The sequence below is a fragment of the Carassius carassius genome, chromosome 3 (genome assembly GCF_963082965.1).
Source record: "Carassius carassius chromosome 3, fCarCar2.1, whole genome shotgun sequence".
Classification (NCBI taxonomy): Eukaryota; Metazoa; Chordata; class Actinopteri; order Cypriniformes; family Cyprinidae; genus Carassius; species Carassius carassius.
In genome coordinates, this window is record NC_081757.1 from 23379488 (window position 1) to 23481955 (window position 102468).

A 102468-nucleotide genomic window follows, 5' to 3' on the forward strand; every position below is an offset into this window, starting at 1 on the left:
TATAAGTTTTTATAATAGGCTAATAGTAATAAGTTGCAATTACATAGCCTAATAATATTTCTACTACAATCTGTTTTTGTTTAAATATAAACTTTTAAATGGTGGCTGTCGTAAAAATTTGACGGATTTATTCAAACATAAATTACTGAAGAACAGCAAAAATGATAAAATGCTCCTCTTAGAGTTCATCTCTCTAGCTGACTAACCAGTTTATGGTCACCATCTGAATATGTTTTTTTTTTTTTTTGTTTGTTTTTCTGAGGTAAATGTGACAATACAAGATGTTTTATTGACATTTTTACGTGGTTGAAACACTGATTGAGCAATTACATGAGGCAGGGTAGGAAACGAATTTCGGTAAGTTGTAGGCTACTCTTTCTTTTCACATATCTACAGATGTTTATTCTTGTTTATTTCTTGCTGAAGCTGCTAAAGTGGAGGAGTTGATCAGTTCACGTGTGCTACGCATTGTGCTTCTCTTGAACTGAGGTGCTACAGCTTTCTGTCACTCCACATTAAACAGCGCCAAAATTACATTTATTTTTTAATACTGTAATAAAATGGTAAGAATTTGAAAGCAACTAAGCCTATTGTGATTGAAGGGAGGTGCGCTGCAATGTTCCGTTCATTAACTGAAAACAGGCTACATTAATCGATTTTTGGGATTTAAGAATCGATTGCTTCGTAAAAATTATAATTTATTAAAATCGAGAAATCAGTTTTTTTTTTTTTTACCCAGCCCTACTAATCTTATAATACCAGCACTCACTAGAAATGATTCAAAGCCGTCTGCTCATCTCTTCATTAGACAGACAGTGACATCTTACTTTTAAACCCACTGATTATATCATATATGAATCCCTCTCCCCTACACATTTAAAAATGGTTGCATGTAGGCTACACGCCATACGCACAGATAGAAAATACTGTTTATTTCTGTAATTCTGTGGCTGTTGAATTCACTCAGGCTGACCCATCGATGGGAAGAACAAAGTGGCCACCATGTCTGCTTTCTGTCAGTTGAAAAGCTGCCCTCTTGAACATGCCATCACATTAACCTTTTTTATCCAAAGAACAACACTGAGATGTGTCAGAGTGGTCAGTCTCCCACTGCACGGGTCACTTGTCTATTACACTGTGCTCACATTCTCAACCACTAATTAAACATGTTTAGATGTTCCAAAGGTCACTAAGAAGTTCAGCTTATGTGTGAAATATATAATAGGTTCCTGCAGATCAAACAGTACAGCAACACTAAGGCCATGGGTTCAGTTCTCAGGGAAGATGTGAATTGATAAAATATATACAAAATGTACCTAAGTCATTTTGAAAGTGTCTTCCAATCTACTTATAACAAAATATTGCTATTAATTAAGTAGTTATTATTTTATTATTAATTAATTCAGTAGTTAAATAAATCCATAGGGTATTGTTTCACCTTATGTTTTTGATTGGTTTAATGTAATAATTCATTTGAATAATTTTTTGTAAAACGTTAAACATTTACTTACATTTAAACATTTAATATATATATATATATATATATATATATATATATATATATATATATATATATATATTGTTAAAACAATAATAATTCATTTAATTAAATGACTGGACAGGTCTTTAAATAATTAGTAGTTAATATAGTTGAAAATGTTTAATATATTGTATTTATTTATTTTTATTCTGCTTTTTTTTATTAAGTAAAAGGGGCCATAATTGAACTTTTATTATTAATTACTAACTACTAAGCATATTTGATGATATTTTGGCTATTGAGCCAATAAGCCTACAAAAAGGCAATAAAATACTAGGTGCACTATTATAGGTAATAAAAACTAAACAAAAATATTTCAGCAAATCGCCAAGGATTTTTCATTTAACTTGATGTACAAAGTTAAAACTAATAATGATAAAAAAGCGATAAAAACTACAGGCATATTTAAAAGAAACAAATAAATTAAAAAAGAAAAAAAAAAGTTTACTTAAGAAAATTTGCCTTACAAGGGTAAAAGCTATTCTGTACAACCTAAGATCTGTACCTTTAAAAAGAAGTTGTTTTTCCCCCATGAAGGGGAAATGAATCTCATGCTTGTCACTGTCATATTGTCATCTTACTTGACTGCGAGGTTTTCCTTGAGGAACTCCTCCACAGGAATCCATGACTGCAATAACATTTCATCCTGGATGGTGTCAGTCACTCTGCACCGAGCACTATCTCCCAAAACCCCAGCCACACTCAGGCCATGGGGGTCAGTCATGCATCCATCAGAAGTTTCCATCAGAAGACCAGTTAGTCAAAAAATAGACCCCTCTGCCTTTTATAAATCAAAGCATCCCTATAAAAAGCATAGCTGCTTGGTGGCAATGGCGGTGAGGCCCTATCTTTAGCTTTATTTATGCACTGGTGTTGACAGTAGCACTTGCATGCTTTCCAGTCACCATTCAATAGGTCACATGTCCGCCAGGGCTTTGTTGCTGGAAAGCACCACCTTGCGAGAATAGCCTTTGCACATGTGATTCGCCACCAGTCTTAACCGTAACTGCACCAATTTTAACTTGGCGACAAATCAGCTGCTCAGTTCTTTCCATTCAAATACTGCTTCAAATACAAAGTACTTATTTACACAAGATTTAGATGATGGCAAGTACTAGAAGTGGGGAATTATCCACTCTGATGTGGTTTCTTTAGAGTCATACATGTAAATAAAAATACATGTCTTAAAAATGTATTTTAATTGACAGGACAGAATGAGAGATATCCAAGGAAACCCATAGATTAACTGATTAAAATGAAATATAAACAATTCTAATGATTTAAAAAATGAAATGAAATAATAAAACACTAATCATAAATGCCATCTATTGTTGTTCTGAGCCTAAAAAACAAAGAGACACTAGGCTGTCTGCAATCTAAATCTGGATTCTGGCTGATCTCCGTCCAGCTCTCTTGTCATTTGTGTCTTTATCTGTGCAGTCAATGCAATCAATTTTTTCAAGTTTCCAGAGAACGTGCTTGGCAAAATTGCCACCGTCTTATCACCTGCTAACACGATACAGGAGTACACGGCAATTTTCACATCTGAAATCAAGGGGTGCGAGTAGGGTTACTCCTGGCTCTTATTCTGTTTTTCAACTCCAGTGTTTCCTTGGTAACAGCTGAAATAACAGGTGACCTAAAACCTCTTATGTCTTATGCATGGGATGCAGGACCAGCCAGTCCAAGGTATTGTACATAATTATTTGAGAAACAGCTGATCTCACTGAAAACAGACACAGCTAGGTTAAGGAACAGTTTACCATTCAGTATAATGGTTCAGAATAATATAATGCGTCAGTGGGAGCCTATTTGTGCAACTCATTGACGAAACTCAATTGAGAAACTGTTGAAAGCACTGATTGAGGATTTGATAAATCAATCAAACAATAAATTATGAATGTGGAATCACCTTCATGCTATTCCAATATTGTTATTTCTTCTGTGGAAAATAAATAAGCTTTTCCCTACAACAAGAGTTCAACAACACTAATGCTCCAAAAAGGACTAAAGGATCATTGTAATCCTTTCGTTTTATCTTCTTCTTCATTATAATTTCTAACATCATACTAACAACATTACAGGTGTTTTATGTCTATAGCTAGATGAAATGCCTTTTGCCGATTTATTGTCTAGTGAATTTGTGGAATTAACTTCTTTAAAATGAAAGTTGATGGATTCATCATTTAGCTTTATAATTTGAGTCCCTGTAGTTCTTATATAGACATTTTCACCACTGTGCATGTGGATGAGCAGCCACCATACAGATGAGAGCAGGACAGCAGCAGGGAGGCAAAGGCAGGGTCCGGCAGGCTTTACAGGAGATGTTAGCTGAGCAGCTGTCCAACTGGTTTGTCTAAACTTTTAACGCAGCCATATCTGGGCTGTTGTTCCTGAAAGAGCACAGCAAGATTAAAACCACTGATAGTTCCCTCACAGTGGGAGACCAAATGAAACTCTCCAGTTGAGCTCTAAGCCTGTCTGCTCGTAAATGAAAAGGTCAGAGGTCAACTGTTTAAAGGGAGGGTCTGAGCAAATGGAAAAACTGAGCTGAAGTCCTCTACTTGTCACATTTAGGAGCCATAAGGCTCAAGGCCTCTCATGGGGGAAAGAGAGATGATCGGTACGAAGGCTGAAATCTGTTGCGAACCAGTGTTCTTTTAGTTTATTTTTATGCTGCTCGTTTAATTTTACCTTATGTTTGACTAATTTTGTAGTATTTATTTTAGCAGCTTTTTTTACTTTTGTTGTTTTATAGCTTAGATTTCAAATTAGCATTAATGTTTTTACTGATTTATTATAATTTTTTTTTTACTTTTAGTAATTTTAATACTTCATCTTACTAAACTTATTTTATTAGTCACCAAAGAAACAAGTTTTACAAGTTTTTGATCTATATATTTTTATTTTGTTTCACGTTTTTCAATTAATGAAAATTATTTTAAAATATTTAGTTTTTAGTTTTACTTAAAGGTATAGTTTACCCAAAAATTACAATTCTCGTAGCTTCATAAAATTATGGTTGAACCACTGATGTCAAATGAAATATTTTAACAATGTCCTTACTACCTTTCTGGGCCTTGAATGTGGTAATATCCTTTCTGTCTATGCAGGGTCAGAAAGCTCTCAGATTTCATCAAAATTATCTTAATTTGTTTTCTGAAGATAAATAAAGATCTAATAGGTTTGGAATGACATGAGGGTGAGTAATTAATGACAGAATATACATTTTGGGGAGAACTGTCTTTATCAACAGCAACCAACAAGAAGATGTTATATTATATAATTAGAGCAAAATTTCATACAAAATCGAAAATTCCATCATCCTTTATGCATCCATGTTGTTTTAACATGTATGACTTGATTTTTTTTTTCTGCAAATACCAAACGCAGCTATTCTGAGCTGTTTTTGTCCATAAAAACGTGAACACTATCACTTGTTTACCCGAACGTCACAGCGATATAAAAAAGTCAATGGGCACCAATGTTGTTTTAGGCCTAATAGAATTTTAGGGGTAACACAAGGGTGAATAAATGGCACAGTTTTCATTTTGGGGTGAACTATCCCATTATTGTTTCTATAAAATATTCATGCAGTATGACATAATTAACTATAAATGGGCAGCTTTATACTTCTGCTCCATCTTGAATCATTGAGAAAGCCAAATCGCACAGAATAAGAAATAATGAATCAGTGCGTTATATGCGCGTAATAACCAGTATGGAAAATGTCACAGTGATAATGCTCTTGGCCCACATGCGTTCAGAGTAGTGGATGTAATCCCACACATAGCAGCTATATGTCTGCTCGTGATGGCCCGCGTTCACACTAGCAAAGACTCAGACAGTGGGCGGCTCGTGTGGGTGACTGGGCATATGACTGTAGTAAGACTGAGCCCAGAGATCTGCACTATCAACAGCAAGACAGAGCGGCCAGTGTGTGTAGGTGGCTATACTGTTGCTTTCTACAATCTGGCTCACTCAGGAAAGAGTGATGAGAAAGAGCTATGAAGTGAAAAATACACATATTGGTCTGAGGACAGATCTGTATTTGTCCTGGGCACTTCAGCCTTGTTCTGTGTCACATGGTGCACATAATAATTGAGCTGTAGCTCTTCATGTCTGGCAGACAGTCTGGAATGAAGCTTTTCATTTTGAAGAAGGACACTTTTTGAGCGCACTGTCAAAAGGTGTGGATAAATGCAGTTATTTAAGTGCTAGTTTTGCTCAGCAGGATATCTTCAGCACAAAAGAGAGTGACATACAAAATAGTGTGTTGTTCAAAAGGGAAAAGAAAGAGAATCAATCTGAATTAAAGCCCTGGAGTTGTTTCTATGACAACCGAGACAATGCAGCTGATGTGCCCACAGAAAAACCAAACGTCCTATTCAAAGTACAGTAGAATAGGATAATTTAGCTATTTTTTTAACATTAAGATTGAGTAGGGGTATTCACTATGCAGCATTGCCTATAAAAAGGTTTAAACAAAACTAATGTCTGCCTACTAATGTGGAATACAACAAGTAATGAGGCTATTATGTTTGGGTAGTGTTGTGCTCTCACATAGGTTATATCTTTGATTCGCTGCTTTCAGCCAGGCTATGAATCACGCCAAACTATTTCTCCAGCCGTGTTATCATGCCTTTATTTTAGAATCAAGCCAATCACAACAGCCACACTGCGTTTGGTGCTTATGTCATCAGTCTCTATAGAAAGAGAATAAACGGTATGCTTATAACTAAAGCTGAATGTTACTAAATTAGATGGAAAAACTAATAAAAAGAATGTGAATGACTTTCAATTTTGATTACACTTTAAAGAATAAAACTCTGACATACTTTGATAATACACAGAGAAGAGACTCTTTAGTGCCATACCAGCCTAGTATTGGCCACAAAGTTAAATGGATAATTCTGGCAAAAATTCTGTCATTAATTACTCACCTTCATGTCGTTCCAAAGACCTTCGATTATCTTCTGAACACAAATTAAGTTATTTTTGATGAAATCCAAGAGCTCTCTGACCCTCCATTGACAGCAATGGAACTTCCACATTCAAGGCCAGAAACTTAGTTAAGAAAGACAAACATAAAATAGTCAGTTTGTCATCAGTGGTTCAACGGTGTTATGAAGTTACCAGAATACTTTTTGTGCAGAAAAAAAGCAAAAATTATTTTATTTAAACGATTTCTTCTCTTCCACTGAATAAAGAAAGTATTTTTGTTTTCTTAGAAAAGTATTCTCGTAGCTTCAGAACATTTAGGTTCTACCACTGATGTCCAGTAGACTATTTTAACAATGTCCTTTGTTTGAATGAAAGAAAACCTTAATAATAACATCACTGTTAGGACCTAGGACCTTAACAGTTCTAACTTTTTTTCCCCTCACAATTCTGAGTTTATAGAGTATCTCACAATTTTTGTCTTCTCATAATTGCAAGATACAATATCGGAGACTCTTTTATTTTAACAGAACTGCAAGTTTAAGTCTGAGTCTGAAATATACACTCACAATTGTGAGGAAAATGTCAGAATAAAAAGTCAGCATATGTCATGGACAACAGTGAATATTAGGAAATATAGGACTGCTCTGTGCCAAAACTGACCAAAGAAAATCAAGTATTTCAAAGAGCTGTAATAAACGTAAACAGCAGCTATCAAAGATTGCATGAACGTTATGAAATAGGTACTGTTACTGCATAGGCGGTACTGTTGTACAGTCAACCCTTCTGTCCAACATGCTGGCATTTAGAGATCTTGACAAAGACAGACCATCTGATATGTGTGTTGCATTCTCCACAGTGTAAACTCACTTTAATGCAGTTAGCATGGCCAGGCAACATTTTCACTGAGCAGCAACTAGCTGACATCGTAATGCAATAACAGAAAGGTCTATTCTATTAGCCCCAAGTCTGTAGCTTTCTTTGAGCGATAACTAGGGCCATTAGCTGGCAGGCACTTTTAACCCTCTGGAGTCTAAGGGTATTTTTGGGGCCTGGAGAAGTTTTGTCATGCCTTGACATTTGTGCTTTTTTCAGTTTCTTATAAATATCTAAATGGGTAAAGACTAATCTCACTGTAATCAGCACAAACTGGGCTGTAATAATATGTGAAATGCATGTATGTACATGATTGTGTTTTTGAGAAAAAAAATATTATGCGTGGTTAGTGAAAAACTAAAAATGTTAAAACGCTTGAATAAGGCAATAAAACACAAAGAACAATGGTTCCCGGGATTTTTGAGAACTGGAGCTTGTAGCCTAGAATTTTTCTTTCTAAATGATGTGAAAATCATCTTGTTTACTCACTCACAGAAAACAATATATTGATTTCAATTTTCTAAGACACTTTTTGTTGGTAAAAGTCATATGCGAGTAGGCGTCAACTATCATGAATATCATTGTGATTTACACTTGAGAAGACAAAGGCCCGCATAATGAGCTGCATAATGAGCCATTCAGTCATCTGTGCCACTGTGAGTGAGGAGTTACAAGAGAGAATGTGAGAACAAAATAAATCTATATAATTTTATGTTTGTAGTTTATTAAGAATATATTTAATTATCCCACAACATAATTTAATATCCACTTGGGGGAGCAGTTAAACAGTTTATTAGAAACAATCAAAGCTAACTTTCAAACAAATTGTTTGGCATCCTTACTCCAGTCACACAATCCTTCAGAATCCTTTTAACAATCTTATTTTTTACAAAAAAAAAAAAAAAACGTTTGTTGTTATTATTATCATCATTATTATTAATGTTGAAAAGAGCTGAGAATATTTTTCTGGGTTTTTAGGGGGAATAAATGGAAAGAAAAGCATTGTTTTTACATTTGTTACAGTTATCTATTTGTTACATTTATATTATTTACATCAAGCTTTCGAAGGGTATAGTGTTGTATATTGTTATTGAAACTTCATAATGTTTCACTTGATTATACATTTAGTCAGGAATTATAATTTGGAAAAAGTCTAACTAGTAAAACGTTTACACGTTATGTGAAAACTAGTACAAGTATATAAATAAATAAAAAGAGACTTACTCATGTTTATGATCTCTGCTGAATAAAGTGCTTCATTCTTTTTTTCTGAGGAAATCCATTTCTCAAATCCTCAACCACATCACATCTTTTTGGGGTGAATTATGTGTTATTCCTCTCATCTGTACGATTAAAACTGAAAGTGTAATTTAAGTTCTTTTCGGGGTTATCAGGAGAAAATGACTCAAAACGCGTATATGCGTTAATCGACTCCAAAGGGTTAAGCAACAGGACCTTTTTCTGAAAATAGCAAATGACAAGGCCACCTAAATCACAGTAAATGTCATCTACAATCTCATCATTTTAACTATAAAGTCTGCAGTGTCTTTATGACACAAATAATAATAAGGGTCCAAATAATGAGCATCAGCCCGAAAAGACAAGAAAATGTTTCTTTATTTAAAAAATAGTTAAATACAAACCACTGCAGAGGTTCACAGTCATGGCTTTTGGCTTATAATGTCACTGTCACTCCAACCCTCAGTCTATTCTAGCACTTGCACGTGTAGCCTAACAAATAATGGTTGAAGTGGCTCTGAAGTGAGTCTTTTTAACTGTAGTACATTAATAGCCGCTAGTAAGGACCTCTATTATAGTCAACACCCCATAGCTGCAGTATTAATCTGCCTGACAAAGTACATGTATGCAGAAAAGTTCACCATAATTTATAAATATCTAAAATATATTGTTGAGTGCTTTAGCGATCACTGTACATGCACAGGATTTAACATTCTACTTTTATAGTGTCTCCTCTGACACTGTATACTCTGATACTTTGCTTTAATATCATAGTAGGTGGCTGTTTGCCAAATTAAAGGCTCTCGCTCTTTTAAAACACTTTAAACAGCTTTGAGTGTGGGAATGAGCTTTGGCAAAAAACAGCACTGAAGCAATATCACACAGGCAATCACAGCTACGTATACTGAAGGACAAAAGCATTATTGTTTTATAAACATTTATATAGTTTAATAAACAAGATGTAGATAAACTTACCATTTAGATTCAACTGAGAGTTCCTTTGTGCATTTTTGTTTCTGCAGACAGTTCTAAGTGGATACATTACACTATAGTAGTATATGTTCTTGAATGAATCTTTTTTATTGAAACAGTTAAGTAAATTATTCAATGACCCCTCATTAGGAAAGTTATTTGTTCTGTTCCTGAGGCATATTTCTTACTATATGAGTAGCATAATCCATTCCTGGAATGGTCGCAGCTTCAGGACAGTATTTAGAGAACCCTAGGTTTTTTTTTGTTTTTTTGTAGGTATGTCGTTTACAATTTTTTCTATTTTTGTGAAATTTGTGGAAATTTGTGAATGTCACTGAAGCGAAGCAACTGAAGCTGTTAGGTCACGTGACAGTAATGGCCAATGTAGGAGATGGTCCTCACTGCAGGACACAAGATCCAGGGGGCGTGGTTTGATCCAGATCCAACTCCTCCCCCCTACATAAACCTAAACCTACCCATCTCCACTCCTGATTCCTAAACCTACCCATCTCCCAGAGCTCCACCCCTGAACCTACTAATCTCCACCCCCAAGAGGTGGATGCAACCACGCCCCATTTATTTATGTTAAAAACATCACAGATTCACAAAATAATTAAATGAACTAAGGTTGATATCATAAATACTGTACTCTATTAACTAGAATTAATGACTTGGCATTTGTTTGTATTATGACCTCTCGGGACTCGATGTGAGATGCACAAATCAAGAGAGATTCCTGAAACTCAGACAAATGTAATTAATGGAGAATATCTTGTGATCTGCTTCTATAGGACCCAGTACAAACCCTGCAGTGCGCCAGTGCCAGTAAGCACTTCTTCTGTTATCAGTGCTGGCCAGTGGTTAAATTTAGATCTGGCATTCACGTAGTTGCAAAGTCTAACAGTACGAAACTCAAAAATACATGCCTCACAGCATGTCGTAGAGTAAATATCTAATTTGCCTGACTGGTGCTAACTGTGCAAAACAGAGGATGTGATTCTGTTCACACACTATGTTAAATGTAGGCTACCATCAGAAAAACAGAAAAGAGAAAATCTGAAATTTTTGCTCATACAAGGTATACAAAAAAAAGAAAAAAATTCACAAATGTAGGTGCCTAAGATCAGTGAGGCCTATGACCAGTCAGTTCCAATAAGAAAATCAGGGCTAATTAAAAAACAAAAACAACAACAACAACAAAAAAAACTGATTTGGTAATAATATAGCATGCTGACCATAACACTGATTTAGATACAATTTTAAAAGATGGGCCATTTTTTACGGGGAACACCAAATTAGGAAAATGATAACTAGTGTAACTAATACTAAGTCAAAAAAGGATATATATTCAGAGCTGGGTAGATTACTTATGAATTGTAATCAGTTACTGATTACAGATTACATGACAAAATTTGTAGTCTGTAATATAATCTCTTAGATTACACATTTTTTGGCAACGTAATCTGATTACTTTTGGATTACATTTAGATTACATTTGTGCTAAACCTTATTTTGATACATATATTGAATTAGCCTAATCCTGTACTATTTTGACATATACAAAGAAAAAATATATTCCACAAAATATATTTAATTCACCAACAAGAGCCACAATTGCTTCTTTTTCAAGTGCAATGTGTGGACAGTTAATACTTACAAAATACTAACATTAATTTGCGTTGCTGTTAGTGTTTGCTAGTAACACTGAATAAAAGTTATAATTAATTACTTATAATTAAGTAAATTTGGAAAACACCTACACTACAAAAAAAAAACAATATTGAAAAACATGAAATTCACAGCAATATCACTGCCAGGTTAAATATTTAATATAATAAAACACTAGAAGTGCATATGAATGTATCAATAAAAAAAAAAAAGCAAAATAGCTACATTGCAAACATGAATTTTGAAAAAGACTAAAAAAGGAAGAAATAAAAGGAAATTTAGGAGAATCAATGAATTGTGAACAACTTATTACCATTGTGTAAATAAAATGTAATCACCTAATCCATACAAAAGTAACTGTAGTCTGATTACGAGTATTTTAAAAAGTAGTTTACTCTAATTACAAGTACTTTAGTTTTGGAATCTGATTACGAAATCCAGATTACATGTAATCCGTTACTACCCAGCTCTGTATATATATATATATATATATATATATATATATATATATATATATATATATATATATATATATATATATATATATATATAATTTTTTTTATGCATTTATCCTTTAATAATTCTTATCCTTTAATTTTTAATATTTGGCATGTTTTTGTGCTGCTGTGTGTCCCTGTGTTTAATAAGCAGCGTGTACGCGTGTTGCAGACCTTCCTATATTAACACGCTCTTTAAATAACAAAGAAAAAACATTGCGCCAGACTTGCCGCAAATGAATCTGCTAATTAAATGACATGGCGCTGGACGGGAATATGCGAACGGCGTCGGACTGAAACTAGCAAACACACTTGTGCTGCGCCATGTGTCGCATTGTGCCGGGTGTATGATAGGACCCTTGGTCTCAAATACAACCCGAATTCCGGAAAAGTTGGGACGTTTTTTAAATTTGAATAAAATGAAAACTAAAAGACTTTCAAATCACATGAGCCAATATTTTATTCACAATAGAACATAGATAACATAGCAAATGTTTAAACTGAGAAAGTTTACAATTTTATGCACAAAATGAGCTCATTTCAATTTTGATTTCTGCTACAGGTCTCAAAATAGTTGGGACGGGGCATGTTTACCATGGTGTAGCATCTCCTTTTCTTTTCAAAACAGTTTGAAGACGTCTGGGCATTGAGGCTATGAGTTGCAGGAGTTTTGCTGTTGGAATTTGGTCCCATTCTTGCCTTATATAGATTTCCAGCTGCTGAAGAGTTCGTGGTCGTCTTTGACGTATTTTTCGTTTAATGATGCGCCAAATGTTCTCTATAGGTGAAAGATCTGGACTGAAGGCAGGCCAGGTTAGCACCCGGACTCTTCTACGACAAAGCCATGCTGTTGTTATAGCTGCAGTATGTGGTTTTGCATTGTCCTGCTGAAATAAACAAGGCCTTCCCTGAAATAGACGTTGTTTGGAGGGAAGCATATGTTGCTCTAAAACCTTTATATACCTTTCAGCATTCACAGAGCCTTCCAAAACATGCAAGCTGCCCATACCGTATGCACTTATGCACCCCCATACCATCAGAGATGCTGGCTTTTGAACTGAACGCTGATAACATGCTGGAAGGTCTCCCTCCTCTTTAGCCCGGAGGACACGGCGTCCGTGATTTCCAACAAGAGTGTCAAATTTGGACTCGTCTGACCATAAAACACTATTCCACTTTGAAATAGTCCATTTTAAATGAGCCTTGGCCCACAGGACACGACGGCGCTTCTTGACCATGGTCACATATGGCTTCCTTTTTGCATGATAGAGCTTTAGTTGGCATCTGCTGATGGCACGGCGGATTGTGTTTACCGACAGTGGTTTCTGAAAGTATTCCTGGGCCCATTTAGTAATGTCATTGACACAATCATGCCGATGAGTGATGCAGTGTCGTCTGAGAGCCCGAAGACCACGGGCATCCAATAAAGGTCTCCGGCCTTGTCCCTTACGCACAGAGATTTCTCCAGTTTCTCTGAATCTTTTGATGATGTTATGCACTGTAGATGATGAGATTTGCAAAGCCTTTGCAATTTGACGTTGAGGAACATTGTTTTTAAAGTTTTCCACAATTTTTTTACGCAGTCTTTCACAGATTGGAGAGCCTCTGCCCATCTTTACTTCTGAGAGACTCTGCTTCTCTAAGACAAAGCTTTTATAGCTAATCATGTTACAGACCTGATATCAATTAACTTAATTAATCACTAGATGTTCTCCCAGCTGAATCTTTTCAAAACTGCTTGCTTTTTTAGCCATTTGTTGCCCCCGTGTCAACTTTTTTGAGACCTGTAGCAGGCATTAAATTTTAAATGAGCTAATTAAGTGGATAAAAGTGTAAAATTTCTCAGTTTAAACATTTGCTACGTTATCTATGTTCTATTGTGAATAAAATATTGACTCATGTGATTTGAAATTCCTTTAGTTTTCATTTTATTAAAATTTAAAAAACGTCCCAAGTTTTCCGGAATTCGGGTTGTATGTAAACACACTATTATTGTGTAATGAAAATGTTAATGCTGAAGAGGACAACTGGATGAATATGCCACATGAGGTTGAGCCGCAGTGTGCAATAGGGCAATCTGAATCTGAATCACTGACTAAATTGGATTTCATGCTTGTACCTCTTCACAAAGCTCCACTGGAGATTGCATCACTCAGTGTGGCAAGATTAAATATGCATCAGATCAAAACAATTACAGGTTTTTCTGGTTGAAGGAGGCCTCTCCAATTTAGACGGCTAACCTTCACTCGCCTTTTCCAATCTCAGCTGCGGTAAACAAGATGGGTGAACAGGAAAAAGTGGAGAGAGGCTAAGTGGCCGAGGCCCTATTAAATTAATCAGGCAGGCTCACACTTGGCTCATTTTGGATAGATTAAAAAGGATTATAAATAGAAAGATGCAGTGCACTGCTGATGTTGAATCCTGCCCAAGTGTGAGCACATGGCCTGTGTGTTGCTGAAACTGGAAGGAGTAAGAATGGCCAATCTTCATGCTGACCTGCTCGCTGTGGCATCGCTTACAGGTCACCAGTCTCAGCCTCTCCATGTGAAAACAGTAAACGATAAGAGCAGCTGATTGAACTCTCTGGAAAAGTGGTGAGAAATGGAAGAAAGGGGACACTTTCCAGCTCTGTAAATGAAAAATATTTTCCACAGTCATTTTCCACAGACCAACGGCATCATGGGTACTTCATCACCCTGAAATGTGTTTATATGTCTCATGTAGACATCACAGCTACACTCTTCCTAGCCAAGAATAGAAGCAGGACTTTTGGCAAATCACTACAGGACTCATGCAGAAAGATTTTCTTTTTCAGCTTCATTGGAAAAAACGTGCCTGTGGACATTTCTGCAAAATGATAGTATGCTGCTTCTTGCACGTTTAGTGACACCATTAAAGTGGAAAATGTCCAGTGAGTGGCGTTAAAAGCAATTTGGAAATGAAATGACTGTTGTGTGGTGCTAAAAGGTTAATGCTTTATTGTATCTGAAAAGAATGTTCCACCTAAACCCTACAGATAGTCTTAATAAAAGTAATCATAAGATCAATAGGCATTTCCTGAAACATCCATGTCAGTTTAGCTTGCTTCTACAAAGCCTAAGCATTTTTCTTTTATTGTGATCCATGTCATGTTTCATGGGACTCGTACCCAAGCATTAAAAAATTACAAGTGCAATGCTGTACCAGGTGAGCTACTAAGCAAGCTTGTCAAAAAAGTCATACATATGGAGTTGTGCCAAAATATGTTAGTATACAATTTGACCGTTGCAGGGAATTAGTTTGAAAGGCAATGTGACCAATCATGAAGCTAAATCTGCCATTTTTGTCCAACGAACAAATCAGTCAGAAGACAAGATTACTGTCGGTGGGCTCAACTTGAAAAATGTTGTGTGTATTCTGAAACAGAATACCTTCTGATGTTTATTAGAAAATTTGCTTGAACTAAGGCATTTCAACAATCTGTCACAACACATTAAAAAGTCACAAAATGCTATTTTTTTAATATATATATTGGTATGTTTTATATATTGTTCAACTACTGAACCAAACAAAAATACATCTTTATTAATGTTTTGCCCTATTATCAAAATTTCTCATAAACAGGAATTTTTTGGGGGGTGTTTTACTGCTGCTAGTATTAATTTCAGCTGGAAACTGCTGTGATCTATATGTATACGTTCGTTTTTGGAGTTTTACAAAACTCTTTTTTTCAGTCTGTATTTCCTCTCTTCAGAAGCACAATAAACATACATTTTGACAGAAGTTAAAAAGCTAAAGCTGACCGTTTCAGCTGGTTTATAGTTTAATCTGGCCTGTTAGCCAGCTGTAGAGATCTGATCCTAAGAGAACTAAAACAAGGCCAGGATCTAAATATAGACCCAGTATTATTAGGCTTGACCTACGAATGACTGGGTCTTTTTGTAAACATTCTTTTGAGCTGCTGCCCTTCAAAAACACACAACCATAACCATTTATAACCCTCATGGGGTTGTTCGTAGCAAAGTAATGTGTTGACAGTTCCAAAAGCAATTCATATTATTTGCGTACATGTTGTATTTTTAAGATAACATTTAGGGAACATCCTGAAATCGTCTGTATTGGGAACTGTGCTTGAAGGTAAATAATCAGCATGTTGTTTTTGGATGTTACAAGTCTTTCCTTACGCCCCCACGGAATGAGCAACCCTGGATGTGATGCTTTAATAGCAGAATATTCATGAAAGAGATCCTGAGAGATTACAGGAATGATGTCCTCATGGCAAGATTTAGCAGAAACATGACAGGAAGAGCATGAAGTAATGTGACACGCTTACTGATATTTTAAAAGAGCACCTGAGCAGAACGTAATAGTACTGCTATACATTCGATGCCAAAGGCTTCGTTTGCACTCGTAGTGGGAAGGCTGCTGTTTGGCGTGACTCAGTGGCATAGCTATTTTCGGCGCACTGAATGTCTATATATAGCATACTTGTAAGGTCATCTGGGTCACGTTTGCCAGTGTCATCTCAACATAAACAGGAGATGGCTGGCTAAAAGACATTGTGGGTAATCTTTCCTGTCTAACTAAATGTGAAACTGTTTCAGCTTGGTTATTATTTCCGGGGGGATGGGATTATTATTCTCCATCTCTAAAACAGCTTGGCCTGAAAAAAAACATGAATGAGGTTAAGCTCTCTCTTGCTTTCTCAATCTATTTTCTTCTCTAATTGATATCAGTGACCAAACAGAGCTTGTTTGTTACTTTTGAACTAAATCAATCATAGGGAAAATATGTAATTATCATTCAAAAAGTTTGAATTGCCACTACTGTATTGTAACTCTACTGTTATAATACAGTACAGACCAAAAGTTTGGACACACCTTCTCATTCAAAGAGTTTTCTTTATTTTCATGACTATGAAAATTGTAGAGTCACACTGAAGGCATCAAGAGCTATTTGACCAAGAAGGAGAGTGATGGGGTGCTGCGCCAGATGACCTGGCCTCCACAGTCACCGGACCTGAACCCAATCGAGATGGTTTAGGGGTGAGCTGGATCGCAGACAGAAGGCAAAAGGGCCAACAAGTGCTAAGCATCTCTCGGGGAACTCCTTCAAGACCATTTCCAGACCAGAACCTAGAATATGACATATTTTCAGTTGTTTCACACTTTTTTGTTATGTATATAATTCCATATATAATTCCACATGTGTTAATTCATAGTTTTGATGCCTTCAGTGTGAATCTACAATTTTCAAGGTCATGAAAATAAAGAAAACTCTTTGAATGAGAAGGTGTGTCCAAACTTTTGGTCTGTACTGTATATTGTACTGTAATGACACTGTACTGTGTCTATCTACTTGATTGTAAACAAGACATTCTAATTACAGTAGATTGAATTCGAATAAATAACAGAAAATTAATTAACTTTGTTTACCTCAGTTTATGTCAGTGATCAAACAGAGATTGTTTTCTGATTTATTTCTTTATTTCAATTCATTGATCACACAAGTCAAAGAGGAAAGAAAATTAATTAACTGATTTATTTATTGATCCCACATTTTTAAATCACCACTAATTATAAGATAAAGATAAAAACAAAAAAGAAATATCACATTTAGAGAGAAGTTTTGAATTCTTTACAGTGATACTAATCGATATATATTACAGTGATACTAATCGATATATATATATATATATATATATATATATATATATATATATATATATATATATATATATATATATATATATATATATATATATATATTACTGCTCACTACAAGCAAAATCATATGGTCTCGAAAGTTAACTAGACTTTAAACAGAGAAATCCCTCAAAACTGTAGCGACCAAATGACCGAATGATCCAAAAACTCTCCGAAGTTAGAGAGAGACTTTAAGTGGCACTCTTTCCTGGCAGCATTGGTTTGGTGGTGTTGAATTCTGGTAGGACAGTCTCACAAATATAACTATCAGTATGATGCCTGTAAACAAGAACGTAAAATGTGATTGCAGGAACTGCAAATTTTGTTATCCTCTTCCGTTTCCAATCATTTCAGGATGTTCTGAATGAGCTGTGTACATGTCTCACCTATAACTCCCAGAGTTCCGAGCAGGATGCCCACTGTTGACTGAATAGTGGGCATGCCCTGAAGCTGTTTTGGTGCTGTTCTACAGTTCCCCCTCACATTGCATGGGCAAACCGTCACTGTGAGAGAAACAACGACCATTGAGTTAATTAAATGCATTAGAGGGGCAAGGAAAATAGCATATATCTATGGAGCACTAGGTGAGGGTAACAATATCGGTGAGGTCTCATGGGAAACTAGCAAGAGAGTCAGACAAGATAAGACCGTGACAAGGAAAGAGAGAGGAGCCATGCACCTGTGGCCATGCCATGCATCACTGGAGACTGTGTGAACAGGATGTTTCAAGAGAGAATCTATTAAACTAATGAATGTGAATGTGTGACCAAGCAGATACAAAAACACACAGAACTGGTTCTCAACCTTTTTGACTCAAAGGCCCTCATATTTGCTAAAACACTGCTTGTTTTATAAACCTTTTTTATTAACTGCCAGTGTTGATATATTAAATTAAACATGATTCACTATAAATATGATTTTAGATTATATCTTGTTTTTTTTAGCATTTTTATTTTATTTTTCTATTATTAATTATTAATTAATAATAAATACATTTTAAATCATCCTGTGGCCTCCTTGAGAACCCCTTGTTGTCAGATAATGTACTTACTATTCACATACAGTATGCTCAACATCAAAATTATCTGTTTTGTATAGAATTCAAAAGTTTTATTTAATATGAATGAATCATATTTAAATGTTCTTTTCACGTAATAAGACCAATATTTTTTAAGTAACCGGTATGCATGTTTTATTTATTTTTAAATGAACTTCAACTGCATTAATCCACTTTTTACAATGTTCCTTCCAGAGAATATGCAAAAGAAGGGAAAATCTAAATAAACATGGATTTAACATAAAAAAACCCTCACCTATTCTCTCAACCTCACATCAGTAAGCTTTATGAGAAAGCAAGGCTCCACCATTACAAATACTGACTACATTAGTGCTAAATTGTTTCTCAAATATCCTCTGACTGAGCAGTCATTAAGCTTATTTGTACATTTTTAATAATGTGAATGACGTGACTCTGCTTGCTTTATGATGGAAATGTGGCTTAATTTGGTTCTTTATGTGTTGGGGGAACATTGTGAGAGATCTAAATTTAAAAATGTCATTTGTGACCTCCAGTGAGTCCATTTAGCGTTGCGTTCAGACAGCTAATGCAATGTATCAGTGTAATGAAATGACGTCCATGGTTTTGTTCTTTACGTAAACATGCTCTCTTTTCATTCATTCAGTTCTATGTTAGTCCGTGTATGTTACCTGGCAGATTGATGAACGTGCTTCTGGGTGGAGAGCTGCTGTCTGAGATGGTAAAGGGTACAATGTAAACCTCTGGAGGCAGGTATGGGACATTTAAAGACAGGTTGGTGTGAGTGTCTGTGGGGGAAAAAAATGAAATCCCAGCTTAAATTTCCATGAAAGTTCATAAAAACAATGTTGCTGATCTGTTGCCTTGACAATGTAAATATTAGCAATGCACTAAAATATGCTAGAATCAAGTTAGTATCCCTGGCTACATGCTAATAATGTGCTAATACTGGTTAGCAACATGTTCATATGCCAGCAATGTGCTAAAAGTACACATCTAGTAATGTGTTAAAATCTGTTAGTAACATATGAAGACAATACTAGCAGCATGCTAAATCTTGCATTCAATTCCAGCTAGGAAGCTGTCTAACATCTATATAACCATCAAACTTTAAACTTTATTTTAAAAATTAGTCTCTGCTCACTCTTATCAGTGCTCCAGGAAGCCCCACAGTTCTTTAATGTACTAGTCAACAGGGTACTAAAGGGGTCACCTGTACTAAACTAGTACAGTATTATCCCTCACAGGTATCTTTCTTGTCAGAGGTGACCAATATGTTGTCCATGGCCTCCACATCAAAAGCATTTCTGGTGGAAGCACTTAAAGAAATTTATTCTACACAAAATAGACAGTACACTACATTTATCTATTGGGCCTATTCATAGTTTTCATTCACGTGACTGGCATGGAGGCTGGGAAAACTGCAGCACAAGCCTGTCAATTTTCCATCTCCGTTTCAAGCCCTGAATATTAAGATCACCTCTCGAACGAAGAAAAACAAACATTGTGATCAGACTTCATATTTTGGCCATGTGTAATCCATATACAGCACCTGCCAGTAAGACACGTATTCAGGGTGAAATATAAATTGAGACTGACAGACGCCAGACTACATCATCCCTCACCATCATTCTCGACACGCTTTCATGATGGAGCATGTAAAGCTGGATAAGTAAAAATGGATGAGGGGGGTGAGTGTGAAAAAAAAGAAACTCACTGTTGGATGTCTAAAGATCAATTAGATGAAAAGTCAATGAAAGTACACTTTTAGACTCTTCACCAACTGGCCCCAGCTGTGAGATCATATAAATTAAAGGCAACATAATTACCCCATGTCACTAGACTTTTTATCTATTAACAACAGGAAAAAAAGAAAAACGTAGACACAGACAGAGAAGAAAAAAAATAGTGCAAAAGAAAAGCAGTGAAAAACAGAATCAAAATGTATTGGATTCTGATCTGTGACTCAGACGCTGCAACTAAGTCAACCTGCTCACCGGCATGAGCTTGGCACATTAATGACGCCTGAAGCTATCAGGAAGAAATCCATTACGCTTATTACATCCAACACAGATTCGTCTGAAGACACTAGACATGGATGGCAATTTCCTTTTTTGTCAGTACGCTCTTTTCCCCAGACCTGCACTGTGTGTGTGATTCAGCAGGTGGAAAGCATTACACCCAGTTCTGATGACGTCTCAGTTTGACTGAACGGATGTTACAGCCACAGAACAGCAGTTTTTTTTTTCTTTTCAAATCTCTAATTTTATCCACATTGACGTCATTGCTAGAGGAGGTCAACGTAACCGGGCATGTCAGTGCTATTGTGATTATAGAAGGTTTGGGCAAATTAGGATCTTCTGACATATATTTTGAAATGACTGACAGACGAGATCTTTAAAGATGGGTCACGTAGTTCTTGGGCGACAGGGGAGATTTGTCAATACATAGAAGGGCTGGAAGTGGGTAAAGAAAAAGGCAAACCATTGATGGGAGTGAGCTTCCAGTTGCTGCGGACAGTGGCGTCACTGCGGAGGGAGAAGTTGAGTCTTCCTCCATGCTGGGGCCCATCGCTGTCCCGAGAGGCTAGAACCAGAGCCTGATCCTCCCAGCGAGGTGTGCACAGGTATTTCCAGGAGTAATCGCCCACCAGAACTGGGCTGTTGTCATTAACATCTAGAATGTGCACTGTCACCAGCGTGGAGGCCGACAAAGATGAATTACCTGAAAGTGAGAAGAGGTGGCTGAACATATTAATCATTTTCATCTTGAGCTGTACTTAGTGTGCATTTCGTGTATTTCAGTTTGTTGCTGTTTGGAAATGGTTGCTGTTCTTACATGGTTAGCTCACTTAAATTTTTTTAAGAATGTTGGTAACCAAACCGTTTTGGTGACCACTGACCTTCACCATTTGCACAACAAAAGACTGAGACATTTTTCTTAATATCTTCTGTTTTAGATGAAGAAAGACATTCAAGTTTGGACTGCCATAAGGGTGAGTAAATGATGACAAAATGTCAATTTTTACTATCCTTTTAAGAGTATTAACTACACAGAATCCACACCATATGCCATGCCTCAGAAGCTTTATTATACTGTGCTCAGGAGATCAAGCAATGAATTATTAAAGTACTGTTCATAAAAAATATGCAACTTCAGCCATTGTTCAGCAGATTTAAAATGTTGTTAGAATTAGCTGCTGCTGCTTGTTTCTTTGCTCTCTTCACTGCAGGAGATGTTTTAAAACAGACATTAACCTGACGCTAAATACTAATCGATAGCTGTATCAAAGGCTGTGCAGATTGAGATTAGTGTTACAAAGCTCAATGGCATCAGTCTGCGTTTAACCAAGAGAGAGAGCTACAGTATTATAAAACAATGAAAAACTGATTTGAAAAGGAATATCTTTACACATCTTGCAAAAAACAGACAGAATCACAACACCTACAAGCGAGCCCCTAAGAAAAAGGATAAATAAAACGGCAACTGATTTCAGGGTTGAAATTAAATGCATGTTTGCATTTTAAGCCTGTCCTGCAAAAACATGGATATTTTCATACTTTTATGTATTAACATAATTTGTTATGACACATATATAGCAAAGACATTAAAGGGGTCATATGATGTGATTTCAGTTTTTCCTTTCTCTTTGGAGTGTTACAAGCTCTTGGTGCATAAAGAAGATCTGTAAAGATGCAAAGACTAAAGTCTCAAATCCAAATAAATATTCTTGATAAAAGTTAAGAGTCAACCACGCCTACCTAAAACAGCTTGTCTAACACGCCTCCACATGTCTACGTCACTGTGAGGGAAGAATTGCATAACACCACCCAAATGTTCACGCAAAGAAAGAAGGCATAACTTTTTTTCTCGCTGTTGCCTCTGCCGCCATGTTGTGGAGATGCTGTGTTTCGCTGTGAAAGTGTAACTACTTTGTCTGGAATATTTTCTCAAAGATCAATCAAAAAAGATTTACAAAACAGAAATGTTCAAGATCTCCAAAGCAGGTTTAATTATGCACTCAATAATTGGTTGGGGCTCCTTTTGCATGAATTACTTCAATGCGGCGTGGCATGGAGGCGATCAGACTGTGGCACTGGCATAGTTTGTCAGATGTTACTTCTCTTCCTCTTCATAATACCCCATCTGCTTGTTAAGTCTGACATCATGTGTCACCACTTTTGTGTCCAAACGCTCTATCAGATACCACAAGAAAACAACAAAAGGTGCTAATATACACTCACAATGTGATATAATACTACCAAAAAAGTTTAAAAAGTCCTAACTTTTAACTCCATACCAAAGTCCCAGATAGCCAGACAATGAAAATATAAATAAATAAATATAAAATTATTTGTGTTTTGAGACAAGTGATTCTCAAGTGAAGTGAGTTGAGGCTTGGACCCAGAATGCTTCTTACATTATCACTTAACAACCAAAAAGATTCTCTGTGAGGTTCAGGTCAGGTGAGTTGGCTGGCCAATCAAGCACAGTAATATCATGGTCAGCAAACCACTTGGAAGTGGTTTTGGCACTGTCGGCAGAATGAAACAGCTTAAAGCTTGTCAGTAGATGGAAGAATAAAGTGCTCCGAAATATCCTGGTAGATGTCTGTATTGACTTTGGACTTGATAAAACAGAATGGACCAACACCAGCAGACGTCATGGCTCCCCAAATCATCACTGACTTCACACTGGACCTCAAGCAACTTGGATTCTGTGCCTCTCCAATCTTCCTCCAGACTCCAGACTTTGATTCCAAATGAAATGCTAAATTTACTTTCATCTGAAAAGAGGACCACTGAGCAACAGTCCAGTTCTTTATCTCCTTACCCCAGATTAAATGCTTCTGATGTTTTTTCTGGTTCAGAAGTGGCTTGGTTCTAGGAATGTAACAGCTGTAGCCCTTTTCCTGAAGACGTCTGAGTGTGGTGACTCTTGATACAATGTCTCTGGCTTCAGTCCACTCTTTGTGAAGCTCTCCCAAGTTCTTGAATCTGCTTTTCCTGACAATCCTAAGGCAGCGGTCATCCCTGCTGCTTGTGCACCTTTTCCTACCACACTTTTTCCTTCCAGTCAACTTTCTATGAATATATATTGATACAGCATTCTGTGAACAGCCAGCCCTTTCAACAATGACCTTCTGTGGCTTACCCTCCTTGTGGAGGCTGTTGATGATTGTCTTCTGGACAACTGTCAAGTCAGTAGTCTTTCCCATAATTGTGGTTGCAGGTTCTAAACTGGCTCAAAAGGTACCCAGTATTTATACTTAAAATTAATCAAAATAATCAACCTCAAAATGGAATATTCCAATTTTTTGAGATACTGATTTTTTTATTTTCCTAAGCTATAAGTCGTAACCATCAGTATTAAAACAAAACAAAAAACTTGTGAAATATTTCAGTTTGTTTTCCATGATATTTAACCTTTTCCATGATATTTAATTTTTTTAGATGCACCTCTACAACCCCTCTGTGGCACAAATGCTGTTTCTAAGTGGAGCAATGCCAACTTTGCCATCAAAGTCTGGCGCTTCTCACTCACAGCCTGTAAATATATATTTTTTTATTTAAATAATTTGCCACTGATGATTCAAATGCGAGTTTTGAGCAGTGTAGAGTAGTGCTTGTTGTTTGTAGTTTCTCCGATCACAAATGCAGACATGGTTTTGTTTACGCAGCACAATACGCAATGCAATGCGTAAAAAGACAGTATAGGTCATTATAAACAGTAATTATGTGCCCACTGAATACAAAAAAATGCCTAGTTTGTAATGGGTATTATTGATTTTGTCTCATCGTGCTGGAAGACGGCATCAAAGTATGTTAAGGCCGTAACATTTCCATCACACGCTTGAGGCATTCAGCCAATCACAATGCACTGAAAAGCTGGCCAATCAGCATATACCTCACTTTTCAGAATGATGAGCTTTGTAAAAATTGATGCGTTCCAGAAAGGCGGGGAATAGAGGAGCAACAATAATGTACATTATGTGGAAAATACGTTTTTTTGTTTGTTTTTACCTTAAACCGCATAAACACATTGGATTACATCAAATACACAACATAATGTTCTTTTTATCAACGTCATATGTCCCCTTTAAAATATTGACCTGCATTTTAGCCTCTTAACTATAGAATTGCTTAAAGTTAACTTAAAATTTTATTCTCAAAATAGTTTGAGATAAACAATAAGTGGCAGACCACCTGTGGTAACGCCAAGTACATCCTGAGTCATAACTAATAAACGACACATAAACATTTGGCAGTGCTTTTAAAGATGTAGGAATTAAATGCAATGTTTGGGTTTCAATCAAGATGAAGCTTTTTCTTGACAAGTAAACTAAATTAAAGATTTGCCACATGTTTACTATCAATCCCCAGATTAAATAATATTGTAAGCATACGAATAATCATTAATTTATTTTTGTAATTACACTAGGTGACATGAGTAATTCAGAAACGGCATTCTTCACCTTTAACTATAGTTTCTGACAATACTCAATCAAACATCACACTGAGGAATTTCTGTTTAAATATATATATATAAAATATTCATACTTAAAAATATCTGTAAAGCATTTGACATAATTTCCTTCTTACAGCTTTGTAACCCTTACTGTCTATTTTTATGCATCTCTTTCTGCAGTCCAGTAAAATACAATGGAGGTCAGAAGCTCTCAGGTATGTGTATTATTTTTGTCAATCATCTATAGTTTCTTTTTTTCTCCCTTCTCATATACCCTCCCTCTCATTTTTGACCCTGCTTCCACACTCAAGACCACGCAAGACAGGGAGTTGTGAGTCATATCTCTCGTTGTCATCTCTCTCCCTTTGTGTACTCCTAAACATTTGTGACTGAGCCTTCAGGACTGGATTGATTTCTCGTCTGAGCACACTGATGGGAGCAGAAGGTAATTGGAGGGTGAACAGTGTGACCTTCACACCTCAAATCTTTGATCTGCGCCCTACTATACGTTCAGATGCGGAGGAAGGATGTGGAATTCTATACCACACACACATCGTTCACACACCACAACATATCAGCTGGTGACTCATTCACTGCTAGTTACATTGCCTGAGATTTCTCTCACTGCATGTGGATGTGGCCCAGAATTTTTACATGAGATCTGATATTGAATAGAGCCTGTCACAGTGTTTTGAAATGTCAAGTGTCTCGGCAGCACTGATGATTTTGAAAGAGAGAAAGCCGAGGGATGTTGATTTTCCCCAGATGTCTCGCATTGATAGCATCTTCTTCTTGTACATGCTCTGTGTAATAACTTCAGTTTGATGGACATGTTTATTCAAACAAACAACATAAATTGACAGCCCTCCGCAGTGAATGCACAGCAAAAGGAGGGAGTAAAATATCTCTTACGCCCATCTTCAGCAACCACTTCCATGGTGTAGGTGCTGTTCTCCTCTCTGTCCAAAGCCTGGACCGTCTTGAGCTCTCCTGAGTACTTCCCAATAGAGAAATATTTCTTAGTGTCTCCTCTCAGTGAATACCTGATGAAATAACAGTGAGTTTGAATTATCATCCTCTTTCCTAATCAAGCAATTATAAAATTATGGCTTAGTTATAATCCAACAACAAAACAAGATGAATTTGGTAAAATAGCGTTCCAGAAATTCAGATGCTCATCTACAAAGAGAATAATAGGTTTTCAGAATGATTTCTGAAGGATTGGATTAATGGCTGCGGAAAATTCAGCTTTGCCAACACAGGAATACATTACATTTTAAAATATATCGCAAAAGATTTTAAATTGTAATAATATTTTACAATATTAATGTTTTTTTGTGTATTTTAGGTCAAGATCAAGATTCTTTTTCACCTTCCAATGGAAAATGTATGATTGAAATCTATTTAAACAAGTAACTATTCTTGAGGCAGTCCTTACAAATCACACCAGATGCCTTTTATGCACTACTTCCCCTGCTGTTTAGCCAAGCATCCAGAATCAGTCATGTCAGGTACATGAAATGATGTGGCAACATCTGAACGGCAGGATAACAGCTGTTTGTACATTGTGTACAATCCACAACCTGAACAGACCACCGTAATTGACAAGGACAGTGCTTCTGCATGCTTATATTTTGGTGTACACTTCTGGATTAAGAGTATTTTAAGAGTTTTAGTTTTTAAGCAAATACTGAACTTCCTCTGTGTGGTTTAGATTTGGAGAATGTGGTATTTGTGTAAATTGAGATGTTAATCTGGGGTATCTCCTCTAGTTTACAAATGTAAGGGACAGCTGGAAAATATTGCAGAGTGGGAGTCGATGTATAGATACAATTGGTATTGTGATAGGTAGTTGTACTAATTTAAATGAGTGAAAAATCACCTTACCTGATTGGATGAGAGTCAGGGTCATAACCTCTGATTGTGGCAATAACACGTCCTGGCTCCTCCCCTTCTCTGACAGTGACTTCATAATGGCTTTGAGACAAAACGGGCCCTTCATTGATGTCATCGATAAAAATGGTGACAGTTGCTGTGGATGCTGGTCCATATCTGCCTCGGACCAGAGCAACTGGGTTCTGAGCGCTCAGCACCAGTATGTACTCATTCTCCCGCTCAAAGTCCAGCACCTGCACACAAATGAACATACTGTTAGTATAGTTACTACTTTTTTTCATGCATGGAGGATGGCTTTAAGAGAAAATAAAGTTGAAAAATAAGTAATTATGAACATTAAAATTGCTCTGATTTTTCTCTTCATAATCTGTATCAGCACAATGTAGATCAGGACAAAATCGCACAATCTGAGATTGTCTCACTAGTCATCACAATGTGTCAACCTGCATCTCTGAATGTAAAATGTGTTCAAATCAGGTTCTGAATGACCCATTGTATGCTCTGATGTCATTCATCAAACTGAAGGTCAGATATTTCTGTGGATGCGCACAACCTGCTGACATCACTCTGACTGTATGTCCTACAATGGGCTGTCTTCCAGGAAAACAGGGCTGTAATACAAAAGGTAACAGAATGACAGAATGCAGATAAATGTCGATCTGATAGTGGGTTTGTCCATACCTGTAACTGTCATCTTTACATTTCTCATTTAACGTAAAAATCAGCAAAAATCATCTTGACTATAATTGTTAACAAATGATGATGTCAGTGATGGTGCAAATGTTGAATCTGTATTAAAGTTTCCCAGAAATGAGAAAATGAGAAAAACAGAGTCAGAGAGAAAAAGACTAATGCTATTGACTGGAAGTGATCAACATTACCATTTTCCCCACTAGTAATATTACATCCAAACTTTACTTAATTTAATTCATTAAGTCACTTAATTCACTTTTATTTGAAAGAGCAGACAGCATTCTGACCAGACCCTGATGTTCTGCCATTCTTTGACCTTATTCCAGATGTTATCACATTCAAGCACAACAAACAGTGTCCTGTACAACTAGGATCTTCAAATCAAATGGTGCCCAGAAACCTGGTATTAGTGTCTGATGACCAGTTAAGACTTCATTGGCCACTTCTTCACAACCAGACAACCTTGCAGGTTCAACTTTATGACATCAGGAAAATGAGACCATAATTGTTGTTACTTTGACCTCTATTTTTTTCTAATTCAGTTTAAGAAGCTCTTTTTTTTTTTTCCAACAATGCATTTCTAATAATGTTACAGAAAGCTCTATACTTTGGCTCCACTCAGAACACATGTGTATGTTCTGCACACTTGTCACCATGGACAAGAAATGAGCTGTTCTCAAATCCTCAGCCAATCCCTGGGTAAAAACAAAAAAACACCACAAACTGTGCATACTAGCTCCTGACAACTGTAAAAACAGTGCTCTAACAGGCTTCAAGGCAACAGCAAATTCAATTTATTACTGTTGTTTACCCAAAAACAGTTCTTCTACTGAGAAACAAAATATATGTGGTCTCCAGAATCGATTGCCCATGCTGCAAACGTGACATACTGTAATTAGCATTTGCTAATTAAGAATACAATACATCTACTTAATTACTGGGCCACAGAACAACAACAGAGAGAGTTGTGCAGAGTAAACGAGAACACAGATGAACAAAAGTAAAACAAATGGCTCAGTTGCTTAACATATGCAAATATAAGGATTTATAAACACCCTGTTGAAATGTCATCAACTCCCAGCTTACAATCTGACGAAACATGAATAAAAGATGTCAGGAATGGATCAAACTTGTTGTATATTACATATGGGGTGGAGAGAATCCATGATCAAGGGAACCAGTGACACTAATCAGTGGAACAACTGCATCACCTGAAGGGAATGTGGGTCACAGTGTGGGTCAGGTCTTGGACCCTGGATGAATGGTCTGCTAAATAATGATTTAACTGTTTGTTTTCATACAATGACCTCAGAAAGTGTTTAAGAACCTAAAGCCCTTGTTTAAATGTAACTGTGTTTGATCAAACCAATTGGCACTTGAAAACAAATGATACTAGACATTTTCTGGTAATTTATTAACATTTTTTACGACATTTTTAGTTCACACCAATATATAAACTCTTTATGTGAAATACTTAGTTTGTAAAGTAGTGTTTAACTCTTGAGGGCTGAGTGGTGAACAACTTAACACTTAAGCCTCATCATGCACATAATGTTACTTATAAAAATACCAGCTACTATAAATGAAACTGTTCAATGAAGGTAAACACAGAGATAATTATAGTAACTCATGAGCATGAACAATCATACATTTTGACGATTTGACGATGAGTATCTGCAGTCTCAGTCCCATTCTGTAAGCACTTCACAAAACTGCATGTGGCTCACTTGGATGTGTTTAGAAGTTTCCAACAGAACATCAATTCCAGATCACAGATTAAACGTTGTATAAACAAAGAACAATTACATTATGTCAGGGTGATAATTCAAGATTTTTTTTCCTAATTGGGTGAAAAAGAACAGACCACTGTGAGTTCTTTTTTTAAATCCTCAGTTTTTCCCAACCCCTTCACTGAATGTATGCTTGTGCTTTATTAAAAGCACATTCTTTAAAACAAGTGCAGCTTGGTTTGATGTTTGTGTGTATGACTGGCAGTAGTGCAGGCAGAGACGACACCTTATCAAGGATGAGGGCAGCTTCATTGGTCCGTCTGTCAGTCACTAGAGTGAAAGCCTCCTCCTCATTCCCAGATTCAAGTCTGTAGTCCACCTGCCAGCTGTCTCCACCCCACTCATCCGCGTCCCATGCTGACACTACAGTGACTGTGGTGCCCACTGAGGAGTCCTCAGCCAGGTGGAAGGGTCCGTACTACAGAGACAGAAATTAATTAAATTAATTAAAGATTTTGGTAACACTTTATTTTAAGAAACAATTGTTGCTATTAGGTTGCTTGTTAACATCCATTTTACTAGCAATGGTTGTTTAGGTAATACTTTATTTTAGTGGCCAATTTTCACTAGCTGCTTATAAGCATGTCTATTATTAATAATGACATGCTAATATCATTGTTGTTTATTAGTACTTATAAAGCACTTCATATTCTACATTCCTAATTCTACCCCAAAACTTAACTTAACAACTATCTTACTAACTATTAATAAGCAGCAAATTGGGAGTTTATTGAGACAAAATCATAGTTAATGGTTTGTTAATAGCGAGAATTGGACCTTAAAATAAAGTGTGACCATTGTTTATTAGTACTTTAAATCATATATTAATGCCTTATTCTGCCATATTTTAGACTCCTTTCTACCCAATACCTAAACTTAAAGGGTTAGTTCACCCAGATAGCAAAATTATGTAATTAATAACTTACCCTCATGTTGTTTCAAACCCGTAAGACCTCCGTGTATCTTTGGAACACAGTTTAAGATATTTTAGATTTAGTCCGAGAGCTCTCAGTCCCTCCATTGAAACTGTGTGTACGGTATACTGTCCATGTCCAGAAAGGTAAGAAAAACATCATCAAAATAGTCCATGTGACATCAGAGGGTCGGTTAGAATTTTTTGAAGCGTCGAAAATACATTTTGGTCCAAAAATAGCAAAAACGACGACTTTATTCAGCATTGTCTTCTCTTCCGTGTCTGTTGTGTGAGAGAGTTCAAAACAAAGCAGTCTGGATATCCGGTTTGCGAACGAATCATTCAGTTCACCAAATCGAACTGAATTGTTTTAAACGGTTCACATCTCTAATACGCATTAATCCACAAATGACTTAAGCTGTTAACTTTTTTAATGTGGCTGTTTGAAGAAAACGGTTCACCGGTTCTTTTGCGCTCGACGTAATGGCGTCATTTGCGATGATTGCCCTTGATTCAAGCCTTCGGTTTACCCGCGCTCATAACATTAGCACAGAATCAGTTCAGAATCAATCACCAAAAGAATCAGTTCGGTTCATACGCTCTGTGTGTCAGTCTGCTTCACGCTGAATCACACATGCGCAGTATCATCAGCTCTTTGGTTCTTCTTATCTGACTTGGCTCAGTGTTCATCTTCAGTTCTCTCTTCACAGCAGTTCAGTCAGTGTACTGTTTGAGTGCATGAATTACTCCGGGATATTGGTTTGTTTGAACTCAGAGGGAGTGTTAGCCACATTAAAAAAACAGCTTAAGTCATTTGTGGATTAATGCGTATTAGAGATGCGAACCGTTTAAAACGAATCAGTTCGATTTGGTGAACTGAATGATTCGTTCGCGAACCGGATATCCAGACTGCTTTGTTTTGAACTCTCTCACACAACAGACATGGAAGAGAAGACAATGCTGAATAAAGTCGTCGTTTTTGCTATTTTTGGACCAAAATGTATTTCCGATGCTTCAAAAAATTCTAACTGACCCTCTGATGTCACATGGACTACTTTGATGATGTTTTTCTTACCTTTCTGGACATGGACAGTATACCGTACACACAGCTTCAATGGAGGGACTGAGAGCTCTTGGACTAAATCTAAAATATCTTTAACTGTGTTCCGAAGATAAACGTAGGTCTTACGGGTTTGAAACAACATGAGGGGAAGTTATTAATTACATAATTTTGCTATCTGGGTGAACTAACCCTTTAACAATTTCCTTACTAACTATTAATAAGCAACAAATTAGGAGTTTTTGAGGGAAAACTCTTAGATAGTAGTGAATATGTGTTCCCTAATATAAAGTGTTACCAAGATTTCTAAGATACTGTGTAATTATGATAAAAATGGAGAATAAAGAAATCATTAAAATGTGTGTGATTAGAAAACAAATGTTTATGGTCCGATCCTGTAAATTATATTTAGGTTTCTAACGCAAACACAATGAACATACGTCTGCATTAAATTAATAGTGTTTTCCAGTTTAGGGAACCAGAACATGTAATGTAGTGACATATTAGCTGTTCAAAATTTAGGGGTCAGTAAGATTTTCTTGTTCTTTTCTTTTTCTTTCTTTCTTTTGTTTTTTTTAGAAATTAATAAATTTATTTAGTAATAAAAATAAATAAATAAATCTGTCCCCATTTACTCTCAAGTTGTTCCAACTAACAAATATCTTTTTTTTTGCACAACAAATGAAAGAAATTCATTCAGATTTGGAAAAAATTTGGAGTAAATGATGACAGAATTTTCATTTTTGGGTAAAACAATCCATTTACATTGATCAAAACTTCAAAAGTAACAGAAAATACATTTATATAGTTACAATAATAATAATAATAAAAAGAAAAAGAAAAAAATCCTGAAAGAAATATTAAGAGGCACAGCTATTTTCAACTGTAATAATAATACAAAATGTTGTGGGCCCCCAATAGCTCTGGGCCTCCTTTGCTCAGTCCCACTTTTTCCCTGAATAGCAGTGGAGAAAGATGCTTTCTTAATTCAGAGGTGTACTTGCAACATCTACCAGCAGGAGCTAACCACACCTAACCAGACAACCTTATCCACTTGCTATAGTGTTGCTGACACTGAGAACTTCATAGTCTTAGAAGAGCTGTATTCTGATGCTTGTTACTCTTTCACTGGTCTGCCCAACCGAGGACTGTCAACACACCTCCAGCACTTCCCAGATATACTCCTGACACACAGACATGACCTTCTAAAAATAATATTACTTTAAGAGAGAGTCAAATATAAAAAAGAAAACTAAAATAAGGAAAGTGTCTCACAGGAGAGTAGAAAATGTGTGTTTGGTGTGTCCTGTATGTCTGCAAACAGTGCTGTTCATTAGTGTAAGTTCAGCACCATTCATCAAAACATAATTTCTCTAAGAAGTTTTGGCTGCCTCATAGTGCCTCAAATTCATTGTCAACTTAATTAGGGGATACATAATGAAAATGAAAGGCACAAAGTCAGTGAGGAGCGCTTTATGGATGTTTCCAGAATGCAGAACAGGGCATGTCTTCCTCTTCTTTCAAAGCGGCTCTAAATGTACCTGCTGAATTCATGCCAGCGCTGCTTTTTTACCCCTCCATCTTCACACCAGCACTGTGTCTGCACCCACGTACATCTCCTGTATTATTCACAACACGTAGGCGTAAACACACAGGGTATTTTCCAGAAATCAGGGACCACTGCCTGCCTCCATCCTGCGTTTGTTCTCTATCTCTCCATTTGCTCATCTCTTCCCGTTACTGTAGTCAGTGAGCATCTCACTGTTTATTATTCAATGATGACATAAGAAAGGCACTTAAGGCTGTTCTGCATATGCGCTCATGTACCATAAATAGATAGTGCTACAAATTAGTAAGTGGTCATATTTAGAACATGACCTCAGGATAATAAATTTTTCCAAAAATAGGAGAATCAGTTCTGCAAACATTTATATTTCATTTGTTTACTCAATGCAATTGAGTACTGACTTTAACATTCAAAGTCAGTATAAGTGAAATTGTTTTATTGTTCTGATTGATAATAATAACAAAAAAAATCTATAATTTATACTAATAACTTTTCTATAAATTAAAACTGTTATTAAATGGCAACTATAATGCCCCTTTCCACAAAATGTAATATTGGTCTTGGGTGTCCCCAGAATGTGTCTGTGAAGTTTTTGCCCAGAATACCAATGGGGTGTCTAAAAAAAGAGCCGTTTTGAAGTGTATCGCTTTAAATGCAAATGAGCTGCATATTCCCGCCCTGTCTCCAGAAGAGGGTGTTGCCTATACATCTCTCTGTGTTGCATATCTACAGCAACAGCCGGTAGAAGCAACATGACTGAGAGTGTTTAGCCATACATATTGGACGCCAAATGCACTAAAAGTGGGATGAAACAATGCAATGCTACAGAGCTCACGCCATGCTGACCTGTATTGCAGGAACTTGAGCTCTTAAAGCTCCACCCTCTTCCTCGGAGCAACAGCTCATTTGCATTTAAAGGGAAAGACATGAAAATGGCACATTTTAAATCATACCATAAAAGTGGCAATTTTAATTTTAAGTCAAAAAGAAATATCTGTAAGGTATTTTGAGTTGCAACTTCACATACACACTTATTTTCAGAGACTTATTTTACATCTTGTGAAAAGGAGAAAAATAGGTCTCCTTTAATGTGTAACTTTGCACATTGTGTTTATATTCTGGGCTTATATGCTTGCCTGTAAAAAAATATACATAATCAGTAAGTTGTTTACTGAATTTCTGTGTTTTATTACATTATTAATGCAATCTGCATAAAAATAACTGGCGGTCAATGGAGCAAAGCTTAGTTTTGCCCGCCAGGTGGATGTTCCTATGAGTGTATGACTTCATGTGATAACTATCAATTGACCGACGGCACTACCGAACTAATCTTGCACTACGAACGCTGCAAACTAATCTCATAAGTGTCGCCCTGATCAGTTAAAAAATACTTAAATGTACCCACACAAATATGGTTAAAATGCTCAGCACTATAATGACACGACATTCACAATGGAGTCTGGAGTAATACATGTATTTAGGTAGATTTTGAGGAACATTACCAAAAATGAAAACAATCCACAGCATCCTCAGCAGCTCAGATGTTGGGAGAAAATAAAGACTCTTATGTTCAGTCTTACAAACAAACACAGAGCATCGGGATTGCTTGCAAAACATTGTTGATGTTAAAGCTGCTTGAGTGCAGAGAAAATGAAGGACAGCGAACAACTGCTGAGGGCAGAAACCATAGCAATGCAGGCTGTCAATCAACCCCCGTGGCCCCGCCCTATACAGTGACATCAGGCTTAGTGGGTGAATTTTTATTATTGTAGGGTGGTTGTGTTCACACACTGCCAAAACACATTTATGTCCAAACTCCATGTAAAAGTGGATTTTGGATAAAAGGTGACCTTTAAATTCTGCACTATTTTGTCTAAAAAAACTTTTCTTTAAACTCTACAAGTGAGTTTTTTTTTCTTTTTTACAACATTAGATAAGTACAATTAAAAATAATAATAAGAATAATTTTGAGATTTGCAAAAAATTATGGTTTAATGGTAAATTTGAAGGTTAACTATTAAATTAATCGATTTATAAATGTATAAACATAAAGGCTTTACCTTCACCATCGTACATTCACTCAAAAATAAAAATTATTTCATGATTTACTCACCCTCATGTCATTCCATATCCATTTTATTTTTCTTATGTGGAATATAAAAGAAGATATTCTGAAGTATTATAGAAGACAGAATAATGACCTAAACAGTACTGTAAATACAATAGAAGTTAACGGGAACGTAAACTGTTAACAACATTCTTCAAAATATTTTCTTTTGTGTTCCGCAGAAGAAAGAAATGCAGGTTGAAATGAGGGGGAGTAAATCATGACAGAGTTTTCAGTTTTGGGTGAACTATCCCTTTAACCTAAATATAAAAATCGAGAAAGTATATCCAATATCAACCGATACAAATAAATTAAAAATACATAATTTAAAGTTGCCTGATAATTTATATGGTATTATTGGTATTCATTCTTAAATGTCATACCTTTTCAGGTAGGGATCTGGTAGCTTGAATATAACCATTTAGAAAATAACAAAATAAATGCATTACTCTATGTGTAGTACTATAGAAAAAATACTCTGGTTTTCAACAGTGCTAGATAAATAGTAATAAATGGCTTGTAGGCAAGCAATCAAAGATCTGAGATCCTTACTGGTAAAATGCAGAATTCATCCGGATAAACTTAACTGGTGTCATCCTATTATAGTTGTGAACATTGTCCATTTGTAGTGCTCAAAACTAAAAAAAAAAAACACTCCCAGTTAAATTATTACATGTCCACAAGCCTGAGATTAAAGCATGGATCCCCCCTGAAAGCTCTTTATCTCATCTGTCTCTGTAAATCACATTTTCTAGAACACAGGTCTTGTACAAACACACACACTAACAGATAAAGAGAAATAAAGAGGAAAGCTGAGGTGACAGCAAAAACATCAAAAGTGTCTAAAGGGAATTGAGCTTAACCACAAAACTGAAAATACTATATACTGTAACAGAGACACGACAGTACCCATAGTGCACAGTCCATACCTCATGATGGGAGAAGATTGGTGGGTTGTTGTTTTCATCCAGAACTTTCACTATGACTGTGCAGGAGCTGTTTAGTCCTGAGAAACAAGTCAGAGAAAATATTGATTATCTATTAATAACAATATTGCTAGTTCTATTGACTGCCATTAATATCAAGTGACATTAAAAGTCTTGCAAGATCTCATGTTACAGTGTGACAGCATATCAGATTCTACATGGCATGTTATTTATATCAGCTGACACAATAGTCACACTTTGTGTGTGGAAAGAAGTGACTTTTTGAGAGCCATTAGTTGGGTCTATAAAATTACAAAGGTCAATTATATCAGCTCCATCTTGCTGCACAACTACAATAACTACCTCAAGTGTTATATGAAATGAAGTTTGAGCATCACAATGTGAAATATGAAAAAAGTCATACTGTATGTAATCACACAAACCAATCAGAGAAACTGGCACAAAATGACACCGGTTAATTGCGTGGTGTCATTCTACTAGACTAATTTAGCATTGGGTGGTGTTGGGGATGTGATGACCTTTAGCGTCCTCTGCCGTGATGGTGAGTGTGTACTGTGGAGCGGTGCCCTCCATGCTGTCCGCCTGCACTGTGATCACTCCCGAGTCCCGGTCGACACGGAACAAATTCCGGGGAGTCTCAGGCATCTGGCTCACCAGCCGATAAAATATCCGCACGTTATCGGTTTTCGGATCGTCGTTGTCAGCTGCTTGGACTGTGAGAATCTCTGTTCCTGTGAACAGAACATCATGCCACTCACTAAACCTGCTTTGCTTTAGTATTTGAACAGCATTTATATAGTGTGTGTGTTTGTGTGTTTAACCTTTAGTCGCAAGCTCCTTGACCACAGTGTGGTACTGCATTTGTGGGAATGTGGGCCTATTGTCATTGGCGTCCCCCACCATCACTCGCAGCTCCACGGGCTTAGCAATCTCTCGCCCATCTGGCCTCTCTACCACTATGTCAATATGAAACTAAAAGGGAAAAGGGATTCTTGTGAATTCTCATTCGCAAAGAAATCAGTATGTCATCTGCTGATGTATTCTAGTCATCTGTGGCCAGGAGTACATGATGAAAAGAAATCATGCTCGCTGAAATCCCAATTGTACTTCACATTGAATAGAACAATTGTTAAAAACAAAATAAGAATGTATGGAAAATATGTTTGTTTCTCTGTGTCTAAAACACCTGTTGGGTACATCCTAAGGCTTAGTCATAAATCTGAAGATGTGAAAAAGTAACTAGTTATCTGACGGCGAGGAACCTTCAGTTAGAAGACATATTTACAGTGGAACATTATAAAACATTTAGGCTACATTCACACTTGTCAATGTTTCGGATTGATAGCTGCATTTATTAGAAGTGTGAGTCTTGAAGTGTTCTGTTCAAGATAGAGGCTGGAATACTGTCTGCATGAATGCGCAAATGAAGTCAACCTTGTATTATTGTTGTTAATATCACCTAGTGACAGTGACTAAAGTAAATCAAAGATGGCGACATCCAATACTGCGAAATCTTTTCAACTGAGGCATTCCATGTTAATTAATCAACAGAAGGGTTATACCTCAGTAATTTTGAGTCAAGAGCAGACCAAATAGATCTGGTAAAGGATGGTGACTAGCTTTAAACCTTCAGATGACACAAAGCTCATATAGCTGCATCTCTGAACATTACCAAAACCATTCATGAAAAGTCACAACATGCCGCAGAGGGGCTCTCTCGCACTGTATAATGTAACAGACAACTGGTTATGAGTCCTGTAAACTGGTTATAGAATGGAGATGCCACTATCATTAATAACTGAAATTTGTGAGAATGCAATCGTATTAATTACACAAACACAGCATTGGCAACTGTATTCTTCTGCGGTGTGAATGTGGCAGTTACATAGATGGAGGAGAGAAGTCATGTAACGACACTGTGTGATTAACAACAAACAACTGGCACTTAGAATGGTATATTTAGGCACAATATTTATTTACTAGTTCATTTAGTTCTCAAGCATGACACAGGATGTGCTATCAAAAGCATGCTTGAGTGCAGGACGGACAAAAATTTACATATTTAAAAAAAAAAAAACGGGGTTGAGCACTGTTCACTTATTTAAATATTTAAAAACAGAACAACAAAATTACATAAAAGCTTACCTATTGCACATTAGATTTTCTATTTTCATAACATTTAGACAGTGTTTAGCATATTTAGTACTATTAAAGTATGATAGAAGTTTATATCTTTTACCTGGTCCTGCGTTTCTCTGTCCAGAGGAGCATTTAGGTAAATGATTCCTTCTCTGTTGATAGTGAAGAGCATTTCTGGAAACTCTCCCTCAAGACTATACTCAACTGGACTGCCACTCCACTTCACCTGCAAACCCACACACACACAACCAATCAAGACCACTGTAGTTAACTTGAATGAACGTTTACTTGTTATATACAGTATATACTATGTATATTCCTAATCTTTTTTTTATTATATCCATTTGTTTTTCTTTTTATTTATTCTACAATTAACAAAAGCAAAAAAGGCCTCTAATACTCGCTTGCTCTATCTTTTTTCATTTATTATATGATAAAAAGAAAAACCCTTGCTACGTGTACTGCGTTAAGCTAACTGAGACTTGTTATAGCACTTGCGTTTCATTGCACTTTTTTTGGTTTTGATGCTTTCCATTGTCTTCATTTGTAAGTTTCTCTGCTAAATGACTACATGTAAATGTATACCTAAAGGCTGATGGTAAAATAAAGATATCTTTCCTTATACAATGAGAGGGCACCATCTAAATGGCTTAGACATCAGATTTAAACAATGATGAGATACAACGTTTGAGGAAAACCCTGCATGTTTAGGCAATCCTGATAAGTGCAGTGAGTCCGGCACCAAAACAAACCAGCTGCCCTCACGATGGAGGGATTTTCCACTGCGCTGCGACAAATGATGAAAACAGTACTGGAAAGGGTGTGGAAACGCACCGAAGAAGGAGAGGACCCTGAAGAGAGGAGACATGTGTATCTCCTCAGTACCTCGCCCTCCAACTGTTTGTTATGGAGATGGCTTTCCAAACTCAAGCACTTTGTATACATCAGCGGGCCTCTCTAAAGATGACCTGCCCACACTGTTATGAACCGTCAAGAGCAGAGCTTTGAAGAGATGAATGTGTGTCGTCCTGCTGTTCTAAAAATGGCGAGCACCAGCTAAGGTGATGTCATATATTTAGTTGCCAAGGCCTGTTTTTGACAGAAGTGATAGAATCCTCTTAGGATGAGTCAGTTCATGCCTTTGATGTGCAGTGCTGCAAGAGAGAGTGTTAACAGTTGGATGTTGAAAATATATTCTTGTGATAAGGAGTCCATCCATGCACATTGAGGAGCCCTAGGAGGCCATTATTATTTTTGTTCTCTTTTGTTTTCCTACGATCACAAGAAAAAAACACATCGGTCTAATATCATTCTATAATCATGCAGGTGTCCCAGACACTCAATCTGGCTAACAATTAGATTGATCACATCTTCTTAGTCGCTATTGTGTCTAAGATGATAGCTGTAGCCTCCTGCTACTCCTCGTCAAGTGTTGCTGATTTGGAAAGGCTCCATCACTGAGTCATAGGAGTGTATCTCTGATCAAAGTGTAAAAAATAAAATAAAATAAAGTACACTCAGAAATAAAGGTACAACAGCTGTCACTGGAGCGGTGCCTTTTCAAAAGGTACATATTTGTACCTAAAGGGTCCATTTTGGTACATATTAGTACTAAAGGTGTATATATTAGAACATAATAGTGACAAAAGTAAACCTTTTTAAAAAGGTACCGCCCCAGTGACAGGTGTTGTAGCTTTATTTCTGAGAGTGAAAAAAAAGCTCATCCATGATGCAGCTATATATTATGTTTATATATATATATATATATATATATATATATATATATATATATATATATATATATATAAATATATATATATAAAAGACAGAAGAGAGAAAAGAAAACAGAAAATAAAAAATAAAGTCAATCAACATTTGTTGTGTTGAACACCAAGGATGATATAACCTATCATTTCTGAAGGAAAAATAAAAAGTCAAATTGCAAGATACAGTATAAGCTCAAATGTATTTTTTCATTGCAATTTTGTGTTTACAACTTGCAATGCGGTTTAAAAGAAATAAATAAAAAGTTTATATCTCACAATTTTGAGTTTGTATTAGAATTGGAAAGTGTGAGATATAAACTCGGAATTGTGATATATAAAGTCACAACTACCTACTTTAATTTATTCTATTTAATTTAATTAAATTTTTATCTTATCTTATCTTATCTTGTGTAAAGGACAGAATGATCAGGCTTCTCCTGAACTTCATTAAAATGCAGCAAAGTGAAATCCCAGCACCCTGAAGAGTGTTTAAGCAAGACATTTTTCAAGCACAGCATCTTGCAAAATAATCTACAGAGTATCACGGATCAGTTTTATTGGAACAATGCCTTTTTTTAAGCCTTGTCATGGTTGGTAAACCGTGATCTCAGGGTTTTTTTCACTATGTGGGTGAAGTCTGTGTGTTTTACGCGTCAGCACTGATTGGTTTTGTGGCAAATTGTCATCAGCAACAGCTGTCACTCATTACTCATCCCTATATATTGGCCTGTCTAGCGTCTTGTGTTCGTGAGAGCGTTGTTTCATGTACTTCTTCTGATGTTTGCTTTCTTGTGTGTTTCTGCGTTGGATGTCCGTGTCTCCCCGGAACCCCGTCCACTCTTCGCACATCACCAACAGCTAGGGATGGGTATCGTTAAGGTTTTAACGGTATTACTACTCTTACCGATACTGCTTAACGGTCCGGTACTTTAACGGTATTCTTATCGGTACTTTGTGTTGTGTTAGGCAGTCGAAAACTTTGCATTACTCTGTCTGCACATAATGCACTTTTGAAAGATGCTTTGACAGATTGCTTGTGTTTCCGCCCTTACATGCAAAAATGTTGTTGCACTTATGACAACCAGCGTTGTCTGCATCAACTCTAGTGAAGTATAACCACACTTTGGAACGTTTTGCTGTCTCCGCCATCGTCACTCTTTGTATTAAGTGGGAGTTTTCGTACTGTGTGGGGCCGTTCACATATCGCGTCTAAAAACGCGTGGAAAACGCTAGGCACGCCGCTTTCTGATTTTTTTTTTCCCCCAAAGCCTTCGAGCACTTGCGCTCCTGAGGAGTCTGCCGTTGCTAAGCAACCATGACCTGCTCTCTCCATGAAGACGAGGAAATTTCAGCAATGGATAAATGGATTTGCAGCACTAAAAACTGCTTGCAGTAGCACTGCTACTAAATTAATAAAAAAATCCACATACAGCTATCAGCTGTTCCTTCATCTTGGCTGAGCTTTCAACGTTGTTATGGAAAAGGTGAGGAAGTTACATGACCTGCGGTGCGCTTGCGGCATTCTGAAATAGTGCTGCAACGATGCGTCACACTGTTTACATCTCGCGTAATGGCATACTGGGAATGGAGAAAGTTGCATTCTATCACAAAAACAGAGACCACTGTTATCAAAAGTATGGGAATACTTTAAACAGAGGCCAAATCTCGATTCTCGATTTACCGGTCAATCTACGTTCCTACTCTCACCTATGGTCATGAGCTTTGGGTCATGACCGAAAGGACAAGATCCCGGATACAGGCAGCCGAAATGTGCTTTCTCCGCAGGGTGGCTGGGCGATCCCTTAGAGATAGGGTGAGAAGCTCAGTCACCCGGGAGGAGCTCAGAGTAGAGCCGCTGCTCCTCCACATCGAGAGGGGTCAGCTGAGGTGGCTCGGGCATCTGTTCCGGATGCCTCCTGGACGCCTTCCCGGGAAGGTGTTCCGGGCACATCCCACTGGGAGGAGACCCCGGGGGAGACCTAGGACACGCTGGAGAGACTATGTCTCCCGGCTGGCCTGGGAACGCCTCGGTGTCCCCCCAGAAGAGCTGGAGGAAGTGTCTAGGGAGAGGGAAGTCTGGGGTTCTCTGCTTAGACTGCTGCCCCCGCGACCCGGCCCCGGATAAGCGGTAGAAGATGGATGGATGGATGGAGAGGCCAAATAAAATGGCCTTTGCAAAACCGATATGGTGTACCACGGCAGCACAAATGCGATGCATGAGCACCTCAGAGGAAAACATCCTGGCGCTCTCCATGTTACGGTTTAACTGGTTACCGTGTGATCTGGTGACCAACTTCCTGATTCAGGTCTCTGCTGCAGATGTGAAGGAACGACCGCAGCAGATTCGGTGATTCTAAAAGCACAAACTGATGTAATATTATTAAGTGTCTAATAAACGCAGACTTGCTCATTGCATGATTCTGATATTCTTGTAAAGATTACAAGTTATTGGTATGATCACCCATACCGGCTGAAGTAAGGATAAAATAAAAAATAAAGTCTGTGTTGGTGCGGGTTTCGAACACGCGTTAGGGGCGTTCACATATCGTGCCTAAAAACGTGTGGAAAACGTGTGGAAAACGCTTGTCGTGACGCTTTTTCTCCTTCTTTCCAAAGCGATCGGGCAGTTGCGCCCCTGGGGCGTCTGCCATTGCTAAGCGACCATGACGCGCTCTCTCCATGAAGACGCGGAAATTTCAGCAAAGGATAAATGGATAAATGGATTTGCAGCACTAAAAATCGCTTGCAGTAGCTCTGCTACTAAATTTTTCAAAATGGCAATCCATATACAGTACAGCTATGATCAGCTGTTCCCTCATTTTAGCTGAGCTTTCAACGTTGTTACGGGAAAGGATGAAGCTGATTGGTTAGTTCTTGTCACATGACCCGCGGTGCGCTTGCGGCATTCTGAAAAGTTGAGATGTTTTTAACTCGATGCAGTCGTGACGCGCATGTTTTCGCGTGCGCGTCACGACCGCGTCGCTTCCATTATGAGCGCGCATACCGTGCGCCTACATTGGAAATAACGAACTTGTGAATATGTGAACGGCCCCTTAAAAGACAGCGCGCCGCGAGACAACAGTCACAAACAACCGAGCTACCCCAAATCAGCTCCAGATCTCTGGAAACCATGCTAAACCATAGCAGAACCCTGACTACATTTTATGGTTTGTGATGCTAAAGAACATTTAATGACGTCTCAGACAACTGTAAATTTGTGTCTACTGTGGTTTAATTATAAACGCTATCGTAAAATCATATTTACCATAGTAAAATCATTTTCTTTGTCTCTTTATTTTTGTATACTGTAAAAACTTCATCCACATTGGTTGAAAATGAATAAAGGTTGAAATATTATATTAGAAGTTGTACTTATATTTTTTTGTAAAGTTATCCAAAGGATTCATTAGCTAATCAAAAAAAGAACATTAGATGAATTATTTATTGTAATAAAAATAATCGTTAGAGTAGTCGACTAATCGAAAAAATAATCATTAGATTAGTCGACAGAAAAAATAATCTTTAGTTGCAGCTCTATTCTGAACTATTCTAACTCGATGCGGTGCGGACACGCCTGGAAAAAACGAGCTCGTCGCACCGCGTGCGCGTCGCTTCTAGTGATGTCCGATTCGTGAACGAATCGTTCAATTTAACCGGTTCTTCTTAGTGAACCGGTTGAGCCAGTTCACCAAATCGAACTGAATCGTTTGAAACGGTTCACGTCTCCAATAAGCATTAATCCACAAATTACTTAGACTGCTAACTTTTTTAACATGACTGACACTCCCTCTGAGTCAGAATAAACCAATATCCCAGAGTAATTCATTTACTCAAACAGTACACTGACTGAACTGCTGTGAAGACCGAAGTGAATATGAACAATGAGCCGAGCCAGATGACGAACGAACAGGCCCACTGCTGGAGCAGTTCTCGTTCTCGAGTCAAGAACCGGTTGCATCGGTTTTCGGATCACCAGTACACTGAACCGAGAATCGTTTCTGTCGGACACGTCGGATTTGAGAACCGATGAGCTGATTCTCGTTCTCGAGTCAAGAACCGGTTGCATTGGTTTTCGGATCACCAGTACACTGAACCGAAAACCGTTTCTTTCGGACGCGTCCGATTCGAGAGATGAGAGGCTGATGATACTGCGCATGTGTGATTCAGCGTGAAGCAGACCGACACACAGAGCGTCTGAACCGAACTGATTCTTTTGGTGATTGATTCTGAACTGATTCTGTGCTAATGTTATGAGCGCGGGTAAACCGAGGGCTTGGATGAAGGGCAATCTGGCGAAACGAAGGTCCATTTAATAAAAAATACATCGCAATGGATTATGTATAGTAAGTGGATCATGGTTTCTGCGCTGATGACACCTAATTTATTTACTTTATATCTTCAAGACTTAAATCCTTGTATGCACATTATTGCTGTTGCTGTATTTGGGTGCGTTGTTGCAAAACTCAAATGTAAACTTTTCATGATTATGAGGTTTTTAACTGACTAAAGTTATGATTACTGACTTATATATATATATATATATATATATATATATATATACAGTGTTGGGAAGGTTACTTTGGAAATGTAATAGGTTACAGATTACAAGTTACCTTGTTTAAAATGTAATAGTAGTGTAACTTTTTCAATTACTTTATTAAAGTAATGTAACTAATTACTTTTGAGTACTTTTTGATTACTTTTATAAATTTGTGAAAATTAAAGAAAAATAAATAAAAGCATATACATCAACTTAAATACAGTTATCTAATAAGCATGTGACATATTCTGTGTAATAAACTCCTGAAACATTGGTGTTTTTTTTAAACTGCTGTCTCTTTGTATATGATGATAGTTTTCTCAAAATAAGTAAAATGCACATTAAGTGACACAAAGCAGTTCTAGAAATTATGTTTATGTGCTCGTGTACTCCTATATTGAGGCGGCAGAGGTTGAAAACACTGCGAGCTTCAGTAGGCTTATGTGTAGTAAATGAAACCATGTCTTTGCCATTAATTTACAGGAGGGGCGGACTGGGAAAAAAAATTCAGACTGGAAAATTCAAACTCATACAATCCAGTTCATGGACAAAACTATTTTTTGTTTGGACCTGACATAAAAAAAAGGTTTAAATCTTTAATTTAGGGACATGCAAAATACTCAAGATTGAACAAAACTATACTTTACAATACAATACTCTACAATACTACAATATCTTTATAGAAAAATCCTAATACTGTACACGAGTCATGTTTTTCCCTTACAAAAGTTAAACATGCTTTTATTAGAAAAATAAACTTTTTTTTTTTTTTTTTTGCAAATGGATTTGTATTTATTTTTAAATAAATACATTTGTAAAATAATTTTACATTTTTGGTTACCACAGTTAAACAATAGTAACCATTTTCTCTGGATTTATAGTTAAATATTAAAATGTAAATTTTCGTAAGGGTTGTGTTGTTGTCTGTCGTAGCTCCGCCTTAACCTATATAAAAAAATCGGATTTTTTTTCAGCTAAATTACTACTGTAACATTACAACTGATAATAATGATGTCATTTATATAGTATTTTGAGTGATGACTGATGAGCAACGTGCTGCTGCTTGATTAAAAAAACAAAGACAAAAAAGCATCTTTACAGATGAAACTGACCTGAAACCCTAAACAGTAGTTCTGCTTCTCTGCTCCAGCTGTGCGCTTCCACAGTCCACTCTCTCTCTCTCTCTGAGTCTGATCCAAACCGTTTGGCGGAGGCGCGGAGAGCGCGCGAGTCACGACTAACACTTCATGACTTATTAGAGATTTAATTATCAAATGGCGGATTCACAAATGATCGCTTTAGTACATTCGGCAGGCAATTATACAATAATGTTATTAAATAGCGGGCCAAATCGGCTGCCAGGCCATCGGGAATTGTCCCGGTTCTCCCGGTGTCCAGTCCGCGCCTGATTTCCAACACGCAGAATGTGCAAGTCATATATTGCATTTGTGGGGCTTACTATTCACAGACTAGTCGATGTCATGTTTTGATTCAAGTGTACAGACCTACTTTTGATTTAGTCATCCAAAATGTGGCATATTCCGTCCGCGTAAGGCATTCCGTTTTTATGACTGGATTCTACGAACCAGACTGTATTTCCGCATCCCGGAAATTATCAGGGCGGTATGTCTCAGAATAGTCAGTGAAATTTGGGAAAGATATCAGTTAAATCTGTATGTGGATGTGTGTAAATATTCAAATGTAATCCCCTTTGTAATCGTTAAAAATTTAATAAGTAACTGTAATTTAATTACTCATTTTTTCTTAGTAACTGTAACTAATTACAGTTACAATAATTTTGTAATTAAATTACGTAACGCCGTTACATGTAACTAGTTACTCCCCAACACTGTATATATATACCCAGCCAGCACATGACCGACCTTCAACGTTGAAATATGGTTTAAATAAGGTCAGTTGTGGTTTTAATGTTGAAACAACGTTGATTCAACGTTTAAAGCCGAATGGTTGAAACACTTCCAGAACATGACCAACTTTCAACGTTGAAATATGGTTGAAATAAGGTCAGTTGTGGTTTCAACGTTGAAACAATGTTGATTCAACGTTTAAAGATGAACAGTTAAAAAACTTCCAGCACAAGACCAACTTTCAACGTTAAAATATGATTGAAATAAGGTCAGTTGTTTTAACGAAACAACGTTAAAAATGTTTAATGCTAAATGGTTGAAAAAGGTTAACAAACTTTTAAATTATTTATATTAAATTATTTAAGATTATTATTTTAATAGCATTTTAAAATATTTTAGTCATGATACCTATTCTAAAATCTAAAGGTATATGTTAAATATTATCATCATTAACAACAATAAAACTAAATACATTTCGCTGCTTTATCACACTGAAACAACTCCTATTGGTAGTTTTATTTTATTACTTTGATCATGATTGGTTAATCTGGCTGTCATTCAGGAAACTGGACAATGAATCGGTTCGCGCCTTTCCACATTTAAAAATATGACCGTTATTGTCGTCTTTCTGTGAGTGAGGCAGCTAACTGTGAGCTGCTGCTCGTTATAACTGACTGCTCGGTCGGTCCTGATTTGCCGGTTAATTTTTTTTTATTTTGAGCGAATTTGAGTCGTGACATGTCAAAGGAGTACAAAAACTGTGAATACAAGAAGGGTCAGATGTGTTCTGCGAGGTCCTGCAAACATACTGGCAAAATGAGGTAAGAAAATCGCTATCTTTATTATCTTTTGAAAATAGTAAAGTATAACCAGAGTTTACAAATGGGTAGCTTAAAGGACATGTAACCTGTAGAATATAAATAAATACCCGTTTGTGTATTTTTGCATTTCTCACAGATGATCAAGTTAGATGCTCACCTAATGTGTTGCAGGTAAATTATGTTAATGTCTGTCTTTTAGAGATTTTTCCACATTTTCCTGATATGAATCCCATGCATTAGGTGTGTTATATATGTTTTTATTCTAATAATAGTTTCAAAATGTTTTCTGAAACATATAAGTGCAAATTTCGGTACAATTTAAATGAATTAATGAAAATTATTAGGATTAGGAATTAGGATTGTTTAAAGCAGTGGTTCTCAGTGTCAGGCCCTCTCTAGTGGTTACGCAGGTGAATCACTAAATTAAATATTAATGTTAATACATTTTAATTTAATCTTTGAGTAAGTTTTTTTTTGTACATTTAAGTACAGTTAATGTACAGTAAAGTTATGTAACTTTTGTTATAACGCATTTTAATTTAAACTTTTAAATTTTCATTTACCTGTATGTAAGCACAGTGTAGTGTTAAAGGGTTAGTTCACCCAGATAGCAAAATTATGTAATTAATAACTTAATTACATAAGGCACAATTTACTATTTCAGCATAATTAATCTATTATTTTAACCATCACTACTACTCTTGCACCTAATTAATAAGTCCACCTTAAATATTTATACAAAACATTTAACAACTGATACACTGGAATACGGTATACTGTCCATGTCCAGAAAGGTAAGAAAAACATCATCAAAGTAGTCCATGTGACATCAGAGGGTCAGTTAGAATTTTTTGAAGCATCGAAAATACATTTTGGTCCAAAAATAGCAAAAACGACGACTTTATTCAGCATTGTCTTCTCTTCCATGTCTGTTGTGTGAGAGAGTTCAAAACAAAGCAGTCTGGATATCCGGTTTGCGAACGAATCATTCAGTTCACCAAATCGAACTGAATCGTTTTAAACGGTTCGCATCTCTAATACGCATTAATCCACAAATGACTTAAGCTGTTAACTTTTTTTAATGTGGCTGACACTCCCTCTGAGTTCAAACAAACCAATATCCCGGAGTAATGCATGCACTCAAACAGTACACTGACTGAACTGCTGTGAAGAGAGAACTGAAGATGAACGTGTTATCAACGTTGATTAACTTTTCAAAATCGACACCTCATTCAGCATTAATCCAAGGTCTGCAGAACGACCGTAATTCACCCGTGATGAAGGTAAGACGGTGAAACCGCGTCGCGATTTCAACCGTGCATCAACGTTGCGATTTCAACGGTGAATCAACGTCGTGATTTCAACGTTGATCCAATTTGCAAAATCGAAAGGTAATTCAACATTGATTCAACCATGGTACCTGACGTTGTTGTATATATATATATATATATATGTATATATATATATATGTATGTGTGGCGATGTGAGAGGAACCCTTAATAAATCACGACTACGCCACCCCAGCATTAACACCGCTGGGGAAATACCCCTAAAAATGGGGCACACAAGTTTGTTTCCCCCTCCCCCAAATCACAAGACACTGAGATGTGAGATGATTATGTATTGATATGGCAGCAAATGCTGTGATGCAGTTCTGAAAAAGAAACAGATTAGAAAATACAATTTTAAGTTTAAAAGTAAAAAAATATATTTTCTTTCCATCTAATAATAACTATGGGATTAGAAACTGAAATGTCTTAAATTGTCCCAACCTGATGGCTTTTTCTTCTCTGTTCTGCCGAATAATTAAGAACAGCGGTTATAGTAAAAACTATAGAAAACACTCATGCCTCTACATTTTCCTCTTTCTCACCAACCCCTGTCTCCTGGCTTGCTGTTACCTGCTCTCTTTCTGTCACTTGTGCCTCTACATTTCCCTCTTTTTCTTCCTCTATCTCCATCTCCTCATCTGATCTAATACTTTCCACTCTCTGTCCATCTAGGAACAAGGCACAATTTACTATTTCAGCATTAATCTATTATTTTAACTAGGGATGTCCCGATCAGGTTTTTTTGTCCTCGAGTTGATTTTGACCTCGATTGATTTTGACCTCGATTGATTTTGAGTATCTGCTGAAACCGAGTCCCGATCCGATACTTCTATAATACATAAAAAAAGAATAAAGAAGAGCAGAAAAACAGATCCAGGATGTTCAATAAATTACATTTTGAAATATATTCAAATATAAAACAGCTATTTAAATAGGCTAGTAAAAATATTTCAAAATCTTACTGTTTTGCTGTACTTTGGATCAAATAAATGCAGGCTTGGTGAATAGAAGGGATTCCTAAAAAAAAAAAAAAAACCTTAAGCTTACTGTTCAAAAACTTCTGACTGGTAGTATAGGCAACTTTATTTTTTCTCTAATTTCTAGCTTTTAATTGGCTTAGAAATCTATAAATGCTGGACAATAACAAATAATAATGATTTGTTTATATACTACAAACACTGTTTATCACATAATAATGCAGAATAGTTTCTATACTGTAATAAATACTATGTCAATCAGCACTGCATTGTTCATACTTTATTTATCTCCTGCTGGAGATGACTTGAAGAACAATTTATTGTCGTGATCGTATATTAATGTCTTCGTGTTTGCATAAGTTTCTGTTTTCCTGTGAGCACCACAGCATAGCTGGACGCTTTTGTCCATATTAGGAATATCCTGATATCAGCGCGAGAGCGTGCTCCAGCTTCGAGTATGAATGAAACACACACTGCATGAGAGTTTAGCGCTCTGCGATGTTCATCTCCCTGTATCCTGAGTCCGAATGAAATATCAGGTCAAACTATCATGTCTCTTTGAGTTTGAATCTATATTTATTCACACCAGCTCTTGAAAACAAAGTGATGTCATGCCGCACGCGTCGCTGTTTCTGTGTGGAGTCAAAAGGGTCTAACTCTGTGCCACCGCATAACAAAAGATGTGTTAAAAATTAATGAGAATATATATATATATATATCCGAGTCCTGATCGGGAGGTAACGTCCGATTCCGATCGAGTCTGAAACCACGCGGTCGGGCCCGATTTCCGATCACGTGATCGGATCTGGACATCCCTAATTTTAACCATCACTACTACTCTTGCACCTAATTAATAAGTCCACCTTAAATATTTATACAAAACATTAAACAACTGATACACTGGAATATAGTGATTAATATTATTATTACTGTTGTAGTTGTTGTTGTCTAAAATAGAACACCTTTGCGATGTAAACAAATGACAGGCTACATTTGTTATTCATCTCCTTCACACTGCACTTTGATGTCAGGTCAGGTATATTATTCATTTTATATTGACATTGATATTTCTACATTTATTTCCAGAGAGATATTATTGAGTTTACAGGCTAAAGTGGTCTTGCTGTTGTAGACACTGTTGCTATTGTAGAAAAAATATATTTGTGTCACATTTAAAATATAATTATATTTTAATTCATTTCTGAATTGTTTTTATTTTCATAATGATAATTCAGAGAATGGGAAAAACTGAATAAGCCTTACCAGTGTTGTGATAATTATTTTTAAAGCACTCTACGTGGTAAAAAATAAAAAGAATACTGTAATATAATAATAGTTTAGTCAAATAACATAAAAAGACCAGACCCCTCGATCAGGGGCATCATGCAGTCATGATTTTTGAGGGGGCACATTTTTTTGGGTGGGGGGGAGGGGTAGCTTTAAGTCATGCTACGAAAGCACTGTATAACTGATATAGGCTTATGTTTTATTTATCTATTTTTCCTATTTATTCAAAACAATTCCAAACATGCTTAATATATCAGGAAATATCTCGATTCTCAAACATGTTTAAGTAAACGCGTTTTGCACCTTTATAGATTGTTATTTGATCAATAAATGGAAAAGTAGTGTAATCTATTAGCTACACATAAAAACCCGACTTTTTACTTAAGTGCCATATCATGCCATAAAATATTTTTAATACAACTGAATTTGCAATATTGCAAATATTGTAAGTTACTTATTTTAACACTTTCATTTTACAGAGAGTAAAGAACATTTACATTATCAAAGAACATTTTCATTCAGTCTAGCCAGAGTTCAGGCACTCTCAAAAACTCCCATTAAAATCACTGAAGCATTACATTATGCACATCTGCACTTTTTGTTGTTTCTGATGAGAGAATTTGCTAAATAATTCAGCCAGCGAGCAAGTGAACAAAACACCGCGTTTCAGTGATGCCTCTTCTGCATGTCTCTGATTGGCCATTGCATTCATAAGCGCAACAGAATCGTTTCTGATTGGATATCATGAATCGTTGTACGAACGCGTCTGTCTCTGGCTCAGCGCCAGCCGAGCGAACGCAGATTTGAATTTAGAAGCTGATGCTGTGCACTGAACTATCTAATCACACCGCTGTGATTGTATAAATAATATAAAAAATATTACTCGGTTTGGAAGCTGCATATAAAATCCACTTGGCTCAGAAATCTGAGGGGGCACGTGCTCCCTCACTTTGAATGGGCATGACGCCTCTGTCCTCGATGCCTGTTTCTCCCTCAAACAGCACGCTAAGGTTACTTCTACACTACAGGCTACACACACAGCAATATAAACAACATATCTGCATGTTCTCACATCACATCGTTCTTGTAAAATAATAATAAGTAAATAAACATCAAAATAACTTCGCTGAGAATGAAACACCCCTTACCAGCTTGTTGAAAATATCCTCTGGCAATTAAAAAATGCGCGTGCGGCGTGACGAATCGTCCTGATCGGATGAGGTCGTCGTCGTCAGGTGAAAGGTCATCCTGTGGGTCATTTTATTGACGGCTAAATTATTATTCAGAAATTTTACTAATATTTAGATTGGGCATGGGCAGGCATTCACAAAAGGGTATGTTATGACAAAAAAAAATTGAGGAAATTTTGCTTTGACAAAAGGGCACTTTGGGCACCAAGGGGCAAAGGGGCAGGTGCTCAAACATTTTACTAGTTACTAGTTAGACTTTTTCCTAAGACTTTTTCCAAACTATAATTCCTGACTAAATGTATAATCAAGTGAAACATTATGAAGTTTCAGTAACAATATACAATACTATACAATTCAAAAGCTTGTTGTAAATAATATAAATGTAACAAATAAATGTAATTGTAACAAATGTAGTAAACAATGCTGTTCTTTCAATTTATCACACCTAATAAACCTGAAAAAATATTCTCAGTTCTTTTCAACATTAATAATAATAATAATAATAATAATGATAATGATGATAATAATAACAATAAATGTTTTTTTTTTTGTAGAAAATAAGATTGTTAAAAGGATTTCTGAAGGATTGTGTGACTGGAGTAATGATGCCAAAAAATTAGTTTGAAAGTCAGTTTTGATTGTTCCTAATAAACTGTTTAACTGCTCCCCCAAGTGGATATTAAACTATGTTGTGGGATAATTAAACATATTCTAAATAAACTACAGACATAAAATTATATAGATTTATTTTATTCTCACATTCTTTCTTGTAACTCTTCCCTCTCAGTGGCACAGCTGACTGAAAGGCTCATTATGCAGCTCATTATGCGGGCCTTTGTCTTCTCAAGTGTAAATCACAATGATATTCATGATAGTTGACGCCTACTCGCATATGACTTTTACCAACAAAAAGTGTCTTAGAAAATTGAAATCAATATATTGTTTTCTGTGAGTGAGTAAACAAGATGATTTTCACATAATTTAGAAAGAAAAATTCTAGGCTACAAGCTCCAGTTCTCAAAAATCCTGGGAACCATTGTTCTTTATGTGTTTTATTGCCTTATTCAAGTGATTTAACATTTTTAGTTTTTCACTAACCACGCATAACATTTTTTTTCTCAAAAACACAATCATGTACATACATGCTGCACACATATTATTATGGCCCAGTTTGTGCTGATTACAGTGAGATTAGACTTTAGCCATTTAGGTATTTATAAGAAACTGAAAAAAGTACAAATGTCAGGGCATGACAAAACTTCTCCAGGCCCCAAAAATACCCTCAGACTCCAGAGGGTTAAACTTGGCAATTCAAAATTCGTCTGCTGTCAGCCTATCTGTCTCTCATACACACTCAGTCCAAACAGCAAATTGTGACTCTTGAGCAGTAATTTTTCATGTAGGGTCAATTTGAATGCCAAATGATAGAAAAATGTGATTGCACTACTGTGGCATCAACTAAACACAATATGGATGAAATGGGGATGAAGAATGGGTAGCTGCTCAGATGCTCTCCTGAATTGTGTCTCCCCTGGATTTGGTGGATTTGAGTGAGAGCAAACAAATAAAGCTGGCATCCCTAGCTCAAGCCATCCACTAAGCATTCTGATCAAACAAAAGCTCTTTATCTGTGTTTTTTTTTTGTAGTAATAAATGAAGTTAGGAGGATTGAGATCAACTTTTTTAGGTTCATCTCTATGCTATTTTAAAAATAGAAAAATGGAGTGGGATGAAATGAGGAGAGCACAGTCGATGCTGTCCTGCAGTGCTGCTATGAGAGACTCTGAGTCCTTTATGACCACTAATCTGTTTCATAACCAGTGAAACTCCAGCCACACACATGCACATCACAGCACACGAGTGGGTGGGAAAAGGCTTTTCCCATTTAAAAAAAAAAGAAAAAGAAAGAAAAAAAAACAAGTCAGACCCAGCACCTACACAGCACACGTATTATTGTACTCATCTGACTCTTCTATATCAACAGTTCTTTGGCGTAAATTTATTTAAATATAATGCAATGCGGTATCAATCTGATGTTCCATTATATTCTTTTTATATTTTATATTCTATTTTAAGATTCAATTAAGATTCAGTTGCATTTATTAAAACCAGTTCACATCACTAAAATTGTTTAAAAGATAATTCTCAGAAAATGTATCCAGGTGGTAAATACTATTATTACTACAACTAACTAAATAAATAAACTCGCAAAAGCACATACAGTACATTCTTTTGTGAATGTCATTCACAGGAATAACTTGCAATTATGATCATTTCTATTGACAGTCCTAATGTTTGGACATAAAAGTTGGAATTTTATGTTTTAGGTTTAAAAAGCAGCATAGAAATCTTCCACCCTGCTTGAGTACACATAGTTCTGGTTCGGAAAGGAACTTTTAATGTGTGTGCGTGATCCATGCATTTTAGTGGGTGGAAAGACGTTGGTGTGTGTAGGAGGCACCCACGAAGGAGAGAGGAGGATCTTTGGCCACAAACCCACGAATAATTTGTGACTGTAAAAGATTATTCTGCAAACACATATCATATACACTTTCCCCTGCATACTGTGCAATTTTACTCAAATATCACTGGCTCTACTCAAGTATTTCAGCATTCCAGTTCTCACTATTAACAAACCAGTAACTATGATTTTTTACCTAAAAAACTAATTTGCTGCTTATTAATAGATAGTAAGGTAGTTGTTAAGTTTAGTTATTGGGTAGGATTAGGGATGTAGAATATGGTCATGCAGAATATGTGCTTTATAAGTACAGTGCTAATAAACAGCTAGTATGTTATTAATAGGGAGGCTAATAAGCAACTAGTTAATAGTGAGAACAGGTTCCTATACTAAAGTATTACCTCTACAACACTTTCTACAACAGATTTCATCTTTGATGTAAAATACATTTAAACATAAGTGGTAAGAGGTAGAAATTAGATGCCCCACATCCACTATCATGATATCAGGTGTTTCATAGACAGTGACTGTATGTTAGGATGGCAGTGAGTCATGACTAATATATATTTTGAACATCAAGCAAAAAGACATGTCATGATGAAAGCCATGTGCAATTGTGGGATGCTGCCACACACGCTTTTGAAGAGGATGAATGCAATATAAAACGGACTCACATATACTGTACATACACACATGCAGGATATCCATCTCATGCCATCAGTGCTCCTAGAGTCCTCTGCTTTCTTCATACCTGTGAGATTTGGATGGGATATGGTCCAGGCAGATTCTCCTGCAGTCTCACAGGGTCAGGTGAGGCCCATGCGTTCCCGGTCACCTCCACTAACACAGTTCCAGTGGAGAAGAAAGCGTTGGACTTGCCGGCCATGTCCTGTACCATCACAGACAGCTTGTAGCGGCCACACATTTCTGGATCTAGAGTTGAGGCACCTGGACAAATGGACACATTAAGAAATAAACAAAAATAAAACAGCTGAAGCACAAAGATCAAAAGGGAAAATATGTATTACATTTTTGAATGAAGTCTATTTGAAGCATTTATTTGATCAGAAATACAGCAAAAACAGCAATATTATGAAATATTATAAGAATTTTAAACTTCAATTTTCTATTTAATATGTAACTCTCTCTGTGAAATCCAGGCTAAAATCTCAAATTCTAATTTATGAGATAACACGAATCAAAGCTTGATTTCAACCATTAATTTCACAGTAATTTCAATCCTTGACATGGCCTTAATCGGTCAATATAAAAGATATAAAGGTTACATTTTCACAGAATATTCTTTACCTTTACCTTCACAGAGAGGGTGACATATATGGACCCACTTTATAATGCACAGTTCTTTGAGTGTAACTAAACACAATACAGCTACAGGTTTTGTTTATCACCTAACCATTGCAGTTTATTTCTCAGGAGTGTTTAGCACAATGTATACCTCCCTGTGATCAACTCAAAGGCAGCAGTAAAGACCATCTTTTGTCTGCACTGCCTCATGAAAACACAGTGTACAAACACTCTCTGAGCATATTAAGTCTCTGTTTTTATCTGTCTCTCTGAGCTAATGCCAGGCTGCTCTGGTTATATTTGAACCAGAATCCTCTGAGCTGACCTAAATGCTCAGGCTCTTGGTGACTCATTCAAATTAACCAGCTTTCCTTTCTGGCTTTGTGAGGTTTGGCACTGATTCAAAATCATTTTAATTTAGCAGCCATGTTTAAAAACCAAAGGGCAATGTTGTTAACAGCTGATTTAACAATGCAATGAGCAGAGAGTATTGGACTGGCTGAGAGTTATTAACTGATTTCATGGTGGGACTGGGCTGAGAGGAGTGAAGGATGAGGAAGGGAGATAAGAAGGGATACTGTCTTTCAATTTACACCAAGACACTAAAAAAAGCATGAGGGAACGATACAGATTTCACAAGAAAAGTAGGCATATTTCTATGCCTTTTCAGGATTTAATTGACTGATGCAATGGCATGGTGTTTAGGAGACACTGACTGATGTAATGCATTCATCCTAATCTTAGTCACACACAAGCAGCAGTAGTTTATTACCATCCTCCGTAAGGGACACTTCTCCAGTGATGGAGTTGATGGAGAACATGTGGCTGGCAGGGATGCGTGGTATCTGGTCCAGAAGACTGAAACGCAGGTCCGCGTGGGCCGTGTTTCTGTCGTCTCGGTCCAGTGCTTCCACCTGCATGAACGGGATTCCTGTGACAATGACACACACACGCGCGCACACACACACACACACACACACACACACACACACACAAACACATATCATAATTATTTATCACAATCTACATGAACCGACTGAACTGACGCATTTAGATTTTGACGAGCTAATGGGGGTTAGTTGCATATTAACAGAACTGAATTTCAAAAATAGCTTCTTTTTTTTGTTGGTACAATTATATTCTACTAATACATTCTACTTTTTTTTCCAAATTGCCCCATTCTTAATGTTTGATTGCAATCAGGTGATTGCAAAACAGCTTACAATCTCGCAACTAGGCTGACATTCAACACGGGTCATTATTGATGTTCTATATTCAAATCATTGCCAAAGAGAATGAAGAAGAAGAAGAAGAATGAGCTTTATTGCCAGGTACAGTATGTTCACACATACGAGGAATTTGTTTTCGTGACAGAAGCCCCGCAGTGCAACATAATGAAAGTGACAGAACAAAAACACAAAATGGAATAAAAAAAAATACAAATAGGTAGGTAAGGAACGAAAATATACAAATTGACAATGTATGGCAGGTATATTACAATGAGCATTATGTATGTACAGGTATATTATGTGCAAAAAATTTAAGTGTAAGCTAAGTATGGTGTTAGATAAATAAGTGTATGTGTATATAAATATAAAGTGTAGTGTGTTCCACACTTATTATCAATTGTTCATTAGATGGATTGCCTGAGGGAAGAAACTTTTCCTGTGTCTGGTCGTTCTGGTGCTCAGTGCTCTGTAGCGTCGACCAGATGGCAACAGTTCAAAGAGGGAGTGTGCTGGATGTGAGGGGTCCAGAGTGATTTTGCCAGCCCTTTTGCTCACTCTGGATAAGTACAGTTCTTGAATAGATGGGAGGGTTGAACCGATGATTCGCTCAGCAGTCCGGACTACCCTCTGTAGTCTTCTGAGGTCAGATTTAGAAGCTGAGCTGAACCAGACAGTTACTGAAGTGCAGAGGATGGATTCGATGATGGTGGAGTAGAACTGTTTCAGCAGATCCTGTGGCAGCTGCACAGCACGTCACGGAGACAGCCATCCTGTATCGGCGCCAACGATGACAATGACTTCACTGCACTGATTCATTATCAACATTTGCTTCTTAAGGATATTAGTTTTCTTCCTTAGCATGAAGCCTCTGCGGTCATGGGGCTCTTTATTGTGATGTTCTTAAAATAGATGATGAGAAATCTCTGAGCATTATTGAGCAAAGACATTTTTCATTTTGGTCTTGTTATTTACTCCAGTCTCTGTTAGAGTTTCTGAGAAAACCTGGAGAACATGTTCGTGTTAGTGCTTCAAGGGCATTTCATCTGACATCACAGTGATGATGTACAGGTAAAACAGCTTGTCCTCATAATCCTATAGGTTCTTCATGTGTCACATTATCGAAAGAAAAAAATACCATTCAGTTATGCCACACTAGGCTATTTCTAACCACGCTACTACGCTACTCTAATTTATGAGAAAAGTGTGGCATTCAGTCTAACAGTTTATCTTGCTTAGCATCGCACGCCTGTAGAATTTAAGAAAAGTCAAGGCAATTAGGATGAGCATCAAGCAAAGCAAGTTCTTTGGCGCAGGCCTGCTGTGCTCTTCTCCCACCCACCTTTGAGTAGCCCCAGCTGCACGCTGCCTCTCATGCTCTCTTCCAAGAACACCGGCACGTTGTCGTTCTTATCGATGACGCACACCTCGACAGTAAAGCTCTGAGTGTGCATGGACTTTGTGAAGGACACCTGGGAAAAAACACTCAGGTCAAATCACTTGAGCAGCATGTCTTATTAGAGCTCAAACCTCTTCGCCTCACGTTTCATTGGCCTGCAATTTTCATCAACATTTGTTATTTTGGGCTGCACTCAAGAAGCCATGTGCTTTAGCAGTCAATGCTGAATTTAGGCAAATGTTAAAAGAATGAATGACTAAAACAAGTCATACATTACAGAAACTTGCATTAAATATGGGTCTAAGACAAAGGAACATTTGAAGAGTTCATATACAAAAGCCTCTAAATGCCATTTGACATTTTCTTCTAAAATGAGCAGTTTTATCAGGCTCCTACTGTATGTGTAGGATAAGTAATTTCACAATAATGGCAATAAATAGGTTAAATAGGTTATATAAATATAATATGAATAAGTTCTTGTCAGTGAAATAACTGAACATAAACATAGGATAAACATAAACATAAATATAGAAGAAAATTTCAAATGACACTTTCCTTTTTTTTTACATAAATTAAATTCCTTTATGATTCTGCACCTGCAAGGAATAAGACGGCTGTTTCTCTCTGTCCAGAGGTTTAAGGGCATACAGAAAGCCTGACTCCACCCCAAAAATCCCTTCATCGTCACCACTTACAGTCAGATCAGAGTAGGTCAGGGGGAGATCCGGCAGCTGGAAAATCAAAATATGATAAGTATAACATGCATATCAGTGTACTCTTCTTAACGATATAGACATCATATCTACATAAAAAAAAATCACACAAACCCCACCCACTTAACCAAGGGCTTTACCAGGTCTGATATGCTCAACTTACAGTACATTTTTCTTTTTAAAAGAATCACTAGCGTTTCACATGAATGCTAATTTGCATTGGTGTCATTTGTTCGGTTGTCAGTCCCTACATTTTGCAGTGTATAGATTGCCAATTGTCTTTTTAACAGCATGAAAAACGTTATTTTCAAATAGTGATTTGTTTGTACACAGAAACGCACAAAACCATTCCCCTTATAATCACTGAAGCTATATATCACTTCAGTTCTGCTCTTTCGCAAAAAAAGAAAAGAAAAAAAATATACATTAACAGTCAGTAGAACTGTCTACAGAAAGTATACCTTATTTAAATTATGCCTGTACTTTGCTGGTAACAATAAAAGTGTCTGCGCTAAACCAAACTGGCATTTTGAGCAGGTGACATCCAAAAGCATCTGATTGGCCATTGTGTCAATACGCTCTGCAAAATAGTACATTGTTGAAAATAACATTTGCCGCAGTGGTGCTATATTTAAACATATTGACACTATCACAGTTATTTTATGCCGGGAGCCGTAAACATAATCCAGTTTTTAAAAATAATATTATAATTAATTACGCAGCCATGATTTAACCAGTTATCTGGCTACAGAAGCTGCTTTGTGTGGAAGTTATACATTCTAATTGGCTGATGATATGAGCTGCTTGATTAAATCATGGTGACCACATTTTGCTGCCTTTAGGTGCATATGCTGGGAAACTCAGAGTCAGGCATTCTTTATAATGACCACATGATTTAAGTTGGACAAATAATACAGAAGTACCTCAAACAAAACAATTAATTATAGCATATATATAATCATCCATATTTAGATCAGTATTTCTGCCATGTTTCAAATCAACATGCTCTTTCCAACGTCACAGCTCAGCATCTAATGTGCCATCTAGTAAATATATATAGTATGGCTTGGTCATTTGTGTGCCCGGAACTTGCAGTTATGATATTTACGAAAAAGAGCACTTGAAGAGCACATTAATGGCTGTTAGTGTAAACACTAGTTGCGTAGTAGAAGCGGTCAGTGAGGTAGTAATGATGTTTGGCTGACCGTTGTCTAAATATCTGTGAATAAACATGGCTGCTGCTTTTGACAGCAGTTATGTGGCTCAGTGGTTCACACCAGGGCACACAGAGATTCAGAATTAAGCTGGACATGAGGCTCCAAATGCTTTGTGTTCAGTACTGGCACATCCAATACATGGTACAGTGTGCATGTGGTCACATATCTTAAATAGCACACAAACCTGAACAGTTAGTGTCATACCAAAAATACCCATCTACCTGGCCAGAATTGTAATTCTTTTGTCTGGTTCCTGAAATGTATCTCAAAAATAGTTAATAGTTAAGAAAGGTAAAGACTGATTGAAGTGCTAACTGCACACAGCATGACTTGCATGGCACTTTGTAGCTCGCCTTTCCCCTTGCTCAATCTGAAATGCTGCCTTCACTTCTGCACAGGCTATCCATGGAACAGAGTCTTTTAAACCCATGCTTGGTTGTTTTCATTGACTGTGGTAAAAAAAGCTAACAAAAAACGATCAGTTCTATCTGTGGCACCTGCAGCAAGAACACAATACTCAATTAGAGCCAAAAAAGAAGAAAAAAAAGAAAGGAAAATAAATGCATAATTTGTCACTTATTTTGTGTAAGCCTAAACAAATATTATGTAGCCATCATTCTGTTCTTTCAGTGATCACACACATGTAATTATCCACCCACTTGCATGTAGGCCATTATACTTGATTTGGACACTGAACAGAGACTATTTTGATAGCATGTCGTCAGACACAGAAAATGATGAGCGAAAAGCACTAGGACCCAAACAGTCCTTCAGAAATACCGCCAATTACAGTGTCAAAGCGAAAAGCTTTTTGGAGAGCAACCGGGCTATTACTAAACTACATCTGGTAAAGATGTCTGACACAGGGTTTGAAGTAAGGCATTGTACAGTAGTGCCATATTTAGTCTGGTGACGACCGTGAATGCCTGCTCATAATTACACCTTGAGTTCTGAGTGCTCTGTGAAGTGGGATGTAGGGTTTATTGAATGGCATGTTCGATGCTCTGCTTTTTCAGTCCTTTCTCTACATTGCTCTTAGAAGCAGTCATTAATACATTTGCAGAACTCTTAAGTCATTCGCAACATAGCACAAGGACAGTCCATTTTAACCATCTACATTCAGTCTATAAATAACACACGCAGCAATTTCTTTCACTCAGTGATACCTTACTCACCTGATCTGACAACACGTCTTCAGTCAGAACTGCTTATTAAAATGTCTTTGCCTACTTAAATGTTCAGAACCTTGGAGTCACATCCGCACACTTTTGGAAATTAGCCTAAATCAGTTCGTCTGTCTAGACTGAATAAAAGTACACCTCCACACCACACGTAATATGAAAGAGGCTTGCATTCTACATGCCTTCATCATCTCCTGTCTTGATTACTTGAAATGTCATTTTCATCAGTCTAGTCAACAAAAACCTTGCTAGACAAATTGGCAACCTGTATCGTCTTGTGTCAGGTGCAAAACACTCCTTTTAACCATCTCCGTTCTTCATAGCCCTTCCCCTCATCATCTGTCTACACAACTACTCAGTCTATACACACAGTTACTGGATTAATTACCTGCTTCAACTGATAATAATAATAATAATAATAATAATAGTTGTTGTAATTTTTATTCAATTTTAATTTTTACTATGGACATACCCAATATAAATCAAGCTAAAGCTTCTACTAATTTCCAAAGTCATTTTGTCCTCCTTACAGAAAGAACTCACCTTGGTGAGGTACCATGGGAAAATACCATCATAGTTTTCTGGAACACCGATTTTAAGATGAGCAGTCTCAGAAAGCAACATGTTCTGAGACAGCACCTAAAATAGAAGGCAAATAATTGCAGAAGGTAAATCATGTTGCGTGATAAACATTTATATGGTACAGACAAAAAGGCCAACTAAAAGAACTTACACTCAGTGCAATAAACCAAGCACTCAGAGATTCCATCAGGACAACAGCGGCCTTCATGCTTAAGACAAATAACAACAACAATAACATCATTTTAGCATTCATGCTTTGCTTCAAATTTCAATCTATTTTTCTTTTGATGTATTTTTTTTTCTTGTCCCAGCAAGAAAGTCAAAGTTCCTCTAAGAGAAAGAAACTGACTAATGGATTTTCTTTTAAAGGTGCACTTTGTGTGTTTATTCTTTTTTTCTCAAAGCCACAGCGTCAGCTGCCATACTGTAGGTTTGTGTTGTGATGTGGCCTAAACGCATATAATTCTAGTAGTCTATTTCTCCAGCATTCTGATAATTTGTTTGTGTGAAACTTTGTAAAATAAAAAAAAAATCAACACAGAATGCATCTCAGAGAGAAACCAATAGTCTGAGAAAATAAAAAAATCAGGAGTGCCATCAGACAACTTTTCCCTCCAGTTAATGTTAAACTCGAGTACACGACCTCATCAGGGGCTGACTGCCACTGTAGCCACACCAGCCCATATTACCACACACACACAACCCCACCATGGACACCCTCATTCACTACACATTTTTGTACAGATAGTGAAATAAGCAGTTCTGTATATATCAAATATTTAAACATTTAATGGCAAACAATGCTGCTTTTGTAAATTTACACATACCTAAGGATTAATTACATAGCCTACTGTAACCTATGTATGCATATTTAATGTTTAATTTTAATATATGACTACATATTCAAAGTAAAGTTCACTACAAATGTCAACAGTATGGCTATTGCTTTAGGTTTTTGACATGTTAGACTATATTGCAAATAGCCCACAGCGGTCTGTTTACCTAGGGTGACCATATTTTAGTTTTCCAAAAAGAGGACAGTGGGGACAGGATGCAGATGCGGGGATAAGTTTTATCATAGCATAATGTAGGTGCAAATTGTTTCAATACAAGCATTTCAGTAATTTATGCAATATTTCAAAGCTTTAACCCTCAGGGGAAATCAACCCGCCGCAACAGTTTAAAAGTAGACATTTTATGTGGAAAAAAAATGCAGATTTGGCAACCCTACATCCAACATGAGCTGCAGCATGCAGGAGTCCGATTTGATTGATCAAGGTTTGAGAGCAAAGCCCGGAACACACAAAGCCAACGGTCGGCCATTGGGCAGTTTTTATTCCTCACACGACTAAGTTTTCTTAGTGTGTTTGCACCATCAGCTGAAGTTAGTCCTTGTTGAATCGGCGTCGGAGCTCGTCACCCAGCTGGGCCATCTGATCATTCTGATTGGCTGTTCAGCTGGCGAACCAGTGCACAAGAAAAAAAAAACAGAATGGACGCGCTACTTAGCCGTCAGGTGTCGAGCGTCGGCTTAATCTGTCAGGGCAACTTTGGACCCAGATGCTGCCGACCCCATGTGAACCGACCCCACAGTCTGCTATTGTCACCACTAGTTGGTCTGTGTCAGCTTGGTGTGTTCCTGGCTTAAAGATGACTGACAAGAACATGCTGAAGGATTTGCTGCTCAACAGATCCTGAGTTCATTGACAAATATCTGATCTTGTAACATGTCCTTCCTTTACACAAAGTGCACGTGATGGCAAAATCGAGTAAACAGTGAGTGCTCATTCAAAAGCAATTTAAAAACTCTGTATAGGTCCTATTGATAGTGGCTCACTGATGCACCAAAATTATATGCAATATTAGAATGTTTGCAGAAGCAGGTGGTACTGGTCAGAAATCCAGTGGGAGCGGGATTAAGAAAAGTCCCGCGCAGGGCTTTTATACAAAATGCACACAATGTATGGCAACTGTAGAAAGCAAAAGGCAAATCCTGGATATTTTAGGTGATTTAGAAATCCCAACCAAAAAGCATTTTTTAGGCCCAAAAAGAGGACATCGGGCCACCCTAGTTTACCCTAAATCCCATCTGCTGATATTTTAGCCATGCAATTCAGTAACAGGCTAGCTAACACTTGTAACCAGTTATCATGAAGCAATGATATTTTAAAATATAAAGAGCCTTTTTATTTTTTAGCTTTCTCCAAGTTTTTCTACACTGCCTTTAATTTTTACGGTCCACTATCTAGCTTTTAATGTCAATTCGCTAGTGTTGCACTTCTCTGATGACGTGCTTGATTTTGAATAAATTTCCAATTTGGGTAACCTCTGATCGGATCGGTCTGCCTATCTCAGGACAAGGCTGGCCTTTTCCGACTGGGCCAAACGGTTAGTCATCATGAAATCAAAATTGACTCTATTTACCTTACTTGGGCACATAGCTAGTCTCGATGTGAACAATTAAACCATGTAAGTTAATGATTATGTCTGATGAAGTCATTTTGACGGCTTGGGCAGAATATTCTTATACACACCCCTCCAACCAAGTTGCTATTAGTGAGAAATGAGAGGAGGAGCGCTAAAATAAAAGCACACCCTCTACTCAATTGCCATGATTTGCAATAAGTAGTATAAATAGCAAAAAAAATCCTGCTATTTTAACATAGTGTAAATAGAATTTATGCAAACCGTTAAAAAATACTGCTATTTTCACTAAAATTTCCTCTATCGCTATTTACACTTTTCACTACACAAAATGGTCTGGCCCCTCTGGCAATTGCCAATCTGCCCATGCACCTCATTAATGTAACTTCACGTTAGGTGTCAGGCAATTGGTAGGCTACAGGATTTATGGTAAAGTTATATATATATATATACACACACAAAACATGATCATAAAACAAGATTATCCATGAGGTATGAGAATAAATTCTACGCATACACAGCGGTTAGATGAATGAAAACAAACAAACAAATCAAGGTATAGGCTACTCTATAATCTCATCTGTAAACAAAGAAATATAAATGAATAGGATAGGCCTTGCACAAATAAATAGTCTCTGTAGTCAAACTTTTAAAGAACCCCATAAAGACATTGTATTGCAGTCTGATGCGGTTGTTTTAAGATGGATAAAGCTAAAAACGCAAAGCATTTAAAAAGACAACACAGCTCTCCAAATTTACTTCACAGTGGACTGTAACAAAATCTTACACACTTCTTTGATTTTTGATCATGCTATTCAATAAAAGCTGCTCTTACCTCTAGTCCACACTTCTTGTGAGCGAAACTGAGAATGGCTTTAAGTGTTAGAAGAGCATTGCATCTGCTTTGTAACTGATTAATCATTAGCTTTCTTAATTTGGCTGAGAAAAGTTTTAACTACCTTGTTTCCTCCAATTACACAACTGACTAGCAAGTCCCTCGCTTGCATATGGATGGGGGAATAAATTACATGGTATAATAGCCTCTGAATGTGTCTGAATGTGTATAGAACACCATGCGAATGTACATTGTATTTTATTTTATTATGAAACCAGTTGTAAACATGTAACAAAATTAACAGCTCAATAATATTAAATGGCATTAAGTGCAAATCAAACTTTTTCTTTAAAAACAACTCACAACACATAATTTATTGCTTCTATGTCATTCATTTGCACATGGAGCATAGATGGCAGAATACTCAGACCTCTTATATCGAAACACCCTATATTGCCTCTTGCCTCACCCCACCCCAAAAAACCAAACCTTCTAGTTCGGCGTCTTGGCTGAGTTACGAACCTGCGCACTCAGTTTCAAGTAACATTTGATTCCATATGATATTTCAACAAGAAAAATGATTTGTGCTCATCCTCTAGACTTCTGATACAGCTCTAGTCCACATAAGGAAAAGAACCTAATTCTTTAGCCTTTGTGCAAACATACCCCACAGCTCTCCAAAGGGAACATTGTGATTTGTGGATTTACCTCCTATTTACATGCACAGAATTTGACATCTATACATATTAAGGCAGCAAAACACAGAAAGAAGTAACATAACAATAAAAAGCCTCATGCCGGTCAACATAATTTGATTTTGTCAGCTTTGTTTCATATATAATCTCTTTTCAGTATACAAAACAAGTTCATATTTTTCTGTACAGCTAAATAGTTCACCTATTAGCATGAAAAACACACAGCTTCTGGTCGTGGATATCTGAGGGCACATTAGTCCAGTTTTTCAAAGCACTGAGAGGTCGTGACAGGATTTGGACTTCTGTCTGAAGGCCATCTTCTTGTTCTTCCGGGCCACAATGCGGCCCAGGAAACGTTTGGCCTTTTTGCTAATGCTCTCGCGGCGCTTGCAGTTGGCCATGCGGCGGGCGTTTTCTTCCTTGCTGTCCTTACGCAGGCGAATTTGCCGGACGATGCCCTCAAAGAGGTCGCGCACATTGTGATGTAGGGAGGCTGAGGTCTCAATGAACTTGCAGTCAAACACAACGGCACAGGCACTGCCCTCTAGAGAGACGGGGGAAAGAAACACACGGGCAAGTGAGCATTAACTCCATTACCAGAGGAATGGAGGCTACGTGTCATCTTTACTATGCCTCTTGGCTGTTACTCAGAGCTCAGGAGACCAAGAAGTACTTTATCCAAAACATCTCCAACCTGACTCCAACCAGAGACTGCAAAGTCTGTGTCATCTCCCAGGTTTAAAAAATAGAGAAGTCTGGTGAAATCTTACCATCTACAGAAACTTCTCGGGACCGCACCAAGTCACTCTTGTTTCCCACCAGGATGATGGGGATGTTTTCCGATTGCCGAGCTCTTCGCAGCTGGATTCGTAGCTCTGAAGCTTTCTCAAAGCTGGACTTGTCTGTCACTGAGTACACAATGATGTAGGCGTCTCCCATACGCATGCACTGATCCTTCAGCCACTGGCTGTTATCCTGTCGAGAGAGAGAAAAGAATGGTTACGCATAGCAAAGTTAATGGTGATCACGATTAGTGACAATGAGATACAAAAAAAAAAAAAAAAAAAAGATATATATGTATATATATATATATATATATATATATATATATATATATATATATATATATATATATATATATATATATATATATATATATATTAAACATTGTGTCATATATGTTTTAATCAGGATAAATTATTTATCATATTAAAAAAAATATTTTAATTTGGTTAAATTATTAAAAATAAATACTACTCCTAATGCCCATTTCTTACTTGTTCCCATACGTCATAGAGAAGGATTGACATCTCCTCATCATCAACCACGAGGGATCTTTCATATGTGTTTCCTGAATTGAAGGTGCAAATTACATATTTACACATCTGTATTGTTACACAAGCTTTTAAATAAAAAAAAAGCACCACATCACTTGGACTTTCCAGAAATGATTAGCTTGGAGGGAAAATACATCTTAATTCAAGCACTTCAGAATAAACCAAGACATTTACCTGTTTCCTCGCAGTCGTTGCTGTCTTCAACTCCTCCAAATATTCTGGCCAAACTCGACTTCCCGACGCCGTGCTCGCCCAGGAGCACCACCTTGTAGACCTGTCCGTCTGAGTCGCTGCCGGACGAGATGACGGAGTCGGAGGAGTCGGACACGCAGCTGTTCCTGTGCTCGTCTGCCGGACTGAAGCGCAGGAGGCTGGGCTGAGCCTCGGGCATCGAGCGCAGCTCTCGGTCATCCACAGGCATGCTCCTCCTGTGCAGGTTCTGCAGGTGGAGGGGAAACGGCATGCTTCCTCTCCTCTTGTCCATGTTCCTCAACTTGTCTCCTTTGTTCAAAGTCATGACTCCAAACCTGTCCGTGTCAAACTGTATTATTATAACAACTGCAATGTATAATGACTTTTTAGTATAAACGTATACCTTTAATATTAAATAGTCTATACCAAGAGGAGTTGAGAATATAAGAAAACGTCCAAATGATACTTACATGTGATCGCGTCTACCGCGTCTCCCGTTTAATGTCAAAATTCCAGTCAGTCCGTTTAACGCAGTTATTCTCCCGCCGAGGGTTTCGCTTATGATGGTGATGAGACAGATCCGTTATTTATGCGAGTGACTGACGTCAGCCCGAGGGAGGGCTTGCCTCGGATCGAGAATCACGCGTCTTTATAGTAGTAACATCATTTTGAGGGAGGAGCTGCATCCAGTGCGTGTGATTCCCAGTTCTGCGAGGGTCTTCCCTCCCCTGCACGGACCGAGGGCTGAATCATGTTCCGCCTTCACTACAGCGTTCTTCATTGGAGGTAAAGCAAAGGCGTATAGTCCGAGCATAACAAATGGTTCACGGGGGAACAAAAACAAATAAATAAAGATCAGGGTATAAATATTCTTACTTATTATTATTTGTCATCTTGCTAGTTTTAAGTTGTTTAAGCTGGTCTCTCAAGCTGAGCTCAGCTACTGTACCTTGTGAAATTCGCGATTTTAAAGGCAGACAATGTGAAAATGCTGTGAATTGGTGCACTGTATTACAAGACACTTAACCATATAAGGTAAAATAGATTCCAATGGACATTACATATATTTTTACTGTCAATGTATTTAGAAGTAAAAAGTATGAACTGTGTATTATATTCTGTAAGACCATGTATTGTCTTTAAACATTTGTTTAGATTTTAATAAATATTATTTTGTACACTTGGGTGTTTGATTATATGTTATGCCATTGTTTTAGAGTTATGTGTTAATGCTAGTGATCTTTCCTTGTTTGAGTGGTTAATTGTGCTCTATAACGAGATCATTGGTTTATCTTTGCTGCTGGATAGGACAATTTTGACAACATCATGTGGCTTTTAATAGTGTACAGTAACAAGAATGGCTCACATTGGTTGGCTAACATTAACATTATATGATTTCATAACACACAGTTATGAACTGAAATCACAAAGTCACCGAAATGTCACCATGTAATTCTTGAAACATCATCACTTTGAATTTCTTTGTAATTCTATGAATGATAAGAGAATTATCCGGGACCAGTATTTTTATTTTTTTCCCAGACTTCAAAAGGTACCATATTCCGATTAGAATCCGAATTAGTATCCAGTGACAGATTATAATTGATTATATTTGTTGCATGATAACAACATCATCCTATAATCCTCAATGGCAAAATGTCCCTTCATCATAATGGTGGAGTACATTTATAGGTAGTTCAATGTTGCCATCTAGTGGTATATGATAGTACTGTCAGGTACATTGTTTTCCCAGCAGGTGTATTAACTAACTTGCGCCTAGGCAATACAGTTATAATAGAAGATATATTTCCACATTGTGACTGTCATTTAACAGCGGACTGTATAATACAGGAATTGCATAGTACAATTTATTTATGTTTTATCAGATCTGATTTTATGAGGGTTTATTTATTTATTTTATTTCTAATGTACCTACTGATTCTTGGAAACAACTTGCAATTATTTTGGAAAGTAGGCACCACACAGAAGTCATAGAAATCAAACTAATTTCCCCCACATTTTTTTTTACAATACATTACATTATATGGTTAACACACACACACCTTTTATTCAGAAAATATATGCTTTATTTTTTTTTGTGCTGCCATAACCTGACATGTCTTTTCAACTTTCAGCACAGATGCACGACAAGCAACATTTAAAAAAATTAATCATTATAAATTAATAACAAAAATTAATATTTGAAGTTTAATATTTATTTCCATGACTGAACCAAAAAAGACTTGCAACGTTAGCTAGTCTGGTAATTTATAAAAAAAACAAACTATTGAATAAGAGTTATATTACCAGAAACAGTATCTATCATGCATTTTTAATGCATGCTAGTGAAAGCACTTTTGTAACTTGAAAGCCAAGCAAGTGTAATCTAAACAGACTCTGCAAATTATTGTGCTTATTATAGTATCTGTGTATCATCACTGCCTTCTGCGTGTGGCTTAGAGAGACTATTACCCTTCAGACTTTATAAGTCAAACAAGTTTTAAACACAAGTTTATAACTGAGGTAATCTGTTAAAGACTATCATTTTCCTAAAGAAATCACAAGAAAATGTGAGTCTTGTTCCCTTGTTTGATTTGAACAGTGTTTTTAAAATGCAATAATATATATTTTATTATACTGTAGGTCTGTGATGAAGGTTAACAATAGCTAATTCAAGAGAAGCTGTATTATGAAGTGTCTAGTGTAAAAGTAATGATGTTTTACGATGTATCCATATACCAGTAAAGCCATTTACCTGACATATCTGTAGAAATGAATCACATCACAGTATACAAATTAAGCCTATGTATTTTTTAGCTTTTCAAAATTGTTACCTATTAATTACACTTATTCACAAATAGCTAAAACTTCAAAGCACTCTCCTGCTCTACATTTGGCTGTAGAAAAATACTTTTTGCCTATGGTTAAGTGATTTAACTTTTTTTTTTTTTTTAATTTATAAAAAAAAAATTCCCATATATTTCAGTATTTTTTATTGGCAAAAACAAGATTTAAAAAAACACAGCAGTGCAAATTATTTCAGTTGTACACTTTCTCGATTTTGACCAACATGAATTTTCTTTGAGAAGTCCACAACCTTCCTAAAGTAAAGTCATTTTATAAATATTCACAAATATACGGCATAAATACAGAATAATGTTTCTTTCTGTATCCACGTGCTTACAAACAGAAAAAATACTGTTTCCACATAAATTCTCTTACTTTTTCTTTTCCTGTCACATTTTTAAACTTAATTTGGATGCATCTCTTTCTTTATAAGCACTAAACAGTGCTCCTGATCTGCTGTTTGTCAAGCACAGCACTAGATATACATAAACATATATATACATAAACATATATATATATATATATATATATATATATATATATATATATATATATATAAGCAAAACCTATTAAAGTTGTAATTATCTCTCAACTCTGTCTTGCCTGTAGGAGTTGAGTCCTGGTCTATCAAAGGACTGCACGACTCGGATCACATGGTTCTGGTGGACAGACACTGGTTGACCACCTCCAGCAGCTGAGAGTTCTCCAGAGCTGCTGCCACTCTCTCTTTGTCTGCAAGCTGCTTATTGACTGCAGGAGAAAAACACAAGTGAATTTTTATCTTCAAATAAAAACAGGGTGCTGTGTAATAGAAACATTTTTCTTGACCTTAACTATATAAATCCTACTGTATAATGTTTTACACATGGATTTCTAAGGCCTCTAATGGGATCAAAACTTGTTGCTGGCAAACCGGTTGCACACAGTTTAGTCATCTGATAGATAGTCTATACTTTTTTTAGTAAGTAAAAGGCCTTTTAGTGTATCTCTACAACCATACACCTTCAGGTCGTGAAATGTGTCTTTTTGCTGCGAAATATAATGGCTTTTATAAAGTAAACATAAGAATAGTTTTTATGTTGGTAATGTTAAGATGAACATTTAACCTTCTGCATGGAAGCAACTTAGATTTGCTTGATTATCCGCACATCATTTGTTAGAAAAATCAAGTTAAACTGTATGTACAGTAGAAAATAAAACACCTGTGAGGCTTCATGTTCATGTTATGCCATCCCCCCCCCCGCCAAAAAAAAGAGTAATATATATTGAGACATATAAGAAATATATACTGAGTTTACATAGAGTGATAACTGATATTCATATGCACACAATAGTCAATTTTATAAAAATCTCATTTATTTATAATAAGAGCTTTTAGAAATTTATCCTACAGTACATCATGGCCATATAAATAAGAACATAAGCACCAAATTGCATTTTATTGATTTTTTCCTCAGTCTGGGCCTTTAAGTTAAATAGACATGGTTTTCTTCCTCGGGTATGTGAGCTTAATATTATCACTATATGACTATACTAGGCCATAAAAGCCTGATATATCATACATGATACGAAACATAAAACACATTTGCAAACATTTTTTTTTTTTTAGATTGTGTCTAAAGGTGCAATAAACTGTTCCATTTTCATTCTATTTCATCATTTACTCAAATTATTTAGTCATAATTTACTGTTAAAGGTCTCCACTGACCTCCAAAGTATTTTTTTTCCATACAGTGGAATTAAATAAGGACCATCAGCTGTTGTTTAGCCACATTCTTCAGAATATATTATGTGTTTAGCACAGAAAACGAACTCATACAAGGAGGGTAAATAAATGATTACAGCATTTTCATTTTTGGGTGAAGTGTATCCCTTTAAACTGGCTTTGCATTGTATATCGGCCATTACCTGCATCCTCTGAGGCATGTGTGCCAGGCGTGATGTGAACATCAATCTATAACAACAAAAAGAATATAACAAATGACTAAGATGGGAATCCCAAAGCCTAATGTAAGCTTAAATATGCTTGGATGCTCACTAAAATTACCTTAAATCTGTCAGGAAGGGAGCGCAGAAGCTTGACTTTGAGGGACAGGCCAATGAGTGTGGCCATGCTGCAGTGTGGGATGGTCGGAGTGAACTCCACAGACACAGTGCTCTCCTCATCATTCACCTGCTCAGAAATATGTAAGAGAGACAGACAGAACGACCGACAGACAGACAGAATGACAGACCGACAGACAGACAGAACGCCAGACAGACAGAACACCAGACAGACCAAACGACAGACAGACAGACAGAATGCCAGACAGACAGACAGACATACAGACCGACAGACAGAACACCAGACAGACCGAACAACAGACAGACCGACAGACAGACAGACAGACAGACAGACCGACAGGCAGACAGAACACCAGACAGACAGAATGCCAGACAGACTGAACGACAGACAGACAGACAGATCGACAGACAGACAGACTGAACGACAGGCAGACAGAACACCAGACAGACAGACAGACATACCGACAGACCAAACGACAGACAGACAGAACACCAGACAGACAGACAGAATGGCAGATAGACAGACAGAACACCAGACAGACAGACCGACAGACACAGACCGAATGACAGGCAGACAGAACACCAGACAGACAGAACACCAGACAGACAGACAGACCGAACGAAAGGCAGACAGAACACCAGACAGACAGAACACCAGACAGAACGCCAGAAAGAAAGACCGACAGACAGACCGAACGACAGGCAGACAGACAGACCGAACGACAGGCAGACAAGACAGACCGAGCGACAGGCAGACAGAACGACAGACAGACAGAACGCCCGACCGAACGCCTCAGCTCAGACAGCTCAGACTCACATTGACGCGCAACTGTTCCACCACATTAAGCTCTTCGAGGGACAGAGGGTGCTCAGGGTCATTGATCGATCTGATCAGATGTAAAGATGTTAAGGTCTGACTCAAAATGTTTCAAAAGCATCAAAATAAATCATGTTTTAGAGCAGGGCAGCTGCTGGCCAAATGGATGCCCTAAGCAGAATTGTATTGTTGTGGCAAATATTATAGTAATTCTTCGTAAACTATTATTTGAAGTAACAAAGCCATGGTTAATTTGTGGTTACCATGGCAACAAGAACCAATTTTTATGGTTTTATTCGTAGTAAAACCTTGGCTGACTTTCGTAAGGGAACATGGAAACCCTGCTGCTGGTGGTTAAGTATTAGACATTAAAACAGTTGTTAACCTCAACAGACATAGAAGTTTAGCTGAAAGTGATGCACGGGCTTCATATTTTTTATTTTCCTTTTCTTTTCTCGGCGACGGATTGCTATGTCTTTTCACAGGTATAGTTGTCCATTAATTATGATCATTTGCATTCAGCCGCGGAGCAATGCCGTTTATTTTTGTATATGTACATGTTAATATAAATACAGTAAAACAAATTTTGAGCAACTGGGATGGTGCGGTACTGTTTCTGAGCAAACGCAGTTTGTAAGTAAAACTGTCATCATCGCAAATAATTTACAGCAACAAGGCTGACATGTCAAATGTTTGAAAGGATATCGAAGATCTCCCTGTCATCGATGGGATCAGCTACATCCTCGTCTTCATCGGCGGCAGTCAGGAGTCTTTCCCCCGATCGCTCAAATATCAGAGGATTGGCGTTTTCAAGGCGGGTTCCTCCTGACATTATTATCTCCTCAACGAAAAAATTATAACTGACACGATCGGTACACTATATTGTTAGATAACCTAGCTAACTCTGCGAAGTCGAAAACAAGCAAGCAGGAAGTCAAGCTAAAAAACCGGAAACAGAACACGCTTTTGTTTTTCAAAATAAAGGTTTTAAGTCAGATATGATGTTTATTTAAACAACACATGTAGAACAACAACGTTATTGTACATAATAACCCCATGTATCAAAAAAGTATCGCCTTAAGACTGGTGATAGTTTTATACAGCATTACCATAGAAGCAGAAAGTAAAGCTCTTTCTTTAACTTTTTTTTAAGCATATGCTTACACATCGAATCAGTGTTCATCAACTTTGAAAGCTTGACCTTGATTAAACAGTGAGGTCAGGCTAATAGTGAGCCAATCAATGCTTATTACAGTTAATAAAGAGCATTTTTTAAAGGGGTCATATGGTGCTTTTTGAAAGATCATTATTTTGTGTATTTGGTGTAACATAATATGTTGACATGCTTTAATGTAAAAAAGAAAAAGAAAAAGAAAAAAAAAACATATTTTTTCAAATACTGTATATTATTGTAGGTCCCGTATGTCCCGCCTCTTTCAAACGCTCATTTTCTACAAAGTCCCTCCTTCTGACAAGCACAGTCTGCTCTGATTGGCCAACTGACACAGGCATTGTGATTGGCCGTACACCACAAGCACTCCTTGGAAAAGTAACATCCCTTTCCATAATCACGAGCTTGCATCTTTCAAAATAAATGTAAAGACAGTTAATAATGTCCTTATTAATGAGACTTTTGTCTTTGCAACTTTACAGATCTTCTTTATGCACCAAGAGCTTGTAACACTCCAAAGAGAAGGGAAAAATTGAAATCTCTTCATATGACCCCTTTAACCCAAATGTTAGGCATCTTTAAGCCATCACCAGGAAAACAACAGATACTTGCTTTCTTTCAATTACCAATCAGCATCAGGCCAGAATGTAGATCTTCACTAAAACCAAACAGCACACAAAGCCTTGCAGTCCATTTACAGTGACAGCTTACAATAAATCTTCTTTGTGGTGAGACAGACAACATTTCCTTGCACAATACTAAATACTTTTTGATATAGTCCAACAAAATGAATAACGTTTATTTTTGTAATATATATAAATTTGAAGATTTGTACTTCAAATATATTTTTGTACCATTTGTAGCCTACTATATTTGTACTTCAAATATATTTTAAAGAATCATCCCTAGCAGTCTACTGAAAAACTTTGATTATGTTTGCTTACACTACTTATTAAATGTAGGTTATTGTGCTCATTTAAATGGTGCTCTATTACACAGTACATATATAAAACCAGTGATTAAAAAAATGGATACAGTAGCTGCCATAGAAAATTTGAGTATTTCACATTTGCTGGGTTTCTTACAAGATATAGCTTCTTAATATGAGTTTGCTTGTTTTGTAACATTCATAACATTTTCTTTATTCTCAGAAGCTCTGGCATTTTGAGAATGCATTATAGATCATGTTAAACTAGCACAAATTTGGCACTACTTTAGTTCATAATGAGTCTCTTCTCGGGATGCTGAATCATCCACACAAAGGATTTATAAACAAAGAGATTATCTAGAGAGTCATATGTTATATTTAATAGACAAGTTCTTTTATTTCAGGCACTTTTCCAAAGATTGAGGCTATAAATCTGGCTGCACTGCTTTGCACTGGCCTGTAAAGAGATTGCCATTCACCTGCTGACAGCTTCTGTGTGCATCTGTCAGGGTCAAATGTTAACAGTATGAGGTGCAAATTAACAAAGGTATTTATTCATGAACCACAACCCCTGTCTTCTTTTCAGGAGGATATTTTTTCATTTCAAAATTCACAGAGATGCTGGTATTGATCAAAGCCTGTTGGGTAAAATGTTAGCAATGCTGTCCCACATCTTTAAATGATGTGCATATTTGTTAATATTTTCATTAGAACTGCACTTATTTTGTTCCCACTGCCACTACTTCAAAAACCTTACATCAAAATTAAAAACCTCACAATATTTATAAATCCTCTGATCTGGTTTTCAGGACCTGACTTTAAATATTCCAACCAGAGTTGTTAAAATAACTTATGACTCTTCTGAGATGCTCTGAAATTTCTATCTACACATTTCCATTAAAGTCCCAAATGCTGTCAGTGCTGTCCTTTCTCTGCTTTTAAAGGGGTCATATGATGAGATTTCAATTTTTCCCTTCTCTTTGGAGTGTTACAAGCTCTTTGTGCATGAAGAAGATCTGTAAAGTTGCAAAGACTAACGTCTCAAATCCAAAGAGATATTCTTTATCAAAGTTAAGACTCTGCTACACACCCCTAATGGCTCATTCAAACACGCCCCCACATGTCTATGTCACAATGTGGAAATATTTGCGTAATGCCACCCAAATGTTCACGCAAAGAAAGAAAGTGTGGTTTCAGTAACCCAGTTAGTGTTGAATGCTGTGTGTATCTAGGCGAAAGCAAAATAACTTTATTTGGCCTTACAAAAGTAGATGCATTTAGGAATCTTTAAGATTACTTACAACACAACAGCAACGCATTTTATGGACGACCGTTTAGTGAGGTAATTCTGACTTTGCCCCAACAATCTGGTGCTTCTGAATCAGCTACTGTAAGTATGTTTTGTTATTAGCAGTGGTGTAATGTAACTAAGTAAAAATACTTTGTTACAGTGCTTAAGTATTTTTGGGGTGTATCTGTACTTTACTTGGGTTTTTATATTTCAGGCAACTTTAACTTTTACTCTACTACATTTCCTAATAAAATTTGTATACTTCTACTCCGATATATTTCCCCTAAGTATATTCATTACTTACTACAAAATATTCAGAAGAACACAGACTGCGGGAAAGTAGGTTTCAAGAACCAGTGGTCTGGCATTTGTTGGTTAGACTCATAAAAACTCCTTTGCTCGTGTGCAAAGTGTGAGCCGTGCACAACCACGGATGATTTCATTTCCCACTCAAATTGAGTCAGGGGTGTGCGATACAGCATTATCTGTGATGATATGTTAAAGGGTTAGTTCACCAAATAATCAAAATTATGTAATTAATGACTCACCCTCATGTCGTTCCAAACTGGTAAGACCTCCATTTATCTTTGGAACACAGTTTAAGATATTTTAGATTTAGTCCGAGAGCTCTCTGACCCTCCATTGAAGCTGTGTGTACGGTATACTGTCCATGTCCAGAAAGGTAAGAAAAACATCATCAAAGTAGTCCATGTGACATCAGAGGGTCAGTTAGAATATTTTGAAGCATCGAAAATACATTTTGGTCCAAAAATAGCAAAAACTACGACTTTATTCAGCATTGTCTTCTCTTCCGTGTCTGTTGTGAGAGAGTTCAAAACAAAGCAGTTTGTGATATCCTGTTCGCGAACGAATCATTTGATGTAACCGGATCTTTTTGAACCAGTTCACCAAATTGTACTGAATCGTTTTAAACGGTTCGCGTTTCCAATACGCATTAATCCACATTTGACTTAAGCTGTTAACTTTTTTAATGTGGCTGACACTCCCTCTGAGTTCAAACAAACCAATATCCCGGAGTAATTCATGTACTCCAACAGTACACTGACTGAACTGCTGTGAAGAGAGAACTGAAGATGAACACCGAGCCGAGCCAGATAACGAGCGAAAGACTGACTAAATATCACATACTTTAAGACTTTTACTCAAATAATATTCCAAACGGTGACTTCAACGTCTACCAAAGTCATTTTCTGGTGAGATATCTGTGTACTTTTATTGAGTATGACTTTCAGGTACTTTATACACCACTAGTTATTAGTTTAAGTATTTGCCGTTGACTGTTCAAATGTGTTTTATTTAGTATTTAGTATTGTGCAATGCGAGTTTTGCGCATTGTGTATGTGTGTGTGTGTGTGTGTCAGAGAGAGAGAGAGAGAGAGAGAGAGAGAGGGGATCACACAGTGGAGTCAGCTGTTTTAACCGTCAGTGGCTTGTGTACTGCAAACACATACGAGCTTCATCACTGTGTCTCTCACGTGACTCTGTTCCACTTTTGTGCTTGAACCGATGGTAAAACTAAGGACATTATTAACTGTCTTTACATTTATTTTGAAAGATGAAGCTCACGATTATGGAAAGGGGCATAACATTTCCGACGAGTGCTTGTGGTGTTCAGCCAATCACAATGCACTAGGTCAGTTGGCCAATCAGAGCAGACTGTGCTTGTCAGAAGGAGGGACTTTGTAGAAAACAACTTTGAGAGAGGCGGCAAATACACAAAATAATAATCTTTAAAAAAAGCATCATATGACCCCTTTTATATAACTCTGATATAGAGTGAGAACGGATTTTCTGCTGGTATAATTTTCAGAGACAGGATATAGTCTCATGTCAAGTGGAAAACTTTGACTAGTGGTTTGATGGATAGATAGAGGAGAGGAGATTGCATAAGAGGGGTGAGATAAAACACAATGAGCTCTACATGCAAATACATACAGAGAGCTTCGAGAGTGGAAGGTCTACTAGTGTGTCTGAAGATCTTCAGCCGTCTCCAAATAGCAAATGACTGAGGATGAGAAAAAAGAGGCCTTTTGAGGTGATTTTAATTTTATCTCAGCATCTCAGTTTATCTGAGGGCAAAGCCACAGCAGAAATGATTCTGAAGCCACAAGGGGGCAGTCTTACCACATGGTAACAACCGCCATTTATTCATTATGACAAGGACTGCAGCAATCTGCACTCCGCAGTTGATAAGGAACGCAGATGATCTCTGACATCCTTCTTTCTTCCTTCCCTCATTGGTTGAACACAAATAAGAGTATTATTTAAGGTGATATGAAAACAAACTCCATTTATTCCTACAATACCAGAATCAGATCCACTGGTAGACTCTTGTTGATTTGTATTGGTAAAAAAAAAAAAAAAAAAAAAAAAAAAAAAAAAAACCAAGAGGTAGCCTAATGCTGACTCAAAATATTCCTTCATCAGATACACACACCTCTCAATACCACTTCATTTAACAAATAAACATGTTACCTCCTTGCCACTTTAGGCTTTAGCTTGCTAAGTTGGGGTTTAAAAGACACTTAATGTTTAGTAATTTTATTGATTTGAAATGAGAGCAAAACTTGAACTGAATTGAGCTGAAAAATGACTGCTTTTCTGTCTTCAGTAAAGCTGGTTTAAAGAACACAGTTATTGAAATGAACTGAATCAATACTGAACTGCCTTGTACTGAATACCTCCATACTGTTTTCAAGTGATGGAGCTGAATAAAAACACTGTTGTTTTTTTAGAGCTAATTTACCGTATAATTAATATTTGCCTCATATTTGATGAAGTTTGCATCATTAATTCTGTTTAATACTGTGCAACTGCTTTGTAACAATATGTATTGTAGAATACGCTATATAAATAAAGGTGGCTTGACTTAGCTTGAGCCCTTCTTGAAGGTCATCTGACTGTACCCCACTGAGAATCACAACCCTCATAAAAAGCCAGGGATAAAACTTGAATCTGGGCCTGTCTTGGTCCTGTTGAGTGCTTTTGACATTTTAAGTGCAAGTAGGTCTGTCATTCTTTTATAATAGCAGAAGTTGTTCAAAAGTTAACAGGGAGAGACTTGAAAATCCTGCAAAAAGCTTTGAGTGGCTGGCTGTGATGAATAAAGAATGAACACGTTTGATATAAGAGGTATGAGGCACAATAGCCGACAGAGTAAGTCGGGGACACATACAATTTTAAAATGAGGGCATAACTTGGTAGGAAACAAGTCATGGATTACAATATCATTGTCAGGGTTGGTGAACATGAGGGGGAACTATATTAGTGGAGAAATGTGTGCCACACAGATACTAACCCAACAGTACTGACCTATTTAGCTGAACGCTGCCATAACTATGAACATCATCACTTTCCTCTGTTGCATCCCTTCACATTTAGTCAGAACGTCAAATACCTCTTAACCAAAGTCACAGCTGTTCACAAGTTCACGGTTTTGTCTGGTATGTTTTTGCAACTGACTGACAGATTTTAGACCATATTTGGTGGGCCACGCTCTCTCTCAGAGTGCCGGGGTTAACCACAGGTTTTTGTTGAGGGTATTACAGATATTCAGTCTTGCAGTAGATTCATTTGTTTACTCTGGATTTCAGCCACACTGATGATTAAAGACTCAGATTGCTGGTGGAGAGCCAACTTGATGCATACTCTTTGGAAAACACTGAGCCTATATGTATCTGATACATTTGTATCTATTCTACTTGAAGAGGTAATGATGCTGAATAAAAAATACCATAATAACTACAAATAAACAGTTTAAGAACCGGATAATGTTGCTGGTGATTATCGGAAAATAATCCCATAAAATGAAGATTCCAAAAAGAGATTTTCACAGTGCTGTCAAGGAAGAAACATTTTTGGTTCACAATTGAACCTTACGGTGCATTATTAAAGATAACGGTTATTTATTGTCATTGGTGGATCAATTACAAACTTTTAAAATTCATGGAATCTTTCCTTTGAACAAAATGTTCTTTGAAGTAAAAAAGGTTCTTTAGATTATTAAAAAAGGTTCTTTAGGGAAAGCCAAATTGTTCCTCTAGTCTATGACATTACTGAAAAAACCTGTTTTGGAACATATATTTTTAAGAGTGCAGTACTTAAAATAATCTTTGAATGTTAAAGGTTCTTCATGTAACCATAAATGCCAATAAAGAAGAACCTGTATTTTTAGGAGGGTGATAACAACCCTAATGCAGTCTGAAGGCTATTCACCTAATATGAAAAATATTAGGTGAATATCAAAAAGAGTTGCATCATTTCTCCATCTTAAAACATCCACTAAGGACAAAGTTCAAAACTTTAGCCTAGAAAGATGAACACTGTCTGCAACCATAGCAGTAATAAAAGTCATATAACAGCAGTCCTCTGAGAACTTTTTTTAACCACAATAGCTGAGACAACAGCGTTTATGTTTGTATTAAACAAGAGAACGACTCTATAGTTATATGAGGTCACACTTTATTTTAGGGTCCAATTCTCACTATTAACTAACCATTTTGCCTCAATTAACTCCTTATTTGCTGCTTATTAATAGTTTATAAGGTAGTTGTTAAGTTTAGGGTATTGGGTAGGATTATGGATGTCATGCATTATATGTACTTTATAAGCACTAATAAACAGCCAATATGTTAATAATAGACATGCTAATAAGCAACTAGTTATTAGTGAGAATTGGACCCTATACTAAAGTGTTACCTTATATGAGAGACTTAAAAATATTGCAGTTTATATACATACATAAATATAGCCTAAATACCTAAAACTTGAATTGTGCACTTTTTAACAATTACGTGCAAAATGTGCTGACTGCCATGCAGTCTTAGGACTGAACGGTTCTCAGGGACAGTGAAAATGCTGAGGGTGTTGGCATTGGGGATGCCACTGTGTTTTTGGTTCTTTCTCCAGCAAGGTTGACAGGCTGAATCACTCACTAAGTTAAAGGAACTGCAGACAGGTTTTTTCTTTTTTTTTCCAGCAGTTCAGCTGACTGGGCACAGAGGGGAGAGGAGAACGAGTCACTGCTTTCATTTTGACTCGTTTTTCCATTTTCAGAGTCACACCAAACTGAAATATTTGCTCTAACTATTACCTTACTATGTTATCATAACCATTAAAAGTGGCATACAGGTTAATTTCCTTTTATTTTTAATAGGAATAAAGCTAGGAAGCTATGTATTGTACATTTCCATCTGGTCTTCTGTAGACATGGCATGCAGATATGTCAGTAATACATGGTAAAGAGAGTAGTGGGCATGTATTTGACATATAATTCTATATGACAAATCTAGCTTCTGGAGTAACTTGCATAAATAGCATGCAGCACTGAAGGTATGTTTGGTACATTTCTTTTAAAATGTTTTCTGCTGGATGAAGATTATTCTACCTTAGGGAATAGCACTGGATAAACACAAACATGGAAAACACTTTCATAACTTCAGAATGATTGTAGGCACATTATGCTTTGTATTCATGCAGATATGTGAACCATTATGCACAAGTTTAATTAGAAAGCCTCAGAAAGCTCCACTGCTTTAGCATATTGAGTGAGGACTGCCCTCATGTGCCCTGCTAGAGACTCTTTACGCTATCACAACATTAATACAAAGCCAACAGCAGCAGGGAGGCTATTTATTCTTCTCAGTCCTGAAAGAGGAAATTTATATAGTTATAAAATAAATTTGAGTTGCTATAATTACAATAGTTCTGTTTTTCTGTAAATGGAAACTAATAATAAATGAATTTGGCCTTACATGGATGAAATATATTTTGTTGCAAGATAAAAGCATGCATGACAGTCTACATCATTTAAATTTGTTTAACTATAGCAGGTTTATCAGATGAAATACAAGAAAATAGAATCATCCATATAATTATAATGCAAATAATGCATGTCTCCTGCCCTATTTTGATGTTATAGCTTCATTACATGAGAAAGTAGTAATATGTCATTATCACCTGAAGCCTCTTTCACATTGTTATGCAGTGTGTGTGTGTGTAATACTGTATTAAACAATACTAAATGAATTCATATGTTCAGTTAACATGAAATAATATCACTCAAAATTGTTGTATGAAAAAAAAAAACTAATTGGCAAATATTTCATAAAATACGTGTGACACCTTGTGTCAGAGTTTCTTAGCTAAAATAAAAACAAACAATCAAACAAATAGAGTTCTGTATAAAACATTCAGAATTTGGAACTATTGCCAAATGACATGAACATCTAAAACAAATTTTTCCAGTTGGAATGAGGAGGCTATAAAGAGACTCGGAGTCTGTTCATCTTTTAAGTGCATTATTACTCTCTTCATTTCCCAGAACCAGCGTTTCCCACAAACTCCCAAATATACAGCCCCAACATTTTTTTTTTCTTGACTTGTGTAAATTTCTCTTGCCACTCTGTCATTGATTGGCTTGATCTCAGCTGGATCCAGAGAATCTCTTTGCTCTTCCCCAGAGTCTGTCTTTTTTTCTTTTGCTCTTTATAGGTTATGAGATATATTTTGTCAAATGGACACACAGAGATGACAGTGCATTTGTGCCATTCTGCTTTTGTGTATAAACAGACTGTCAAGAGGCATTTTTCTTTTGGCTGAGCTGACTAGACTTTTCATTTTCACTTACCCTCACACATTTTTAGGGGGGAAAAAATAAAAAGTTAATGACTTTGCTTATTGAAATTTCATGTTATTTCATAAATGGAAAGTGCAAAAGTAAAGAGTATCTTATTTTAATCTCAGATTTGCACGAACTGAAAATTAATAATGTATTGAAATAGTTTAAACAGAATGAACGTCTGGGGGAATAAAAGCACAATAAATGTACACCTGATTTGGCACGTTTTATGCCGGATACACTCACTCACACACACACACACACACACACACACACACACACACACACACACACTCACTCACTATGAGCAGTTTTTGTCTATCAGATGCTAAATATAGGGATGAGCTAGTACAGCATTATCTGTATCTGTTAACCATATGAATTATCTGTATCTGTATCCGTACTCGGACTGGGTGGGGCCTAACCCGAAAGTGGGCGGGAGTTAACCCGGAAGTGGGTCTGGTTGACTTAAAATGGGCGGGGCTTTAACCGGTATGTTATTTTAAGCATGCAATTGATAGGGGTTGATCAGAAATTGTTATATTTATTGCTGATTAGAAAACTATTTACATGACAGCATCAGCATTGAGCTGCAATGGTTTTGATCACGATAACAAACAAACTATATACTGAACAAGTTTTGCAACAATGAATACAACACATGCGGTTGCAATTATGAAGTTAAATGTAATGAACAAGAGTTTTCATCTCAACATAACTTTCTTTTTTTAACTTTTAATTTTTTTATAATCAGTGTGATTTTTATTTATTTATTTTTTTTATTTCCACACCAGGTGTGTGTGTGTGTGTTAATTTGTAATATTATTTATACCACAACTACCTTTATTTTTTTTTATGAAATAGAGCAAGAAAGTGTCACAGTGCGTGAAGTCAAAAAACTGGTTAGAGCCAGCAGACGGTTTAAAAAAAAAAAACTCAGATGACCGGCAGAGAGAGGGAGAAAGAGACTGTGTGTGTGTGCGTGTGTGTAGCCTTATTAATTTGTAATATAGTTCTATATACCACAACTACCTTTATTTATTTTTTATGAAATACAACAAGAAATATGTGTCACTCAGTGTGTGCAGTCAAAAAATTGGTTAGAGCCAGCTGACGTTTAAAAAAAGAAAAGAGAGGGCGCTGTTCTCTTCTCAGTGTTCTGTGTGTGAGTGAGCAGAGCATGACACAGCAACACAATAACACGCAGACACGGTCAGCAACCCAATGAGATTTTTTATTTAATCCGAGCACAGATATTCACGGTTTTATATTTAAGTTCTAAGCGGCTTTTCTCGTTATAACGACTTAATTTTTCGCGTTATCTCGACATAACGAAAGTCGTTTTCTCGTTATAACGACTTATTTTTCTCGTTATCTCGACATAACGAAAGTTTGTTTTCTCGTTATAACGACATGACAGTTTTACTGTTGCTATAGTAACGAACTCAACTTTGACAGGCATCTCATGGACAACCATGCAGGTGCTCTTACTGTAGCATATATTTCAGCAAATTTTGCTTTGCCTAGGTAATAATGTCTACAATACTGTACATAAATAAAGGCTGATCAATCACTGTTGATTTTTCCAGAGACAGTACACCAAACGTTTTGTTTTTGTAATTAACATGTTTAAATGGCAACACCGCGAACACAGACGGAGCGCCTTCAGGAGGATGCAGAACTATTCTAAGATCTTGAGCTGCTTGGATTAAACTCACTTTTAATTTTCCATTTATTTGAAATAAAATTATATATAATTTGTAATTTTTATTAGTCATTATATGCTGTGGCAGATATCATGTGCGTTACAAGCTTCTGTTTGAAAAGATCGTTCATGTGCAGCGTATGTGTGTGTGTGAGAAAAAAAAAACCCGATTACAACATTATAGAACAAAACTGAATTAAATTAGACTATGCATTTTACATATACATCACATTTCTCATCAATATGGTTAACAATAAAGATTAATAATAAGGAAAAAAAGCACATCACAAATAGCCTACATCGTCAAATCCTGTCCTACTGTAGATACACAGAACATTTCCGCTTATTAACTACCTAATCATGTGCCTAAAAGAAGCACAAATAAAGATATAGGTGCAAACAGAATACAGTGACATCAACCTTGGTTTTGATAAGCATTTATTTTATGACCCGTTGGTGAAACTCATGCATCTAGCAAGAACTTAATACACAAAATAATCATGTTGATTAAAGCATTTAAAATTAATTAATTAATTAAATGTTAGTAATGAACAAGACTGCGCAAATTATAGCGATCACGAGGAAGGTCCGCGTACAGTAAAGTGGACAGTGTACAACACTCCATCAGTTATATTTAGGTCTATAGTGCCACCTGCTGGCGCAGTTTTGTAACTTCTTAGAGAAAATTAAGTCGTTATAACAAGAAAACGACTTTCGTTATGTCAAGATAACGAGAAAATTAAGTCGTTATAACGAGAAAACGACTTTCGTTATGTCGAGATAACAAGAAAATTAAGTCGTTATAACGAGAAAACAAAAAGGAAAAAAATTATAAAGCATGGCCGCTTAGAACTTCCGTAGATATTGACTCGTATAATACTTGTACTCGACAAAAGTGCTTTATTCGTACCGGATACTCGTTTCAGCCGAGTATCCGGCTCAACTCTACTAAATAGTGATATTTCATTTCACATTCCTCATAGACAGAGGCATCTGACTTAAAACTTCATTTGACAGAAATCAAAGCTGTCAGCAAATATTTCCTGATTTCAGGCATATGCTGCACTGGTCATGCTTTTAGGCTGTGCGTGACTGATTGTGAGGAAGATGATACTGACAGTGGTGATGATTTTAAGTAAGATGATAGTGGCGATATTGACGGTAAATGAAAACTTCACGCAACAATAAAGTAATGCTTTTTATTTTAGTGCGCTTACCAAGAAGGCTTAAAATCGCAAATATTATACACCAAAAAAGGTGAGTGACCTTGAAAAGTGTAGAAACTGCCATATCAAAGAATGTCCTACAAGTTTCATTTATTTAATTGAATTTCACCTTTCAAAAGAAAAATGAGCAGTGACCTCATTAGCTGTAAAATTACACAAGGGCAGCTGTCAACTCCGAGTGAAACTGCTGTGCTACAAAAATGAAACAAATAGAAAAAGAGTTTCTGATGTTAATGATGAATAATGAAAGGACGGTTCAACTAATGACAAACCTAGATTCACATGGGAAGGTAATAAACTCTCAGTGTCTCATTGCCATTGCTCTCAACATGGTTGAAAGTGGGAAAAAAAAATCAAAAGTGAACTCATTCTTTTCAAACGACTGAAACAATTTTCTCTCATCTAAAAATGTTCACCTTAGGTGTGTTTGTATTCACTTGCTCTTTTAATGTTGCTTAGAGAAATACCAATAACAGGTGCTCTTCTTGTAAAGCCCTACTTGCTAGCAAGTGAAATATATCTCAGACAACAGCAGAGATTACAGCAGTGTAGGTGCAAACATCTTATCACTGGTGCGTGCGCAGAATGCAACAACCAACATGAATGGTTCCTCTATGGTTGCTATTTGTCACTCATGTGCAGGCCATCTGTCCTACACCTCTCTGAGAACCTGTCCACTGTATATGGCTTGTTGTTGATTAAATTACACCGGGTGGTGGGCGACATGCCACAATCCCTTAACTGAACACTCCAGCTGAGCTTCTGCACATCTGATCGAGTCACGGATAATGTTGTCGTATTCCAGAAAAAAAAGAAAAGACTGCTTGTGCTAGTTAGGCCCTACTATCTCTGATGGTTTTTGTGAAAATGGGCCAGTTGCTCCCAAGAAATGAAAGTGTGAGAGTGAGTAATTGTTGGGCGGACCATCAGTTGCATCATGGGTGCATTAGTTGGTATTGAGAAAGTTGCATATAGAACGACAGGGGACAAAACACAATGCTTCTTCAGCCAGGAAATTACTTTTTATGGAGCAAAGCCATCATTAGTATCAAAGGGCTTTCAAAACCCCTAGACTATGGGTCTGATTTTCCTCTGCCGCTGTTAAATGCATGCCGAAAATTGAAGCGAGCTGATTAGATCAATCTAATAGTGAAGGCTAAATGAATTTTCGGAGGGCCACTTTAAGGAGGTGATGGAAACGATTCAGCTCCAAAGTCAGGTGGGAAAGAAAGTGGAGGCGTGTCTTTTCACTTAGATCAAATTAAAAGTATTTTGTCGTCTTTGCTGTCCTTCTTTCTTCCTCTCCTTGATGCAATGCCCTGTAAGTTCTCATTTCACTGCATACATGAATGAATGATGCATAATGCTTTTCTGATGTAGTTCAATAGTGTCCTCGAAGATCTATTTAACTGCATTTTTTAAATGTTATTACTATTTGGAGTAATAATGAGATGGCTAACTGTGACATCGTCTTCCATGGAATTATAATGAAGGAACCCTGAGTACTAATGAATGTGTAAAAGGCATGAGAAAAATGAATATGGATGCACTGAAAGCAAATAACATTGTCATTTACAAAGTAGAGCATTATCCTTGAGTGTTCAGGTAACAATGCTGTTTATTGGCTATATTGCCTCTGCTACCACATTTTTGTCATCACTTCATCCATCATAAAGGCATCAGCCCCTGTCTGCCACATGAGTGTTTCATTATGACTATTCATCACTTTCAGTCTGAGCACAAAGTAAATGCAAGAAATAATGTATATTATCTAAATTGTAAAATGATATTGCAACAATAATGTTGATTCAGTATGCATCACTTACAATATCCATCTCATTTTTAATGCAATAGTGGACTTGACCTATTTTCTACTTTAACGTGCAAGGTTTTCAATGTCAGTTGCTTCCAGTTATTTATGAGGCACAAAAAAAAAGTTCATTATGCTGCATGAGTTTCCAAACTGGTATTTGTTATCATATTGTTTTAATTTATTATTGCAATCATAAACACACAGTTTCTGCATTTCGTTATTCTTCTAGTTATTACAGCAGCTAATGAATAGGAAATCTTGCACATTCTCAAAAACGCTTACTGCTGCAATGAAAAATAAAGTGGATACAAGCTTCTCCTCTTTCCATTAATTCCTCCCTGGTTCTATGCATGTATTTATGTATGTGTGTGTGTGTATTTATGTGTTTATATAAGAGTGCCTTAAGCATCCCTTGTTAATTTTTATGTTAAATTCACTCCTCTTCATTGTTATTGTGTGCACATGCAATTTTTCATTTACTTATTCAGGGATGAAGTTGATTATTTGTTTAATAGTATCTTTATTTTTTTATATACTTTTTTAGTTTCCATAATCTCTGCTGAATATATTTCACACGCCTTGAAAAATTGATTCATTTCTAAAATAAATGATAAAAATACAAACATGCCACAATTTCTGGAGCATTTTAATTGAATCAACATGCTAAATGTTTGATTACATTGTAATATTGATTAGTAATAAATATTGATTACATTTCTCTGGAAATACTTATGATTTGAAACTTTTTATTAAGGCACTTAATTTATTTGATCCTTAAATTCTTTAAACTTGGCAGCTCTAATAACTATTTTGGCATGCATGTTCAGGTCGATTTGATTGTTTTAAAGATCATCAGGGTAAACCAGTTGTTCTGGCAGAGAGCTGTAGCTCTCTCTGAGTGAATCTATTAGCCTGCTGATGGCTGCTCATCAGGGTGCTTCCTAGCCTCGGAGAACAGATCAGGTTGATAAAAGGATGTAAAAGGATTAGGACTTCAGAAAGCCAAGGAGTGGAGACAGAAGGAAAAATAGGATTACTGCTCTTCTCACTGTGGTCTCTGTACATGCCGGGTGGTTTACTTGAATGAGAAAAAAGTTATTCACATGAGAAAAAAGGGAATTATAAATTATTTAAGATCTGTTCTGATCTTTGATATTATATTGTATTAGATATTTTAGATTTATTTCACACAGATCATTTTAAAATCACAATGCATGAACATATTCAGTAGAAAGGATATGTAACAACCAGAGGGGATCTTTAATAATGAAGCACTTTTGTTCACACACCCACCACAGAACAATTTCAAAGCGGATGTGTGTTTTTTAAGTAGTTCAAAACTTGTTTCATGTCTGTGAAACATTGTGCATTTGTGATAAATTGAGACCAAAAACAAATAGTCCACTTTGTGGAGTCCGAGTCAAGTCCAAATCCTTAACAGAGTTTGAGGTAATTATTAAGAATTCCAAAATGTCTGAGTTTGTGTTGTAAGGGAAACAGGTCAATTAAGCTCAAAGGGAATCAATTATAATTTTTTGGGGAATTTAAACAAAATCGCTATTCTATGGCTGACCACTAAGCCAGTGATTCATTGCACGAGCTGTATAACATCAACTCTGCAATGGATATTAAAAATATAGTGAAAGAACTGTTAATTAGCACAGTAACAAGATTGGCAGTTTAAACCTAATTTGTAAGCACAAAACACAAGATATCCCTCTTTTCAATATAAATAAGACTCTAAGACATGTAACCTAATCTAACACATAAACACTTGCATGTACACAGGTTGCAGAAAGAAAGTGAGGAAAGTATGAGTTAAAAAATTGAAGAGTGAAAATATGAAATGCCAAGTTTATAGCAATATATTGCATGAAACTGTAGTGAAGTAAAGTGATGTGACGTGACCAAGTATGGTGACCCATACTTTAGAATTAGTGCTCTGCATTTATCCCATCCAAAGTGCTCACACACAGCAGTGAACACACACACAGAGCAGTGGGCAGCCATTTTTTTTGCTGCAGCGGCAGGGGAGCACCTACAATCCCCCATCTACAATCCCTGCCAGTACGAGAGTCAAAACATCAAAATTTGGGTTATGAGTCTGACTCTCTGATCATTGGGCCACAACTTCCCCAAGTCGTGTATAGACCTGAACAACCATCAATCTTTGAATTAACCCTCGCATTGAGTATCTCAGTGAGGATATAAACTTTATATTGCATGCACCATTTCAGCAAGAATCTGGAGGTTGTACTTGTCTTCCAAGGTTGCTGATTGTTGCTGAAGTGCAAGAAGCAGATGGCATGTAATCCAGAGCATGCTCAAAGACAAAACGCGGTGGCAAAAAGGCAAGAAAAAAAAAACATAATTTGATGGGTGTCTTGAGTATTTAAACATGGCTGTTGGACACATCTCAAATGGTGTCTTGACCAATTAGACATTTTCTTAGCTCAGGGTGTTGCTATGTTTCTTCTCCCAATACATAAATCAGCATGTTATCTTATCAATCACATAATCCAAATTTTCCCACTCTCGCAGAGTACAATTTGAACATGATAACAAGAATATAATACATTTGACAAAGAATGGATTGGAAGAAACGTTTCAAGAAAGAAGATTCAAACACACACATACTAAACATGAATATGAAGCCTTAAGCTATTCAATAGTTATTAAAAATAAATATGCATTAAGTGATTAGAACATAGACAGATGTGTGGGTTACATACATGCTATGAAGTTATGCAATGAACTGAAATTCATTTATAAATCCTTTTAAGATGATTTTAGAAGCATCTACTTGTGTAAAAGACAGTCTCTCTGTCATTCTGTGAATGTAAGGGTGTGTTTTATGAGGAACAAAAGGGTCAAAAGGTGTAGAAGGAGCCTGGTCTTTGTCCTGGGTGGGGGAAACCAGTCCGAGGAAGTACTGTATGTAGCTCATGGTTTCTATCATGGATTTACATGTGGTGGTCAGGCTGTGCATCTCTTCGATCATCAATCTTGGTTACTTGCCCCAACATTGACAATGTCCTTCCTGAGTCGGGATTATCAATAAGCAGGGGTGCACAAAAGTGGTGCGCAGGTCCGAATGTGAGACCAAAATAAGAAATGTGCTGTGTAAATAAGTTTAGAGCACGCGTGTGCATACCAACAGTTGACAGCTGTTAATGCACAATTACCATTTTAGATAGTTTACTATAAATTAATTGCATTTGTAATAGTATTATCACACTTTATTATTTAGTTTATTATTTTATATGAAAAAAAATCATTTATCATTTATAAATACTCATTTATTTTTTATAGTTATATTTGATGGGTCACACTACATGCCATGTATAGACCAAACCAAATCTCCAGGTTCTTATATGAGAACCAGCCTGAAAAAATTATGTGCACACATCAATAAGTTTTATTTTGTTTTAATGTTGCAAGCTGTCCAAACTGTGGGGTTGTCTTGTTATCCTGGGCCTGGGAATTTGGCTCTTTGTGCTGTTCAAGACCAATCTGGTCAAATCTTAAATTGTCTGATTCACTCTGATACCCTACAGTGTTAAGTTTGATTACAAATCCACCTGAATGGACACAAGTCTGAGTTAATTCATAATTACAGTCTACCCAGACTCAAAAAAACTAAACTAAACAAATGCACTAATTTGATAGCGGAAGTAGTCCAATATGACTGAAAACAAAATAAGCTGTATCAGTAATACCCTTCATTTTTAAAATCATTGCTTTGCTGGGAAATTGCACATGCACAGATATGTATCTCAGGGCTCAGATTGTAATGAAGGCAAGAATTTACCGTCCATTTGGCGACAGCCATTGTCTTTGTTGATCTGGGGTTGAGGCAAGGGCATTTTCCTCATTTCCTCTCATTGAGCAGTCCTGGGGGCAGGATATGATTTAAAGTAGACAGCAATTTCACTCGAAATGACTGGCACAAGACCTCCTGAACCTTTGCAACGGAACATGGCCATCGGGGACGTTTTCTCGTCTGCATTTTGCATATTTGTTGAAAGTTGCCTGTGGCTCTGCTGCACTCTAATTCAATATTTCATTTTAGAGTTGTCCATAGCTGTAAAATCTAACTTAAAATGTTATACTCTCTATTGCTTACTTGCGCACGTTGGTGAAAACATTATGCAGGTTTGTGAAAATTTACATGTTATTATGTGCAACACTTCTCTGGCTTTTATTGCCAGTCAGGCAGATCAACTAAAGCAAGAATTAAGCTCTTGTGCCTGATGCAAGACTTGGGAAAGAAAAGGCTTTTTTTTTGTCTTTTTTCTTTTTTTTTACGACTGGAAATTTCTGCTTTCTTAAAATCAATGACTACTATGAAGTCCTTGGAGGGCTTTTCCTTGCAAGACTGACATTCCAATTATGGACTTGGGAATGTGCAATACTATGATAGCTACAGTCACACTAATACCGCCCCAATCCCTGTCACAGCACAGAGACCAGATAAGATGCCATCAAAGGCTGTGCACCTCATGCTCTTCATGCCTGTTCAGCCATACACACTGTGCCCTAATGAAGAGAGATAACCCATTGAAATATCACTTACCCAGAGCAGCCGGAGACAGCGGTCTTAAATTAAAGCAGTTCTATCATTAGTGCACTGTGCATGCAGCAGACAGAGCACACTCCATCCCTCATGCACAGTCTGCTGAATAAACATCCGCAGCTTAGCATGACTTCAGTGTCTATTAGCGCATTAGTGAAAGACAAGCTCTGATTGGTTGTCAGAGGACCAGCGCTCTGGGGTGATTTTCTCAATTAAATAGAGCAGCAAGTGGCACAAGCCAGCTTGATAAGGGTAGGCAGAAGAAGAAGTGTTTGATAAGTTTACAATGGCCAGATGGGAGAGACTATCCAAGAGACTACTAAATGGTACTGCAGAGATGACAGTTTTAGTGTAGGTTGTTGTGCGATAGCCTACATCCGAGATTTAATAAACTTGCATAAGCTGTGCCTTTGTATATACTAACATATTCTCTTTTATCATGCGTGGATCTTTGATCCGCTCTTTTGTAATGAATGACATTTGTTTACTGCTACTGGAAGGCACTGTTCAAGATGCTGGAGTAAAAAAGGAAAAGTTGTATTCTTACAGACACACTTTTATTCAGAGTCTATTTGGCATGTTTATTTTACGTTAAGCTAATGATTTTATGTTCTCAAAACTTAATCCTTACACAAACTTTTCTGCATTTTTATATTTTAAAGTTGTATGTTTAATCATAGAGCAGCAACGTCACAACAATCTATACTTTTTCTTTGCAAGATTTATGTTTGCCTTCTTGAGAAAGAAATATCTCACACTGGTCAGAAATCCCACTCCTCCCTCCTCATGTCATTCACACAAAAACACATTCTTGCATTCAGAAACACAAGATGCATGGCTGAGGAATAGAGGAATTGCAGCAGTCCATTGATTTCAACTCTGATACTAATAAAAGTTGAATTTTTTTTTTATGTAACAGTGCTTATTGATGAGATATTGACAGAGGAGCGAGACATGCTGGGTCCTCCCTCCAAATCAAGTCTCCATCAACTGCTGTATCAGTTAATAGTAATAGCAAATACAAAAAAATGATAATAATTAAAAATATTAATATAATGGCGAATTTATTTCAATTGATAAACTGTTTACAACAACAACAATACTTGAAGCTCAATACATTGTTTTACAACTGATTTAACCCTTAATTTAACACATAATTTATTTTAATAATACTTCATGAATACATGTGGTGGTAAGTGCAAATGCTAAGCTGTCAGGCTAATCAGGTATCCATGCTAATACTGTCACGGCAGGGATCCAATGAGGCACGGAGATAGAACCAAGTGCGGGTATGATATTTATTTAAAGGGTAATCCAAAGGGGTAAACAGTCCAGGCAGGGTCAAAACCAGAATATCCAAATATACAAGACACGAAGACAAGGCAAGGCAAGGCAAGATGACGGACATGAAATAACCTCAACATTAAACAAGGACTCCGTAACACAGACTCAGACAGACCGGGTATAAATACACAGAAGGATAATGAGGGAACAGGAGACAGGTGGGGAACAATCAATTACTAACAAGGAGGAAGGTGACCAAATAAGGGAACAGGAAGTGATAAGGTGACAGACACCGTGAGAAAGGGGGACATCTAGTGGAAACCCAGGGACACAACCCAGACACTGTGACAGTACCCCCCCTCTACGGAGCGGCTCCCAGACGCTCCACGACAGACACAAAACAGAGACCAGGAGGGAGGCGGACAGGTGGAGGCTCAGGGGGAGGGACGGAGGGCCAGAAAAAAAAAATCATGGGGAACAGATACCAGAAGTGTAGACACAAAACAGAGAGACCAGGAGGGAGGAGGACCGGAGGAGGTTCAGGGGGAGGGACGGAGGGCCAGGCTCACAGAGAGGAACAGGGACAGGAGTGAACACAAAAACAAAAAACAACATGAAGCCCCTCCAGGGCGGGGCAGAAGACCACACCGTCCGTGTGGTGGAGACTGGAGTCCCCCAGGGCGGAGCAGAGGACCACCACAACCGTGTGGTCAGGGCGGAAGCCTCCCAGGGCGGAGCAGAAGACCACCACAACTGTGTGGTCAGGACGGAAGCCCCCCAGGGCGGAGCAGAAGACCACCACGTCCTTGTGGATGAAGCCAGAGTCCTCCAGGGCGGAGCGGAAGACCCCCACAACCGTGTGGTCAGGGCGGAAGGCCCCCAGGGCGGAGCAGAAGACCACCACAGCCATGTGGTCAGGACCAGAGCCCCCCAAGGCGGAGCAGACCTCCGTGCGGTTGGATCAATGGGACAACGAAACTCTGGTAATCCCCTGGTGTCCTTACTGGACTCCAGAAGATTGGTGCTGGCCTGACACTGCTCATGAAGATCATTGGTGACTTGCATTTGCTCATGAAGATCATTGGTGACTTGCCTTTGTTCATGAAGATCAGAGGTGACTTGACTCAGTCCTTGAAGATCAGAGGTGACTTGACTCAGTCCTTGAAGATCAGAGGTGACTTGACTCAGTCCTTGAAGATCACCGGTGACTTGACTCAGTCCTTGAAGATCACCGGTGACTTGACTCAGTCCTTGAAGATCACCGGTGACTTGACTCAGTCCTTGAAGATCACCGGTGACTTGACTCAGTCCTTGAAGATCACCGGTGACTTGACTCAGTCCTTGAAGATCACCGGTGACTTGACTTGACTCTGAAAGGTCAACGGTGACCAGCCTAGTCTCTGGAGGATCCGCGGTGACCAGCCTAGTCTCTGGAGGATCCGCGGTGACTAGCCCTGACTCAGGAGGATCCGCGGTGACTAGCCCTGACTCAGGAGGATCAGCGGTGACTAGCCCTGACTCTGGAGGATCAGCGGTGACTAGCCCTGACTCTGGAGGATCAGCGGTGTCTAGCCCTGACTCTGGAGGATCAGCGGTGACTAGCCCTGACTCTGGAGGATCAGCGGTGACTAGCCCTGACTCTGGAGAGTTCACTGGCACCTGACTCGATTCCGGAGGGTCAACTGGCACCTGACTCGACTCCGGAGGGTCAACTGGCACCTGACTCGACTCCGGAGGGTCAACTGGCACCTGACTCGACTCCGGAGGGTCAACTGGCACCTGACTCGACTCCGGAGGGTCAACTGGCACCTGACTCGACTCCGGAGGGTCAACTGGAACCTGACTAGACTCCGGAGGGTCAACTGGAACCTGACTAGACTCCGGAGGGTCAAGTGAGACTCTCATCCTGTGCAACGGCGCTGGGCAAGCAGCCATCTTGGGCCATGACTCTGGACAGGCGGCCCTCTTGTACTGTGGTGCTGGGCTGGCGGCCATCTTGTACTGTGGCGCTGAACCGGTGGCCAATTTGGGCATTGGCGCTGGGCTGGCGGCCATCCTGTACTGTGGCGCTGGACCGGTGGCCAATCTGGGCATTGGCGCTGGGTTAGCGGCCATCTTGTGCTGTGGCGCTGGACTGACGGCCATCTTGTGCTGTGGCACTAGGCTGACGGCCATCTGGTGCTGTGGCGCTAGGCTGACGGCCATCTTGAGTTGTGGAGCTGAACCGGTGGCCAATTTGGGCATTGGCGCTGGGCTGGCGGCCATCTTGGGCTGTGGTGCTGGAACGGTGGCCAATTTGGGCATTGGCGCTGGGTTAGCGGCCACCTTGTGCTGTGGTGCTGGACCGGTGGCCAATTTGGGCTGTGGCGCTGAACCGGTGGCCAATTTGGGCATTGGCGCTGGGCTGGCGGCCATCTTGGGCTGTGGCGCTGGAAAAGTGGCCAATTTGGGCATTGGCGCTGGGTTAGCGGCCATCTTGTGCTGTGGCGCTTGGCTGTTAGCCATCCTGGGCAGTGGTGCTGGACTGGTGGCCATCTTGGGTTGTGGCGCTTGGCTGGTTGCCATCCTGGGCAGTGGTGCTGGGCTGACGACCACCCCGCCGGAAGAGACCGAAGTGGCTGGGGCATCCCACCGAAGCCGATGCTGCAGGTAGCGCACGAATTCCCAGAATTCCAGTGTCTCTAACTGCGCCATCTCCTCATGAGACACTGGATCATCCAGCCCGCCATTGAAATAGTCCTTGAGGGCCGCATCGTTGTAGCCCATGCCCTCGGCCAGGGACCAGAACACCTGAGCCAGGGCACCCACTTCATTGCCCTCTTGGCGGAGGGCGATCAACCGAAGGTACTTGGTTCGCCGCTCCGCCATCTTGGCTGGGGAACGGAAAAATGACATACCGCTGGTTCCTAGTGTGACGGAGTCCTTCTGTCACGGCAGGGATCCAATGAGGCACGGAGATAGAACCAAGTGCGGGTATGATATTTATTTAAAGGGTAATCCAAAGGGGTAAACAGTCCAGGCAGGGTCAAAACCAGAATATCCAAATATACAAGACACGAAGACAAGGCAAGGCAAGGCAAGATGACGGACATGAAATAACCTCAACATTAAACAAGGACTCCGTAACACAGACTCAGACAGACCGGGTATAAATACACAGAAGGATAATGAGGGAACAGGAGACAGGTGGGGAACAATCAATTACTAACAAGGAGGAAGGTGACCAAATAAGGGAACAGGAAGTGATAAGGTGACAGACACCGTGAGAAAGGGGGACATCTAGTGGAAACCCAGGGACACAACCCAGACACTGTGACAAATACGTGCTCTAATAAAATAATAATAATAATAATAATAAAAGATTAATGGTTTCAATGACATATAAAATGATTTTTTTTTTGGAATTGGAATCAGACACCAAAGAGAGTACCCATTAAAAGCCAGTTGAATTGCTTGGAGTCGAGATATGATTTTAAGAATGAACCCTATTCGTGGCTATGGACCATAAGGGTAAATTTTTACGAAACTGAGATTTATACATCATTTGAAAGCTGAATAAATAACTAAGCTTTCTATTTATGTATGGTTTGTTAGAATAGGACAATATTTGGCCACAAAACAACTATTTGAAAATCTGGAATCTGAGGGGGCAAAATAATTTAAATACTGAGAAAGTTGCCTTTAAAGTTGTCCAAATAAAGTTCTTAGCAATACATATTACTAATCAAAAATTAAGTTTTGATATATTTACAGTAGGAAATTTACTAAATGTCTTCATGGAATACAATCTTTACTTAATGTCCTAATGATTTTTGGCATAAAAGGCAAATCAATAATTTTGACCCATACAATGTGTTTTTGGCTATTTCTACAAATATACCCCAGTGACTTAAGACTGCTTTTGTGGTCCAGGGTCACATTTGTCATGAATCTATCAAGACCATCCGATTTGAACCTGGAATCACACTACATTTTTATTCATAAAATTGTCAGTCGCATTAGCTTGACAGACTTACCATAGTGTTGTAATTTCATGCATGGTTAGATAAAAATAGCATTCTAATCAATTGAATTTTTTTTATTTTCTGTTATTTGGTCATTTATGTCCTTTCCCAAAATGGTTTCTGTTTCCTGCGCATCCCTATATTAAACTGTTTTCATCATGGGCCCTGTTGGAGAGTTTCCACAATGTAAGTGACATTTGATCGCTACAATTTTAAACAGACCACACACACACACAAATCCTGCATGACAGTTCATCATTTAAAGACTAAGCCCTAATTCTGTTTTATGGAGACAGAAAACATGTATACTCTGTCTAAATGAAATTAAAAGGGCCGTTTTTAAGCGCCTGAGGGCAGCCTGGGATTTTAATAAGCATATGAAAATGGAAACAAATTAATACCCTCTTAATATAATATCTCATTAAATGCTTAGGTGGGTGGTGTACAGCTCCCCTGATAATTTGTGACTAGAGACTGTTGCTGAGAAACCAGACAGGGTAGAGGAAAGAAGGGATCATAGAGGACGGATGGATCGGTGCTAAATTCTAAAGCATCAAATCAGCATTAACTTGCTACAGGAAGATCAAATTGCCCCGTCAATGGCTTGTGCAGTATATTCTTTTTTAAGGTTCTAAAACAAGACCAAATACCACTGACAGCTTGACAACTATGCTCATAAAGTTATATTGCCTGCATGAAGCTTTTATGATGTTGTTATATAATGATTAGGTTCAGCGCAAGCCACTTCTGTGTAAAAGAGAAAAAATATGCTTTGAAAAGTTTTCTCTAGAGTAATATTTTCATGTTTGATGGTGTGATGTTTATAGTGACAGGGTTCCATTCGACTCTTCAGTAACCCATCATGTCAGATACAGAGCTGAGCTCAGTTAGTATGCAGATTACCAGTTTAAGTCACAAACAAATGGCTCACATGCTCACGGACTGATCAACAGTCTCCACTCCAGCTGTTCTCAAACATCTGCTAACAATTTGACAATACCACAAGTAGAACGATATCTAATTCAATCATGAGTCCAAGTCAGGAAGCTGATCGCTGTCAGTCCATGTCTTACAAAGCGCAGCTGGCGTTCTGAGACCGTTGACTGATCCATTCCTTGAAAGTGAAGGAGGTGGAAACAGCTGTGCAGCTGTCATCTCTCATGAGATGGAAGATGTGTTATGAATGTATCCTGTGCAAACAAATTGCTGAAACAGGCAGAGCTAAAAAGAGAAACTGGCGGAATGGTCTGGATTAAAAGATCCCTGTTGTTAGACATGCATGTCCTTCACTGGTGGAATGGAGGACCATTGATAGGGAGCTTTGAGACATTATCGTAAGAATGGGATTTGTTTCTTTCCAGTGTTTTGGATGAGAATATGCCATACTAGCAGAAACTCTTCTCTGTCTACTGTGTCCTGCAGTCCCCCTGAAGCTGGTGCCATGACTGCTGACACCAACACAGATGGTCAACATAATCACCTAATGATGATGCCCATGAGACAGAGAGAAACAACTTCTCAAATTCTAGATGTTCTAATATCACCTTACCTTATTCTTGAACATTTCTTGCAGAAGTCGCAGACAGCTTCATGGAGCTTGTGCTTCTGACATGGAACAGTCTGTGCTGAATAATGAATAGTAAACAGACGAATCAGGAGAGTGAGGGCTTGAACTACTCTTTTTCAGCAAGCAAATCATTTCCCCCTGGGGTCAAATTATTAAAGCCAACTCTTGTTAACTTTATTGGAGGAGGGAAAATATTTTGCCTCCCTGTTAAATGACAAATCTCTCAAGCTGCGGGTTGGCATTAACACAAGAGCTTTACTGCACAGACTGAAACACAAAAACATAAAATTACAATATAATATAATAGGACAAAAACAATCATTGTTAAAAAGCATCAAATTAAGTTATCATTAGAGTATTTTCATATTCAGTATTCAAGACACCCAAAACACATTTTGTTATTTGTATTTAGACACAATATTTAAACTATACCAGTACTTGGGTTTGGTAACATAAACATTTAACCTTCTAAAGCCCAATAAATGAAAAAAAAAAGAAATAAATAAAGTTTGAATAAACAAACAAACAAATGAATAAAACATCTTGTTTTCAGCCAATATTTAAAAAAAATCCTAAATCAAGAAGGATTTTCTAGAAAAGTAAAATTATTTGTCTTTTTTTTCAGAAAAAAAAGTAAGAAACGAAAATCTAAGTAATAAAAGCATTTATCTATTTATTTGTTTATTTTTTGCAGTGCAACTAAATAATGGAACAGTTTACTGCAACTACTTGTATCTCTCAAAAATGTGCCTTATAGGTGATATTTAAATGTTAGTTTTATAATTTACGTAATTTTATTTAATTTTTAGAGGCAAAACTTAATGCAATGCATTCCAATGATAATTGAGAGATGCACTGTACAAATAAATGATCTGCAAAAGCTTTTTCTAATATACAGTACATGACTATGAAAATTGTAGAGTCACACTGAAGGCATCAAGAGCTATTTGACCAAGAAGGAGAGTGATGGGGTGCTGTGCCAGATGACCTGGCCTCCACAGTCACCGGACCTGAACCCAATCGAGATGGTTTAGGGGTGAGCTGGATCGCAGACAGAAGGCAAAAGGGCCAACAAGTGCTAAACATCTCTCGGGGAACTCCTTCAAGACTGTTGGAAGACCATTTCAGGTGACTACCTCTTGAAGCTCATCAAGAGAATGCCAAGAGTGTGCAAAGCATTAATCAAAGCAAAAGGTGGCTACTTTGAAGAACCTAGAATATGACATATTTTCAGTTGTTTCACACTTTTTTGTTATGTATATAATTCCATATATAATTCAACATGTGTTAATTCATAGTTTTGATGCCTTCAGTGTGAATCTACAATTTTCATAGTCATGAAAATAAAGGAAACTCTTTGAATGAGAAGGTGTGTCCAAACTTTTGGTCTATACTGTATACACACACACACACACACTCTAAAACTTACATATTATAATATATATATATATATATTATAATATATATTATAATATATAAGTTTTAGAATTAAACTAAAAGGCCTTTTACTTGCTAAAAAAGCTATAAACTATCAATCAGATTATGTAAATCAGTAATTTAGAGGACTTAGAATGTACTGTATCAAATATGATGTCCTGGGTGTCACACCAACTGTTTTTTTTTTTTTTTTGGTAAAATCTCACCCTTTTCTGGTGGAGATCTGTCACACTACCTGATTGAAAATGGAAGAGAGGTGATATTAAAACAATCTCTGACATTTCTGTATGATTCCAGCTCTAAATCAAGCTCATTAAAATAGGAGCAGGAGTAGGAGCACTGCAAAACTGAATTAGAAAGCAGTTCAAGGGGTGTAGTTATTATGTTTTCGCCACCCAGGGAGGCAAAATAATGTAGTGATGAGTATTCATGTCACCAATGACGTTATGATTTTTGGATTATGTGTCACTTCAGGTGCAGTTGTGAAAACATCAGATATGAAAAACATTATGGGAATTCTAACTTCTAGAACCTCTTACTGTGTTATCAACTCAAGGAGGACACAAGTGTAATAAATGTACTCACCCTCATGTCTTTCAAAACCTGACATTGCTTTTCTTATGTTGAACATACTGTAAAAGAATCAAAAAGTTGGTGGTTGCCATTGCCTTCCATAGCATTTTTTTTTCCTACTATGGAAGTCAATGGCAACCACAAACTGTTTACCAGCAATCTTCAAAATATCTTCTTTTATGTTTGTAACGATATCAACCTTCATATTCATCCGGAAGAAGGAGGCGGGAACCGGCGGACAATCAAAAACATTTTAATAACAAAATAAACACAAAACAGCGCACCAGCCCCTCACGGACGACTGGTGCGCATAAAATAAAAACCACAACACAACTAAAAGCCCAGGCCTGGTCCTCTCTCGTCCTTCACTGTCGTCGCTCCAGTTTTATATCCTTCCATCTCCTCCATGGGCCTCGAGACCGGTGGGACGAACAGGTGCAGTTCATCTCCAATCACTCCCCCGGCCTCGCTCCCATGTCCCTCGGCCCCGCCCGTCACATACCCCCATCGCCCCTCGCAGGCCGGGGGGTACTCCCGAGACTGCGCTCTACTCCCCCCCCCCCCTCCCTCCGGGGGGGCCGCTCCCGGGGACCTGCGGGAACCTGGGGGTAGGACAGGCGAGGCGAGAGAAAAGGAGATGGAAGGAGGAGCGACAGAGACGAGAGAGGGGAGAGAGGAAAAAAAAAAAAAAAAAAATTCCGGTTCCCAGACGCACCGCTGCTCGGCCCTCCACCAGCTGGGTGATCTCCTCCGCGGTGCCTGGCGGTGGCACTGGACGGCCCTCGGCGGACGGCACGACACTCCTCCGCCGCCCGGTGGACGGCGACGGCTCCTCCGGTTTTGGGCAGCCGGCAGGAGTCCCCCGTTCCCTGCTCCTCCGGATACCTTCACGGAGGCAGCAGGCTCCGGCCCCCTGGCGAACGGCGCCGACTCCTCCGCTCCCTCACGGACGGCAGCCGTCCCTCCCTATCGTGGGCGGTCGGCAGCGAGCTCGCCCGTCCCCGGCAACTCGCTCCAGTCCACCGCCTCGAGCGTCCATGGCGGCACACTCCTCGCCTGCTCGATGGCACCGCGGATTCACCACAGCGGCGAGGGATCCTCAGCAGCGCGTCCCTCCTTCTCCCGGGCTTCGGCACCACTGTAAC

The 102468-nt window shown here is 37.5% G+C and overlaps 3 protein-coding genes and 1 long non-coding RNA gene across 5 annotated transcripts; 1 reads left to right on the forward strand and 3 right to left on the reverse strand.

Annotated features, from left to right (window-relative positions):
* Positions 1–17552: 17552 nt before the first annotated feature.
* LOC132114637 (cadherin-17-like) lies at positions 17553–62106 on the reverse strand. The gene is made up of 17 exons (XM_059522876.1): positions 62049–62106; positions 61859–61954; positions 58801–58935; positions 58148–58277; positions 56352–56510; positions 55026–55222; positions 38134–38259; positions 36716–36866; positions 36413–36625; positions 35877–35953; positions 29527–29718; positions 26809–27050; positions 25834–25964; positions 20938–21177; positions 19125–19241; positions 17804–17920; positions 17553–17696 (listed from the first exon to the last, which is right to left on the reverse strand). The coding sequence occupies exons 1-17, from the start codon at positions 62103–62105 to the stop codon at positions 17596–17598; spliced, it is 2481 nt and encodes an 826-aa protein (XP_059378859.1). The 5' UTR covers position 62106; the 3' UTR covers positions 17553–17595.
* A 3299-nt stretch (positions 62107–65405) lies between these two features.
* On the reverse strand, positions 65406–68227 carry LOC132123477 (GTP-binding protein RAD-like). 2 transcript variants are annotated; one of them, XM_059534107.1, is made up of 5 exons: positions 67851–68227; positions 67363–67715; positions 67129–67202; positions 66622–66826; positions 65406–66395 (listed from the first exon to the last, which is right to left on the reverse strand). In XM_059534107.1, coding segments are annotated over exons 1-5 (912 nt in total). In that variant the 5' UTR covers positions 67853–68227; the 3' UTR covers positions 65406–66117. The 2 variants fall into 2 exon arrangements, with proteins under 2 accessions (XP_059390090.1, XP_059390098.1); XM_059534115.1 differs by having other exon boundaries at positions 67847–68226.
* A 1212-nt stretch (positions 68228–69439) lies between these two features.
* LOC132123490 (cytosolic iron-sulfur assembly component 2B-like) lies at positions 69440–74077 on the reverse strand. The gene is made up of 5 exons (XM_059534124.1): positions 73814–74077; positions 73109–73188; positions 72275–72400; positions 72136–72181; positions 69440–70977 (listed from the first exon to the last, which is right to left on the reverse strand). Exons 1-5 carry the CDS (start codon positions 73938–73940, stop codon positions 70877–70879), a joined length of 480 nt encoding a protein of 159 aa, XP_059390107.1. The 5' UTR covers positions 73941–74077; the 3' UTR covers positions 69440–70876.
* LOC132123496 (uncharacterized) lies at positions 71114–71467 on the forward strand. Its single transcript, XR_009426523.1, has 2 exons — positions 71114–71247; positions 71348–71467. It is a non-coding gene; the product is annotated as an uncharacterized LOC132123496 (long non-coding RNA).
* Positions 74078–102468: the final 28391 nt, after the last annotated feature.

Excerpts from the sequence above, each read along its gene's own strand:
- LOC132114637 (XM_059522876.1), bottom strand. The coding sequence starts at position 62,105 with ATGAAGGCCGCTGTTGTCCTGATGGAATCTCTGAGTGCTTGGTTTATT. Across the intron at positions 36,626-36,715 it reads CAAGGAGCTTGCGACTAAAG|GAACAGAGATTCTCACAGTC; the intron begins GTTAAACACACA and ends TTCTGTTCACAG. Across the intron at positions 19,242-20,937 it reads GAAGCTCACTCCCATCAATG|ACACTCACACCAACCTGTCT; the intron begins GTTTGCCTTTTT and ends TTTCCCCCACAG.
- LOC132123477 (XM_059534107.1), bottom strand. Across the intron at positions 66,827-67,128 it reads TCTATGACGTATGGGAACAA|GATAACAGCCAGTGGCTGAA; the intron begins GTAAGAAATGGG and ends CTCTCTCGACAG. Across the intron at positions 66,396-66,621 it reads CCGAGAAGTTTCTGTAGATG|AGGGCAGTGCCTGTGCCGTT; the intron begins GTAAGATTTCAC and ends CCGTCTCTCTAG.
- LOC132123490 (XM_059534124.1), bottom strand. The coding sequence starts at position 73,940 with ATGTCAGGAGGAACCCGCCTTGAAAACGCCAATCCTCTGATATTTGAG. Across the intron at positions 72,401-73,108 it reads TGGAACAGTTGCGCGTCAAT|GTGAATGATGAGGAGAGCAC; the intron begins GTGAGTCTGAGC and ends ATTTCTGAGCAG. Across the intron at positions 70,978-72,135 it reads ACATGCCTCAGAGGATGCAG|TCAATAAGCAGCTTGCAGAC; the intron begins GTAATGGCCGAT and ends TTTCTCCTGCAG.